The sequence below is a fragment of the Ylistrum balloti genome, unplaced genomic scaffold (assembly GCF_031769215.1).
Source record: "Ylistrum balloti isolate Yb309-2 unplaced genomic scaffold, AGI_CSIRO_Ybal_v1 Utg369646, whole genome shotgun sequence".
Lineage (NCBI taxonomy): Eukaryota > Metazoa > Mollusca > Bivalvia > Pectinida > Pectinidae > Ylistrum > Ylistrum balloti.
The window spans coordinates 1,258,771-1,376,979 of record NW_026781904.1 but is presented as its reverse complement, the minus strand read 5'-3'; the positions used below and the strand labels follow the sequence as shown (position 1 = coordinate 1,376,979).

Below are 118,209 nucleotides of genomic sequence, written 5' to 3'. Positions count from 1 at the left end.
CCCTGTCATAGACTAATATCCTTAAAAATATGGGGCTTACAAGTCTCCATTGTAAAGCAGCATTCATCCTAAAGTCAAGGTCATAGCAGGTGACATGTATCCTTAAGTTTCTAAGTCACAGAAAGGTGACATATACCCTTAAGTCTCTAGAACATAGAAAGGGGACATGTACCCTTAAGTCTCTAGGACATAGAAAGGGGACATGTACCCTTAAGTCTCTAGGACATAGAAAGGGGACATGTACCCTTATGTCTCTAGGACAAAGAAAGGGGACATGTCAGCTTTAGATGTCTAATATGTGTCCTCAGATCTCCATTCAATGGAAGTCAACATACAAGCATTATCTAACAGAGAATTTAGGAATTTTTTGAGATTGCATATATCTTCTGTTCTTATGAAAGAAAAGTGACCTTTAACCTCAAGTGTACATGCCACTTAAAAGAGTCATTTTTTTCTTTAAATTTTTTTAAGAACTTGGAGCTAGCTAACAGAGAATATTACTATCAGGACAAATTATTACACAAAGGCTGTGGTATGTTTTAAGTTTGGGTAGCAAATTAAGTCATATTTATTTATTGAAATATTCCAAATCAACTGATTTTGATTTTGTTTGTTATTTTTGTGTATTTTTGTGTACAGATTATGTTTACGTTTTATTTGTTACTCTTATAAACTTGTAGCTTGTATTGAAATCATGAATATATTACAAAAAAGTATTGTGGTACTCATATTTTGATAACGATGTTCTTCTCAGTTTAAATGTCATGGTAACGAGCTCAGATATCTAGCCGCGATTGTAAGATAGAAACATGTGCTTGTGTTGAATTCTGAAAACAGTGTATATATAAGTACTAATATTTGTCTGTGATATGGTAATAAATTTCATAACATATATCATTAGGAGTCATCCCATTAAGAGGACTATATACTATGCATGTAAGTAATTATTATGATAAAGTTTTATTGATATGGAGGTTTGAGATTTCAAAATGGTGCCCTCTCATGCATTTTGATTCAAGTTCTGTGACACGAGAAACTATCAAACATAGTTTTCTGTGCTGACAAGATCTTTTCCTTATTCAAGTTCTGAGGTCAAAATCTCATATTCTCATATTCCTTGCTTAGCCAGTAGCTGAATGCTATTGTGGCATTCATACATTTTTTGTTGAATCAACCAAATGAGTTAAAAAAAAAAAAGGATGGTGAGTTCACACCTGCCCCAATTTGTTTAGGATCAATTTTAGAAGATTTAGACGGCAAGCTTCCATTAATCTAAACTAACCAGTATGAGCCGACATCTTTGTTTAAATAATCATTCAGTGATCATTACTTAAAGCATTTTATTTGTCTTTACTTCAGTTAATATTTGGTAACAATGATACACAGAGAAATAGTCAGTCATATAGTCACTGCTTTGTCCTCCATCATAATTTTGTCTGGAGCATATCACAAAAACTATAAGAGGTATCAACATTAAACTTGACAAGTAGATAGATCTCGGTAATGAGAAATGCAGTGTACAAGAACCATAACTCTCTTTTCCATGATTTAGGAGTTATTGAAATTTGATTTCATGGCCTACAAATTCTTAATTACAGAATTATTGCCCTTTGATTAGATTTTGTGCCAATGAAGTTGTTTTTGGGGAGATTTGATTTCATGGCCTACAAATTCTTAATTACAGAATTATTGCCCTTTGATTAGATTTTGTGCCAATGAAGTTGTTTTTGGGGAGCATTCATCAGTTTCACTGATACTCTTGTTTATCAAGTTACCCAGCCTTACCAGATATCAGTGATAAATCTGTCTTCACCAATACTGCCAACATGGACGGTCGGTGAGATAACACCTAGCCCTCGAAAGAGCCACAAAGTCAAAAAACCTGTAAACAGCCAACCAGTCCTCATCAGTCTGTCCACTGGAAAATATTATTGAAATGCAGAGAATAATAAAAAAATTCTGTAATATTTTCTTATGAGGGGAAAAGAAAGAGAGAGAAAAAAATTTTAAGAAATGTTTAACTTGAATCAGATTGTAAATATATGTACAGAATTTCACACGACACGACTCGCTGTTGATCAGGTCAAACTTCTGCAGGATATTTTTTTACACATAAATGTATTATGAGGTTGTAGAGGTTATTTTGAAGTGCCTATATTTTTACAACTTGGTGAGTTGTATGATATTGATGAATATATTCAGCAATGTTTTCTGGAAGCAATATGGTGTCTTATTTAGTTTGGCTAGTGTCACTTTTTTATTTTGTGCTGTCTTCTACAAATATATTTTGGATACCAATCAAAGATATGTCCTTAAACAAAAAACTTTGTATGTCCTAACTTTACAATATTATAAGTTAGTGTTTCTGAGGGAAGCATATGCTGATACCTATTTATACAGCTTTGTAGATTAGAACCCATCAGGATACTATGACACAGCTATATATGGGTCAAACCTACAACCTTTCGGTCATTAGGATGACATAATTACCGAATGTCATGTTTAGTCCTTAACAGGGATTTTAGGTCAAATTTTCTATAAACAATCAAAATTTTCCTACAAGTATATAACTTAGAAATCAAATAACTTAACTACCGATTATATCTGCTGCAATTAAAACATTTATTTCTCCAGCAATTATATACATGTACAAATATGCACATATTTGATGTTTTATTTTATTTGATAACAATATGTGGGTATCTGGGAAACTAGACTTATGATTAAACACAATCAGTCATTAGCGATAGTGATCTTGTTCAAAATGATCAGTTTTTTATGTTGCATTATCAATTGTACTTGTTTAGTTTAAAACTTAAAAATTTAATGTAGTATATGACTTGTACAAATTTAATATTTCAATTACTAAGTATTCCAACTTCATGAAAAACTCTAGCTTTATTTGAAATACAATTCAGCCTTATTTGTAATACAGTTCAGTTTTACAATCAAAGGATTTAGGTATAAGAGGCCCTGTTTAAGGCCCCTTGAGTTCCAGATTTCTCAATTATATACGACAGTATTTTGTTATGGTATGTGAAATATTACAAGCGTATAAATTAAGTTCACTGGGGCTCCTCATCTTGAGGGTAAATTTTATTTTTATTGTATACAAAATCATTTGAACCAAAATGTGTCGTGATGAAAATTCTGTTATGTCAGAGTGTTTAGAACGATGAACGAGAGAAAATGTTCCATGTAAAAAGGTGAAAACAGAAATAAAATGTGACCAAAAAGTACAGTAACAAGGTTGTTTAGATGAAGAAACAGGTTTAGCAGTCAAAGAAACAGCCAAATAGTGAAACTTTAGTGATAAACACTATTTCTAGTATTTTTATATCAATTTCTTTTTCCAGCATACCTCCTTCCAAGTCCATACTCAGTATGCCTCACCTATCAACCCATCCACTTTGAACTGACATTGATTTATAAATTACTTGATACAAGAAACTTTTTCATATATGTTAGTTAATAGCTAGTGACTATGTTTAACAAATTCCGTGTTATGGAACAATTAGTAAATCTTGTGCTATTATTTTTGATATTGAGATTGCATTTGGTTTAACAATGAGACAGCTATGTTTACTAACTGAATGTAAATGTAATTTGTAAGATATTTTATGTATACATTAAACTATTTTTAACAAATAATAAGTTTTTTTAATATTATTATTATTAAAATCATACCATGTGTCTTGGTTTTAGGAGAAAACTGGCACCTGTTATGTAAATACTCTGGTCTCCATGTGATTTTAATATTTGACAAAATCTGACAAACGCCATTATCTCTCGATAGAAACACCTTTGTAGGTGGTAGACACTGCAGGTGGACTTTGGGTCCCCATTGTTTTAAGTCATTTGAATAGTAGCACAGTTTAGAATACGTACATGTATTAGAGGTTCTTTTGTAATTTCCAGATACATATGAAACTTATTGAATTATGTGGCAAGTGCACCTTTCCATCTGAATTTTAACATTTCCATCGCTTTCAATCAACTTTCAGCCAACAGAGCCCTCAAGCCTTTTAATAATTAGGCTCTTGAATAGCGTCACCAACGAGTTCTAGAAGGACGAAACAGCTGTATGATGTAGCATCACTGACGAGTCCTAGTAGGACGAAACAGTTGTATGATGTAGCATCACAGACGAGTCCTAGTAGGATGAAACAATTGTATGATGTAGCATCACTGACGAGTCCTAGAAGGACGAAACAGTTGTATGATGTAACATCACCGACGAGTCCTAGAAGGACGAAACAGCTGTATGATGTAGCATCACTGACGAGTCCTAGAACAGCTGTATGATGTAGCATCACTGACGAGTCCTAGAAGGACGAAACAGCTGTATGATGTAGCATCACTGACGAGTCCTAGTAGGACGAAACAGTTGTATCATGTAGCATCACTGACGAGTCCTAGAAGGACGAAACAGCTGTGTGATGTAGCATCACTGACGAGTCCTAGTAGGACGAAACAGTTGTATGATGTAGCATCACTGACGAGTCCTAGAAGGACGAAACAGCTGTATGATGTAGCATCACTGACGAGTCCTATCAGGACGAAACAGTTGTATGATGTAGCATCACTGACGAGTCCTAGAAGGACGAAACAGCTGTATGATGTAGCATCACTGACGAGTCCTAGTAGGACGAAACAGTTGTATGATGTAGCATCACTGACGAGTCCTAGAAGGACGAAACAGCTGTATGATGTAGTTAATTCACTATTTGGCTCTACTGTTTCTTATTCTAAATTGGTATTGAAAGGTGCTATTTACTCTGTGTCTTTTCTTCAATTTCTGCTGCCTGTACTTACATATGTTAGCATTTTTTCCCCGAGTTGTGTTAGAAATGTTTGGTTTGAAATCTGAAACAAACTGGTTTACCTGCTAAAGCAAAAAGTCCCAGTATGTAGATTGTATTCTTGTGGATTGTCTAAGATCATACATTATACTTCATACAATTTTACCTAGCTGTAATATTTTAGTTCTGACAACATCAAGGAAGGATCTATCTGTTGAGGGGAGGATTTGTTGATGGTACAATTTCTTTAATGAGGGGAGGATCTTCTGTTGAGGGTAAAATCTCTTCTTGAGGGTAGGGTCTGCTTAAGAGGATAAAAATCTCTGTTCAGGATAGAATCTCTTTACGATATCGAAAAATATACCGTTTTATGGAGATGCCCCTCAGAATTCAAATAATTTAATGATCTACAGGAAGTTTCTGCTGTAGAATGATCCTGAAGCCCGATTTCTATTTGATGGTTTTACTGGCTGGCTGTCCATCTGAGATTATCTTAAAGAAAGTAATCTTGAATTTAGAATCACTGGAATGTTGTGAACAAGGAATTCCCATAAGAGGTGAACAGTGTCTGGTTTCCATATAATATTCTGCATCAGACATGTTTGATTGTAATGTTATTTTTGATCATCTGCACAAGTCCATCGAAAAAGTCGTGTTTGCAAATAGTTCTTCAGACGAAAGCTATTTCCGAAAAATTTGACTTTTGTTTAATTTTTATTTCATTAGAAAACCATACAAAGAAGTAGGAGTTGTTTTAATCTTGCTCAGTGTATTGAAGTCCTGAAAACACTTCCTCTAAATCTGGCAGACTTCTGTTGACATAAGAAAATTATAAAGAACAAGTATATAAATTTGTATTGTTATAGAGCATCAATTGGTATATACTACATTAAAACACTAGTATTGTCATCACAGCATGAGGTCAGAATAACGTTTCTACTGTATGAATGTGCGACACGAGAAATCACTCATTAATTGAGAAAACGCTTGGAATTAACAAAGCCTGTGGTTATCTTTACATTCCTCCTCGAGGCAGTGACGTCATCACAAAGGGTCAGTAAATGCAACGTAAGAAGCATTTTCAAATGTGTTCTTTTCCAAGATGGCGATTAATTTCTCTGCGGAACTGTCACAACTCTGCACTCGGCCCTCTGTATATGCCACTGAAAAGAAAAAGTTATTATAATTAGCAACATGATATTTAATAGCATGTCCTTATTCGAAATCAATATCAAAAGCAAGGCCATTCTTCTTGTAAACAGTTTTGATATCTTTCGAAAGGGTTGGGAATAACTGACAAAAGAATGTCATACGTTGCGCAGATGTGTCATTGCGGAATGAAATGCATTTATTCATCGTGAATTAGATACTCATGGTACAAATAGAATTTAAGGAACTGCACTCAGTTTTTCCATGGTGTATTTGACAAAAACTAGTCCCATTAAAGTGAGGAGATATAAGTTGATGGTAGGTGAGGTGGTCTTCTCAATGGAGTTTTTTAGATCATTCATAAGGACGTGACAAGCCACATTTGGCATTTTAGACAGACTTGTTTTTGACACTTAAGACAGACTAGACACATAGGACAGACTAGACACATAGGTAGACACATAGGACAGACTAGACACATGGGTAGACACATAGGACAGGCTAAACACATAGGACAGGCTAGACACATAGGTAGACACATAGGACAGACTAGACACATAGGACAGACTTGACATATAGGACAGATTTGACACTTAAGACAGATTTGACACTTAGGACACAGACTTACACTTAGGACAGACCTGACAATTAGGACAGACTTACACTTAGGACAGACCTGACAATTAGGACAGACATACAATTAGGACAGACTTACACTTAAGACAGACCTGACAATTAGGACTGACTTGACATGTAGGACAGCCTTGACACTTTGAACAGACCCGACAATTATGACAGATTTACACTTAGGACAAACCTGACAATTAGGACAGACTTACACTTAGGACAGACCTGACAATTAGGACAGACTTACACTTAGGACAGACCTGACACTTAGGACAACATTAAGGAAATAATGATCAAACAATTTATTAGATAAATCTGGTCACGGACTTAGATACTTACAAGGAAGTTCAGGTACAGTAGCCGATTATACATTTTCCTCTCGTAAAAACAAATCCTGATTTATCTACATGTACAAATGTACCTTTAATCTTCTCGGAGAGCTCCTTGTCAACTGTGTTGTCACGTACGTATTTCAACATGTCGGTATCAACATGGCCAGGCGAGTAAGTGAGGACTCGGATAGTCGGGTCTTCTGACGCCAGCACACGGAAAAACATGTCACGTGCAGCTTTGGCTTAAAAACAACAACAAAAATATTGATTGTAATTGTAAGCTCGAAAAGTTCCTAACTGGAACAGATGCAATTCTGTAACTGTGTGTTACAGAGGGGAATATATGTCTCGAACTAGTGACCTCTTGTTTCGCAGACGGGTGGTCGATCTACCACAGTACATCGTGGAAACATCAATTGGTCGACATTCCGCTTTAGATACAATGTGTAATAGTTTAAGTTAAATTTTCTAACGTCCTGTCAACACTTAATGTCATTTAAGAAGACTGCGGTATAGACGCAATGTGTGTTGAATGTATGTTGTGTTTGTGGGAGACTACGATTATCTTGTTATAAGGCCGCTTGTAATTGAGCCGAACTTAGCTGACTTTATAGTGCTAGCACACTGTAATGAACTTCATAACAGGACAATGCATGTGGTCAAATGATACAGACGAAAATGTTCCCTTCGTTATCACATTTTACCTTGCGACCACCAGAGGCTCGGTTACTAGCTGATTATAACGAGTTATGCTAACCTGATGAAGCAAAAATAAAAAGACACAGATAGGTTTCCATATACGACTGACCATCATTGTCAATCCGTTGACATCCATTTTTATTTTCAATAAACATTTTTTTAAATATGAAAACGTTATTCTGTTACGATACTGTATGTAAACTATGTATTGAAAAAAATTGAAAGACCAATATATAATAGCTAGTAAGTATTATATACATGTTTACCTAGACGAGAATATGACTACTGTATTCTTGTGATATTTGAATAAGCGACCAACTCAACTGCACGGGGGTGAATTTCAACTATATTGTAAATAGAGCGACGTCGCCATATCAGCTTTGTTTTAAAAAATCTAGAAAGTATTTGTCACAAAAGTTAGCGAGATCAATTTGAAAATTGAGATTTCTACTGTACTGTTTGTTTTGAAAAAAATTATTTGGAGTTTTTTGGTACATAAAGACAGCAACGCTAATTAACTATAGTTGATACAGTATTTCAATCCAAACTGTTCCGTAATACAATAATCACACAGAAAATATCAATTTATACCTTATAATTACCACGTTTCTAGACAATCATAATAATCAGATATCAAAATAGATACAAACTTGCATTTTCTAGCATTTGAAACAACAAGGAAAAGTAAAAGAAAAAAATCCCTCTGTTATACGTTTCTGAATTTACGTGACAAATTTCAAGACTTGATTAAAAGAAGATTTAATTATGTTAGCGTGCTAGTATTTTATGTTTTTATTCATAAAATATTGTTGACCCGAATTGTAGCACTCTGATTTTTATAATAGTCATTGAAGGTGGTTATTTTTTGTTTATGATTTTGAACATGGATATTTATTCTATCACGGATTAAAATTCGAAATAAGTCCGACATGTTATGTACTGTATTATTACGGACTTGTAGACGTGTTACTATATAACCATGACTGCACGGATCTCCGAGTCCAAATCTGATAAAATCACTCATCCATGACTGACCCCATTCTACCTGTGCACTCACGTGCCTACGATTCAATAAACGATAAAGGGACATAACCCATAGTATCACATAGAAATAAGTATAATTGAAAATGAACACAGTAGCTTCAAAATCTCACCATATTTCAGTTTTTTTTTCGTGAAAAAAATTGCTACGTAATTCGTTATTTTTGTTGGTTTTATTAGTTTTATTAGTTGCATTAAATTTAAAGTGAAACTGTGTACCATATATGCAAATGAGTGTAGACTCCACAGACGTCTTTATGGAAACCATATAAGAAAAACACGAAAGGGTGGATGGTGGGAGTGTGTCTGCAATAGTAATTTGACAAAATCCTTCATCCATGACTGGCCCTATTCTACCTTTTGGCTCTCGTGACTACGACTCGATAAACGTTAAGGGGACGTTACCCATAGTATCCCGTAGAAATAGCTGTATATTTATGTGGAGGCTAAGACGATAACACTGACACTAATCATATATTACCTGTACAGTATGTACTCATGGTTTTGTAAGGTCGTATGGCATTTCCTGACGTCACATTGACGATAACGCGGCTGGCGACTTCCGAAAAAGTTTTTAGAAATGATGAATTAAGGAGTATCATACCAACGAGATTTACGTCAAATAGACGTACCAATGACGTCACTTCCGTCAAGTCCCAAGTACACTTTGAAACGTCCCCAACTATTGCACTATTATGCACCAGAATAGTTTGATCGAATTCGTTGGGTTCTAAACCATCCCTTCTTAAAATATCTATGAAAATGGCATCGAAAATAGTCTGGTTCATTTCACCCTGGTCAAAATCCTGGGTTCGAATCTGCACTCTTGGGTGTGATGTAGACAATTCCGACGCAAGGCTTTCCTGTCCTGTATTGCGCGGGGATAGAAACACAAAAAATGATGACGTCGGAAGTTTCTCCACCAACTTCGAAGCAATACTTCGGCCAAGACCTCGACCGGCTCCTGTGACTACTACAAAACTCTTCTTCTCAAGGATGGCGGGTACTGTTGCGCTCATTTTGAACAAAAACGCAGCGCAATAACGGGTAACATACAATATATGTATATATAACTCAATGTGAAACGTTACACATTCAGAAAGCATGTGTGCAGTGAGCATGACCATAATCCAACTCGTGCCTGGTTTTATTGATGTCATATGTGTTTTCTCAGGACGTAAGCATGTAACAAGACATCGGAAACGATACAAATTTCCCTCGCCCCAATGTATAATGAAGATGTGCTGTATCTAAGATAGTAACGGTGACCCTAATATGTGAAGTTTGATTAAAATTATTTGAGAAATGAAGTCGCTAGAGTGATGACAACAAATGAACATACGGACACGTATACGTACTAAAGGAACACTACACGATGCTGTTTACTGTAACTGTGGGTTAACTATTAGAACTTTGTTCATATTTGGTAGATATTCTGTAAATATGAAACTGAACACCCGATTAAACTCCCTCTTGCTGCCCCTAACGCCATACCTACACGTCCCCGCGCTGTTCTTGAATCATATAGAAATTCGCATCTGTATTTTCCTATTGAGTAAAATCACACGATCTTCCTGTTGTGACTCTATGTTGAGGATAGAATCCCCCTTCTTGAGGGTAACATATCGCTTTTGAGGGTACCATCTCTTTGTTGAGGGCAGGGTCTCCATATTGAGAGAATCATCTCCTTGTCGAGAGCAGGGTCTCCCTATTGAGGGAAATATCTTTTTGTTGAGAGCAGGGTCTCCCTATTGAGGGTAATATATCCTTGTTAAGGACAGGGTCTCCAGTGAGGGCTATACCTCCTTGTTGAGTACAGGGTTTCCCAATTGAGGTCTATACCTCCTTGTTGAGGACAGAGTCTCCATATTGAGGGTAATACCTCCTTGTTGAGGACAGGGTCTCCCTATTGAGGTCTATACCTCCTTGTTGAGGGCAGGGTCTCCCTATTGAGGGTAATCTCTCGTTGTTGAGGGCAGAGTCTCCCTATTTGAGGTAATATCTCGTTTTTGAGGGCAGGGTCTCCCTATTTGAGGTAATATCTCGTTTTTGAGGGCAGGGTCTCCCTATTGAAGGTTATGTCTCCTTGTTGAGGGCAGGGTCTCCCTATTGAGGGCAATATCTCCCTTTTGTTATATCAATATGCAGTGGACTACAGACTACTTCACCAACTATAGGTACATACTATAACACAATCACTTTTTATTTTGTTCAACATATTTATTCAACAACAAATGATGAAATGTTATTTTCAATATTTTTAATAAAGATATGTAACTGTAATCAAAAACTTGTAATAATATTATTAACTGAACCCGTCAGCCTTAATATTCGTTATGTTTTCATGTACACCCCTACATTCTATGTACATTCCCATTCCAATCCAATCCCACCCGTCCTAGAAAAGTACGAGTCCTGATTTACTTCACAGGTAGCGACAGTAACTGTTAGCAATCGGACTTTGAGACATCCTTTATTCTGACCCGTCCATGTATAAGATATAAACAGATCTTAGATTGTGGTCAAAGTTCATGATTTGTATGATATGACCGATATTAACCGACATCATGTTTCGGATCATTAAATTTTGTAAGTTTATTTTTCACAATATTGCATTCCATGCGAGATCATTTACATAGACAAAGATTTGTGATACAATTACACAGTGTGTATAAGTCTACACAGATGAAGTCTGCTCTTCCTTCAGGTATCATGTCATTTCCTTGATTCCCGTTAAAACGGATATAATATCATATACTTTGTTGGAAATTTGGCACAATATGACTTCCGGTTACCAGTGGGGACCGTGACCATGGTGATGGCGGTGATGATGGTGACGATGGTGGAAAGGTCCAAATCTTGGCCCGCGACCTAGATGGATGTCGATCCTTGGGGGTGGTGGGGGTCCCGGGACGAAGACTGGCGGTTGTGGCTGGACGTACCCCGCGGGATACACAACGGGTGGCTGAGCGGGATACGTTACCGGAGGCTGGGGATAGGCCTGTGGTGGCGGATACGGTTGTGGGTACGACTGTGGGTATGGCGGCTGTGCGTTTGGGACGGGGTACCCTGGTTGTGGTGGGGGAACTACTGTCACGTTCACGGCTGGCTGAGCAGGACGATACATCTCAAAAACTCAAAGAATATTTCCCTGATAGAACGAAAAAAATTCAATAAAACGTAATTAGATTTCACTCTGAAATTGTTTTGAAACTAAACCCCCTCCCAACACACAATACACTGACACTGGCCCTACACAACACAGCTATATACCCCATTTCAACTTACCATGACCATTTTAAACAGCGTAAACAGTGTTTGACTTCCTAGTTTGAATAGGAAACCACAACGACCTGTTTCATTTTTATTCAGATTTATTCACATCTACGTCCGTCGATTTAACGATAGAATTAAATATACATTAATTTCTTTCTGCCCAGACTGTGTTTGGGATTCATCGTATATTGATCATGTTTATTTCAATATATATCGAAATTTTCACAATTATACGACTCTTCAAAATTAACACGACTTCTATCTTGGTAAATGTATAGTACATCTTTTTGTACTCTAAAATTATGGTCACAACATTGTTTTTCAGTTCAATCCAATAAACTTACTTTTATAAATACCTGTTAGTTTCGTTGATCCTGTTGCAGTTCGTTTGACGCCCTTTGACGGGCTATATAAGGACTCTAGTAATCAGTTATTTTTAGAAACTGGTATGTCCGTCATGTGACGATGGAAAACATGTGACAGATGTAGATGTAAACAGTACACATCGTGTACACATGTGTATTCTCACATGTACATCAGAGTGTTTATTATGGAACAGTACAGTGTGCTCAGAACTGGCCAGCCAAAGAGACAGCAAAATTATAATTTGAATTAAACATATTTTATTGCAAAAATTCTTACAACAGGATTAGGTACAAGTTATTACAACTTATGAAACACCCTTTCTCCAATATATAAAAAAAATATAATTAGACAACGAAATAGCCATATGGCAACAAATACACTAACTACATATTTTAGAGAGAGAGAGAGAGAGAGAGAGAGAGAGAGAGAGAGAGAGAGAGAGAGAGAGAGAGAGAGAGAGAGAGAGAGAGAGAGAGAGAGAGAGAGAGAGAGAGAGAGAGAGAGAGAGAGAGAGAGAGAGAGAGAGAGAGAGAGAGAGAGAGAGAGAGAGAGAGAGAGAGAGAGAGAGAGAGAGAGAGAGAGAGAGAGGATTGAGGGGGTAGTTTAGGCGGATGACGTCAAGTGAATCTATTACTAGATTTAATAAAATTTTGGACATTAAAAAAAAATTTCGAGTTTGTTTCAAAAGAAAGATCATTATTAACATACAATATCAAATCTAAATCACAATGCATAGGTAAATTTAAATCATCTAAATGTTGAAAAAGAACGCAAACAAAGACGAGGTGCAAGATTCATAAAAAAAAACACTACAAACTTAGAGAGGAAGGAAACATAACTGAAAATCTAAATAAACCTACCTATAATTCAACCAAGAAGCCTTCACCAACGTCTAATGGTATTTTTTTTATAAAACAATTGAAGGGCAGATATTGACAATACCACCTGAACAACTAATTGCATTCCAAAAACAAAAACGTACAATCATAGCCAAAACATATGAGAACTTTAAAACATACAACATTGTGACACCATCTGGAAGACAGCACTGTCTCAAGCACCAATGTAGAATCTTTCAAACTTGCCCTGGTAATGCACCGTTACTATAGCGCCGTCTCTACGTCATATCATTACACAACAGGGAATCTGTGACGTATTAATACAGATACTATGCAGTGTGTAGGAACAATAGAACAGTATTATAACAGCAGCATCTCGTAACACAGCCGCATCGCAACTCATTACCAACTGCATAATATTGAGCATTCAGATAAAAAAAATAACAAACCTTTTCTCTGTTAGTTTAAAATACCAAACTTTGACACGGTTAACATCAAAGTGGAGTCTGAATTTTCTAATTGTCACGACTTTTGAGGAAGCGCTTCTTTCTAGGGTAAAAGAAAACTTGCAAGAAAATACAGGTAATAAAGAGAACCAAAGTCCGGTCCATGAAAGATGTCTGCTGTTTGTTACATCCGCCACAATTTGAACCATTGTTAAGAGAAAACAAAACCACACATATAAACTTTACAAAATCACTACGGTATACATATATGCACAACAGTAACAATTCGGCGATATCCCCAGACAATTATCATTCATGCAATATAGCGAACTATTAATGAGAGGCCAAAAGGACATGTATTCGTGCACCTATCTTTCATTTCATTTCCATCACTAGTAAGATCAATGATACGTATGGACGTGTAATTGTTTGTTTTCTTTCGTCATTTGGAAAAATCGCCTGAAGAATTTAATTTTTTTATTTCAGCAATCTTCTTTCGTGGTCGGTGGCATGACATGCTACCCTTCGTCCGTCTATCCGTCCGTCTCTGTTGAGATATCTCTCTATCAAAGCATGTCATACACTCATTAACAATGTTAAGATGACGACATTTGAATGAATCTCAAAGTTCAAACGTTAATGTTTTACAGTCGAATTGAAAATTAATGCGTTTTTTCACTTCTTTAGGGTGACGATTTGGTTAAAAATTTACGTAGAGTTTGCCAAACAAATCAATAGTGATGGGAGGGTAACTTTTCTGCGAAAGTCCTTAGTGAAACAGACATCGACGCACTGAAGTCAAATTTGAAGATTTAATTTTATGTGCATAGAAAAGTAGTTCTTATAACACAACCAGTAGAAAATTTTAGTGTGACCATATCAGAATATTTTTGACGTTCGTGCAGAGTTACCTCCCCGCACGGAGCTTTCCTACTTGATTTTATTTTTATGTAAGCATGGCGGGTATTACGCGCACCTCACGGAAAGAAATTGCTTACAGGGGAACTGTGGTGAGTTCTTATGCGTAAGTAATAGTTCTTTTTGTATTATATTAATATTATTTAATTGATGAAATGGTGCTTGAGCTGTAGTTTTTAGAGATCGCGTAGTATCGTTGTAGAATTTTATGGAAGCGCACTGCAACCGGTGCAAGGGAAATTTTAACCCATTTAAACATGCCAAGAGAATCATTTAGCAAAAGTAATTTTAAATGTTAATTATTAACAGTGATAATATCAATTTTATTTTTATTTATTTATATATATTTGTTTATTTTTTATTTATCGAAAAACACATGAGGAATAAATAGATTCACATATACACACTTACAGAGTATAGTCATGCATCATTTTCACCACTAAACACACAGCATTTTGAGTTGCACACTATATCTTAACTATCATAGACACTATGTAACACAATCACTCTAAACATATATTTATAACTTGCAGCCATACTAGCACTCCAGCATTGTTACATATACAAACAACATCAGCATCTGACATCAACGTCATCATATACAATCATCATCCTCATCACACATTATCTTAACTATCATAGACACTATGTAACACAATCACTCTAAACATATATTTATAACTTGCAGCCATACTAGCACTCCAGCATTGTTACATATACAAACAACATCAGCATCTGACATCAACGTCATCATATACAATCATCATCCTCATCACACATTAGCATCATCACACTTCAGCAGCATTACACATCCGCATTATCACATACCAAATCAGCATCGTCACACCTCAACATCATCATATATACCAACATCAGCAGCATCACACAGCAGCATCACACATCCTCATTATCAGCTTCTTCACACACTTTAACTTCCATGCATAAGGATGCTGCAGATTCTTAGACACAGTCAACATCATTATCTTCATCATCAAGCACACATAGACATGCTAATTTCAGTAATTTCTCCATAAACTAGTATGGACTCATAATAAGTGAGCAACTGACAGCTGTCACTATATCACTATAAGATAAATGTTCCTAGATATAATGAAATAGACAAATAAAAAACAAAACATGTGATGATTTTTTTTATAATTCTTTAAACAGCAGACAACTATTAGCTGTTAATAATAAATGTAAATCAATATCAGAAATACTGTCAGTTCTTACCATTGCTTGTTAAGTGATTGATTCTAAGGTGACCGATAAGGCCCATGGGCCTCTTGTTTCTAATCTTAAATTAATTTTTCAATGTATTTTTATGCACAATATGCGTACCTCAAGTGATTTTGCTTATTATTTTAGATTTATGATCTTTACATTTATTTACTTCTTTTTTTTGTTTGATATTTATGTATTTTATACATCCGTCAAATGACAGGACATATTATGGTATTCTCGTCTTCCATCTGTCCATCTTCCGTCCGTATGTCCCTCTGTTCGTAAACATTTCAATGTCCCAGCGATTTTGGAATTTATTAAGCCTTAACAGATTTCTTTTAACTTTCATTGCAAGCTTAAATACAATCAAAGCTAGATTGAGTTTGATTTCCATGATTTTTGATCCACAACTTTTAGAGTTACGGCCCATTAATGTCTGTAACCTTTTCAATGTCGGTGCAATAACTTTGCAAAGTATTACGCAATTACCATTGAAACAAATGCAATATATTATATACAGCATAAATAGTGTAGGTGATAGTCAGACAAAATCACAGGCGTATTTCGTGACCTGAAACAGGCTCTTGTTTTTTTTTTTTTTTTTTTCGTGTGACAAATTAAAATGATTGTTCAATATATGAATATTGTCAGCATTCCATTATACCTTCATAGATTCCTATTAGGATAAACTGACGGGACAGAGCTTGTTTGTTACACTATCAGAATAATGTAAATCACTCATACTGGTGGAGGAATTACAGTGATTCTAGCATAAATTGTATGGTTGCCAATTTATTTGCAGATAAGTCAATACCATTATTACTATTGCAGCCATGGTCTTTTGATGGCGTCGTTAACTTCACCTTGTCAGAATATCCTAATGGGGCAATATTTTGTACATCATGTGAGAAAAAAAAGCATATTTACAAAATTAATAACCAGAAGTAGCAAAATCACAGGGACTTTTCCAAATTATTTTTATTATCTTAATTATCTAGACAAGCCATTGTGGCTACATATAAATATGCAAGTGTTTCTGACTTCGTTTTAAATAAAAAAATAGTTGTGGAGTGATGGCTTTTGATAATGGATATATGTATATCTAGTTTTGATATATGCTTTATTTGACAAGGAATGTCAATTTATTGTTGTTAATAAAGTTACTGTTTCAATTTTGTTGTCATTGGTCCGTTTTTCCTTGGCCCGGAACTATTTCTGAAGGCGTCTATTTGCATCAACACTGCATCGTCATGCCGGTAATTACGGGCTTAAAATAGATTTTCTGTTGACCAATTTCATTTGACAGATGGGATTAAATCCCTAATGCGTCATATCGAGCGTAATAGCTTATTGGATAAATATTTATAGCAACCTATATTGAACTTGGGGAAACCCGTTCGTCCGCCATGGTGTTTCACGTCGTAATAGCAGCAAGCTGCAAGATGAACTCGAGTAATTTTACGGATGTTTCCTTTGATTACTTTTCATTATAACTACTGGAGCATGCATAAAACATCCTTGTGTCCTTGTCACGAAATGTAATAGATGTAGCAACAACCATTTGTACCTTAACTTTAATAAAAACATGCCAAATGTCGTATCTTTCTAATGGGAAGCCTGTTACGACGGAGATGTGAAGGGGACGTAACTCTTGGCGAACGACTACTATGTTCTGATATGTATACGGTCCCCTTCATCAGACAAATTCCCCGTATGGACGTACTAGCTCTAACGTACGTAGTGTACGAGGTGGTAAGGAATCGACTTTTTCGGCTGTACTATAATCCTATGTACACTAAGGCGTAGTCATTAAAACATCACATTCTAATCTTCTATTAGTTGTGTTATAAGAATTTCTATTTTTAGTGACATGACCAACCCGCAAAAAATGTTCCAAATTATTTTTATGTCACCTCCACGAAACGGCCAGATAATATAGAGTTGCCCTTGTCCCTCATTCCCTTATATCTAAGTCTCTACATTGAACTGGGATTTGGTATGTAGTTATATAATGATAGATACAAGCCTTATTCGTATTCAGTTACCGTTTACTTATGTTTGAAAAAGTTTTGTGACATTTAACTCTGAGAAAGTTACCTTTAATAAAAATCACCAGGGAAACCTTGTCCAATTGCCTTCAGTATGATGTCCATGAAATCTGACTGCTGGAATACTAGAACCTGTGTTTACAATGTATTGTTCTAGTCCAATGCCACTTGTATGTTCATCTTGATCTTGGATGGTAAATCAGTTGTGTAGTTTTATCATATTTCATGTAAAAACATCTTTACTACATGTATAATAGATTCTACAGGCAGATCTCAATTTTAGTTTCAAAATAGTTTTGACCACAATTTCTGCAGTCAGAACTCCAATTGTTTCACAGAATCTTTATCACAAATTCTGCATACAGAACTCTAATTGTTTCACAGAATCTTTATCACAAATTCTGCATACAGAACTCTAATTGTTTCACAGAATCTTTATCACAAATTCTGCATGCAGAACTCTAATTGAGTCACTGAAACTTTACCACTAATTTTACAGGCAGAACTCTAATCAGGCAGATATAATATGAATTTTTTAGATGTGTTGTCCTGCTCAGCCAGCCGTGAACGTGACGGTACGGTACATCCTCCACCACATAAAGAGTGCCCCACCCCAAAACTCACAGCCGCCATACCCACAGTCGTACCAACGATCGTATCCGCCACCACAGGCCTACCCCCTCCAAGTCACCCGTTGTGTAACCTGCGGTGTACGTTTAACCACAATCGCCATTCTTCGTCCCGGGACCCCCACCACCCCCAAGGATCGACATCCATCTAGGTTGCGGGCAAAAATCTCAACACATATAAGCATTTGTACTAATTGATAGCGGAAAAGAACTGTGGAAAAGCAACAGAGTTATCTCCCTTGTTCAGAGAATATTCACTTTAAACAGAATTCGACAGATATTATTTAAAGAACATTGAAATAGCAGAAAGAATGTTTATAAAAATATGTATTTACACCTACCAAGTTCTGAATAGATTTTTGGGTCTGTTGATAGAAAACAACAGAATATCAATCTATTTGATTCCTACATCAATATAAACCTATTGTGAAATTCTTGGTTTCAACATGGTAATCAAACAAAAAACAACAACACTTATAAATTTCTGAAAACATTTCATTCAAGAAATAGGATATTACATTATATACAGAGTTCATAACATATTGTAAATATACTTATATTGTTGCAATGAAAGTTTAGTGCTTAATCACATTTTGGCGATGCAGTGCAATGACAGATTCACACATCCACAAAAATAAGTGCAATCATACTTTAAAGCGATACTTGCACCACTCAAATAAAATAACCACTCAAATATGAACCCTTACAGTAAACTTACTACATACAATAATGTTGTTCTAACTTTCAATATTCCCCCAAACACTGGACACACCCTCAGTATATTCGGACATTTTACACAGTTTCTGGACGAAAACATTACATACTTTAACATTTTGGTTGAGAAGGTAAATGCTGTCAAAAACCTATTATGACTGATGTAAATTTTCTCGGATTTCTTAAACATGAATTATATTGCACTTTCTATATATTTAAGCAGGTAAGCAGGTCATGCACATCTATTTTTTGATTAAAATAATGTCGGATTTGATACGGTTATAGTAGCATCTCTCCAATAACTGTTAAATGAGTACAAACACACACCACTCATAATCTAATCATGTTTATCAATTATAATATCTATTTACATACTAATAACATATAGATGATGGAAAGGTGAAACCATAATGAATATAGGGGACACAGTGGGATAGCTGTACACCCAGGATAAATATAGGGGACACAGTGGGATAGCTGTACACCCAGGATAAATATAGGGGACACAGTGGGATAGCTGTACACCCAGGATAAATATAGGGGACACAGTGGGATAGCTGTACACCCAGGATAAATATAGGGGACACAGTGGGATAGCTGTACACCCAGGATAAATATAGTGGTCTCAGTAACTTTAAACCTAGGATAAATATAGGGGCCCCAGTACGATAATTACACCCAGGAAAAATATAGGGGCCCCAGTATGATAACTACACCAGGATAAATATAGGGGCCCCAGTACGATAATTACACCCAGGATAAATATAGGGGCCCCAGTAAGATAACTACACCCAGGATAAATATAGGGGACCCAGTATGATAATTACACCCAGGATAAATATAGGGGCCCTAGTAGGATGACTGTACACCAAGGATAAATATAGTGGTCTCAGTGGGGTAACTTTAAACCTAGGATAAATATAGTGGTGTCAGTGGGGTAACCTTAAACCTAGGATAAATATAGGGGCCCCAGTAGGATTACTGTACACACAGGATAAATATAGGGGCCCCAGTAGGATAACTGTACACACAGGATAAATATAGGGGCCCCAGTAGGATAACTGTACACACAGGATAAATATAGGGGCCCCAGTAGGATAACTGTACACACAGGATAAATATAGGGGCCCCAGTAGGATAACTGTACACACAGGATAAATATAGGGGTCCCAGTAGGATAACTGTACACACAGGATAAATATAGGGGCCCCAGTAGGATAACTGTACACACAGGATAAATATTGTGGTCTCAATTGGATAATTAACATAAACATCATCATTTATACTCATACATTCTAATTCATGTGTTTCCCTTAAAGTGCAATTCTCTAATTCTCTCACTCGTTCATCATTTATATCGTAGTTGCCAAGTTTTTGGAATCTCCAATGGAGAGATTCAGTTTTGACTCTAAGCATCAGAAAAACTCAAATACTTTAATGAGCTAGTCATGTAAGTTGTATTTATGAACCTATAAATATTAAAAATGTCTGGGTGAAAATTGGGGAGACATTCTCAAACCAAGGTCAATCAAGATGTCTGTGGTCGGGAAATGTAATCGTCATTAAAAATGTGAATTAAATAGCAATATTGAATATAAAAGATTATGAACAATTGGTAAAGTCAAAAAGTATGTAAAAAAAAATGTTTACATTTGCGTATAGTAACATTCTTATTATACACAAAATGGAAGCAAAATGCACAACAGTTATCTACTTCTATAAGATCTCGTCAGCAGTGATGGAACACAAATTAACATGTATATGAATACTCCGGATCAAAATATTTGTGGAATGTCACAGTATCTCTATATCAAAAATATCATTAACAGGTATCACACTAACACATTCTAACATAAAGTGGACTATTATAATTTGTAATACAAGTGTACTAATAAAAAAGTAAAAAAAAAATACATAGAAACATGAACTGATATTACAAAATACAAGAACAATAAAAAATATTTCTTTCTCTGAACAAGACCGAAAAATATGTCCAGAGGAAAAATTTATCAACCATTGTGACTAGATCCTCAGGAATGCAGTATGTCTGCCTGGGTACCTTTACTCAGTAACACAATCTTGTGTCCGCTAATAAGCCCATCTTTATTTATGTACAAACCCACTCTCTCACCTTTAGATAAACAACATGTTGCTCCTTGGGTTTGCTTTAGGATAAATATGGCATTTCACCTTTGAGCAAAATGTAAATCCAAGTATAAAACGAACCTTGAAATACAAAGTTATACATTTAAATTGAGCTAAGATGGTTTTGCCTTAAAACCTTCCAATGTAGGAATAAAAACTGAGAAACATATTCATAACTAACTAAAAAGATGACTCCTATCAGACAACTGAGGAATCTGTTTACATCTTTATCTATCTATATATATATCTATATATATATATATCTATATATATACCTAGATTATGCTGTGTAAATAAGAGTAAAAAAATGTATTTCTCATACAAATGGATATTAAATGCTTGAAATACAATTACAAATTTTAATTTTAATTCAATTAAAAACATGTTTCAATTCATTTGCTTGGTTTGTCATCCCATTCATTAACTGCCTTGGATCAATTTGAGTCAGGGTCTTTGGTGGCTACCACACTGAACAAAATACAGGAGGTCTGTCACATGCTGATCAGAGCAATTGGAGTCAGGGTCTCTAGTAGCTACCACAATGAACAAAATACAGGAGGTCTGTCATATGATGTTCAGAGCAATTTGAGTCAGGGTCTCTAGTAGCTACCAAACTGAACAAGATACAGGAGGTCTGTCACATGCTGTTCAGAGCAATTTGAGTCAGGGTCTTTAGTAGCTACCAAACTGAACAAGATACAGGAGGTCTCCCACATGCTGTTCAGATCAATTTAGTATAGTGCCTTGCCCAAGGACACAACAATTTCAGCACAGACTTGTCCATACCTCAGTTTCCTAAGATACACAATTCACCACGGGTAGGAAGCATCATACTTTTCACCTCAAATCTTCACCTGTAGGGCAATACTTTATGCCCACAGAGCAAGTTTCTAAGTAGTTAACAGATTTTACAGAAAAATTACAGCCAAACCAAAAATATTTACATTCATTGACATGGTTTGTCAATTTTTTACTGTTCCTCCTTCAATCGGAGTACGTGACTCAAAATAGACATATATAGCATGTCATATATTTCATAACAAGTCTCTGAATTTTATCAAACATAGAAAGTTTTGTACAAAAATCCCTGAGGGGACCACATCTTCTCTGTTCTATCTTCCCGTGACGATAGGTGATCGTCTCTCCAAATGTAAAGTTACATCACAAATCAACACCAAGAAAACTGTCAATTCTTTTTTATCACTGTTGTCAGTCCAGATGGATTCAATATATAGCATACAACTCTAGATACCAACATAATTTACCAATCTTGCCCTTCAATGATCCTACAGCTGTTCTTTGGCCTTCAACTACCTTGAAACTAACCTATGTCCATTGACTACCCAGTAAATTGACCTCTTGACTACACTGTAACTGATCAATGCCCTGGAGACACCAACAGCCTCGTAACTGATCCATGCCCTGGAGACACCAACATCCTCGTAACTGATCCATGCCCTGGAGACACCAACAGCCTCGTAACTGATCCATGCCCTGGAGCCTCGTAACTGATCCATGCCCTGGAGACACCAACAGCCTCGTAACTGATCCATGCCCTTGAGACACCGACAGCCTCGTAACTGATCAATGCCCTGGGGACACCGACAGCCTCGTAACTGATCAATGCCCTGGGGACACTGACAGTTTTTTAACTGATCCATGCCCTGGGGACACCAACAGCCTCATAACTGATCCATGCCCTGGGGACACCGACAGCCTCCTAACTGATCCATGCCCTGGGGACACTGACAACCTCGTAACTGATCCATGCCCTGGGGACACCAACAGCCTCGTAACTGATCCATGCCCTGAGGACACCGACAGCCTCGTAACTGATCCATGCCCTGGGGACACCAACAGCCTCGTAACTGATCCATGCCCTGGGGACACCGACAGCCTCGTAACTGATCCATGCCCTGGGGACACCAACAGCCTCGTAACTGATCCATGCCCTTGAGACACCGACAGCCTCGTAACTGATCCATGCCCTGGGGACACCAACAGCCTCGTAACTAATCCATGCCCTGAGGACACCGACAGCCTCGTAACTGATCCATGCCCTGGGTAACTGATCCATGCCCTGCACAGCCTGGAGACACCAACAGCCTAACTGATCCATGCCCTGAGGACACCAACAGTCTCATAACTGATCCATGACCTGGAGACACCAACAGCCTCGTGACTGATCCATGCCCTGGAGACACCGACAGCCTCGTAACTGATCCATGCCCTCAGGACACCGATCCATGCCCTGGGGACATCGACAGCCTCGTAACTGATCAATACCCTGGGGACACTGACAACCTCGTAACTGATCCATGCCCTGGGGACACCAACAGCCTCGTAACTAATCCATGACCTGGGGACACCAACAGCCTCGTGACTGATCCATGCCCTGGGGACATAGACAGCCTCGTAACTGATCCATGCCCTGAGGACACCGATCCATGCCCTGGGGACATCGACAGCCTCGTAACTGATCAATACCCTGGGGACACTGACAACCTCGTAACTGATCCATGCCCTGGGGACACCAACAGCCTCGTAACTAATCCATGACCTGGGGACACCAACAGCCTCGTAACTGATCCATGCCCTGGGGACATAGACAGCCTCGTAACTGATCCATGCCCTGGGGACATAGACAGCCTCGTAACTGATCAATGCCCTGGGGACACCGACAACCTCGTAACTGATCCATGCCCTGAGGACACCGACAGCCTCGTAACTGATCCATGACCTGGGGACACCGACAGCCTCGTAACTGATCCATGACCTGGGGACACCGACAGTCTCATAACTGGTCCATGCCCTGGGGACATAGACAGCCTCGTAACTGATCCATGCCCTGAGGACACCAACAGCCTCGTAACTGATCCATGCCCTGAGGACACCGATCCATGCCCTGGGGACACCAACAGCCTTGTAACTGATCCATGCCCTGGGGACACAGACAGCCTCGTAACTGATCCATGACCTGGGGACACCGACAGCCTCCTAACTGATCCATGCCCTGGGGACATAGACAGCCTCGTAACTGATCCATGCCCTGGGGACACAGACAGCCTCGTAACTGATCCATGCCCTGGGGACACTAACAGCATAGTAACTGATCTATGCCCTGGGGACACTGACAGCCTCGTAACTGATCCATGCCCTGTGGACACTGACAACCTTGTAACTGATCCCTGTAATCAATCCATTCCTGGAAGCCTTGACTCCCTGTATGATATTTAGCTTAATACTTGTATTATATTACCGCTTGTTATAAAAAGACTTACTAGGTAGTAGAGGGTCTGATGCTCTTTTTCTCTTTAAACACGAATAATAGACGATACCACAAATGATGAACGGTGTCACAGACAGTAAAAACAACTGTTTGTTTGTCCATGGTTGTTCTGGGAAATAATATTCCTCATTTTCTTCAATATGAGAGTGAGTGAATCGAGGCACAGAATACTGATCGGGATGGGTACTGAACTGGAACACACGATTTATAATGATGCTAAATGCTGATTGGTCATACCAATGACATCCTGTCCATTTCGGCCTTCTATAATGAAAACATTCACTGTTTCGAGCTGTAGGTGGAGTGATACAATCTTTATTAAAAGCACATTTTAACCATGGTTTCATCACCCCCATCCATGTCTTGTTTGTACGGTAAAATACCATAGTTGTTGTGTCCATCATCCCAAAATCGATGAATGTACATCGTTTCTCATTCAGGTATTTAAACATTTCTGGACTAGTGTAGCTGATGAGGCCAGTGAAAATACTGGTCTCCCACAGGAAAAAGTTGCGGGTACTGCGATACTTCAACATGGTCAGGTCTGACACAGACTGCAGGCGGACATCCGGATCCATCCAGATAGCTGAACCAAACTCTTCTAACATGAGCTGTGTGGAAATAGATACATACAAAGTTAGCATACAGCCAAGAATACAGCCGTATATAAAAACTGCATTCTGATGAGTCAATAAATCAATATGGGTTTTCCCTGGGTATTTCAGTTTCCTCCCACAATAAGACCCCTCGCGTGCTTACATCTGGGCCAGCAAGAGTGATTAGTATAAGATGACATAACTTGTTTTGCAATTGTTGTAAAATAAATAAAGTTTATATTTACATATAAATCAATATGTTTACATTGATGATAATTTTGGAATCCTGTCAAGCTCTCAGGTACTGTATGTTACATTATAATCGTTTAATTGTGTGGAGCGGATCACGTTTTGTGTTTGTTACAGTTTTGTTTACTTAAGTTTTACTGCCTTCAACAATAAACAGAACATTTCTACAGACATATATCAAATGCTTTCTAAAATTTTGATTCAATTAAAAAAAGTTGCCGGATATTAAATTTTGCAATATCTTTAATGACTGTGAATTCAACCAAGTGAAATCCCCCTGAACACAAAATAACCCTAAATCATCTGTAGCACTGCATGAAGATATAACAAGGGCATTGTTTGAAAGTATAGTGTCTTTGTGTACTAGAGAAAACAAACAAATACAATTAATTGAATGAACATTAAATCTATGTGAAAGTCCAACACTCAGTAGCAGTGACCTACTTTCTGTCTGCAACATATTGTCTGATTTTTATTGAAATGGGACAAGAAACAGTATTTTCACATAACAAAGATTAAAATTTAAATTATAGGTCACAGTGATCTGAAGTTTATGCAGCCTCCTATAGTAATTCAGATATCTAACAAAAATAAATAGTAGTTTTAGTGAAGCTGATGAATGCTCCCTGAAAATGACTTTCTCGGACACAAAATTTAATGATAAAGTATTAATTCTGTAATTAAGAAGTTGCAGGCCCTGAATTGGGTATACTGCACATTCTCTTAGTATGACCAATGTATAAACTGGGTTTCAATAACTCCTAAATCATGCAAAAGATAGTTATGGTTCTTGAACACTGCACTTTTCCTTACCGAGTTCTATCTACCAATGAAATTTCATGTTAATACCTCTTATAGTTTTTGTGATATGCTCCGAACAAAATAATTACAGACGGACAAACGGATGGACAAAGTGGTGCCTCTGTGCTCTCCCTCCAGAGAGCATGAAAATACAATGGACATAGCCTTTACAGCAAATTTTAACTAGGCAGAACCTATTTAATCCAGAACTATATAAAGCATTAAGCAGTGGGGAAAAAAGCATTCAAACTGATTAGCAATCTAAAGTTTATGTTGTGAACACTGAAGCCTGTTATGTTATGACTCCTTAATATAGAAACTTATTTAATTTTAAACTTTTAATGTTGTAAAAAATTTTTTTTATTCTTTAAATATTTCTCTGATGACTGAAGTAGTAACTGACCTGGATAATTATTGGACGGTATGCTTTGTTGGCAAAATCCGCTACGTGCTGTGGGTAGACACTCGTATCAAATGTCCGAACATCGCACTGGCAATGTTTCTTCAGCTGTATAGAGATAAAACAGAGGTAGCAAATGAGAAAAAGATGAGTTAAAAGCTGATGATTAAGAAAAACAAGAGGCCCATGGGCCTTAACGGTCATCTGACAAAAAGCAAGCCAAACCTAGAAAGTGGGTTGAGGTCATTCATTTGAACAAACTTGGTAGCCTCTCCTCCAAGCATCTTACAGGCCCAATATCAGCACTCATGGACTTTTGCTTGTTGAGAAGAATTCGTTTGTATATTTTAACATATTTGACCCCTGTGACCTTGAAAGTGGGTTGAGGTCATTCATTTGAATAAACTTGGTAGCCTTTCCTCCCAGCATGCTACAGACCCAATATCGGCACTCATAGACTTTTGCTTATTGAGATGAAGTCCTTTGTATATTTTAACATATTTGACCCCTGTGACCTTGAAAGTGGGCCAAGGTCATTCATTTGAACAAACTTTGTAGGGCTCCATGCCAGCATGCTATGGGCCACAAGTATTAGCCCCCTAGGCCTTCTAGTATTTGAGAAGAAGTTATTTAAAGATTTTGACATATTTGACCCCTGCGACCTTGAAAGTTGTTCAAGGTCATTCATTTAAATAAACTTGGTAGCCTTTCCTCCCAGCATCCTACAGACCCAATATCGGCACTCATAGACTTTTGCTTATTGAGATGAAGTCCTTTGTATATTTTAACATATTTGACCCCTGTGACCTTGAAAGTGGGCCAAGGTCATTCATTTGAACAAACTTTGTAGGGCTCCATGCCAGCATGCTATGGGCCAAGTATTAGCCCCCTAGGCCTTCTAGTATTTGAGAAGAAGTTATTTAAAGATTTTGACATATTTGACCCCTGTGACCTTGAAAGTTGTTCAAGGTCATTCATTTAAACAAACTTGATAGCCCTTCATCCCAGCATGCCACAGGCACAATATCAGCAATCTGAGCCTTTTGGTTATTGAGAAGAAGTTGTTTAAAGATTTTAACATATTTGACCCCTGTGACCTTTAAAGTGGGTCAAGGTCATTCATTTGAACAAACTTGGTAGTCCTTCATCCCAGCATGTCACAGGCCCAATATCTACACTCTGAGCCTTTTGGTTAATGAGAAGAAGTTGTTTAAAGATTTTAACATATTTGACCCCTGTGACCTTTAAAGTGGGTCAAGGTCATTCATTTGAACAAACTTGGTAGAGCTCCATGCCAGTATCCTCTGTGCCAAGTATTAGCCCCCTAGACCTTCTAGTATTTGAGAAGAAGTCGTTTGAATGAAAAGTTTACGGACGGCACACGGCGGACGACGACGGACGAAGCATGATGACTATAGGTCATCGGACCCTTCGGGTCAGATGACCTAAAAAACCTACATGTACTTATGTTGATGTGGAAGGGATTGATACCTGGCTGAATTTTGGTGAAATTTTAACCCAATTGTTTACCTTATATCATTAATTTATATAGATATAAGCATTATTATTAAATAAAAGCAGTCAGTTTAATTAATGTGCCATGGTGTTTTTAACTTTTTTTTTTTTAGTGAAATCTTTTAGTCCCATCAACGCACACATTTAAATAATGGATGGTATTTTCATAATAAAAAAATTATGATGTTATTAAATTTTATTTTTTTTTAACTTTGAAAAGAAAGGATTTAAATGACTTACAATTGCTGCATCTAAACATTGTCACAATAATGTACCGGTACTCACCAAATTTAATTCTGACTGGTATAGTCCTATGTCAAACACGACCAGTTTGATGGTAAGACCTGAGCCTTTCTCATTCCCTTCAATCAATTGCTTTATCAGGCCCTGTATTATCCAAAAGTCATCTGAGGAAATAGCCGTAACAATAGGCGGTATCTGTGATAACTCTTTTGGAGCCTCTTCCCCTTGAAAAGTTTCTGCATACTTCTCTGAGCCAATTCTTCTGATGTATGGCATAGCTTCTCCATTAGGGTACATATCTGCAAACTTTATATTTTCTTCGTGTGTTTTACTAAACACAGCATCACAGAAACCATTTAAGTCGTCATCGTTAATGTTTCTGTGAACAGCAGCATACTGGAAACCCTTAAAAGATGAAAATGCCATGCAAGACCAAAATAACACTGACATTATCACCATATAAGGTGAGAGTGGGAATGATCTGGCCTTGCCCATGGTTGACATTGCAGGTTTACTGACATTGTGGGTTGGCAGTGTTGCCTTGGATTTTCCCTTCCTTCCGCCCGACCTCATCTAAAATAAAAATGACAGTAATATTTCAAAATTTATCTGCTTCATCGAACCCCTAACCATATATCTAAGTTATTCAGCAAATCTAAAAATCTAGGTATAAACCTTATTTATTTTACAAAAGTTATTGAACAAGTTTTAAGCTTGTATTAATCACTCGAGTTGGCCCTGGTGGAAGCACACAAGGGGTCTTACTGAGGGAAGAAATAGGAGCACCTTGGGAAAACTCACATGATCAGGCAGGTGAGCTCTAACCCTTCTCACATCCATACCGTGAATCGAACCACACACGCCTAGATGAAAGGCGAGTGTGTTACCACTGCACAATCCATCAATCCAATTTTGATCTAGAGAGAGATGGAATGAACAAGGGGTCTCATGGACCTGCATCATTCACCTCACTTTCAATATTTTTCACCAATGATTTACCTTTGACATTAAAGATCTTCACGGTGAATAAAAATAATCAATTTAAACCAACTTAATTTTGTCTGAAATAAACACCCCTGATTAAATAGAATAATTTTCAGCAAATTTTTTATTTGGTAACATGACACAAGAAATGTGTGCAACAATGATGATTGGTTGTACCAATATTTATAGAACTGTATTTGATCTTACAACCCATTTCAAGAATGCAAGTAACAATGAAGTTATGTAGGTCTTAGTGTTTCCTTATAACCTTCACCTATGATGGTAATATGTTTCAACTCTTTGAGTCAGAACAACTTATGGAGAGTATATGTGATTGTTTATTATTTTTGCTCATATACCAAACTTAAGATATTTTGATGCACTGGTTAGTTATTTTTAATTGTTGTGACCTTTGATCATTTTCACATTGGTATAATACATTGATGCAAGACAGACAAAAATGAAAGTCGAAGCAATTCGGATTAATGTACATTCAACAGGTTTTTAATATCTGTATGTGGAGATGTCTGGTTTTTTACAATGACGTCTATTGGGTAAAAGATCTAAAGTCCGGTGTGAGTGTAACAAAAAGTGAAAAAAAAAAACACATTCCTGTCCAATGTTCCTGCCAGGAATCGAACCCTGGTCTCTGGTGTGACCAGTGTGAGACCTGTTTAACACTATTTACAAGTCAAACCGACTCGCTCCTATTACATAAGAACAGAAGGAAACTAACACGTCATTCCCTTTATGAGAATGAATATATGATAAACAAAATTATTCAAGTCGGTGACCTGTCTCTCTCAAGTACACACGTGCCCCTTTGTGTCTTCAAATTATATGTGAACTTCACAGGGTGTAATACAGCTACATGTGTATACATGCCACGGACATTATTTGGTAAACAATTGCCATATGAGGGTAGGGTGGTTGGTCCGGGTAGAGCGTCCAGATGGGACTTGATTTTTTACTCAAACACTCAAATCAATCTAGAATTTACTCAGATATCCTTGCTTTATGACTAAAGTGACCATTATATGCATAAAAATGTCATTCTAACTTTCAAAGCGTATAACAATATTGGAAATGTGTAAAATTCATGGATTTTTTTCAGCATCGTACAAATTTTGGGTGTTTTCATTTGATGCACTCACGTTTACAAAAAGTTATTCTTATACGGACAACGAGAACTATACATGTGATGTATACATATATTCGTCACAGGGTCAAAATTTCTAGAGTTCGTCGGTTTCTAAAATGATTATCAGTCTGTAATCTTATTTCATAGATCTAGGTGCTTGTCGGAAGTATATTACGTCGGGTAGGCACGCACCTGTCCATGGATATCTTACCTTGGAGGAAAGGTGATGTTGGTCAAGAGATGCTGGACACTTCCGAAACTGTATAGGTATTACAGTGTTAAGCAGTCAGGGAATGTGATAATGACAAGCGTGAACACGTGGATCACGAATTACTTAAGATTGCCGTAACAACAGACGCCAAACATAGCTTCCCGGTGCGCAGCGCCACCTAACGGCCAGGTAAAAAGTACAATGATAAGGGTCGATTACTTCGTGTCTCTGTAGTACAATATAAACGAATCAATAAATGGATTATATAAAATAAGAAAGAAATAAAACATAAAAAAAAACAAAACTTATTGACCAATTAAAGCCTTGCTGCCGTACACAGAAACTCCAGAAAACGCACAATGAAAGAGTAAGCGTCTTCCTCTTCACTATGGCAACCATAAAACTTCCCCATAATTTTCATCAGCCGACATCTTTTGAAAACCTGTGTGTTACGAGTTTGTCTATTTGACGACTTCTTGAACGAAAATCGTGATAATGGGAACAGGCTCTTGGATATCGAATCGATTGCGACATGTTAATCACCACAGGCTGGGGATGCAGGGTTCTTGCTATCCAGAAACGAAAAACTTACAATTCATCACGATTTAGAAACTATGGTTTAAATCTAAGTTGTGTAAGAGCAGGCATCGGGATTATGTTAGATACGACGGAGAGAGAAAGATACCATCAATCGGTGGACAGGTGGAGACAGTTTCTTCATCAACTGAATTTATATTTGTCTGATTTAGGCTCATGTCCACTTGAGTCCTGTATCATGGGCTCTGACCTTGGATGAGTCTTAAAAAATCTCTGATTACATTTTGACACTTTTGCCTCCCCACCATTAGTTGTTGCAATGCTTTCGGCTTCCAACCATTATTTAGCATATATGTCGATAATTTACCAAGAAGCAGAGTACTCGTCCGGAACACTTGGTTTCATTCTCCATATACTTTTGTGTGAATTTCTATGTAAATTTATCTTTTGTTCATTTTTTTCTCCTAGTTTTATTGAATTTTAAGTTTGATTTATGTCACGTGGTTTGTTTTTATTGTTGTTTTTAATCACTGATTGCATGTTGGTATTTGAACGTGGCATTGAAGTTCAAACAATTGCGTTTTTTTTTTCAATTATAAAATCAGAATGGAAATGAGCTGAGCAACGATTTTTTTTAAATAAATATAAAATGATATGCTTGTGTAAGCAGGCTATCTGAACTGTTCTACAACGTTTAGTATCACCTTTTATTATTTGTGGTCGTCAAGGGTTCGGCATCACACCATCAGTTTCCTCGGCATTGTCTTTCTTGTTATTAACTGTTAGATATGAATGTTAGATAAACTTTTGTATAACAGCAGACTGAATCTTGTGTCAGAAATAAGTTTCTTTATTAAACAAAATTACACGGTAGAGTATTAACACATTTTTATCTTTAAATAATTATTTGTAAACATATACAGTAGGATTTACATAAAGAAAAAAGTCACAGAACGTAATTTTCTCTTCATATAGGAATAGGTACATATTTATTACGTAAAATTACTTTCTCTTATCATTGTCTAAATAAACCTGTGTTTCAATTTAGGGCAAGGAAGGAGGAGAGAAAATACAGCTTTCACTGTCCAGTTATTTAAATCATTGTTCAATACATTCATATTTTGTTACATTGATTCTATAAATGAAATATTTAAAACACTCCCAAGGCCTATAATCGGAATTTATACACTATTTCTAATAATTTCTGAATTATTCAGATCAAGCTAACTTGTCTGCCATCTCTTTACGTATAACATCAAATATCAAAACATATTGATAATTTTGACATATTTCTTTCTGAGGTTGTTTATTGGTTACCCGTGGTTTGGTAGGAAATGTATTCTCATTAGTAGCGACCATTGAAAACAATGATATTTTTCTGATTTCAGTGGTCAGTCCTCTACTATTTCAATATTTTTATATTGGTTTAAAAGACATGCTAAAAACACTTTTAACTGCAATTGCACCTCTCTCTCTCTCTCTCTCTCTCTCTCTCTCTCTCTCTCTTCTCTCTCTCTCTCTCTCTCTCCAGAACCCAAATGCAACTTAAACATAAGGCTATGATACGACATCGATCTGCAGAGTCTCTCTGTTCTTTTATATATTTTCCGCTTCAGAAAAGGTGATGCTTACCAATATTCCAATATTCAATCGCCCTACATTATATCAGAGATTCGTTGTTTCGTTTCGGTTCAATCCTCTTATCTTTCCGCTTCTTTAAGAATTTTGTAACTTGCATGCTACCGGCCGGTGATACCTTTTTACAAGTCGACTCTCGAGTGATTTTACAGAGGCCTGAAAAATCTGGTAATTATTTTGTGAATGAATGTTATAACTATTCATGAAATTTTACTCAGAAAACCAGTCATGAAAAAAGAAAGTGTGTGATATTGATTTTTAGTAAATTGTAGATAGAGTCATGTCCCTTTGTTGATAAACAGATGAAGTCCCTGTCGGAATGTCGGAGACAGGCCACTTTACTCTCACCCTTCCTCACTAAAGTGAAGGATGAAAAAAGCTCAAGATAACTAGTTTCCCATCGATAGGAACAGCTTACTTCCATTTTGTAACCACATAAATGAAAATTCCTTAACATTTTGTAACTGACCACTGTTAATATAAACGCTATCTACTTGTGATTGACAAATTAAATTTGAAAATGGTTTCAGAACACAACTGACACTTCTGGTAGATGATTTTTGTAGAATGTTGAATGACCCACGTGTAGTCCATATAAAAAGCCCGTACTACATATGACAATGTTTATTATCGGTCATTTAAATATAGAATGCGAGTCACATACGTGTGACTGTTCCAAATCTCTATAAATAGATATTTGTCATCTCTTCTGATTTCACAACATCACCTTCCAGAACAAATTTTACTCTCTACTTGTCAAGACCTACACAGTACTGCACCGCTGAAATCACAAAAAATCCACAGCCCCCCACACACTGTATGTAATGTTGTCCAAGACAATTATCTTAAAATGCAAGTCTAAAAAAACAAATCAAAAATCACAAAAATTTCATTACAAATATTACCATGTAAAAATAATGATTGAGTAAAGAAAGCACACAATATGTTGAAGTATAGATCAAAGACGCAGATTAAGTTTAATAATATTTTGGCCACTTTGAAAAAAATATTTGAAGTGGTTTAAAAGAGTCATATTTCAATGATTAGTAGTTCTATTGTCATAATAACACAATTGCTTGAAATGTGTTCACATTAGTAATTTTTGTAAAGATCACTTACACATATTTTTTATCAATTCCCAAACTGGGCACAGAATTTGACCAGATCAAAGGACCATGTCTGAAGGAGAAATTCCTGGGGAGAAAGGAGTCGGATCAGATGGAGAAACTCCGAATGCTGTGGCAGCTCAAAAAGCTGAAATCACTACTGAGAAGTTGAAAGACATGGAAGGTGTAGAAGTAGTGAAGATGCCTGCCCCTGACGAAGATGTTCGGGAGATTGTCATAGTAGATGCCAGCGCTTTGGTAAGTAATATCAAAGTTATGTTATTACAATTCTTAATGTGTTCATATTGAAAATAGTTTTGTGTCATTAAATTGACATATTTCAAGTCTTGCAAATGATGAATTGTACAGTTGAAATATGTAATTCCAATTCAAAATCAATTTTGAAATGTTTAAAACAAATTTTCATTGAAGTTGTAATTATCTAGAACAGAAGTTTCACAAATTGTCTGAACCATTATGTGTTTTAGTGCAAAGAATTTGAAAAACTTATTAATTTGTGACTTCTTTTAAATTTCTGTTTTGCTTGCAGGATGTTGATTTAAATCAAGGAAAAATAGCAAAGATTGAAAATTTGGAAACACTGACACAGGTAGAGGTAAGGAGATCAGTTATTGAAGAATTCATGATGTGCTGAAAGATTTGGATAAAAAATATATGATTCATTCCATTTTAAAATTATGGAGTTATCTCCCTTATGCTGTTGAAGCATGTATATTGATTATAGACGTTGATGTATAGCAAGATTAATGTCATCTTATTATTAAAAGGTTAGGATCAGTTCCTACAGTGTAAACTATTTCAAAATCATTTCTTAACATTGAATTAAAGAAAGTATTTTCCATCTCATAAGCAGTTTAATTTTTAATGTAATTTTCAGACTTTATGCTTGAGACAAAATTTAATAAAAAAGATTGAGGGCCTTTCAACACTTCAACATCTCAAAGAACTTGATTTATATGATAACCAACTGGAAATGATTGAAAACTTGGAGGAGCTACGAAGTTTGGAGTAAGTATTGAATGATCTATCTCTTTGCCACAAAAACATTTTAAATAATTTACTTGATTGAAGATAAAATCTATTGTCAGATTGATAAGGTGATAGATAAATGTCATAAAATGTTTAAGTGTTAGGAAATGTAAGTTTGTTGATGCCTGAACAGAATTTACCCATTTAAACATGTATCTGACATAATTACAATTATGTAATTGTTTATTATTTTACTGGGGAATTCAAAATGTCAGGTGTTTTGAAAGTGGTATGATTCAGCTTTTAATTTCTGAAATATGTAAAAATTAATTTTAAATGTGAAATGAATAAATTGCAATCTTAAGTAACATGAGAATATCTTCAATACCCTGAAGTAATGGGTATACAGATCTGCTGAGGAAGATACATGTAGTTGTGTTGAATTGTGGCTGACATTACGTCAAGCCTTGATTTGGTGTAAGGCACAAACTGAGGTTTTTTAACAATGTATAAAGACATACCAGATATCTGACTTTGGTCCAATGTGTTCTTCATTCCAGATATCTTTTCTTTATAACTGAGTTTGGTTATTAAATCAATATATTTCAATGATAAATTTTGTGACAGACATTTTTTTGGGAGGTCGCTTCTGCGATATTTTGACACACATGCATGTTTCACTTTTTTTATAGTACATCTGCCAATTTGAGTACAGCTACCAATAAATACACACTGCATCACTGACAAAACAAAATAAAACTGTATAAACTATTCTATTTGTTGTTACCTGGTGTCTGTTATTTTAACTCAGTTTGGTGTGTTTATTGCAACAGGTATAAGTTATTTGAACTGAGATCATTGAAAGTGTATATCATAACATATTGTTTATCAAGCATCAAGCCCATGTTCGTTAGTAAACCCATGCCTGGTAATTAGCCCATGCTGAGTAATTAGCCCATGTTCCGCAAGAAGCCCATGTCTGGTAATAAGTCAATACCTGGTTATAAGCCCATGTTCAGTATTGCCATGTAGTAATTAAAGGATTAATTCGATAATATATCCATTTTTTTTTTCAGGCAGCTTGACTTGTCCTTTAACCGTCTGAAGACCATAGAAGGTTTAGAAAATCTGCTGGCCCTTCAAAAACTCTACTTTGTACACAACAAGATAGATAAAATCCAAAACATCGAACATTTGGTACAGCTTCGGATGTTGGAGCTTGGTGCCAACAGGATACGGGTACTGTGATAATCATACTGTTTCTGTTCATATAAGACATGTGTCTTCTGTTTTCAATCATTACTGAATTATTAATCTTATGTTTAGCTCATCATCATCAAGCAGTGGACTGTGCAAATCACCATAATGTCCATAGTCTGTCTGTCGACTTTCTGTCATTAGACAGATTTTGTAACGACAAATTTTTGAAAAGTACAGGATGGATCTCTCTAAAAGAAATGAAAAGAAGGGAGAAGACTGAACTGATTAAAAACAGATCAATGATTGGGGGTCAAGATCTGCTGTTCTGATGAATTGATATAAAACAGGATGATTTATCGTTATTTTCTCAAATAAAGTAGGTGCTTGATAAACTGATGATTTATTCAAATTTTATTTTGGAACAGGTGATTGAGAATCTAGCACCACTGACACGAATAACCAGTTTATATTTAGGAAAAAATAAACTAACAAAAATTGAGGGCTTGGACACACTGGTCAATCTCACTTGTCTCAGCCTCCAGGTAAGTCTGAACATATTTTGTTTATATCAGTTACATAAACAGACCAGAGGAAGTAACGGTAAATTAGTAAATCAACATATAGCATTTGTACTGTAGTACATGTATCTCTTAAAACACTTCTATGACTTTGTCATCTAATTCAGTCACTCAGAACTTTGAAATTCACCAATTTTATTTATATAATTCACTTGATTTTCATAAATTTCAACATTTTATGCACAGTTTAACAAACTTTAATGTTAATAGTGTTGAATTATATACATGTACATTTTGTAATGATATGTAGTCTTCATTTCAAATGGAGTTTTGGTTCTGGGTCAATATGGTCCACCTCACTATTGTCCTGTCCCCGAATAGGTCTTAATAGTAATGTTTTACTCTGTCACTTATTCATATGCAGAGAGGTGTGCACTAGAGAAATATGTTAAAGTTTCAAGAGAAAGTTCAAAAAATTAATTTCATCAGATATAAACATTGTCTATCCTTTCATGTCCAGATATCTATGTGAATATTTTTGTACTGATTTACCTGGTGTAAAAAAGTACCATCTCCACTTTGTGAAACTTTCTTCTATAAAATTTCTAAATGTCATGTAATTAATTGAAATACTGTAATTCACTTGGTATGTATACATTGTAATATGTAGACCTGACCGTGCAGTAAATTGCTGTTAAGTGACATAAAATCTCAGAATACACCTTAACAAAATGCCTTTAAATTCACATATTTGAACTTTTTAAGTCTATGGTCATCTTAATTAAACAGTATCTAAAAACTCAGAAATACACCCTAAACAAAATGCTTTCACATATTTAAACTTTTTTAGTCTATCAATGTCATCTTAATCTAATCACAGTCTGCTACATAGAAGAAAGAAAAAATGGTAAATACAATTATACCTGATACTGTTAAAAGTGCTCGGTACTTCATGTAGTACTGGGAAACAGAATTTTCCCAAATCTGTTGGTCATATCATCAAATGTTTTTAAAATTAATGTCTAATGTGAATTTCTTTTTTTACAGTCCAACAGATTTGTGAAGATGGAGGGACTTGATGCCTTAGTGAACTTAGAGGAACTTTATCTTAGCGACAATGGAATTGAAATGATTGAGGGCCTTGACCATAATGTGAGTAGATTTCATAAAAGGGTAGAGTACAGCAGTGATTTCTGCGTACCCAAAATAGCAGTGATACCTTTGCTACTGAAGACAGCAGTGATTACTGGGTTTTCAAATCTGTAGTGATTACTTGATACCCAAAACAGTAGTAATTTATGGGTATGCAAAACAACAGTTATTTCTGGGTACACAAAACAGTAGTGAATTCTGGGTACACAAAACAACAGTAATTTATGGGTACACAAAACAGAAGTGATTACCGGGTACACAAAACAGCAGTGATTTCCGGGTACACAAAACAGCAGTTATTTATGGATACACAAAATAGTAGTAATTTATGGGTACACAAAACAGCAGTGATTTCTGGGTATCTAAAACAGCATTTAAAACACAAAGATATGCTTTCACATATAATATTACTTATATTGCTTTTGTATATTAATTTGTATGATAATATTTCATTTTCAGTTGAGGTTAAATACATTGGACTTGGCCTCAAACAGAATTCAAAGGATAGAAAATGTTTCACACCTGACAGAGCTGCAGGAATTCTGGGTAAATTTATATCATAAACTTTTGATATATCCACATTTAATGAGATAGAATTAATTGTAAATTTTCTGAGATTATGAATGATTGATTAAGTAGGTAACATATGGTGTCAACATATTTGTATAGAAGTTGGGTATGGTGAAATTAACATGTGGTGTGTATGATATTACTCCATATGACATGTATCGTATATTAATTAATGTGACGATGAATGTAACACAAAGATGAATGTAACATTAATGCGATGACGACTGTAAAATTAATGTGGCGATGAATCTAACCTTAATGCAAGGTTGAATGACAAATTGTTTTCATAAATAATATATTTCATTGTTTACAGTTCAATGACAATAAGATGGATGACTGGAAAAGTCTAGAGGAACTGGCACCAATTAAAATCCTTGAGACAGTCTACCTCGAGCGTAATCCTTTGTGGATAGATCCAGATAATGCTGGACATCCTGACCCAAACTATCGGCGTAAAGTGAAGCTGGCGTTGCCTCAACTCCGACAGATAGATGCCACCTTGTGCAAATGATGCTGATGATGTGTGGTCTTAACAGACCAGAAACACCAGGAATATTCAGCTTAGATTAGAGACTCAGTACTCGGTTGTTACAATAGAGTACATTTCTGAGTATATAAACAAAGCAGATTGACAAATGTCTGAAAGGTCTGACTGCAAAGTAGTATTGGTAACAGATGATACTCGCATGTAGGATTAGGAATATTTAGCTCTATCTAGATGGAGGTAAGACATTCCGGTAGCTTTTTCTATGATAATGTGATAAGTCAGAAGACTTCCCAGCCATGAAATGGAAGGTATACTTATTGTGTGATCTGTGCTGTTTTTTCTGTCCGTCCACAATTTCTAGGCAGACATGAAGTAAGAAATATCTATGTAATTTTTACAGCAGCATGACCTTGCTACATTTAATCTTTCAAATGTTGTCATTTTCTGCACATAAATATGGGTCTTTGTTACATTTTCTTTGTTCAAGAATATCCAGGTCACCATTAGAGATTGCTGGTGAGATCAGTTGTTGTCCCAGTTTTACTTTCCTTTTTGCATGATAATTATAAATTTAAATACTTGGTACCCATCTGTATAAACACTTTGCCAGTGATAATACTTGGTATACATCTTTAGGGGAAAAGCTAGCATAATTACAGTGCTTAATTATTAGTTTGTTTTTCACAATAAGACCTCTTTTTTCCCTCCATCACATCTATATGTTTCAATTTACACGGGTCATTTCTTTATCTGCCAGCCAAACATAAATGAATACCATCAAATGCTTTTAAAATCCACAAAATTCTGTCATGTTTGACACAACAAAGTCATACATTATAGAATTGCCATGAGTTTTTATTTTATTTTTTTTGTTTAAGTTTTTTATATTTGGTTACAAGACGCTATAATATCACCATTATATCAATGAAAGTATGCATATCTAATATACTGCATTCCCTTACCTGAGTAATCGACACCAGCAATTACTACCTAGTTTATGTAATGTAATTTAAAGTCAACTGGTTTTGTTTTTAATTGATATTATGAATGTAGAGTTGACAGTTTCTGTAATATAAACTTAAGTGGTTACTATGAGTTAACTGGTAACCATGACATTGAGTTAACTGGTAACTATGATATCGAGTTAACTGATAACCATGACATTGAGTTACCTGGTAACTATGATATTGAGTTAAAACGTAACTGATGTTGAGTTAGATGGTAAATATGATATTGAGTGAACTGGTAACTATGATAATGAGTTATCAATTAAGTATGGTATCGAGGTAACTGGTAACTGTAACAATGAATTAACTGTTGAGCATGATGTTGAGTTGAATGCTTGCTGTAATGCATTTAACAGGTGGAAGCTAGCTTAAAAGCCATCACATAACGTTTGGCTTCATTTCAGGTATTTAACTTCTTTCTTTTATAATGTTTAAAATGTAAGATATTTTTTGTTATTTACCAGACTAATATTGCAATGTTCCAGGTATTCATTGATCTCATATAGCTAAGTAGTATTTAGTAATAAAAAAATTATGTATATAATATATAATAAATGAGTAAAGTTGTGTATAAGATAACTATGTGGTTGTAATGTGATTTATTGTAAAAAAAAACATGAAGGAAGAACCTGACTTTGAGTCCATTTAGGTAATGCATCAATTCACTTTAAAGCAAACACTAAGTTTATTCATTCTACCAATGTTCATGATTTTAATAGAATGTTTATAAAATAGGCCCAGCAATCTTGTAGGAAATTCATCAATATTCTGTTTATTATTAAAGTTGTGTCCTTTTGAGTTGCTGTAAGCCAGCATCCTTTTGATTCACTGTAACCCAGCCTCCTTTTGATTCACTGTAACCCAGCCTCCCTTTGATTCACTGTAACCCAGCCTCCCTTTGATTCACTGTAATGCAACCTCCATTTGATTCACTGTAACCCAGCCTCCATTTGATTCACAGTAACACAGCCTCCTTTTGATTCACTGTAACCCAGCCTCCCTTTGATTCACTGTAACCCAGCCTCATTTTGATTCACTGTAATGCAACCTCCATTTGATTCACTGTAACCCAGCCTCCATTTGATTAACTGTAACCCAGCCTCCATTTGATTCACGCTAACCCAGCCTCCATTTGATTCACTGTAACCCAGCCTCCATTTGATTCATGCTAACCTAGCCTCCATTTGATTCACGCTAACCCTCAGGAAAAACTCTCCTATAAATATAGTGCTATGTATTGATTCTATGAGATGTTTTTACCAGCTTGAGAGTTGGTATACATGTATATACTTGCTTCATTATAAATTGGCTACTTGTTCATGTTCAAATTTTAGTGTACATTTTTGTATTACATTACAATGTGTATTTTAATCTTCCCTGTACCTGTAAATTGGCTGTATTAAACCAATGTGAATATTGTGTATATAATCACATCATCCTTTTAAACAATAGCAAGACTACATTTCATTGTACCATATAATTGTGAATGAAGATTAATCTGTGTTTATTTGTATTTTTTTTTAAACCAATAAATACCTTCAACATTTCTCCACAGAAAAGAGCAGTCAGGGTCATTCCAATTTTGTGGTATATATATTTCTCATACATCTTGTATGGTTTTAGTGTTAAGAATTGGTAGTATTTTTGGTGTGACAGTAGATGTCTGCCTAGATGTGTTCCGGGATAACCTACGATAGTTAGGCTGATGAAGTTGAAGGATAGAAATAACAATCTTGTTTTTACTTTCTGACGAGTCTTGACAGTTATTAAGACGTAGATGTCCATCACAAGTTTGATGTCTAAATGTTACATTTAGAATGTTGATTTTGTTGACGTGATAGATTTAACATCATGTTTGTTTTATCAACATTTGAATTCTCATACCCTGTGATCTGTCATCTTTGTCAACACATAAAATCACCAAATATAGGTGAAATGTTATTAAATTATTTGAAATCTGTGTGATTAGATGAAATTTCTGTTTCTAGCCCATCTTTAGTAAATCTTGTAATGAAAACATACAAAAGAGACATATATCACACAAAGGTTTGACTGAATCTGGAGATGTATGGTTGGATCCCTACCCAGGGTGGTTTGTGTGTCTCGGGTGAAGATCTGGGGTGTGTGGTTGGATCCCTGCCCAGGGTGGTTTGTGTGTCTCGGGTGAAGATCTGGGGTGTGTGGTTGGATCCCTACCCAGGGTGGTTTGTGTGTCTCGGGTGAAGATCTGAGGTGTGTGTTGGCTCTTACTCAGGATGGGTGGAGTTTCTGCAAAAGCTGAGAACATAGAACTGCCTGCACTGTCGAGATGATTTTACCTCAAGCTTAAAAACTTTACCTAATTACTCTGGAAAGGTTACATCCAGTCTCCCACATTATGTTCAACCAAGTAGAAACTAGCTGCTACAAGAAGGTGCTGCCTAAAACTGATTCTGGCTGTTCACGCTGTCGTAAATACAATAGAAGAGATGTTGAAACTGCTTGTTGAGTTTATCCCTGACTAGATTTGGTATGTTTACATAGGGGACTAATTAATAGTAAGTCAGACATGCTAATAAGCTAAAAGGGAATGCCATATGATGTTTACTATAACTTGATCAATAGTAGACTCCTTATTATACATCCAGCATAACTGACAATAAACTGAAAATGATGGACGGTCATGTTATACCATTGTGTTCAAGGGATTGTCAGCCTTGTTTAAGATGATTAAATAGTCCCATCATCTTGCCCATTTAGTATTACAAAGCTATTCTTGTGCCCAAACCCAGATGCTTGTATATTACTTTCCTCCTCCTCATGTATTAACATTGTCATATTTTTAATATCATGAGACATTGATGTTCAGAATGAATAAATGATTCATTTTCATTATCTGTATTGTTATCGATACAACATTCTGCGCTACACACCCAAAAAATGAACGTGTATTGAAAAAAAAATAAGAGGCTGATAGAGCCTGCATCACTTACCTGGTATTGAAAACTAGCTTTATATATTAACACTTCATATCATTAACATTCATAGTCTGTCCATCTGCCTGCCCTTTTGTGTCCTGAGCATAACTTTGCCAACAGTTAGCATTGATCATACTAAGGTGATGTGCAGTGTACCAAATCAAAGACCCTCCACCCTTAAACTACAGAGTTATTGCCCTTTGTTAACATTTTGTGTCTAGAGCACAACTTTAAATTGTTTGCATTTAAACCAAGATAATGAAACTTTGATCATACTACACCAATGTGCAGTGTGCAAAAATTCAAGGACCTTTCAAGGACCTTTGACCCCTCAATTACAGAGTTATTGCCCTTTAGTGTAAATTTTGTGTCTGGAGTGTTACTTTGTCTGCATTTAAACTAGGAAATTGAAACGTGATGTACACATCTGTCTTACAAAAGCAAGACACAGTGGAGCAAAATCTGTGTCCATGACCCCACAGTACATAGTTATTGTCCTTTGTTAAACTTTGATGTCATGAGCATAGTTTTGCTTGCATTAAAACTAGGATCATGAGACTTGGTGTATACATTGGTCATATTAACAGAATGTGCAGTATACTCAATTCAAGGTCTGCAACTCCTTAATTACAGAATTATGGCCTTTTATAAAATTTGTGTCCAATTAAGACGTTTTCCAGGAGACATCAATTTCATTGATGCTCTTGTTTCTTTTAAAGGTCATTTATTTTTTGCAAACATTTATCAAAGTCATTCATCAGTACATAATAGGACTTCTTCAGATAGATGACAAAATGTTATACCAGACCGTTTGGTCTAAATTAAAGGAATTTCTCGAGCAGAACAATGTCAATGTCACCAACTCGTCAGCCTCCAGAGAAAGAACAGATCAACAACAGACATGCATTTCTTATTTTGAAGATTTTATTGTTTTGACCACAATGATACACAGCCTTACAGTGTATAACTGAGTGATCTAGAAATACTGTCCTCCCTGATCCCTGAAATTCTCCTCCTAAATTACACTGTGAAGTTGATATTACAATTAGAGTATACTTTCTTAACAAACCAGACAAGTAGGATTCCATGGGGACTAAACTTCTGGGAAAAATTATCTTTAACAAACATTCCATATATTCATGATTAGAATCTATTTTAAGTTAGTGTAGACCTCTATGTGTTGATAAAAGTTCTTTTACAGACTCGTAAAACTTTTTTATGTACTGATATCAGTGATAAACCTCAGTTCCTTATTTGGAGATGCTATTAAAGCCAGATTTATTGTGTCTATTTAATGTATGTACTTCGTATTGTGAAAAATTACAGCAGTTCTTTGACAACTTTGAAACACTTAAACATGATGGAAAATTATGTCTCATGTTGATAATGCTGATAAATTTTGTCTGCCCACATGACGAAATGCAACTCACTTCATACAATATTTACTGTAAATATAATTAATTACATGCAATGAAATTTCAGTGCATTATCACTTATTGGCAATGATAAATCAACGCATCCACAATAAATACTAAAATAAAGCAGTGCCTAAAATCTGCAATTACCACGATCATGTTGTAGTAAATATTTTCAGTGTAAAAAGCGTTACACAAGGACACCTAAAATCTGTATGTTTACATTATGCTTTAGTAGTCAGAACATCGATCTTGGTACATAAGTATGATATATCGATTGCTTTGCATCATTCCTAGCTATTAATTATAGATTTTGTGTTAACCGAGACACAGTACGATACGAACTGTTAGTCTGATCATCACAAGGTAGATCACATGAAAAGAAACCTATTGTAAGTTTTTCTTTGGGAAATAATTCTTGATTAATTTAGTATAAGGACTGTTAAATAAACAGGTTCTGAAGAACACGTTGCATTAAAGCACAGAAACAACTAAGTAAAGTCTGGCTTTACCTAATGCTATTTAATCTTTTTGAAGCATACAACACTTCACTGGAACACACTCCCTTTCAATACTGGTATATTGTGGTAGTTTTGCATATTTGTATGGACAAATAAACTAGATAAAGACTATATTGACACAGAGATTCATCAGCCACATAGTAAGCATAAGTTCTGCCTCGTAAATCAAACTCAATAAACATACATCTGGATTCTCTCATCTGAAACAATACAATATCAACTAGCAGCATTCAAATACAGTCTTTCTCTCAATATCAAAAGGTGTTTCTCTCCATACCATGTTTCCATCATAGTGTTTCCCACCTTACATTGTATCTTAGTTTACCCTTCATACCTTAGTTTCTCTCATATCCATAACATTTTCCCTCCATTTCATAAAGTGTTTCCCTCCATACTATATATAGCATTTCCCTCCATACCATGTTTTCCTCCACATCAGTTTCCCACCTTACTCTAGTTTCCATTCTTACCATAGTGTTTCCCTCTGTATCATAGCCCTGCCCTCCATACCAGTGTTTCCCTTCTTACTGTAGTGTTTCCCTCTGTATCATAGCCCTGCCCTCCATACCAGTGTTTCCCTCTGTATCATAGCCCTGCTCTCCATACCAGTGTTTCCCTCTGTATCATAGCCTTGCCCTCCATACCAGTGTTTCCCTCTGTATCATAGCCCTGCCCTCCATACCAGTGTTTCCCTCTGTATCATAGCTTTGCCCTCCATACCAGTGTTTCCCTCTGTATCATAGCCTTGCCCTCCATACCAGTGTTTCCCTCTGTATCATAGCCTTGCCCTCCATACCAGTGTTTCCCTTCTTATCATAGTGTTTCCCTCTGTATCATAGCCTTGCCCTCCATACCAGTGTTTCCCTCTGTATCATAGCCTTGCCCTCCATACCAGTGTTTCCCTCTGTATCATAGCCTTGCCCTCCATACCAGTGTTTCCCTCTGTATCATAGCCCTGCCCTCCATACCAGTGTTTCCCTCTGTATCATAGCCTTGCCCTCCATACCAGTGTTTCCCACTGTATCATAGCCTTGCCCTCCATACCAGTGTTTCCCTCTGTATCATAGCATTTCCCTCCACACCTTAGGGTTTTCCTCAATACCACAGCAATTTCCCCCATGTTGAAGTTTCCCACTGTACAAATGTGTTTCCCTCCATAACATACAGTGTTCCCCTCTGTGTCATGAAGTGTTCCCTCCATATCATACAGTGTTCCCCTCTGTGTCATACAGTGTTTCCCTCCATAACATACAGTTTTCCCTCTGTGTCATACAGTGTTCCCCTCCATATCATAGTGTTCCCCTCTGTGTCATACAGTGTTCCCCTCCGTATCATAAAAATTTTCCTTTGTATCATAGTTTTTCCCTCTGAACTATAAAGCATTTTAACAGTTCAAGTGAATAATACCTTACTTTTGCCTCCTGTTTCTACTTGGGTTGTAACATATAATTGCTGAATGTATTTAGAAGGAATAGACTGCAAGACAAGTGTATGGTGATGGGCCACTATACTTAATATATGATTTACAGAAAGGGCCACAATATTCAATATCTCACTTATCGAAAGGGCATGTTACTCTTTTACAGAAAGAGCAAGATTTCTTAACATCTCATTTACAGATGTAACCATAAGAAAAGAGGAAGTATAATGCATGCTTTTTATGCAAATGAAATTGTTGTAATATTATAAATCTTCAAGGTTTTTTACATCAAAATTGGCGACATGACCCACAAAGTGTATTCCACGCAGATCTATAAACACAGATGACTAGAGTTAGAACCTCCAACTTATCTTGACCTTGTTGTTAGTGTACCATGATATGGTGTATAATATACAAACTGCATGTAGACCAGGTTTCTTGGTTAACAAGGCATCGGAAACAATACAAATCCCTTGCTCTCATTCATAATCAAGTTATGTTGCATCTAAGAATTTCTATATATAGTAACGGAGACCTTAAAGTTGACCCTAGCATGATGAAACATGAACTCCTTCATGGTATTATCATACTTGACCAATATGTAATGTTTAATTAAAACATTCCGAGCTAGAAAAATGAGACTTTAAATATAAATTTCGAATCAATGATAAATTAGAGTATAATGATACAAATTGTGATATTTTCCAAAAGCTGGAAAAACCTCATGTCAAGGTCATTTGAATATAACTGAGATGTCCCCATGAAACTATCAAAGCCCTGTAATATCAGCAAATTTAAAATTACGTAGTTATTTCATGGTAGTAAGTTAACTGGATATTGAACCGAGGATGTATTATACAGATTTACATTTCAAATGATTCTTTCAAAGTACATACAAATCGCACAAATATTTACACTTTATACAAAATCAGCATTTTCCATTTACATCAGTAGCATTGCACTTCATTACCTTTGCATACTTTACATACAATGACAGACAGTGATGACCTGCTAGAGAAGTCAACTTCTGATAAACCTGCACCAAGTTGTATCCATTGATTAACTGTTTCCATCACCTGCTGAGACAAGCAACACCACAGGTTTCTGTCACTTTTCTGAGACATATGACACCATAAATTTCTGTCACATTTCTCAGACAAGCAACACCACAGGTTTCTGTCACTTTTCTGAGACATACGACACCATAAATTTCTGTCACATTTCTCAGACAAGCATCATCAAAAGTTTCTGTCACTTTTCTGAGACATACGACACCATAAATTTCTGTCACATTTCTCAGACAAGCATCATCACAAGTTTCTGTCACTTTTCTGAGACATACGACACCATAAATTTCTGTCACATTTCTCAGACAAGCAACACCACAGGTTTCTGTCACTTTTCTGAGACATACGACACCATAAATTTCTGTCACATTTCTCAGACAAGCATCATCAAAAGTTTCTGTCACTTTTCTGAGACATACGACACCATAAATTTCTGTCACATTTCTCAGACAAGCATCATCACAAGTTTCTGTCACTTTTCTCAGACAAGCAACATCACAAGTTTCTGTCACATTTCTCAGACAAGCAACACCACAAGTTTCTGTCACTTTTCTCAGACAAGCATCATCAAAAGTTTCTGTCACATTTCTCAGACAAGCAACATCACAAGTTTCTGTCACATTTCTCAGACAAGCAACATCACAAGTTTCTGTCACATTTCTCAGACAAGCAACACCACAAGTTTCTGTCACATATCTCAGACAAGCAACACCACAAGTTTCTGTCACATATCTCAGACAAGCAACATCACAAGTTTCTGTCACATTTCTCAGACAAGCATCATCACAAGTTTCTGTCACTTTTCTCAGACAAGCAACATCACAGGTTTCTGTCACTTTTCTTAGACAAGCAACATCAAAGGTATTTAGATAAAAACATGAGCTATTGGCATTGCTGAGTGTCAGAGGGAAAAAATCTTTCTCTCTAAAGCAGTCAATGAAATGTAAATAAAATAAGACATTTTTTTATCACTGACTAGAAGATGGTCCTTGGAGCCTGCCTGTGTGAAATGATTAAACTGAAGACACAATTAATGTGATAACAATGTCACACACATGGATTCAGAAAATTCGTCAACATGTGTTAGCTGTGATATTTGATAATAAAATGACATTGAAATGCTATGAATCATACTACATTCCTTACTGAAATCACTGACTTTTTGAGACAGTATCTGTCGTAAGGACTTAGCATTTTAGTAGTTTTTGTCACACGGTGATGACCTTTATTGACAGGTAAATGTAACATAAGGATGACCTTTAAAGACAGGTAATTGTAATACTGAGATGACTTTTAGAGAGGTATTGGTGTTATTGACCTGACTTTTGAATACAGGTGAATCATAAACACATCCTGGTGTATCTATCATCAATACAAGTAATCAATAATCAATATAGTGACCAATAGGGGGGAGGGCAGTCCGAATGGTCAGATTGTTCAGTTAGACCAGCAGTGTTGTAAACATTTGGACTAATTAGAACATTCACAAAAACTATGGCCACCTATTTTCTTTTGCTTTTGCACCATAAAGTTACAATCTTTTCTCCAGCACTCAAACTGAACGGATCACAAATGCCTTTAATGACATGACAATAGCATAACACCCATTCAACAATCAGAAACAAACATGACATCTTCGCAAAAAAATCTTTAACAGACCTGACATTCTTGATAGACATTGCATTCTTAGGGAAATATCTTCACAGACATGGCATTCTTACAAAAGTGTCTTCACATACATAACATTTTGACATAAATATCTTTACAGAATATCTCTACTCATATAACATTCTTACGAAAATATCTTTACAGACCTGACATTTTTTACAGAAATATTTTCACAGACAGGACATTCTTACAGAAATATTTTCACAGACCAGAAATTCTTTGTAATATGTTACCAGACAAGACATTCTTACAGAAATTTCTTACCAGATATGACATTCTTTTGGAAATTCTATACAGTATAACCTCAATAAACTAACATCTTGTCTGCCTATCCAGACATGCAGCTTTTACTGTAAAATTTATAAGTTACTTGTCCATTACACCTATGGAAACTTTTAGATACAATAAAAATTGTATTAAATGAAAAAAAAAACTAAGCATCAATACAAAACATCATGACAGGCAGTAAATCAATAAAACACATTTAAATGTACACTTTGGAGTTGTATACACAGTATAAACAACTGATCCATGAATTCAGTCAGCCATGAAGTCAATAACCATATGCAAGTAAATTCAGTGACACTGTAGCGGTGATATCCGGGGCACACAAAAGGATATTTACATAACTGTTCCAAAAACCATCATGGCTAACTTGGTATAAACATTTTGCATTAAATTTGATGTATTTAATAGTAGGAAAATCTATTTGAATAAAACAGGTAGCAGTTAGTGAATTTGGCAGTAAAGTGGATGCATTTAATTGTTGTGAAAAATCATGGTCATACTGTATATTTAACCTGAACACAAACAGTCTGTTTAAAAATCACATATTCATCAGGGGACCTATAACAAGCATTCAGGACCAAAGAAACCACAACACATCTATAATTTCTGATGCACATTAACACGATCAATTTAACATATATCTAAACATTCACATGACCTTATGTTAAAATTATCTACCATGTCAGCAAAATTATTTTAAAAATTCCAATCAATATTTGTCCACTCCTTTCCACACTCACTGTTACCTAAACAAACCAACACAAAGACACACAGTAAGCAGTAATTACAGGTAACAAACTTATATAAATTAACAAATCACAGTTCATGCAACTGACCAATAGCAAGTCAGAAACCATTTATCCAATCAGTGATGAGGTGAAATCTCTCTTCCAATCATTGACTCCGAGTTAAACAACCAATCACAATTTGTGTTCAGACATATGTGTCCTCATACTGATTAAGAGCCGATATTATTGCTAAAACAACCAGCCTCATTCCCATTCTGTTGTGCCTGGAGGTTTCGATGTCATATCATACATAACACGCGAGATTCCGGGGACTGTTAACACGCTCTCCACAATTTTATCTACCACCTGAAAAAGAGAAAACAGAACCATAACAAAGGGCATTTCTGAACAGTTGCTTGTATTGTATTCAAGGAGCAAAGATTTTAAGTCTCAACTACAAGTACTTTTCTCTGAGAAGTCAAATTTCTCCCAGAACTAAAACCTGAGTGTGGCACACAGAGACAAAGTGATGCTTAAAGCCCTGTCCAGACAGAAAATCATTTGTCATGGCTATCTCGACATTAATGTGCCTCTCCATACCCTTTATGTAGCCTATTGTGGTGATATCAGACCAGCAAATTGGAAACCCTTTATGTAGCCCTATTGTGGTGTTATAAGACCAGCTAATTGGAAACCCTTGATGTAGCCCTATTGTGGTGTTATAAGACCAGCTAATTGGAAACCCTTTAAGTAGCCCTATTGTGGTGTTATAAGACCAGCTAATTGGAAACCCTTGATGTAGCCCTATTGTGGTGTTATAAGACCAGCTAATTGGAAACCCTTGATGTAGCCCTATTGTGATGTTATAAGACCAGCTAACTGGATCAGGCCACTAATACATTCCATAGCTATACTGTCCCTGTTCCATTTCAACTGATAATAATTGTTTTCAATAGTATATATAAAAAAAAAAAATCAATGCACCATATTTTCTGGGTTATAAATCACACCAGTATATAGACTGCAGAGCCATTTTTTTTATCGATTTTAAGAAATTTGATTCACATATTAGCTGCACTGGAATATAAGCTGCATCTTTTCATACTCCATTGAAACCGTTATGTTGACCAAAGTTTGTTGATATAACAGACTAGAGAAGTATTTATTAAGATGGTCAGTGAAACTTATCATGAAGTTTGCAAATGAAATATACACAAATATTTGACTTTCTTGATGTATTTATACTGATCATGCAAAATACACAAAATAGCAAATATTGAACTCGTTCGGCTCGGGGACTTCAAGGGTTCGTACATATCATAAGCCTTGACGTTATGTACAGTTTACTAAACAATCTCTCCACCAGTGTTTGTAGTGTTAAATTTTAACAGAGGCCCATACATGCTGACTAAATTCTTCAAATCTCATAGTATTACCTTTTGTAACTTACACACAGCTGTTCGAATTGAAAACAAGCATGGCAGTCTTACTAGAATTTTACCTAGCTATCACCCAATGGTCTATTGATCCCAGGATGCAATAGACACTTGTAAACTACTGCCATGCCTTCTTGTAATTGCTGTTAAGTATTGGTATGCTACAATTTTTCTTTATTCAATTGTGCATATTATGTTTTCTTCCACATATAAGCGGCACTGATATATATAAACTGCACGCCTGACCCACAAGAAAACAATTTGTGGCTTATAATCTGGAAAATGCAGCATATGTATTTCTTCGATTCCAACTAATTTCCTCTGTTAGACTTAATTAGTAAATGAAGGGATAATAGGTCCCTAGGGCAAGTTAAACTGGGGCTAGTAGGGAACACAGAGAAATTACAATTTGTATTTAGGGGTTTAATGAGATGTTGTTTGAGCAATTGAACATAATGTTTCAATTGCACGTGCCTATACAAAAAGGTGACAGTTTCCAAGAAAATTGGTAGATTTACCACTTCTAAGATTGCCAACCTTCGAACCTATGGCCTTGAAATTTGGTCCTAAATATCTATTACAACTTCTAAGTTTAGAGTCTATCTATTACAAATAACTTATGACTTTAGAGTCTATCTATTACAAGTAACTTATGACTTTAGAATCTATCTATTACAAGTAACTTATGACTTTAGAGTCTATCTATCACAAATAACTTATGACTTTAGAGTCTATCTATCACAAATAACTTATGACTTTAGAGTCTATCTATCACAAATAACTTATGACTTTAGAGTCTATCTATCACAAATAACTTCTGACTTGAAAGTCTAACTATTAAAACTTTTACATGTGATGATTTTGACTAGATAACAAATAACTTATGACTTATAGAGTCTATCTATCACAAATAACTTATGACTTTAGGGTCTATCTATCACAAATTACTTATGACTTTAGAGTATATTAACTTATGACTTTAGAGTCCTATCACAAATAACTTATGACTTTAGACTATCACAAATAACTTATGACTTGCTACTCCGGTCATGAAGTCGTTGGTAATAAAAGTCCTTATGACAACAGATCTTTGACACGATGGCTGATGTAGTACTGGGTCACGATCAAAATGTAGTGGAGTTATAACCACGGGCATCTGGCTAAGTTTGCTGAAGGAATCTGTTTCCTGTAGGACCTTGGATGCCATATGGTCAGCCTGGCGTAGCGTACTGAGTACACCAGCCGTCAAGAATGTAGGCGTCACATCTTCTATAGCAAACTTCACAGCACCACCAAATACATATACTACCCTTAAATGTAAAACAAACTAATTACATACCCTAAACATAGAACACACCAAATACATACCCTTCTCAACATATAACTAAATACATACCCTACCCTAAAATAAATCAAGAGGTCTACGGGTATTAATGGTCATCTGACTACAAAAACTTTCAGCAAAGAGAAGGGTTGTTTTTTCTATTCTGAATGAAATCTTACTAAGAAACTATTTTCCATGATGCAGATGGTCGTTTTGGTAAGTAGTAAGTAACTGTAACAAGTGTTACCTATTTCTTCACAATAAAGTTGGAGCTCAATCCAACTGGTGAAACTTTGTTTGAAATAGGTGTTGCACAGGAAAACCATGATTTCACAATCATGTTACAAAATGGCCTCCTGGCTGCCATGCCAAAGTTTTGACAAGGTAGAAAAATAACAAAACTTTGTTAGCCACCTTTCCTTAACATCCCCCCTCCACACCATTTTTAGCTCAATGGCACTAGTAGAACTGAAGAAGAAGTTTAAAATATTTTTTTTTTCAAGATGGAAGCCATCTTGGATTTCAGACATACCTGAAAAATCACAACACTTGGTCAGGACCATATTAAGATCATTCATGCATGTTTGAGCTCCATCCAACTGATGGAACTTGAGAAGAAGTTTAAAATGTTTATGCACTGCAGTAGGTGGACGAAAATGGACAAAACACAATGGCTATAGGTCATCATGACCTACATATACTACCCTCAGCATAGAACAAACTAAATACATACACTACCCTTAACATAGAAACAACCCTTAAAGAAATCTGGAGGTATAATAAATATGTTATCACAAAAATATGTTTGATATATATAAATAGTACCTGACAATTTGTCGGTGTTACATTCCTTTTCCAAACATTTAAATAAGAGAACATTTACCTGTTAATATTATGACAAATCCTGGGGATGATCTTTGCTAGCATCGTCAGGTTACTCCAGTTAGGTTTACTGTTTCCGGACAGAGCTGCCACATAACTGTAACTTCTACAGTCTCCCTGTAATAAATCACAATGTTAGACTCAGTAAACGTTACACCGTAACAATTTTGATAAAAAGCAGTGTGGCATTACAACCCTTACCTGGACTTCCACAGATTTCATAGGAAACAATGTGGCATTACAATCCTTACCTGGACTTCCACAGTTTTTACAGGAAATAGTGTGGCATTATGACCCTTACCTGCACATCCACATAGTTTTTATATATGGCAATGCGACCCTAACCTGGACTCCTACAGTTTTGATAGGCAGTAGTGTGGCATGACCCTTACCTAGACTCCTACAGTTTTGATAGGCAGTAGTGTGGCAATATGACCCTTACCTGGACTCCTACAGTTTTGATAGGCAGTAGTGTGGCAATATGACCCTTACCTGGACTCCTATAGTTTTGATAGGCAGTAGTGTGGCATGACCCTTACCTGGACTCCTACAGTTTTGATAGGCAATAGTGTGGCACACAGGTTATCAGATTTAGAAATAGCCAGCAGATTCTCCTGATCTTCTTCAGACATTCCACTTTGTAACTCCATCAATAATTTGTGGGGCTGCAACAAGATAAACAACACAAACATCTGTATTGATATCAGGTGTGACTAGGCAATCTTAAACATAGCATCTATATTGATAACAGGTGAGAATAGGCAATCTTAAACATAGCATCTATATTGATATCAGGTGTGACTGAAGGCAATCTTAAACATAGCATCTATATTGATATCAGGTGAGACTAGGCAATCTTTAACAAAGCATCTATATTGATATCAGGTGAGACTGAAGGCAATCTTAAACAAAACATTTATATTGATATCAGGTGTGACTGTAGGAAATCTTGGCAATAAATATTAACAGCTATAATTTTTTTTTTCCCGAGAAGGATGGGGCGGGGCATAACAACATCCACTACAGGATATTTGTGGCAGAGCCCAGCATACTTTTTGATCTCGAAACATTTTCTGTATCTTTACTTTTTTGTTTTAGCAATGATGCAATTGTCATCAACAGACAGCAGTGTTGCAGGTACATAAATGTAAAATAAACATGAGTACATTTTGATAAATTCATAAAAATAACGCAACATGAAAATATCTGCAATCAGATAAAATTTACTGTCAGATCAAAATTGTAGTAAGGTATTTTCTGAAAAAGCTCTCTTACTGTTTTCATGGCATCAACATAATTGGCAATAAATCTCAATTTGACATTCGTCTCAGCAAAGTCTTTACACATATAGGGTTCCTCAGCACATATCACACGTATAGCGAGACCAGGGCCTGCAATAGGAAATAATTCAGGAATCTAAAGCTGTTTTTAAATATTGGATCCAAACTCAAATAACAATGTTGATGTAGTAAGATAATGTATGAATCAACTGTCTGATCCAACTTCCTAAAAGATGAGAATATTGTCAGCAAGACATATATGTAGGTAATTTTTTTTATATATGTTCATACAAAAATGTCACAAATAAAATCTAGATATTGTATATGAATAAAATGTATTTCCAAAATTTAAACGATAATTGTACAGATGAATAATAATAAACTGTGAATCCTGTCTTATTCAAAACACTGGGAACATATTAATGTACCAAGAACTCACGAGGGAAATGTTTAAAGATTGTCGGTTGACATATTAATCAGAATCAAATCTAACATTCCATTACCAGACTTAAAGGATCACACTACTCACCAGGGAATGGGTGCCTGTTGACTAGTTCTGAAGGTAAACCAAGGTCACGACCTATCTGTCGCACCTCATCCTTGTGAAAGTCTTTAAGGGGTTCTACAACACGTCCCTGTCGACGCAGCTCACGCACCAGCTCTGTGTCATTGTGATGCGTTTTTATAGCATCTGCTTTCCCACTGGCTAACTCAGATGCACTCTCTATAAGGTCTGGCCTTAGCGTTCCTACAGGACAAATAACACATTTGCATTAAATATTGATAAAATGTTATTTAAAAACATTCCGTCAGTGTAAACTATTTGTGAGTGCTTTTTTTTATTTGCATTCTGATTTCGGGAAACACATGCTCTATACCTTTATCATAAGACATCCAGTGTATAGCAACATGAAAATCAGTGGCGATACATGTTCAAGACTTTATAATGTTAACTGATACTGACCTTGACCTAAATATACATCCTCCGGTTTGAGATTTAGTTCTTCTATCACATCATTGGCTACCTGTAAAATGTAGATGTTTGTGAAAAGTATTCCACTGACAAACGACAGGATACATTCATAATAACGTTGCAAGACACTGAAATCTTTTAAAATGAATGTTTCCACTTTAAGCTTTATCACAGGAACCTAAAATGAAATATTATGACTCTACTACATGTACATTAAATACTGTTTCAGAAGACGTGACAACCTTGACCTATGACCCCCTTACTATGATATGGTGTACAGCCTGATGCTATGAGGTGAACATGAACGAAATCTCTTAATGACAAGTTCTCAAGACATCAATTGTGAATGGGATGAATTGCTGTATAACATACTAGTAACACTGGTACACCTCCCAATAAAAGAGCTGGGTGTAAAAAAAATTAATTATATACGATGGACGAACCAGGTGAGATCACTATCAAAACAATGAATAAACAAGACATGATTGTGAATAAAGAAACTATAGATTAAATTCTCTGATGTAACCTTGTGGCAATACCTGGAAGTTCTCAGAAAGCTCTGTGTTAGTAAAGAGTAGGGTGTACCTGTATAGCATATATAAATATACCAGAAATTTCTGTGACGACATACGGCAGAAACACTGTTGAAATTAATTTCATGATTTAGAAATGTTTTGTGAAGTAGAACAAATTTTTTCGACTTTGTTCAACGGAGACAAACTGATCAAGAGGACTGTATCAGATGGACGCCTGTTTTAAGGTTTGTTAGGTGATTTGTGAGGGTGGAGGTAGTAGTAGGTGGTGTCAGGTTGCAGAAACATTGAACTTTTGTCAAACATGTAGTTAAAGGAGTTGCTAGCACAGGTCAGAGGTCTACGCAAACGTTCCCATCTGAACTTCTCCCAACAACAGCCAAACAAATTTGTCTAAAATGTGTCTGGATTATAGTGCAGTCACTTTACACAAAAGGTGTAAATGTCATACAAGTCCCTATAATGGTCAAATGAAATTATTTTTTTCTCCATAAATCTAGTTAACTGAGTGAATTTTACAGAGATCCTTGATTTAAATCTGCTGGAGAGATGGTATAATTTGAAGAAGAAAATGTCCAAAACTCACCCGCATAAAGGTGTCCCCGATGATTTTACGTTTATCCTCTGGGTGGATTGTAGTATTAAGGGTGTCCGTTTTCCTCTTTCTAGAGTTTGGGTCAGTCTTATCGATGTGAACCGATGTGGATCCATTGTAAAAAGTGTGCGCTGCTCGGATCACTGTCGCCAAACAAAAACAAGAGGTCAATACTGATTGACAAAGGATTCTGGATACTAGTACACTTCCATAAGCTTATTTAGGTAAATCTTCTTTACCACAGAACCAATGATAGCCTTATAACCTAAATACCACTGATTATCCTATTACTGGTCCGTGATTGTTGTACATAATCAGATTTTACTTTCTCCTTGTAATTGCTCAGTAAACCAGTTGCTTCACACTTTAGCTATTTTCCAAGGAAAGCAAAATAGCAAAAAATAAATTTTGATAAATTAACTATTTCTCTTTTTGGATAAGGGCCTGCGATTTTGTGAATAAGATGCTAGAGGTGAATGCTAAAAATGATATCTGGTAACATTCTCCACTCATATGTATCATATTAGTGATGGTGTTAATTCTCTATTTGGAACAGACAGAAATATAAAAACTTTAAAATCTAGAATTATCTTGAGATAAAAGTTACACCATAGTTGCCACTCAACTTTGTGCTATAAATAGAATATGATTGTCTTACCTTTGACACTGAGTCCCATGCGAGTAAGTGACTGTTCTACTGAAGAACTCTCATTCTTCCTCATGAAGCCATTGTCTATATGTACAGCTATAACCTGTTCTTCCTTCAGTGCTTTGTGTAGTAGTGCTGCACACACCGTGGAATCCACTCCACCACTTAGTAACATCTACACACAAAACAGACATGTCATGTATGTAGTCACAGGATAATGTATTTATCCCACATGACTCTTAATAAGCCCACCTTATATCTATGGCTGTATAACAGTTTAGACCCATTCGACTTGTGGCAGAATAAATACATATACATGTCAACCAAATATTAACTCCCTTACAACAGCACAAAAGTTGAATAGTATGTTTACAGCAAACAGCAATAAAAATGGTGAACTAAATGTTTATAGCAAAGAGTGAAACAAAGACAAAACAAAAACAAGCAGTCATTTATATAGAAAGAGTTTCTATTGTGTCAAACTAGTTTCTCTTTTTCAACTACGAAATTCTGCCATGTATTTTATAGTTCTATTATAACCTAAGATTTCAAACATAAAATGTTGTCACCACTGGAAAAGTAACACCTTGGTTACCAGCATTACAAAATCAAAACAAGGAAAACAAAAGTGATGATGCAGAGTTTGACAATCCTGCATGCTTACCAGGACTTTATGGTCTTTGACGGTATCCCTGATGTAGGCGATACAAGCATTCTCACGACTGGCCATAGTGTAGCTTGCCTCACATTTAACTATTGTGAAGAGGAAGTTTTCAAACATGGTCACTCCATGCTCTGTTAGATCTACTTCTGGATGGAACTGTACTCCATATAACTTCTGTTTATCATTAGCTATACCTGTCAAAAGACAGCAAAAACAAATCTATAATATAGTACCATGGTGAAAGTTGTGTTTTTATCAATTATTAACTACAACTCAACATTCTGATTCTGTTAAAATATAAATATTTATTCATTTTACAAGAATTGCGAAACAAGTTATCAGCTTATATCAATCATGCTTGTTGCCCTGGATGGAGTGCACGAGGGGTCTTATTGTGGTAGAAAACTGCAGTACCTGAGGAAAACCCACCAAGTCAAGCAGGTGACACGTTCCTGGAATCGAACCCCGGATGACTAAACAAAAACCTGATATTCTGATACTGTGTGTCAATAGTTCTAACTAAACTTATTTTAATTATAGAAGAATATTTTGTTAAGTGTAGACTAAATTTCATCAACTGATTCATACGAGAATGATTATTATATAAGCAATTAATACTAATTATGCTAAATAAATAGTGCACTATATAAGTAATGTATATCATTAATATTACATACACATGAGTAAGGGCTGTGATGTTTGTTATATTTAAATGTTTACATTATACCTGGTAAACAAACAAATTAAATGTGTACATGAAATGCATGATTAATTTCCTTTTTATTGAAAGACTATATCAAGTATTTTCTCTTCAAAATCAATATGAATGAGTATCAGATAGTGGTGGTCGGTTAGTACAGTAGTACCCACTCACCTTTCACCTAGCCGTTCTGAGCTTGATTCCCAGAACAGACATGAAAAGGGATGGGGTCACCTGCCCGACCACGTGGGTTACTCTAGTTTTTTCCCACAGTAAAACCCTTTAGTGCACTTCTATCCACACCAAAAGGAGTGATAATATAAGCTGATAGCTTGTTTTGCAATTGTTGAAAAATAAATAAGCTTGTTTTGCAATTGTTGAAAAATAAATAAAGTTCATATTATACAAGTCAAACTTGTCCCCTCCCTTCTGGCTAATCCAAATCATGCCTTTTTGAGGAATTCTAATTTGCATATTACTCATTTGATATTATCTCAAGCATTTATGTGATAAATGGATTTATACATCATATTTATAATTTATTTACCTGACAATAAATATCAGGGCAACTCAACCATCCAGACAACACTAGATATTATATACTCTACCTGCCACCAGACTGCCAGACTTTGCCACGACCTTGAACCCATCAGCGACCTTATCTACACTATCTCCATGTGTCAGCAGTACCGTCTGTTCTTTACTTAGTCCTCTGTATCAAAGTCAAAATCACAAGTTACAAATACAATCTACTAACGAAATATATATCACAGTAAAACTTTACTTGGTCTTCTATATCCAAGTCAAAATCACATTTAATGACATGTTAAAATAAAATACACATCACCATAAAAATATCATTTACAATTTTTCCCAAATAACATATCAAACCAGAAAATGTTTTTAAGACTGGCATCAGAATTCCTTACTTAGCAGCGAATCGTTAATAATTTTTATTATAACTAGTTAACTGAGTTGACCTTTGAACTCAAGATACATAAACTAATCTTAGATATTCTCTCACTTAACTTTTAATCAGTTTTTAACTTCAGAAATGAATCATTATAGAGATGCTATTGAAGAAACAGGACAGCATGGGTGTTAGATTGAAAATCTGTAAAATATATCTAACATTACCACAGAGTATAAATTAGTGCGAGAACAGGTAACCAAATATCCAGTTTACAGTTTGGTTGGTATCCTGGAGGTGCTTGTTTTACACACTGGTTACTCTATTTTGGCAAAGAGTATGAATGAGCAAGATTCATAATAGAAATTGTAAATGCCTAGGTAGGGTGTGCATCAGAACTATGTGAAGGATATAAACTTTGCCTGTACATTTGTTACACTTGTTGACATATTTCTGTTAGTGTTGTAGTTTTCTGAAAGTATCCCTAAATGAAACTGATAACCAGCCATATCTGTAACAGTGTGTTGTATATTGTTCGTATGATCAAACAGAATGAGAACAAAAGCAAAGGCAGTTTATCCAGTCATGTTTCCTTTAGTCTGAGTCAGGTATACGGTTGGAATTTTTGCCAACACTTGCAGCATTAGTCAACAGAATCTACAAATTGAGGAAAAATTTGCTCACTTGAATAGGGGCGACTTCGTTTCCACAGTGATGTTAAACTGACCATCCTCACGAGCTTCTTTTTGAACGACACTGCCATTGAACTCCTTGTTCAACATCTGTGATAAATTGAATGAATTAATTCTAGGGGTTGTAGAGATACTACAACAGTTTAAATATAAATATAAACATGGTCTAAAATACAAGGGACATTTTCTAAAAAATAATCCCACAAGTTTAGTATACATCTCAGGAATGGTATCAAAATTACACTCCAAAGTACAGTTAATTGTATCACAGCACACATGTGAATGAATTACATCATCTACTCAGTAAACCTGTCTGACCCTAGGACATCTTGGTTACTCTATTAGTCAAAGAATATAAATGAGCAAGTTCAGGTTCAGGAGTGGAGATAGTGAGAGCAAATAATGACCAACAATGACATAAAATATGGTCGGGTGGCACAGTGGTAATGCACTAGCCTTTCACCAAGCCGTCCGGGGTTTGATTCCCGGAATGGATGTGAAAAGGTATGGGGTCACCTGCCCGACCACGTGGGTTTTCCCTGGGTACTCCGGTTTCCTCCCACACTAAGACCCCTCGCGCTCTTCCATCCGAGCCAACAAGAGTGATTTATATAAGTTGGAAAAACTTGCTTCGCAATTGTTGTAAAATAAATAAAGTTTATTATCATATAAAATACATCTGTAAAAAAAACTAGTAACAGTATATATATACATATGGACCTATTACCAGGATAGCTGGTTTATTGGGTTGTCCTGAATGAAAATGTTGATAAGACCTACCTGCATGCCATAGCATATTCCCAGCACTGGTAATCCACAACGAAATATATCTGGATCATAGCGCGGTGCGTCCTCAGCATATACAGAGTTGGGGCCTCCAGATATGATGATACCTCTGAAGCCAATAACATATCGGATGAAGATCTTAGCAACACTCCACTATCTTTCTGTCAAGGTTAATTTCTCAAACTGAACTTTCTTCGAGCAAATTTCAGTTTTTTATGAAAATTCTAATAAAATTTAATCATCTGTTGTCTTAAAAAAAACAATCATCATGAAATTTTAAAGTTAATTCACTGATCTTCACTGTACATCTTCATACTTCAAATAACAAGACTAGTTGGTGAGTTAGTCCTCTGACATAAGGCCTCACAGAAGTGAACCCATACTCCAGGTATGATGTTTCATTGACGAGTAATGTAGAAGATAGAGCTCACACAAGAAAGTGGAAGGACAGAAGAACAGACAGAGACAACATAAACTATCCAACTATGCACCCCTTCACTGTTCCTGGTGGGGCCTATTAAGACATAACTCTATAAGTATGTATATTCATTAGGGCTGTTCTGATAAGCAATTTGATGACTGAAGGTAAACAATGTGTAATTGATTAATGACTTTCAGAGAGATAGCTGTGAAGTAACGTAATGTTAACAATATCTGAACAATGCATCACATAACTTTGAGAAGAACCAGAATTGTTGTGTTTTGACAAACATGATTGAGACTGAAATTAAAGTATTTATACAAATCATGTGTGTGTCATATGACAGAATATATTATCTGTGTTTAAATGAAGCAAATGCTCTTCTCAGTATTTCATTCCGATTTTGTATCTAGCAGCTGTCAGCAGTTGATAAAAGTCAAAGATTGAAACTATTTAACACAGTTTACAAAATAAACTAACAAAGACAACGAAAAGGAAACATATCACTAGTAATCATAGACATGTCAGCATCATGTTTATAGAAAATACAACCGTAATGAAATGTGATTTTTTTTCCCAAATAACAATTACACCATTATAGGAAAACAAATATTGATCACTAGTACTATTGGTTTAGTAAAGATTTAATCTGTGAAAGAGTGAAACAAATGAAAAAGATTTACACCGCTGACTAACATTAGATCTGTATCCATACTTGAATATGATGTGTTGTTCAGGTTTGTATTCATATCAGTTGATTTCTGCTGACTTAAGATTGATGATATATGGACTTCAGACAATTACATAACACACATCACAAAAATGACATACATATAACCAATTTGTTTTGCTGACAAATCATGTATACATATAGAGCCAAAAGAAACACAACTGTCGGTACAACATGCACAGACGCTAAACTGCTGACGGTTTACTAAAATCGGAAACAGTTAAATATAAACCAAATATGGTTTTACACTCACTATAGTGACAACATTGGTCTCTTTTTAATACATGAATTATGACACAGGTTGTCACTCATTATAGTGACAACATTGATCCCCTTGTTACAGTGTAACGTGTACTCACCTGTATTTGCGTTCCTTGATGGTAAATGCTGGAGTGTCAAGTGGCAGGATATCTGTCTCTACATTTAGTTCTCGGACACGTCTATCAATGACCTGTATACGTAAGATTATCACAATAAAACAAGAATTTTCAATTATAACATTATAACACACACACACCAAAATCTCCTGATATTCAACGACCATGGTATCAGCTATTACAGATCCATCAAAATAATATTCATATCATAGTGCACTAACTTATTCTCAAAATTTGAATAGAAAAAACAAAAAAAACAAAAAAAAACAAAAAAAACAAAAAAAACAAAAAAAACAATAACCAACCAAAATAAGAATCAAAACTGTAAAATTTTAACACTTTAGTTTATACTGTCTTTGATTTAATTTCTATAATTCATACTGAATAATTCAATCAGCCCTCATCTGAAGCCTTCAGTACAGTATGATAAAATATTACAGGAAGCACCTGCAGCCCAATGATTCTACATCATAGACCCTCTTATATCATTTACCTGTCACTAGCATATTGTACAATCCAATTGAAATGGCAGTGTGATTTATATAAATGTAACAGCTGTACACTCAATATACTGATACATTTTTATAAATACAAGGTTCTAAAGTAATGTCGTTTTAAAATCGTGGAAATAAAATGAAAAAGTCTTCAATGAAATTTTGCTTGAAGTAACTATCGCTATAGAGTATGGTTTCTTACAATATTGCCCTCGTCATGAGGGCTTAATTCATTTTCTAAAAAAAATGTTTGAGCTGCACATTTAAGTTTTAATCAGCATAAATATATAAACATATTTATTTACACATAACAAACATATATCTATAACAAATCAAGTATGGCATTCAGGACAACTCAGCAATCAATACACAAATCTATTCTGTACAAATTAACACAAATATTCTACCAGTCTGGATTATGTGACAGCAACCTTAAGACGGAAAGTGATCTGTTAAGTAATGTATCACATCAGTTGTGATTATACATCTTTTGTTTTGACAATAAACCCAGATCAAAAACACCTAGTGTATTTTTTCCAGTATAGTTATTAATGCAATGCTATGAGTAATCTAAAACCTTTAAATCTATATTTAATTAAAATCACTGAAGCATGCTGAAAGGTAAATGCACACTTCAAAGTCAGCATCTACAGTATGTACAATGTATTCTAGCAAACGCTAGCTGGCTCCATGTAATTCACAAAATCTTAATTTCTTTGAGGCAATGAGTGTTACCAAGGTAACAACAACAAATAAACTTTTAACCTGATGCTAACTAAGTCTATCTTTAGAATAAGCTAGGAAAGCTTCTGCATTCAAATCCCTATAGCTAGTTGCATCATTTTTATTTTTTTATCCAGTTCTACGTCCATTATTATGGCCTTTTAAGTAGACAAGCGTGCTGTATAATTAGTGAATACAAGTCTTTCATACTTATCTACAGGGTTAGAACTCAAGAAAAAATTTCTTATTCTGATATTCAATCATAATAAGAAGTGTGAAATTGGAGTGGTTTACCATTAACAGAAAACTTTCCCCATACTACCACTAATCTCTATAGAATCACCTCAAGAACAGCAATTACCTTTCCATACTGGGCACCTGCATCAAGGATGACTATTCTATCACCATCTTTGGTCCCATTAGCCTGCCCCACCGCTGACGACCCATTCATTGCAGAATCTGAAACACACATGACACTGGATATACATAGAAACAGAAGTTCTTCCTATCACAACCAGTAGAAGATTAAAGTATGGCATTTCAATGACTACACGGTTGGTGGAGGAAACCATCTGGATTTCTTACTATCTCGTACACTATGTACATCAGTGCTAGTAAACTCCACACTGGTCATTTGTCTGATGAAGGTGACAGTGTAGTCAACAAAAAGTCACAGAAAATTTTCTACTGGTGTTGTTATAAGAATTTCTATTCTATGTAGAGATAGAAAAAATACAATTTCATATCATAGAAAAGTTAATTTATGTTAGGAAAGACATATTTGTCCTTCTTTTCTGCATCAGTGACTAACTTTGTATTTAACAATACAAACCATGAACTTGATTTATCAGCAACATCAGCATTAAAACAGAGGCAATTATTTGCTTGTATTCCACAGTAACCTTCTGTAATCTGAAGCATGCTCTTGCTACATGTTGCATTAGTATATATATAACCAGCGATATTAGATATATTGATATCTTCCTTACATAACAAGGCACAGTTCTACATATTTTACTTTCAGTAGTTAATCAATGTTGATCAAAGCATTATCTTACTATTAGCCCGGTGACAAGGTTGCTCCATTGGTAGAGTTTTGAGGGTTACAGGCTGGAGCCCCAGTCTGGCCTTGCATTTTCCCCATATTACATTTGTTGGCGGGACAATATGATGCTTACAGTAGGGCCACCCATGACATACAAGTAAAAAGGTAGGGACCAGACAAAGTGTGATTCCCTGGTCTCCCAGGTTGGGCTGAACGCTAACAACTCTCTCCTAAAATCACTTATTACAGAAACCAGGAAACCAGGTACTATTTGGTGCCAGAGACCAACAAACCCTTGTTTCAAACAGGTGAATACTTGATAAGGAGATACCAATCATGACTTGTAAATTGTGTCGTTGAAGGCAACGACTGACATAATGCCATGGAACTGGACTGGGTTGGTTGTTAGTGACTAGGAAGCTCAACTAGAAGAGCATCTACCTCAGAGTTCCGAAGGTCCAGGGTTTGAACCCCTCTGGCAGTGTATTTTTCAAATTTCTGTTGTAGCGCTATGTAGTCTCCTATCCCTTCTATCATCTCTGCATAGAAATACAGTAAAACCATTTGAAACCCTTTCAAAAGAGATTGGTATATAAAAATTTCAGCTGTGTTCTCCAAAGATTATCTTTTAAGCTATGCAATTGAGAATTGTGTTTATGTACTGAAGTTCAGCTTTGTCAAGTGTGGTCAGCACTTGGGTGGGTGACAGTTATGTTTTATCCCAGTTGTATGTTACATTTGGTAGCAGCAAGTAAGCATGGTATCTTGTAGGGTATAACCTTTGAAAACATGGGAAGAACAATGTTCTTGGAGAATTTTTGAGGACTTCAGGTCTAAACCTGAGGTGGCCATATATCCAAATACCTACATAGGTAGCTAAGCTAAGTTTGATGAGGTGACTCTGGCACAAAGACCAGTTGTCTGCTGTGATGCCTCACACTCTGTAAGCTAAGCATAGCTGCACATGAAGTATTTAGAAAACAAAGCCTTGTTGCCTTGATATATTAGCAAAATAATTTACCATGATTTGTTAAAAAGGAAATACCTTTTGGATAAATGTTTGGTAGCTTTTAATCTTAGACATCTGTAGTTGTTCTCATTCTTTTTACAATAGAGCTGTTGTTATTTGTTTACATTTGTCATGGATATGTCCTTATGTATACTTTCTATTTGTTGCATGTTAATAAAATTACCTTTTTGGGTATTTCAGAGTGTTAATCATATTTTCTGGTTGACATGGAACCTCAGATCTTAGAACTTACACATAAATTCTGGACTGTTTAAGTCTGTACAAGACAAAATATAATTTGAAGCTGTTCATTTTCTATATCTACTGTTTTTTCTGTATAATGAACATGTAACTCATAGTATGTAATACAAGCGCAGTTCTTCAAGTGCTGAAGTTGCCCTAGCAAATTAAAAGCCCTATACCATTATTCTGTCAAAACATTACGTCTAAACAACAGGAGTTGATGCAGCAGAGAAGAATTCTTCCAGAAGAGGAACAACATGGAGTATTGGTTTTCCGCACTATTCATGGGCAATGTTAATGAAAAATACTTTTGTAACATTTCTTAAACAGCTTTCTTGAATACATTTGACTTCCTTTTAGTTTTTATTCAATGTAAATATGATTTTGCACAAATGAAATTTGGCACGAATTGAATTTTTTATCCCTCCAACAAATATCAGGACATCACAAAATATCCTCCAGCAAATAAAACGTCAATGTCACAATAATTGTGTGATCGATCGCTCGCTATTGCGCGCCAAATTTGCTTCATTTATTGGAGTTTCTTCGAGTACTAACCAACATTTCTGTTATTTTTCTATATACTTTTATTGACAGAATGTCATTGTGACATATAAGATTCCATTTTCCAGGTACTGCCTGACCCATATTTAAAAATTACACCAGTTAAAATAAGAAGCATTATACACAAAAACATTGTTTCAATCCCGAATACTCCGATCGATGCTGCATTTGTCCGAAAGTGTTATTCTATCACATTCTCACGAAACTTGAAAGTGGTTGTTTACATATTCTGCCGACACGAGGGTCACTAAAGTTGACTTGATCGCGAGCAGCATCAAGCGTAACATTGCATATACAGTTTAAGGTACGCGTTATAATGTGTTTAAACAGATCCAGCGGGCATACATATACTCACATCAGATTTCCACGTAAATTCAGATGTTGTTATTTTTTCTAGTGTCCTTAACACAGTGCAAAATGATTTTCGCGGAAGATTCACATGGATGCCTTTACGCATGTGCGACATTTACTTCACAGACTGTTCAAATCAAGAAGTTGATTGGTCAAATGAATTTATGAAAACTGTATTTGTTCAACTATTAATTTTTTATGGCAAATACCGACAATATATTTTAAGTCAGATTGCCAATTAAATGTAATTCATGCGAATATTTCTATAAATTTACTTTTTTCACTTGTCGTTGTCAGGCAGACGAAAATGGTTGTAGCAACAACACTTGTAGCTTCCGGTATAATATAGCCATCTAAAGCACTTGCATCTGTGATTTAAACTTACAGGGAAAACTTAGCCAGGTAAGAAATATACATGTATATACTTCTATTGTGTATGAAAATATCATCACGTCCCAGTACAAATGTCACGATATAAAAATAAAACACCTTTAGCTAACCTAACGGGCACCTGTTGACTCTAATTGATTCTGCATAATTCTCGATAGTAAATACTAATACAACTAATTGGTTGAGTAAGGATCCAGATAATTAAAAGTGCTTTAAGTATCTGTCTGTGATTCTACTTCAGTGAGTAACAGTAAGATAAACTAAAAAGTCATAGACAAATTGAAAAATACAAGAAAAGTATTGAAAATTAAATTAATCCATCATGTTATGTGTGTAGGTCCTCTTTAATAGGGAGAATGATTGAAATGATTAATTACAGATCTGCTTAACAAGGCATCAGTCATGATTATGAGTCTGAGATTTGTTCCATTTGACAGGATGGCGACCCAGGACCTCGGTATGGATATGATAACAAAGCGACCTCGGACCCCTAGGGATCCATACACAACGCTAACTGACATCCAGATAAAAAATCTAAAAAAGGTATGTATTCCTCCTCTTCCATGATGCTCTCCTCCTCTTGTGTCACCCTCCACATCCTTTTCCTGTGTCGCCCTCCTCATCTTCTTCCTGTGTCACCCTCCTCCTGTGTCACCCTCCTCCTGTGTCACCCTCCTTATCTTCTTCCTGTGTCACCCTCCTCCTGTGTCACCCTCCTTATCTTCTTCCTGTGTTGCCCTCCTCATCTTTCTCCCTTGTCACCCTCCTTATCTTCCTCCTGTTTCACGCTTTTTTTTATGTGCTGTGCCCTCTTGCTCGTCCTCCTCCTACATTACCTTCCTATCCTCCTTATATCCTCTCCTTGCTGTGTCCCCTTTACCTCTACCAGTTGTGTCTTCTTGTTTTGGGGTCACGGTGGCCAAGTAGCTAAGGCGTAATGTCATTAATCACTATATCCCTCCACCTCTGGGTTGCGTGTTCGAGACTCATGTGGGGCAGTTGCCAGGTACTGACCGCAGGTCGGTGGTTTTCCCCAGGTACTCCGGCTTCCTCCACCATCTAAACCTGGCACGTCCTTAAATGACCTTAGTTGTCAATAGGACGTAAAACAACAATAAACCAAATAAACCAAATCTTCTTGTTTGTCCTCCTCCTGTGTCCCTCTCATCATCTTTATGTATCTCCCTTCCTTATTCTTGACACCTTTGTCCCTTTTGCTTGTTGATCCATATTATTTACCAATTCATATCTTTCCTTCCTTTTCAACCTCCTCCTATGTCCCCTCATCAACCTGCTCCTTTGTTTCCCTCCAGTGCCTCCCTCCTCCTTCACCTCCTCCTCCTTGTCCTGTGTTCCTTCCTCCTTCTACTTATCCTGCGTCCCCCTTCTTCCTCTTTCCCTCCTCCTGTATCCTCCTTTCTCTTCTCATTGTCTTCTTCCTATGTACCCTTCTCTTTCTCCTTGTCCTCCTCCTGTGTTCCTCTTCTTCTTGTCCTCTTCCTGTGTTCCCCGTCTCCTTCTCCTTGTTCTCATACTATGTCTCCCTTCTTGTCCTCTTCCTTTGTCCCCTCTGCCTTCTCCTTTTCCTCATCGTTTGTCCCACTTTTCCTTTACCTTGTCTCTTCCTGCATCCTGTCCCTTCTTCTTGTCCTCCTCTTACATTTCATCATTCTCCTTCTCCTCCTGTGTCTCGCTTTTCCCTTGCCTTTTCTCCTTCTCTGCCTCTTTTAACATGCTGTAATGTCATGTTGCAGGACCCACAGGCATACTTTATGAACAGCCAGGGTAAAAACAAACCATATCCTATGACAGGATGGTACCGTGACCGATACGCCAAGGACATGAACCAGCACCTTGTACGAGGAATATCTAAATCTCAACCATATTGCTATATAGACTACCAATGGAACAGAAGTCCACCAGACCTTCATAACACAGTCAGGCACGGAGCTGCTGAGCGCTGGGGACCTGATAAAGTTGGTCAGTAAATAATTTGGGGTAGATCAGCTCTGTATGTTCCAGAAATGATGATTACCAGGCAAAAATGAAAATATCTCTCGTTTCTTTTTTCAATTATTGGAAATTTACTGTAGAAAGTACCATATATTTATAGAAAAGATGTCAATTTTAATGGCTATTATTTTTTTTTCAGGCATGAGAACTGTACAGCACTTTAATGGTCCTGAAGATAACAATCGGTTTGTCAGTACAGAATTATACAGGAGACAGCCCACAAATGAACCTGGCTTTGTGAGCACAACATATGGACGTCCGGGGAATGGGTACTACTTATTAAGAAACCCTAGTAAGTAATTGTTGAAGCTGCCGGGAACTTGTTGGCCTACATTTTGAGTGTTCATTAGATATGTTTACATGGTATGGCTTGTTAGCACACTTACCTAAAGGGGAAATAATGGGGTTTTGCCATGGCCCGAATTTTTTTCTTTTGACAGCTTTTTCTCAGTAAAGAAGAGGCATAGGGCCATGATATTGGACAAGCAGCATGCATGCTATGGTTAATGGCTAAAAAGTGTGTTCAAGGGAATAACCTTGATCTATTCTGAAGATCTCAAAAGCAAAATGCATAAAGATATGAAAACAATTTCATTTCTGTAACAAGAAGACCAAAGATCATGATATTGGGCTACCAAATTTATTCAAATGAATGACCCTGACCCACTTTAACGGTCACAGAGGTCAGATGTGGTAAAAGAAATCTTCATATAGCACATTTTTGATAACACAAATACAAAGTTTTAAAGCTAAAATTGAGAGTGTTTGTGTATTGAGAAACCGAAATTTACACCACTGCTCTCAATTTAGATTTATAACTCTGTATTTGTTTTATGTTCTATGTATGTGATGTAGTTTATGTAATATTTGTGTCTTGATAAAGGAGCAGGTTACCTGGAAAATTTGACAATTCGCCTGTTCATACTGTTGCTATTACTTCATTGATCATATATATGTATATATATATGAATAAGATGAGAAGAGCAGTTGAACGATACAGGCCCAATGAGTCACTTGAAGTTATTGTTAGATTGGAATTAAATCTGATTCCTTTTTGACGAGACTGGGCTCATTTAGTTAGGATTTTTACCTAACAATAAGTCTACATTTGATAATAAGCCTACTCATTACGAATGCCTTTCATTTTTAGGAATTGAGTCTACTCAACAGTCTTTGAGTGAATATCTTGCTCTCTGGGCTTATCATAGGATCGACATGGTACATGTATTGTGATCAATGAATGTCAACAGCACATTTGCTAGATCTGTAGTATTAGAATTTCATGTTTCTGGCAAAATCTATCAGGTTAAAAGGTGATTCATAATCAAATTGGAAAGAAAAGTGAAATGAGTATGAGACAAAGAATATTTCACTGCCTCTGCTAGGATTCCAACCTGGGACCTCTGGTTTACTTGTCAGCTGTTCAACTGATTGAGCAAGAGAAGTTCTCTCTAGCTTAACGGTATATTGGGGGTAGTATTCAACAGGATTTTGTACTCCCCCTCCAGGAAATGTTTCGTCCTGTAGTTTCCAGAGGTTACATGCTAGGGATGTCTGTGGGACAATGCTAAGTATTATCCCGGAGTGCTTACATAGGCGCCAGTGTAATAGAGGTCATTATTTATTTCGTTGGCTCTGCTAGGATTCCAACCCAGGACCTCTGGTTTAGTAGTCTGACGTTCAACCGATCGAGCTAAAGAAAAGTTCTTTCTAGCCAAGTGGAACAATATGGCTAGTATTTACCAGGGTTACAAGTATATGGCACTGACGAAAATCTTGATATTTTTAAAATTTCAGATACGAAAACATGGTTTGGATCTACTGTGCCTCTGAATCGTACTGGAATTTTAGAATCAATACAACCAAAAACAGTCGCGGAATACGAAGCAATTCGAAAGTGTGAGCAGGAATCTATCGCCCAGAGGAAGGGAAGATACCCCGTGTATTCTGAGTACACAGATAGATTTGGTTTAAAGACAAAGATTGAGCCTATGATGAACACGTGAGTTTAGTCACTGGATATTTTCACTGTGCTGCTCTTCAGGTTTGGCTGTTTCGGCAGATAAACTAGAATAAGTTATCAAATAACAATTTAATGGAACTCATTTCTGTTAACATACTTATTCTGGCACAATTAAATTTTAGTGCAATTTTTGAACATATAGTGCATTGGTGAGTTCACACATTCACATTAGTTGTTTTATCAATGACACACAGTAACTGAAATTAAATTATCACAATCGTATTTTAGCATAATATCTCTGGTGTGAAAAGCAAGCAAAAAATGAGATGAACACAAAAATATAAATGCTTACAGTACTACATATTTATATGCAGTGAAAACCTCCACATACATGTAATTGTAAACCTAATTTACATAAAGTATAGGAAATCTTAAACTAATTATTCATCCTTTAAAATATTTTATTGTCTCATGTCATTCCCTTTAAACATTCTACGGTACAATTCACTTGTCATGGCCAACTTAGTGAAAAGGAAATAGCACTCCGTACAGGGTTTACATGAAAACTGTACACTTTGAATTTTACATTGATGACTCCGAATTCATAAAAGCGAATCACCGTGAACTCGTTATATTACTGGAAAAAGAAAAATTCACAGCCACAAAAAGAAATATTATTCACAGTCATTAAAAACTTGCTAAAAATCATATATGACCATCATTTCATTAATTGTATTTCTAACTAATAAAGAGACAATAAGATTCCTTTTTCTATCATCTTTGTAAAAGATATAATTACCATTATCTTAGATGTAAAAGTGAATACCGTTATTTTAGATGTGAAAGATAATTACCATTATTTAAGATGTAGAAGATGATGTTCATTATCTTAAATGTAAAGGTGAATTCCATTATTTTACATATAAAAGATAATTACTATTATTTTACATGTAAGATAATTACCATTATTTTAAATGTTAAAGATAATTTCCATTATTCTACATGTTAATGACTCTCCATGTTTGTCTTGATTTTTGTCTACATGAACTTATTTACTAATCTGTTTCAATATTATCTCTGGAAGAGTCAAGGATATATATTAAAGGATAGAACAAAGCTAATTTATTGATGATTATTAATTTATATAAACATGTATTTAGTACAAAGAAACCAAATCATACCAAAATTTAATTTGAAGAATTATAAGTATATGTTTTTGCCTCTTCCAACAATTAAAAACCTAATTCTGTACTAATTTTACATTCCTCCTTCATGCCTGACGCAGGATGCCTACCCATTGTTATTAGTAGGTACAGCACTTTGTTGTGTGTTTCAGTTTTGCATCAATATATTTATCAATGCGTAGTGTGACTAGGTACATGAGTGTTTAGTGTGACTAGGTATGTGACTGTGTAGTGTGACCAGGTACATAACTGTGTAGTGTGACTAGGTACATGGCTGTGTAGTGTGACTAGGTACATGAGTGTGTAGTGTGACTAGGTATGTGACTGTGTAGTGTGGCCAGGTATGTGACTGTGAAGTGTGACCAAGTATGTGACTGTGTATTGTGACTAGGTACATGACTGTGTAGTGTGACCAGGTACAGAACTGTGTAGTGTGATCAGGTACATTATTGTGTAGTGTGACAGGTACAAGGCTGTAGTGTGACTAGGTACATAACTGTGTAGTGCAACTAGGTACATGGCTGTGTAGTGTGACTAGGTACATGAGTGTGTAGTGTGACTAGGTATGTGACTTTGTAGTGTGACTTTGTAGTGTGACTAGGTGTGTGACTGTGTAGTGTGACTAGGTGTGTGACTGTGTAGTGTGACCAGGTATGTGATAGTGTATTGTGACCAGGTATGTGACTGTGTAGTGTGACCAGGTATGCAACTGTGTATTGTGACTAGGTACATGACTGTGTAGTGCGGCTAGGTATGTGACTGTGTAGTGTGACCAGGTACATAATTGTGTAGTGTGACAGGTACAAGGCTGTGTATTGTGACTAGGTACATGACTGTGTAGTGTGACAGGTATGTGAGTGTGTAGTGTGACCAGGTATGTGAGTGTGTAGTGTGACCAGGTATGTGACTGTGTAGTGTGACCAAGTATGCGACTGTGTATTGTGACTAGGTACATGACTGTGTAGTGTGACCAGGTACAGAACTGTGTAGTGTGATCAGGTACATTATTGTGTAGTGTGACAGGTACAAGGCTGTAGTGTGACTAGGTACATAACTGTGTAGTGCAACTAGGTACATGGCTGTGTAGTGTGACTAGGTACATGAGTGTGTAGTGTGACTAGGTGTGTGACTGTGTAGTGTGACCAGGTATGTGACTGTGTAGTGTGACCAGGTATGTGACTGTGTAGTGTGACCAGGTATGCGACTGTGTATTGTGACTAGGTACATGACTGTGTAGTGTGGCTAGGTATGTGACTGTGTAGTGTGACCAGGTATATAATTGTGTAGTGTGACAGGTACAAGGCTGTGTACTGTGACTAGTTACATGACTGTGTAGTGTGACAAGGTATGTGACTGTGAAGTGTGACCAGGTATATAACTGTGTAGTGCAACTAGGTACATGGCTGTGTAGTATGACTAGGTACATGAGTGTGTAGTGTGACTAGGTATGTGACTTTGTAGTGTGACTAGGTGTGTGACTGTGTAGTGTGACCAGGTATGTGATAGTGTAGTGTGACCAGGTATGTGACTGTGTAGTGTGACCAGGTACATAATGTGTAGTGTGACAGGTACAAGGCTGTGTATTGTGATTAGGTACATGACTGGGTAGTGTGACAGGTATGTGAGTGTGTAGTGTGACCAGGTATGTGAGTGTATAGTGTGACCAGGTATGTGACTGTGTAATGTGACAGGTACATGGCTGTGTAGTGCGGCTAGGTATGTGACTGTGTAGTGTGACCAGGTACATAATTGTGTAGTGTGACAGGTACAAGGCTGTGTATTGTGACTAGGTACATGACTGTGTAGTGTGACAGGTATGTGAGTGTGTAGTGTGACCAGGTATGTGACTGTGTAGTGTGACCAGGTATGTGACTGTGTAATGTGACAGGTACATGGCTGTAGTGTGACCAGGTACATGACCATGTGGTGTGACCAGGTATGTGAGTGTGTAGTGTGACCAGGTATGTGACTGTGTAGTGTGACAGGTACATGGCTGTAGTGTGACCAGGTATGTGACTGTGTAGTGTGACCAGGTATGTGACTGTGTAGTGTGACAGGTACAGAACTGTGTAGTGTGATTAGGTACATTATTGTGTAGTGTGACAGGTACAAGGCTGTAGTGTGACTAGGTACATAACTGTGTAGTGCAACTAGGTACATGGCTGTGTAGTGTGACTAGGTACATGAGTGTGTAGTGTGACTAGGTGTGTGACTGTGTAGTGTGACCAGGTATGTGACTGTGTAGTGTGACCAGGTATGTGACTGTGTAGTGTGACCAGGTATGCGACTGTGTATTGTGACTAGGTACATGACTGTGTAGTGTGGCTAGGTATGATACTGTGTAGTGTGACCAGGTATATAATTGTGTAGTGTGACAGGTACAAGGCTGTGTACTGTGACTAGTTACATGACTGTGTAGTGTGACAAGGTATGTGACTGTGAAGTGTGACCAGGTATATAACTGTGTAGTGCAACTAGGTACATGGCTGTGTAGTATGACTAGGTACATGAGTGTGTAGTGTGACTAGGTATGTGACTTTGTAGTGTGACTAGGTGTGTGACTGTGTAGTGTGACCAGGTATGTGATAGTGTAGTGTGACCAGGTATGTGACTGTGTAGTGTGACCAGGTACATAATGTGTAGTGTGACAGGTACAAGGCTGTGTATTGTGACTAGGTACATGACTGTGTAGTGTGACAGGTATGTGAGTGTGTAGTGTGACCAGGTATGTGAGTGTGTAGTGTGACCAGGTATGTGACTGTGTAATGTGACAGGTACATGGCTGTGTAGTGCGGCTAGGTATGTGACTGTGTAGTGTGACCAGGTACATAATTGTGTAGTGTGACAGGTACAAGGCTGTGTATTGTGACTAGGTACATGACTGTGTAGTGTGACAGGTATGTGAGTGTGTAGTGTGACCAGGTATGTGACTGTGTAGTGTGACCAGGTATGTGACTGTGTAATGTGACAGGTACATGGCTGTAGTGTGACCAGGTACATGACCATGTGGTGTGACCAGGTATGTGAGTGTGTAGTGTGACCAGGTATGTGACTGTGTAGTGTGACAGGTACATGGCTGTAGTGTGACCAGGTATGTGACTGTGTAGTGTGACCAGGTATGTGACTGTGTAGTGTGACAGGTACATGGCTGTAGTGTTACCAGGTACATGACCATGTGGTGTGACAGCTCATATGTTTTATTATTATCATAGGTTATGATTATGTTTTTACCTCAATGAACCTTGGCCACATTTTCCTTGTGAAACAGTGCTTTTGGTTTGATAAACCACTGCATGCAGCCATTGCTATATTTTGAATTCATCATCATCATCATCATCATCATCATCATCATCATCATCATCATCAGGAAATCAAATTTCATGTAAAAATGATTTCAAATTTCTGAAAAAATAGTAGTAACGGGTTGGTAGGCAAGGACTGTAAGGAGAAACAGCCTGCAATTCTGGACTTGTAATCAGGGAATTAATTTACCTTACTCTGCTTTTTCAAGTCTCAAGTGACCTATTGTCCTTTGTTATGCATTGACCATCTGTAAACAGTGCACATTTTCATTTTCCTCCCCAAAATATCAAGAAACAATGTTAGTAAATATAAACAAAAGTGAACAAAATCATGAGCTGTTTGGTTTCCAGCCTCCAGGGGCCGGAAGTATGGGGTTAATGAGAATCAAATCGACGTAATGTTTTCGAAACTCTTGTAGACTCAGATACATTAGTATAATATACTTTTCATGGATGGAAGGGTCTTAAATTGCTTTCCTGAAATTAGTCTCCCCAGGGGCTCACATTTCTCCTTAGGGAGGGGTTAAAGTTTACAATAGTTTATGTTAAAACATTACATGTTTGGGCATAATTTGTTTAACATCCACTATACACAGTTAACATTTTCATTGCATGTACAATTTAATTCAAGTTGTCTTTATGTTCCAAGAACAGCAATAGTATTTATAGAACTCGGGTGACTACTGAGGCCCCTTAGGCCTCTTGTTCTTCAATAGTTACTCACAGCAGCATAATTATGCTAAGTAAGTTCAGTAACAGACCTTACAAAAGGTTTATGGATGAATACAGAGGTCATGACTACAAATTCACATTTTTGAAATTACTTTGGAGGGATGAACCAAATGCTTCCAATGCATCGCTTTAATTTTGGTTTCAAAGTTTGAATGAAGATTTTTCTTCTGTCACTAAACTTTCTTCTTTGGATCTACATTAATTATTGTGCAAACACTTGTATGACTATAGTATCACCATTTTAGTGGTACAAAAATAAGTTATCATTTCTCCAAGAAGACACTGCAGACCCGATCATGGGTCCTCATATAGTGTGCTGTACTCCTTTCTAAATTCAGAGTCTCTTTTCACCGTTATTGATCCTTAACTCATCATCAACTATTTTGTTTTAAATTTATTATTGGTTGATCCACAGTATTAGAATAAAATATTCTAAGCCCGTGGTTGATCAGCGTAGAATGTAGCTGAGGATCACATACATATGTGTTGGCAAGTAAATAGGATATATTTGCATTGTGCCTATTGATGTCTGATGTTGTGTGGCTGCATAAAGATACTTTGTGTGACTCTTGGCTGAATACTTGTTTTATGAATTTTTTTTATATCATAAGTGCTTTTATGAAACAAATGATAATTTTTGCAAATCTAAGATACTTTTTAAATACTATTCAGAAAAAAATACATTTTGACAGGTTTTAGAATAAAAATATGGAGCCCAAAATCAAGCAGAGCCATTTTAATGTGGCATTTTCAGTTGATGACGTAACGTTATTGTCAAATGAAAAACGCTCCCGAGTATATTACACTAATGGCATATACGTGAAAATATTACATGATTTGGAATACAGGCTGGTATTTTGATAAATATTGAACTTGATATCATCAAAGCAAGCTTATTATTGTTGTTTGTTTGTTGTTAATTTTTTATGACAAATTTGTCTTAGTTGGAAATATGTTTGTTTTGCAGGCGACAAAGGGTGAAGACCTATATAGAGGAATCTGCATAAACCATACAGAGACGTTTTAATTGGCATGCTACACTGTGATATTACCCAATGTGCAATGATTAGGAGATCCTACCCAATCAGCGTACAGGGATTATTCACTGCTTTGGATGTTAACCAACCATCATACAGGGATTATTCACTGCATTGGATGCTATCCAATCAGACTCAATGCAGTATTCTGACTTTTATTTGAAATGCAGTGTTTGATCAATGGCATTTATGAATGGGATATTTCTATGAAATGCATGATATAAAAACAAACATGAATGTAAAGAAAATGCATCCACAATTTCATTTATTTACAAAATGTGGTGTCTTACAATGAAGACATGACATATTTCTCGGGGCCAATATTGTAGACACTATAAGGAGCCATTTCACTCCATGAATGTAATACACCTACCTAATTCAAAACCTCAGTTATTTATCACATATGTTGTTTTGTGGTCGTTGAAGCCTTTTCCTCGAATTTCGGAATAATACAAATTTTCCCCACAAGGAAGACTCAAAAATTGAAGATTTTACGTTTTCAGGAAGCTACTTTTCATCCATACAAATTTGAATAGGACATGGACTAAAAATTGACAGAAGGCGGATAAGCGGTGATGCTGGATAACATATTTACTTCTACATAAATACATACAAGAAGACAAGCATGTGTTGTATTTAAGTGTGAATATTAATGTGTGTGTATATATGCATATATATAATTATGTTCTCCTGACCCCGAATTATTGCCCTGAGTGATAAATTGTTGATATATGTATTTACATTATTGTGCTGGACAGAACAAAGAACATGTGAAGTGCCAAATCTGTCATGTGTTGCTACAAAATAGTGTATGAATATTACTTCCATTATTATATACGAGAGACCTCAATAATGTGTATCCTTGTCGATCTATCTTCGTATTTTTTAATCTCTGGTAGATTTCTTTACTATATATATTATATTTCGTATGATCAATTTCATGATACAAGTCTTGATTAAGAAACAGTTTACCTATTATGAGCATTTGGTGCAAACGATGCCTGCATTGGTGATCTTAAATAGATGAAGAAACTGACCAAATGAAATATGGTAAATTTTGAAATATTGTCATTATTTTATCATTAGTTTTACATACTTTTAACTAATGAATTTTCATTAGATTTTTTTATCGTTTATCAGTGATCTAAAATGGATGTTCAGTATTACTGCAAAGCAAGTGCCCACAAAACAGTGTATTTTCATCCCCCGAAATACATGACTCACGAAAATATTTTTTTTCACAGTACAAATAAACAAGCATGATACATATAGTATCACAGTTTATTTCACTGTAGTAATATGCAAATGTAATATGACAAAGCTGTACCAGACAATGTAAACGACTAGAATGACCATGTTGGAATAAAAGTGAAAAAGAAATGATCAAACACCATTATATATAGAAATCGATTTAATTGTCAAATATTGAACCAGATAAATGTTTCAATGTGTTACTTTTTATATCGAGTGAAAAATTTCAGATTATTACGCGGATGTGTTAACAATTCACTCCTTTCTGTTACCAGTAATCCACTACATTCTAACTGCTACAGATATGGGTACCGTATCAAAACACGTGACCTTACCAGTACCCAGCTTAAATTAATTAAATGCGTCGGTACATATATATGTATACTTAAAACCATACACTCACTTTCAATTTTGTACAGTCTCTCCATTATGTTCTTTCTGAAATAACTATGTGATGTTTTCTTTAGAGTAGTACACGTCTGGCTTAACATGTGGGCTGATCTACCGGTATAGGGCAACACATAGGTGAGGATGGATCACGCGCGACATAGCGATAGATTTTATGAGGGTGTGATAGTAGAAAATGAATCAGAGCGATTTGCTTGTTGTTTTTCACGTTACAACATGACAATTTAATGGTAGTAACATAAATCTTGTACCCATACTTGACAACCAGGGAGCGATAACAATCATTTTTGCTCTCTGCACCCTATCCTCGATACTCCAGTGGTTACGATCACTTTCACTCTCGGATGATAGTCCCATGTGCAATACTTTGTGAGCAAGACGAAAAAACAGTTTCGTCCTTTGACGTACATCAAGCGAATCTTGGGATGGGATAACGCTTATATTGTTATTTGTAAGCATATCAACCTGTTATTTGTAAGTTTTTGTTTCCTGGAAGCAATCAAATTACTTCACGTGTGCCTTCGTCGTTGCTATGACATGCTCCAGGCGTACAGAGAGCGAAAGTGATCGTTAAAGCCATAGAGTATTGAGGATGGTAAAAAAAATGCATGAGGGCAATTGCCTCTTTGTTTTTCTTGTCAGAATATGACATGTGATCTTTCAGGGATTATTGAAATAAATCTGATACTATACTGGGTTTTCTTTCAGTAATGTGAAGCTTCACAAAACTTCCAGTGAACTCGTTGACCTTATTATTCCATTGACATTACACTTTTGTTTTGTAAAATAAGACGTTTATCATACAATATTGTGATTGGTTTAATACAATTCATACCGTTTTTTAAAGCAGTTATTATTTTTTGTAATAAGAGTTTATTAATACTTAGTAGCATTTAGTAGTACGGTCTTGCCTTCCTGACAGCTTTAATCAACTTGAGCAAAGATTTTTCGTAGAATCTATGAATTAGACACTTTTTGTAGTTTTAATATTTTTGGTAGATATTTTACAACCTGTGTTGGTATAAATCAATATTTTATTTAGCATCAGCTGTTGGAAGAGATATTGTTATGCTATACCCAATGATAGTAAAGGAAAGGTTGGGCACCTTGTGTATCTAGAGATACTTAATAATTGTATTTCATGTTAAATGTAAGTAATACTGTGTTTTATCTTAAGAGATTTCAACATTCGTATCAAATAAAAGCAGAACTTATATTACCCTATGACTTACAGTTAATAGCTATTGAGAAGAAATATTGATATCAAATTAAAAAAAAAATTGAATAATACATATCACGTACACGCGTGTTTTGAGATTCAATGCTGATGTTGTTTAAATACATATGCATCCATACAATTTATTATAATAAATTAATTGTTACACATTTTTATATGTCTTTTGTCGTATTTAAACCTTCTACGTCTCTGACATCCTCGATACTCCAGGGTTTTACAATCACTTTCGCTCTCTGCACCCATAGAACATGTCAGGGCAAAACTGAAAATAAAAACTAGTTTGACCCTTTGATGTACATCAAACAAATCTCGAGGTCGTTTTACGGTATATTGAAATGGCTTTGAAGTTAGATGTTTCTACTTTTCGATATCCAAAAGGCCTGTCATTGGTCAGTATTTTTTTCCTAAAACCCGCCAAATTAAATCGCTAGTTCATTCAATTTTGCCATGACATGTTCCAGGGATAGAAAGAGCGTAAGTGATCGTAACCCCTGGAGTATCAAGGATGGTATCCACTATCATTCGTTATAAACAAGTTCACGGTGGAGGCCTTATTATGAACATAAGAACAATTATGATTTGTTAGAGTAAATACTGGAGATTTCGGTTTTTGTTTTCTACTGCTTTATTACCAGTCGATCCTGTGTAACATGATGTGCGTGAAGATTGTCACAAATCAAACATCACCAAAGACTATTATCAGTTATACAATTTTGTAACATACCCAAGATAATAGAAAGAGATAAAACATTTAAAAATAAATTCGTTGAATAAAAAAAAAACCAAGCAAACAAAAAACAAAAGAAAATACCAACATGTCTACATAATTATAATCTAAACTCAGATTCCATAAAAGTAGGACAAAATATGAACAAAAGAAAGATTTACACGGAGACTCATGAAAACTCACAAGAAGAATAAGACCAGGTGTTGTGGAAGAGTAACCGTCTTCTGCTCTATCGACGACATCCTCCGTGTAAACTTGGTCAAGTAAGTAGTGTAACGTTCCTTACTTGGATTATTATCAAGTGATATAAATCGTTCACATTCCTACTGTTATACTGCTGTTGTTAATAGGTGTTATCATGGTAGATGATATATCAACATTCACCGACTTACAGGGTCTGTAAAAGTCCCTGATTATCTGTATCTTACGTTCGTACATCATTGTATTGCGAATTAATATCTTTAATATAAGTAATATATTGTTTTATGGTGTAGATTATCACGATTAAAGTACCTGAAGTCTATTAGTTATTTGCAGCAAAGTTAAAGAAATTTCCGTCCTGATGAAGACTCAAACGGTCAAATTTTGGAATATAAGAAAACAAGTACTTGTATTAGGCATCAAATGGAATAATCACTTTAAGTATAAATTACATATATTGCCTTCACATGTCAGTAATTACTAGTAACTTTTATAATATATTGACAGACTTAACAATATTATTCAGTAATTCGTTTGAATAACTAAGATGTTTTATGACAAATATAAGTTGTGTTTGGCATTTTTTGGAATATTACACGATGTCCATTGATAATTCAAGAAACCTAAAATTTAAGATAATATATAAACATATTATAATTTTAGGAATATAAACGATATCCATCGTATTTTGATTATATTACTTTTTAGAGTATAGGTAGCGTGGCCGAGCGGTCTAAGGCGCTGGTTTTAGGCACCAGTCTCATTGAGGCGTGGGTTCGAATCCCACCGCTGCCAATAATCTAATGTTTTATTTTATTCCATTGTGTATTTCTGGGAATTTCAAAAATATGTACAGCATTACATGCGTGTAACAGAGCTTTAAAAATGATGTATTTGAACTCCACAAATCTTACATTTACAATACCTGTCAAAGGATCGAAACGTTACAGACCGGGAAATCGCCCCACAAAACGTGCCCTTACCAATGTTGGGTCAAATGGAAACAAATTGATTCAATGTTCACAAAACTCTCCCCAGGGGCACACATTTCCCTCGTGGAGGTGTTAAGTTTACAATAGTTTATGTTGGAACATTAAAAGTTTAAGCATAATTTGTTTAATATCGTTTGAAAATATTTCAAACTTTATTAGAATCCTTTATTTTTTTAATACATCACTCAAAAACATTCATTTTGACAGGTTTTAAAGTCAGCTATTTTTTGTAATAAGTATTTGTTAATGCTTATAAATACTTAGTAACATTTATTAGTGCGGTCTTACCTTCATAATAGCTTTTTTTCAACTCGAGCAAAGATTTTTCGTAGTTGTAGTTGAAATATTTCAGATGTTGAAAGACATATTGTTATGCTATACCCAATGGTTGTTTTGCATTAACAAATATTAAAGAAAAGGGTTGCACATCTTGTGTATCTTAAGATAATAAATAATTGTTTATTTTATGTTGAAATTAAGCAATAATGTGTTTTGTCTTAAGAGATTTAAACATTCGTATAAAATAAAAACAGAACTTTTATTACCCTATGACTTATAGTATATAGTTATTGAGAAGAAATATTGATAGCAAGTTTAAGGAAACATTCAGATTAATAAATATCACGTACGTGTTTTGAGATTTAATGCTGATATTGTTTGAATACATATGCACACATACCATTCATTATAATAAATTAATTGTTACACGCTTTTATATGTCTTTGTCGTATTTAAACTTTATAGGTCTCTGAAATCCCTTATACTCCACCGCTTTAACGATCACTTTTAAATAAATTTTAAGATCGCTCTCTGCACCCCTGGAACATGTCGGGGCAAAATTGGAAAAAAAAACCTAGTTTGATCCTTTGATGTACATCAAATGAATCTCGAGGTCGTTTTATAAAAGCTTGTAATGGCTTTGAAGTTGGATGTTTCTACTTTTTAATCTTCAAACGGAGTGTGTATGCCTGTGATTGGTCTTTTTTTCTCTCCTAGAAACCGTCAAATTAAATCGCTTGTGCTTTAACTTTTGCCATGACATGTTCCAGTGGTAGAAAGCGAAAGTCGTAACTCTTAGAGTGTCGAATATGGTATCCACTATCATTCGTTATAAACAATATCACAATGGAGGCCTTATTATGAACATTAATAACAAGTACGATTGGTTACAGTAAACACTGGAGATTTCAGTGTATTATTTTCTTCTGCTTTCTTACCAGTCGATCCAGTGTAACCTGATGTGTATGAAAATTGTCACAAATCAAACATCACCAAAGTTGTCAGTTATATAATTTTTTAACATACGTACCCAAGAAAATAGAATTACACCAAAATGTACATTTAAAAATAACTTCTTTTAAAAAACCAAGCAAACAAAAAACAAAAGAACCAAACACCAACATGTCAACGTACTCATAACCTAAACTCAGATTCAATGAAACTAAAGCAAAATATGAACAAAACAAAGATTTACACGGACAGTCATGAAAACGTACACGGAAAATAAGACCAGGTGTCACGGAAGGTTAACCGTCTTGTGCTCTATCGACGACATCCACCGAGTAAACTTGGCCAATCGAAGTAAGTATAGTGTAACGAGTCACCATAATCATAATCTAAACTAAGATTTCATAAAAGTACAAGGCGACTAAGACCAGATGTAATACTCCTGCTGTAGATAGGTATTATCGTGGTAGATCAGATATCAACATTCCCCAACTTACAAGGTCTGTAAAAGTCCCTGATTGTCACATCTTGTATTGCCAATTAATATATAATATAAGTAATATGGTATATCGACAGACTTTTGTAATTCAGTATTTCATTGAAATATCCATTGATAATTCAAGACACCTAAAATTTAATATAATATATATATATGTTATAATTATAATAATATATATTATAATTGTTTGGGCAATAAACAATATCCATCGTATTTTGTCAAATCAGGTTTTAGATATAGGTAGCGTGGCCGAGCGGTCTAAGGCGCTGGTTTTAGGCACCAGTCTCATTGAGGCGTGGGTTCGAATCCCACCGCTGCCATAAATGATACTTTTTAATTGTTAATTTATTCCGTTGAATATTTTTGTGGATAAAAATGGAGTATGATGGATATGAACTCCACAACTTTAAAGGGATCAAAACGTCAAACAAAATCCCATAACTTGTATGGAAAAGGTACGTTTTGTAGAGCAATATCACCCTAGTCTGTGACGTTTTGATACATTGACAGTAATGGTAAAGGTACAACTTGTGGTATTCAAATTCATCAGGTCCTTTTTGTAAAGCCCCATAACACACGTGTAATGCTGTACGTATTTTAGAAAACGGAATAAAATAAGTATGGCAGCGGTGGGATTCGAACCCACGCCTCAATGAGACTGGTGCCTAAAACCAGCGCCTTAGACCGCTCGGCCACGCTACCTACATATCGAACATCATACGATAAAATACGATGGATATTGTTTTACAAAAGTCTGTCGATACAGTAATTATTGACATGTGAAAGTAATGTATGTGATTTATACTTAAAGCGAGTATTCCATTTAATTTCTTATATTCCAAAATTTGACCGTTTGAGTCTTCATCAGGACGGAAATTTCTTTAACTATGCTGCAAATAACTAATAGACTTCAGGTACTTTAATCGTGATAATCTACACCATAAAACAATATATTACTTATGTCAAATATATTAATTCGCAATACAAAGATGCACGAACGTAAGATACAGATAATCTGGGACTTTTACAGACCCTGTAAGTCGGTGAATGTTGATATCTCATCTACCATGATAACACCTATTAACAACAGCAGTATAACAGTAGGAATGTGAACGATTTATATCACTTGATAATAATCCAAGTAAGGAACGTTACACTACTTACTTGACCAAGTTTACACGGAGGATGTCGTCGATAGAGTAGAAGACACTTACTATTCCGTGACACCTGGTCTTTTATGTAATATTAGTTTAGATTATAATTATGTTGATATGTTGGTATTTTCTTTTGTTTTTTGTTTGATTGTTTTTTGTTTTTTTTTTTTCATTTAAAGAAGTTATTTTTAAATGTAAATGTTTGATTTATTTCCATTATCTTAAGTAAGTATGTTACAAAATTACATAACTGACAATAGTCATTGGTAATTTTGATTTGGGACAATTCTCACACACATCATGTTACACAGGATCGACTGGTAATAAAGCAGGAGACAATCAGAACTGAAATCTCCAGTGTTTAATGTAACCAATAATAATCGTTATTAATGTTCATAATAAGGCCTCCGCCGTGAACATGTTCATACCGGATGATAGTGGATACAATCTTCGATACTCTAGGGGTTACGATCACTCTGGAACATGTCATAGCAAAATTGGAGGTACAAGCGAAGTAATTTGATGGGTTCCATAAGAAAAATAACTGACTGATCAAAGGCTGACACGCTTCTTTTGAAGATTTAAATGGAGAGACATCCAACTTTGAAGGCATTACAATATACTGTAATGCGACCTCCGGATTCGTTTAGTGTACATCAAAGGATCAAGCTAGTTTTGCAGTTTTGCCCTGACATATTCCATGGGTGCAGAGAGCGAAAGTGATTGTAAACCCCTGGAGTATCGAGAATGTCAGAGATCTTGAATGTTTAAATACAACAAAGATATATAAAGATGTGTAACAATTAATCTATTATAATAATGTTATGGATGCATATATATTTAAACAACCTCAGTATTAAATCGCAAAACATGTGTACGTGATATCAATCAGTTTCTACAAATCTGATATCAATATTTCTTCTCAATAACTATATACTATAAGTCATAGGGTAATCTAAGTTCTGTTTTTATTTGATACCAATATTAAAATCGCTTACATTTCTTACATAATTACTTACATTCAATATGATATAAATAATTAATGATCTCTAGATACACAAGATGTGCAATCTTTTATTTACTATCTTGTTAATGCAAAACACCATTTGGGTATAGCCTAATAATATGCCAAATAAAATATTGATTTATACCAATACAGGTTGTAAAATATCTTCTATAAAACTTCGAAAAGTGTTTGATTAATAAATTCTAAGAAAAAAGTTTGGCTCAAATTAATGAAAGCTATCATGAAGACCGTACTACTTAATGTTACTACGCTTTGATTTTTATGAATACATATTACAAAAAAAAACCCCAATAAAACAAAAACAAAAAAAGAAAATTGTTTTAAAACTCGTATTTATTGTGTTAAGTAAATCACAGTGTTGTATTATCCACGTCTTATCTAAAGGTATAAAATTTATTTTCAGGTAATACAACAAAATCAATGGAATAATAAAGCTATCGAGTTCACTGGAAATTTTGTGAAGATTTACATTATTGGCAGAAAAAGCAGTAAGGTATCAGATTTATTTCACTACCTCGTGAAAGATCAGAGGTCATGTTCTGACGAGAAAAACAAAGAGGCATATCGCCCGATGCATTTTCTATCATCCTGGATACTCTAGAGCTTATCAATCACTTTCGCTCTCTGTACCCCTGGAACACGATATGACAAAAAGGAAGGCACGAGTAATTTGAATGTTTCCAGGAGACAAAAACTGACCAATAACAGGTTGATATGCTTACAAATAGCAATATACCGTTATGCGATCCCAAGATTCGTTTGAGGTACATCAAAAATCGAAAGTGTTGTAATCCCTGGAGAATCAAGGATGGACAGAAGATTTATTTCACTACCACTAAAAGGCCAAATGTTCTAACGTGAAAAGCAAAGAGAAAAATTGCAAATCGAGCTACCTACCTCGCGAAATTAAATATTTATGCAGTAGTTTTTGTGAATTCATTGATTTTCGAGAAGCTTTGGTATTTTGGATTTGGATGAAAAGAAGAAATGACTGTTAGTAGCTATAGGCAGTGTACGGCAAGTCTTCTATGGCTAAAAGCCTTCAATAGTATTCCGAATAACCCGATATTAAAGTTCGAGTATCCTCGCTGTTTTACATATAGATTTCAACCAGGTGATAAAGAATCATGGGTAATTATTAAACTTTCAATAACTAACTACAGGTAAGTCGCTAAACTTTCGTGAACGTCATATTTTGTACATGAATTGTTAAGTATGTCATTTGATCGATAAACATAGTTTTATAAGATACAGTACAACCTTTTTACAATATATGCCTGAAAGGAATTATAGTTATTTTGTAGCTAATCTTCCGAAAAACAATTTTTGTAGCTAGTATTGTTTTGATGTCGCTTAATGACAGATAAAAAAATCGTCAATTGCCTTAAATATACCCTAGTCGATAATACATAATGGTCATTAGAAAAAAGGAGATTCGCTGTGGATTTTACAAGTTTATGGAATATTAATCTTGACCTCGACATGGTTCTTAACATGTCATGAAAATACAGTACTCGTTTACGACAAGGTCTCTATTTATAGGCTCACGGGAATACCCTAACACCAAAACATATTTGCTTAACATGAGTTCCAGATAGTCACCCCTAGTAAGCACTTGCGTCATTTTCTGATGTGTAATAGTAATTGTAGATGTAAATTTTTATTTGCATTGAATATTTTGTTTTGTTTTTTTTCATTTTAGCTGGAGGTCATTAATATCAAAAGACAGTGGTTTTTATGCTAGTAAATCTGTGTACGTAAATCTAGGCAGAAGTCAGATATAAGTGGATTAAAAAACTGTATTGATTTAGAAATTGAAATAATTTTCGAAGTACGTATGTTAAACGTCTACCTTTCGTTCGTTTAGCATTTTCTTCTGTGGATTGCTTCATATAACGCTGTACCACAAGTAAAGTGTGTGTTTATAAACAATGATGTGAGGAAATTAGAAAAAAATAAACCTGGTCGTTCCAATACATCCGGAATAATACGCGAGCAACTGGGTTAATTCAGAAAACGAGATGAAAACATCGTTCAAACTTTCGGTAATTCTAATCATTATTTTGTGCATATCCCTCTGGGTTGTGGCCAACAGCTTAAATGGCGATGAGAAGTTATTCAGACTGACCGATTTCAAGCAATTGGTAAACAGTGAAAATAGTATAATGAAGAAATGGCATCTAATGAGTTTGATTAATCCTTGGCGTCTGCCAGACTCGCCTAAAACAACGACGCTGGATGAGCACAAGCACAACGAAAAGAAAGCACCACACAGAGACTCACGAAGTGTTCCGAAGGAGACATTTGACGATGAGAAACATGTTAAGCGGATGCTTGGAAATGAACTGATTATCTGTGGACGGGTTACCTGCTATCACGGTAAGCATATAGGCAGTGTTCGGGTTAGATATACGATCACTGAAGTAATGACGACAAGACGACAATCTGTCCTTTATCGAGACACAAATATTACATAAATTGCATCACATACACAGACCATAAAACAAATACAAAGTTATGAACTAAATTCGAGAATTAATGTCTCGATTATATCTGCGGGCGATTGACGCCGAAGGCACTTTATAAATAGCAAAAACCATCTTAGGTTGTAGTATGAAAGATAGTATTTCAAATACTGCTTACCACCAGGTCTTTGCTGTTTTTGGTCTGTGTAGGTGGTTCTGTGAAAATGTACTTCAGTGTCAAGAGAAGATATGTAAGGCATTTTAGCGCCCTCCTTATACATGTACTCAACGTTATGTGCTCGATATTCAAAATCAAAATAATGATGAATGGTTATCAATATATCCGTGAACGGACTTGTTTTCAGCATTCAAGTATTCTGCCGGATTGATTGTGACATATTTTGTGAGTGTATGCAAGAGAAATATAATGGTTTCATCCCTTGTTTAAACATATTTTATTGACAAAGAAAAGTCAAAGGGATTGGTCAGTAAGTTTTGCCAACTTATAGACGACTTCTCCCAACAATATATATACAATATAGTACAAAAACAAGTCACATGGTGGCATATATAAATGAATGCGTATCATACACAAGAGATGAAAAAACTAATTGAATAGCCACTTAAGTTATAATATTGATAATGAGAGAGAGGGAGAGAGAGAGGCGAGAGGTAGAGGGAGAGAGGTGGGGGAGAGACGGGAAAAGAGGGGGAGGAAGAGAGAGAGAAACTCCTTATTTTGTATATAGAAGTATAATTATATATCAGTCGAACCTACCCGACCTGTTGAGGAAATGCTGTGCAGCCTTTGCAATTTTTGCATTGTTAACATCAGATATATTCGGGTCACCTTTGCATAGAAGATCTATTGTAATATTACCTTCAAACCATGCTAGTTCTGTTAATAGAGATCGACGCAGATTGACATAAACAGGACAGATTAGAAAGAAGTGATAGGAATCTTCACAGGGATGCCCACAACGGCACTCAGCACTAGCTAGTAAATTGGCTCTAAAAAGGTCATAATTTAGGGGACTTGCTCGATTTCTGAGTCTACAATGAAGAATACTTAGTTTCCTAGGACCATGATTTACAAAAGTTTTACAGATATTAGTATCTATTAGTATGGATTTTTTAACATTATTCTTGAATGAGTTAAGGGATGGAGAATTTCTGATAGTAACATTTAAATCGTTCCAAAGTTTTGATGTAGAAGGAAAAAAAGAAAGTTGTGATAGTTGTAAACGAAGAGGCTGTTCTCTGAGTAGATGGTTGTTACGTAGATTATAAGGAGTAGCATTTCCTACAGTATTTGGCAATAAGTCTATTAGAAAATTCGGTGCTGTGTTATTAATAATAGTGAAAAATAGAGCAAGTTTTCGAGCTTCTCGTCTTTTGGAAAGAGGAACCCATCCAGTTTCTTGATATAAAAAATCTATTTTTGTGTATATGGGCAGCCCTGTGACTATTCTTGCAGCTTCTAGTTGGATATTTTCCAGAATTAAAGAATTTACTACACCGCAGTTGTCCCATAGCTCACATGAATATTCAAGTAAGGGACGGATATAGGTAAGATACAACTTTTCCAAATTATTTCTATTTAAAATAAGTTTAAGCTTTCGGAGGGTTGCTACATATTTGGTTACTTTGCTTAGAATATACTGAATATGGGCATTCCATTTACCATCGTTAGAAAGAATAACTCCGAGGTGTTTGTGTTGATTTGTAATTTGAATTGGGGTGTTATCAAAGGTAAGGGATGGGATAAAAGGAAGTTGCCGATTAGAGATAATCATTGCTTCAGTTTTTTTAGGGTTGAAGGACATAAGCCAATCTTTGGACCAAATTTCAAGTTTCCTCAAATCAGATTTGGCTACATTTTCAATATAGATTAAGTCTTGTGATGAATATGAGAGGGAAGTGTCATCAGCAAAAAGTCTAGATAAAGAAGAAAGATTATGTGAAATATCGTTTATATATATTAAGAAGAAGAGAGAGCCTAGTACAGAACCTTGAGGGACGCCAGCATTAATAGTCTTGAACGAGGATAATGAATCCTTAATAAAGACGGCCTGCTTTCTGTTAGACAAATAGCTGGTTATCCATCGGAGAAGTGATCCAGAAATACCGTAGTTGTTTAGTTTAAATATAAGGCCTTTGTGCCAGACTCTGTCAAACGCCTTGGAAAAGTCACAAAAAATTAAAATAGAATGTTCAAATTTTTCTAAGGAGGTAATTATAGAATGATATAACTCAATTAGTTGATGAGTTGTGGAATGATTAGGTAGGAATCCTGACTGATACTTGTAAATAAGATCATTTTCAATCAAAAAATTGTAGATGTGCTTATATATCACACGTTCAAACAGTTTACCTATACAACTTATGAGTGAAATTGGTCTATAATTAGAAGTGACACTTGGATCGTTAGCTTTAAATACGGGCATTACGTGGGCAATTTTCCACAAATCAGGAAATACAGAGGAAGATAGTGATCGATTAAATATAATAGACAGTGGTACAGAAACTTCATTGGCTACAAGTTTGAGCATTTTATGACTTATACCATCAGGACCTGTTGCTTTATTTAAATTAAGAATATTTATAATATCTTCAACTTCACCAGGAGCTATATGAATTTCAGATAAAACGGAGTTGGTGCGCCGTTCAAAAAAAGGTAAATCTTTGTCTATGTCATTTTCTGATAGATTACATACAGAACTAAAATAGTTATTCAGCAATTCACATTTACTGTCATTGTCATATAAAATTTCGTTTGTAAAAGAGTCTAGTAGGGGGGAAATTTCAATATTTGTTTTGCCCTTAAGAATACTTCGTAGAAGTTTCCAATACGTTTTGGGATTGCTATTACTTTTGTCAATCACCGTATTTACATTTTCATAAAATAATTCCTTGGCTCTTTTAATCATATTGTTTACTCTGTTTCTCATGTACTTATAATTATTTTTATTACGCTCAGTACTATTATTAAACATTATTCTTTTAAGTCTATCCCTTTTTCTGATATTACGTCTTAGCAGACCATTCATCCAGGGCTTGTCACCATCACGCACTAATACTTCTCTCGAGGGTATACACGTATTTACAGCATTTAAGAATTTCTCGGTGAAATAATTACACATTTCGTTAACGTTTAACATATGGGTGAAATTTTCTAGCCACGGAATACTATTGATCATATTTTTAAGTTCGTCCACATTGGATTGATTGTACAGCCATACTTTTCTTCTGAAGTTGTGTTTAATTGTTACAGGAATATTAATGACGACGAAAGCAGCATCATGGTCACTAATTGCTCGCTCAATTTCGATCACATCAGAGAAAACTACATCTACAGTATCACTAACAATAATGGGGTCAAGGAGTGTAGAAGAAGTATCAGTACGTCTGGTTGGTTCGGTAATAACATTTGTTAGATTATATTGGGAAAGAATATTACTTAGATCAACTCTATCATTTTTCAAAAAATCGATATTTAAATCACCTGTAATTATTACGTTTGGTGTTTCTTCGAGTGCTATATCAACTGAATGTCGAAGATGCTGCCATAAGACATTGGCGTTGGATGAGGGAGGTCTGTAAATATTACATATTAAATAAAGAAAATTTTGGAGTTTGACTTGTGACCATATCATTTCAGAGTTTCCAAATTCAAGATCAGTTCTACGCTTGGCGATAAGGGATTCAGAAAAATACATGGCAACTCCACCACCAAACATATTCCTATCTTTCCGGAATGGTTCAGAGAAACCATCAATTATGATGTCGGAGTTTGGTACAGAGTTGTCGAGATGTGTTTCAGTAATGGCTAAAATATCAACATCGTCTACTAGTGAGGACATATAATTTAATTTGTTACGTAAGCTACGAATGTTTAGGTGTAATATACTAAGAGCACTGATAGATGAACTACTATTAGAACTAGGTCCGGGGTTTGGATGAATATCGCCCGCTATCAATAAAACAATTAAAGCTGAATTATAAGGATTGTGGATGCAATGGGACAACTGCAAAAGCAAAAGATAGATCCGATGGAGGCAATTTAGATTGGAGAGCAATGCTAGAAATAAAAATAAACAATTTTTAACTTTAAGAACAAAGGTGATTGAAATACACGATAATTTACTATAAAAACAACCTATGGCAGCCCTCCATGCACACACGTCGTTACCTGTCATGGAGGTTGGAAGTTGACAAAAAATAGAAATAGGTGGAGGACTACCAACGAAAAAAGGGGTGCACAGACATATCCTAAGGTTGGGGAGGAATCGAGAAAAGAGAATAACTGTGGAGAGGGAGGATGACAATGCGCCATTGGAAAGATGAAGCTATAGTATAGTAGACAGCAAAGGGAAGGTATAACAATGAAACAGATAAGTATCATGTCGAATACCGAGGAATGAGGGGTAGGTATTGGGTATATTAACGTATGTAAAGACATATAACAAAATTGTATGTTTATATACTGGATATCCGTAAGGAATAGTTGGTAATACTAAAGGCAAAACTATATACATGGGTTACATTAGAAAAACGCATATGCGCAAAGTATATATCCATCCGATGAATATCACACATGTATAAATATAAGTTCGTATTAATAATACCACACTATAAACAATTGATTTTTTTAACATGTGTACGCAAAATGAACACAGATGGTAAGTATATATACAGTATAATGTATGGATTCGTAAGCGCACATGAACGAAAAAATAACTCCATAGCCATGATTCAAAAGGGGGAAAAAAAAAAAAAAAAAAATAACCATTTTTTTTTTAATCATGTGAGGAATGTACGCTGAATGAACACAGATGGTATGTATATATTCAGTATGAATATAGTATAATGTATGCATTCGTAAGCGCACATGTACAAAAATGTAATAACTCCATATTCATGATTCAAAAAAAGCATTTGGATTTTTCTTATCGTGTGATAAATGTATGCAGAATGAAGACAGATGGTATTTATATATTCAGTATATGTATAGTATATTGTATGCGCTCGTAAGCGCTCATGTACAAAAATATCACTCCGTATTCATGATTAAAAAAAAAAAAAAAACTTTTTTGATTATTTTTAACATGTGAGTAAAGTACGCCGAATGAACACAGATGGTAAGTATATATTTAGTATATATTTGTATTACGTATGCATTCGTAAGCGCACTTGTACAAAAGTGTAATAACTCAAAAAAAAAAAAAGCATGAGAGTAATGTACGCATATAAAGTTAAACTTGTCACCAGAAGACCAAGTTTGGTACTTGTAAATACAAATAGATATATACGCATAATGGCATAATGGGCATTAATTGCATGAATATATTCAGTATAGGTATGTGTACTCGTTTTTCCTTTCAATTTTTTCAAAGTGATGTATAATCAAGGTTAGCCTTATTTCCAGAAGACATTGTTACTTATTAACACAATAGAATGTCCACATGATGATAGACACGTGATGTCAGGTACAATGTACTTGTATATGAATTGGCTCAACTAGAGGAAGTCAAGTGAGATATATCCTCGTACTGCTTCACTAGGATTTTCGCGGAATTGTATGAAGCCCTGTAGAATACTCGACCGTCGTTCGTCCAAAATGAGTGGATTTTCTTCTCTCTTTTGGCTTTTGACAAACCCGCGATGATCTTTTGTCGGAATGATGTCAGGTCTTCAGTTATAAAAACACGAAACTGGTCGGATTGGAGATTCTTTAATTTGAGACGCGACTGGTATATACTGTTCTTGATTTTCCAGTTGCGCAATCTACATATGATTTGAGACTTTCCATTACGTATGTCACCAATCACGTGAGATCTGTTGATGTCATCGGTAGAGATATTTACATCAATACGTTTACAAATCTCAACGACCTTCGCATCGGTGGTTTGTTTTTCATTTTCCCGTAAGGGTACGCCATGAAACCGGAGGCTGGTACGGCGCCCATACTGCTCAAGATCCTCTAAAGAGGACTCCAGATGCTTAACTGTGGTTTCCAACTGCTGAACTTTGTTTGTAAGTTGGCGATTACATTGGGTCACCGTATTCAGTTGATCAGTTAGAGTTTTGATTTGTTCAGTATAAGGGGCCATGGCAGAAGAAATTTGTTGGCTGATAGCTGGTCCAAGAGCAGTAGCCAGGCTCGGGACGAGCGCGCTTATAAATGTAGGTGACGTGACCGAGGCATGTATAAGTTCAGTTAGGTTGATAGGATCACTCTCATTAGTAATTGTAGAGGTCATGCTGGGCAAATCGGGTAGGGACGATCTCCTACGACTCGACACTGGGGCACCTGCTACTAATGAGTCGGGGCTTACACTTTCCTCAATTTTGCGTTTGGAAATTGTAGATGGCGTTGAAAATTTGCCGGCCATACGATACTAAATGGTATACACTAGGCATGCAGTATAGGCGTGTATAGGAATGTACGTGTTCCACAGGTAACACAGTTCACGTGTACAACCAGGGAGGTTGAACAGTGTAAATCACTATTACGCAGAAATACACGTATTATAGTTGAAAAAGTTCATCAAGCACAACAATGACAATGCTTATGGACAACTGTTGGTAGATTTCATGTCAATACTCTGCTTAAATATTACAATAATACCCCACCTCACCTGGGAGCTCTTTCAAGTATGTGTGTCCATTACACCATCACGTGATTCGTATCATTCGTTTCATCCCTGCCCATACTCCAGGGGTTACGACCTGTTTTGTTCTCTGCACCCTTGGAACAAGTCATGGAAAAATTGAAGGCACAAGCGAAGTAACTGGTTGGTTCCAGGAGAAAACAATCTGACCACTCACAGGCTGATACGTTCATTTTTAAGATTTCAAAGGAGCGAGATCCAACTTCATTACAATATACCAATATGAGACCTCGATATTCGTTTGATGTACATCAAAGGACCAAACTGGTCTTGACATCAAGGTGTCTTAAATTTTAAATCTTAAATTTTGCAACGACATGTTTAAGAGGTGTAAAGAGCGAAAGTAATTGTAAACCCTGGAGTATCGAGGATGGTGTCGCTCATGAACATTTCATGTACAATGAATATTAGATTTATGACAAAATAGCGGTTAATGACATATGTATGGCGTTTGTTTCGCGTTTAGATTATCAGGTGAAGTCATGTACGGTAAACTTTACAGCAGATACGTGTGTACCATGCCCAACTGGCACTTTCATATATGACATCACAAAGTCCGAGGAGAGAGTGCTTAAATGTCTACCGAAACACCATTGTCATGACTGGCCAGGTACGTCCGCCTTACAATCCTAATCAATTTAGATCTTTATATTATTATTTTTTCAAAATCACTTTGACACGCACAATTTTCATGGAGCATATAGTCGCTACCTTGTCTGTCCGTTAGTCCGCCCTTTCGTGTCCGGGGCATAACTTTGCTCACAGTCAAATAAGGATTATGAAACTTTTTGTATACAGTGGTCATACTAAGAGCATGTGCAGTCATACCAAATTCAGAGCACGCGCCTTCTTAATTACAGAGTTATTGCCCTTTGATTAAACCATTTTGACATACGCTGTTGTTAAATATCAAAATATCAATTGTTTTTATGTTTTGTATGCAAAATATTTGACAATATGTGTTAAATACTTGAAATTGCTTATCGTTAACGATTCGTTTTGTCCTGTTGTAAGGTTTATGTGGTAAATCTGATATCAAATCTCACACTCTGAACTGTTTGTTACAAGGAACATTATCGATCTTCGTATCTAGTGTAGGTGAATAATTATTTAATATGACATCTACATATTTGCCACTTTTCCTAGTTGCTGAATTATTGCTCTATACCTACCATTTTTTAGAAAGCATGTATGTGCGTTTGAAAATTTGAAACAATATTGTGAATCATAACACACTTTTTAGGCACCGTTTCTTCTGACGAGATGCATGCATGCGCTGGGGATTTTCGAATGCCCTGTAGATGCAACACGGAATCGAACGTTTGCGGATTAGATCCATGTGAATGCCGGAAACGGAAGTGCCGCCATGATGAAATCCTTCTTCAAAACTGTACTTGTGCTTCAGTGTGAGTAAAAGCCAACGATAAAGCTATAAAATATGGGGCGCCGTTTGGTAATTATTTACAAAATGTGATATCGCTAAATGTCCAGGCTTATTGATGTCATTAATTCAAGCAAAGTTATCAATAGTTTGATGTAGTGATATAGATGATATTCATGAAAATTTAATATCACTTATTCGAATTAGTGATATCAATTTTTGAAGATAAGCACTATAGACATCGGAATAAAAGATATCAGTATTTTATAGCAGCTAGTGTCACACGTATCTGATCTTTTTCTAAGAGATATCACTAACAAGGGAGATAACTGATATTACACTTCTTAAACGTATTAAGCACGCACACAATCCGTGTGCCATTTAGTCAACACTTATTTATGTTATGTTTATGTCATTGATGTTTTTATTTACCGGCTTCGCAGAATTAAAACCACTACGAGGACAAGTACTCGACCTGTTCCTACTGTACGCCGTATTTCAGTCACTTATCCTTTTTCAACAAGAGAGGTAACTACACATACAACGAGGGATTGGACAACTCCTTCAACACTTCCAGATCCTATTTTCAAAGGGAATGGAGCCGACAAAGTCAGCTGGTAAGCTCGCAATGATATCAAAATAGATTTCTAGTTTCAGAGATTAGCCGTAACCTGCATGCCAGGCTCTAAGTAATTCGAATAGTGGCATGGTTTGGAATATTCACATTTACGTAACATTCTCCAAAAATTTCAAAACATATGAAATTTAATGAATAGTTTGGTTAGTACATTCCCACATTCAAATTTTCACATTTCTTTCGATCACTGGATTTCCCTAAGTCGCCTGATAGATTTCACTGACGAATCAAAAAGGACGAAACGACTGTATAAAACAGTCAGATTAATTGTTTCGCTCTTCTGTATCTTATATAAGTTTGTATTAGAAGGTTTTTTTTTTTTTTTTTTTTACTTTTGTTTTATACAGAAAGACCATTGTATGTTGCATTATTTTTACAGGATTAGCGTTGGAGTATCCATTGGTATCCTGATCCCGATCATGGCTATATTGTATTTACTATATAGATGTTGTCGAGGGACACACTTGGAAGAAGTACTTCACGAACGAATCGACACTTTTATACTCGGGTAAGGATCAATATCAGCCTTTCATTTTCTCCTTCTTAAAACAATCCCAATTCTCGGATAGTACCTGTCCTTATAAATAGAAAATAAAAATACGGAATAGAAGTGATTCACTAGCCAGCGACGGAGCAAGAGAAATTAAGCACCAGATTGAGATATAAATATTGAAGTGTGTAACTGAGCTTTAATGTGATATTTATACTGATTTTGCAAACCGGATAAATTGGTTAATGTAAATATCGTTTTATATAAATTTAGACTTATTTTCATTAAGGTTAAGCATCACAGTGAACGGCGTTAACTCTGGAAGATCATAATGCGATGGGATCATAGCAAAATTGAAGGCACAGGCAAAACGCGAAGTAATTCCAGGAAAAAAAATCTGACCGATCACTGCCAGCTGATACGTTTCTATTGAAGACAACCAGCTCCAAAGTCATTACAATATACCGTTATGCGACCTCGAGATACGTTTGGTGTACATCAAAACACTATAGTCCTTGATAAAAATTCAAATTGTTATCCTATCTTGAATACATGTTTTTATACATCTCCCTTTAAGATGATAAATTATCACAGATTGATGAAATCAATCAATTTAGTTAGTATCTTTATCGTTTCCTGTGTTAGGAATTTCCATTTCTTTATCATACTGATGTTTTTCATATTGATATGCATGGATGTTGAATCGAATCCTGGCCCTGGTTCTGACGAGCTTTCAATATTTCATCTAAATGTAAGAAGTACCAGAAATAAGCTAGATTTTATTGAAGATTTTGCTGGTGAATTTGATGTTTTATGTTTTACTGAAAGTCACCTAGACGATAATGTTTCCTACTTATACCGGGATTTCATTCTTCTTTTAGACGCGATAGATATTTTGCTGGTGGGGGCGTTATTGTTTACGTAAATAATTTACTAAAAGTAACTAGATTAACAGACCTTGAATATAACAGCGATGAAACCATCTGGCTACAAATCACTTTTCGTAACTTCACTTATATAGTTGGCTCCATTTATAGACCTGAAAATTCTGTTTTTAGATCAGCTATTCATAATGCGTTTTACATGTCACCAAATGTTATTATTACAGGGGATTTCAATGTAGATTTATTAACTGCTGCACCAACGCGTATTTTTGTAGATATAATGAATTCCCTCAGTTTGTCAAATGTTATATTAGAACCCACTCGTGTAGGTTATACGAGATCAAGTTTACTCGATCCAATTCTTTTAAGTGAATCTCTTTCCTGTATAGACTCATATGTGATAGATATTGATAGGTCAACCAGTGATCATGATGGCTGTAAGGTTAGTGTTAAACTTCCATTTTCTTTTAAATTAGTTTACAAATATAAAGTTTGGTTATATAAACGAGCAGATTTTGGTAAATTCAATGATCTTATAAATCAATTTGACTGGAGTGAAGCATTTACAAATTCTCAATCAGTCGATATTGCATGTGAAACCATTACTAAAGTTTTTTTATGAAATTTGCAGAATTATCAATACTTTCGAAAGTTGTAACAATCAGACCAAATGATAAGCCATGGATGACAAGAGAATTGAGAAAAAATATACGAATAAGAGATAATTTACATAAACAGCTAGAAAGACAAAAACACAAAATGATATCAATCAGTTTAAAACTCAGAGAAATAAGGTCAACAATATGAAGAAGTACTACAGACAAATATTTTATGAAAATGTCCATGGGCTAATAGATAACTATTCTTCGTCCGACCAAAAAGCATACTGGAGATTAATTAAACTCTTATAGATCCAAGGACGGATGAAATAATTATGAGTGATCAGGATAAAGCTGATATACTTAATGATTATTTTTTGTAGTATAAGTCGTATTGATGAGGATAATGTCCCAGATCCCATCATAGCCCCAAAAATTAATAACAAATTTAATTCTATCAGAGTGAACTATACCGAAATTAAAGATGTCTTAGAAATATTGAAACTTGGCAAAGCCTCGGGCCATGATGAAATCAGTCATCATATGTTACTAGTAAAGAATGTCTGTAATTCAGTTTGTAAACCTCTTGAGTTATTATTTAATATGTCATTGTCTGCTTGTATTTATCCTAAATTATGGAAATTAGCAAAAGTTATGCCACTATTCAAAAAGGGTGATAGACATTCTCCATCAAATAATCGTCCAATATCTCTCCTTTCTACCGTTGGCAAGTTTTTGAACGTGTTGTATTCAAACATATCCACAATTATTTTATTGAAAATTCCTTGTTCTATAAATATCAATCAGGTTTTTTACCTGGCCATTCTACAGTGTTTCAGTTTATTGAAATGTATCCTAATATTTGTTTATCTCTTGAAGAAAAAAAGGATACATATATAGTCTTTTTTGACATGTCAAAAGCTTTTGATCGTGTTTGGCATATGGGTTTGTGTATTAAGTTAAGATCCTATGGTTTAGAAGGAGAGTTGTTGGCCTGGTTGAAAAATTATTTACATCAAAGGCAACAACAGGCATGCGTTAATGAATCTCTCTCTAAATTGGGTTGTATTGATGCTGGGGTTCCCCAAGGTACTATCCTAGGTCCGTTATTATTTCTTATTTATATTAATGATATTGCAGATGTATTTGATTCAGCCTCTCGTCTTTTCGCGGATGACAAATCTCTTCAATACTCTTCATCTTCCTGTCACGAAATTAAAACTGTTCTTAACCATGATCTGAAATCTTTAAATGCATGGGCTAAATCATGGCTAGTATCTTTTAATTCAGATAAAACTGATGTTCTCTTTATTTCTAATAGAAACGAAATTGATGAATTATTAGAATTAGAATTTGATGGTAGGATTTTAGATTTTACAAATAATCATAGGCACCTTGGCGTAACATTAAGCTCAAGTGCCAAATGGGGTGATCATATACAAATGATCTATTCTTCTGTTGTGAAAAAAATTGATGTTCTGAGAAAATTGAAATTTGTGTTAAAGAGAGATGCTCTTTTAAGAATTTATCGAACGTTTATTTTACCTGTATTAGAAGACGCATGTGAATTATGGGACGGGTGCTCAATTTCTGAATCTGAAATGCTAGAGAAGGCCCAACGTGAGGCAGCAAGAATTATCACAGGTCTGCCATCCTATGCTTATATTCATTCTTTAACTTTTGAAACTGGTTTAGAATCACTGCTAGAAGAAAGAGAAGGAAACTTCATCTTTTATATAAAATGCATACTAACAAAACTCCTGAATATCTATCTTCCTTACTATCTTCTACTGTTCAAGATGAAGTTCGTTATCCCTCAAGAAACAGTAATAATTATAGAATCCCATTCTGTCGTCTTTCAACTACCATGTCTTCTTTCTTGCCGTCTACTCTTCGGAGTTGGAATATACTTGATAGCTCTATCAGGTCATCAGCCTCGCTTAATTATTCAAAAAGTCATTAATACCTGACGATCTTCCTTTGTCTCCTTCTTACTTTGGTATTGGTAACCGTAAACTAAACATTATTCATGCTAAGCTTAGACATAATTGCAGTTCCCTTAATTACGACTTATTTCGGATGAACCATGTGGATACCCATAGTTGTGTATGTGGAAATATGTGTGAAAATGCCTATCACGTTTTCTTCGAATGCCGTCGTTATAATGTTCACAGAAATGTCCTTTTCCAACGCTTAAATGATATGAATTTACAAGTTCACTGTGACTTGGATCTGCTCCTTAATGGAAATGATCAACTGTCCCCTGAAACTCTGAATTTTTTTACGAGTCCAACATTTTATAAAAAGTAGCAACAGGTTTTATAATATTTTTTTTATTCAGGTTTTTATCAATAGTCACATACATCAATCACATCACATGCATAACTACACGTCATACATTGTACTTGTATCTAAAATTAATGCATATAAAATATTACAGTGCATATGAAAACAAAAAAGTACATACTTGTTGACACTGTGTTAACAATACGTTGGAATACGATAATTCACTAATTTATTAACTGATTAATAAAGATCCATTTGTTTTGAATAATTTCTTGTTTTCTAAGGCTGTATCTATATAACCCAATGTCCTCTATTTTTTCATATTGAGAAATATAATTCTTGCATTCAGAAATAGTTACAGTTTTATATTTTAAATTACACAAAAATATAAAGTATTTTATAAGAAGCATTAAAAAATTGATTTCATATCTGTGTTCTATTTCTACTACACCAAGAACAAAGACTTCTGAATTCCTAGGTAAAGACAATTGGTGTTTGTTTTCTAATAATTCTATTAACCAAAACCAAAGTGTTTTAACAACATTACATTCCCAAAATAGGTGTATAATCGTTTCTCTTTCATTTGTACAGAATGTGCATCTTTCGGTTTCTGCAAGTTTACATTTCATTAACTTTGTATTTGTATACAATATCCAATGTAATATTTTATACTGAAAAGTTAGAAGTTTTGTATCATCAGTTATCTACCTTGATATTAAATAAATTAACTCCCAAGTGTCTTCACCAATGTCAGTATTAAAATTTTCTTGCCATTTTCTTTGACTATTTGTAGGTTTCTCAGAAACAGATTTAATAAAAATTTGATAGAAGTACTTTGTGACTTTGTCATGTGTATTTTGGTAATCAATTAACCTATATTGAACATTTACCATAAGTACTTGAACATTTACATTCTGCAGAATTACTTCCCAGTTCCTTGGAATGGCATTAATCACACCATAGTAATCTATCAGGTTAACATTAATGTTATATTTGTTTTTAAATATATCATATGGCATAAAACGATAATTTTCTAATAAGTCTGAAACAAAAAATATATCATTTTTACACCACTGTTTATAAAAGAACCATTTGTTACCTCTTTTGATAAAATAATTGAAAAAGATAAGCTGTGATACATCTTCCTGTACTGAGGCCCAAGCTGTAAATACTTCACTCCAAAAAGTATTAAACATTTTTGATATCTCAGTTAATCCTAACCTTGTCATTTTAAAAATATTTACACCTCCAACCAATTCTAGTTTATCTATAAGTAATGTTTTCCAAGCTGAGTGGTTTGAGGTATCAAAAATTATTTTGATCCAAGACATCTTAAGTGAGTGACAAAAAGTCAAAATATGTGGAAAACGCAACCCCCCATTTTTATAATCACTGTACATAATATTTCTCTTTATTTTATCTGGATTTCCCTCCCATAGAAAGGTTAAGAAACATTTTTGTAATTCCTTAATTATATGTAAAGGAGGGTCAGCAAGGACAGTTAATGTCTGAATAAAAATAGGTAAGGCTAATGTTTTTATAATAATAATTTTTCCTATGTAGGATAAATTTCTAAATGACCAATCTTTTAGTAATTTTTGCACTGCTCTCAATCTTTCATAGTAATTATCTTCAAAAATGTTCTCTTTTTGGAAATTGTAAGTAATTCCCAAAAGTTTAAAAAATACTTTGATGGTTCCATAACAAATTTCTTTCAGGTAGAAGTTCCAACCCACAACCCCGTCTAGCCCCAATCCATATTGCCTGGGTTTTGTCAAAATTTATTTTAAGTCCTGATACTTTTCCAAAATCTTCCAAAATATTAAGTGTGGTTTCTAAGGACAATGAGTTATCACTTAAAGTAAAGGATGTATCATCTGCAAACTGATTGATTAAATATTCTGAGTTATTTATAGTACATGTAATTCCATTTATATTTGGATTAATTTTTAAGGCTGAACTTAATATTTCTACACATAGTATAAATATATATGGACTCAAAGGGTCACCCTGTCTCACACCGCGCTGAACTTCAAAGAATTCTGAACAATGACCATTGTTCATAATACAACAATTTGTATTTTTGTGAAAAGTTCTGATCCATTGAATAAATGACGGCCCGAAACCATAAAAATGTAGAGAATCAAAAATAAAATCAAAACTTAGAAGGAGAGTTGTTGGCCTGGTTGAAAAATTATTTACATCAAAGGCAACAACAGGTATGCGTCCAACATTTTATAAAAAGTAGCAACAGGTTTTATAATTTTACTTCCAATGACGTCATCCCTTCTAACCCCTACCCCACCCCACTACCACCCACCTCTCTCTCTCTCTCTCTCTCTCTCTCTCTTTAAAAATATATTTAGCCAATATTTATGTAAATTATTGATGACTTGATATTGTGATGTTTTTGTTTTGTAATGTATTGATAAAAGGGCAACTATAAGTTGAAATAACTTGTGCCCGATCCTTTTGTAAATAATTTACAATAAAATATGTTTAATTCATACGGAACTGCAATGTGAACTTTTGTTCAATGTAGGTGCTAACAGTGTTCACATGCTGATCTTTATTCTCGCGTAAGTAACGCGTTGTACTTTTTTTACAGAACTGTTTGAATGTGTTAACTAACGTCAAAACGACGAATATCAATTTAACAAAATCTCTCTTGTTTTTTATATTGTTTTTTTTTTTATGTATTAAAGATTTGTTCGAAATCATTCCTATGTCTTTGTTTATCTGTCTCGCCCACTTGGAAATGGGCACCACCTCCCTAATGAGGTGTGGACCAATCAGAGAGAACCATGCGATATTTTAGATATCACATATGTGATATCTGAAATATCGCATGGTATGGATTTATCGCCAGTAAAAGATCAAAGAAAAACCAAGGTGTCATTGGATAATCGTCAGTTAGACATAGTCGTATTTTCACTCTTTTCTTACATTATGAAAACTTTGATCGATCCCGTCATGCAACGCTTCAATCCCTGGACTGGTATAACGACATTACTGTAGAACACCTTCTCTTTAGCGATCGAAATCTTGGCACCAATCTAAACATTTTAATTTGTAGATCTATGGTGTTGTAGTCGGTGGTTGCTACTTCACTAAACAGAATGCAGGAGATCCGTTATATGACGTTCAGAGCAATCGTGGAAAGTGTTTTATTCAAGGATACCATAACGTCAGCAGACCGGTCCGTTTTTCAGCTTTACAAATTACAATGGGATATTTATAATCAGTTCATCACCCCTAATTTGATGATAAACTCTTACTGTATTACGTATTTTACATACTTTTTGTAAGCAAAAACGAGTGTGCAAAATAGATGATGGAGCTTCTGCAACTAGTTATGTATCACAACAAACTTAAATTTTACAATTTGACAGACAGGTGTGTCATTGTCATGTGAATCAGTAGGGACATTTTCATCTGCAATTGTCAAAGTTTCTGAAGGAAATCCCTTGTAAATAACACTTAAATACATTGAAAGTAAAATTTAAAATACTAGGTTCTATCATATAATTTATAGATCATTCGGTCATCAGTATTACTAAATGTCATAGCAGGACATGATGTGCCGCACTTTAGTGCTACCCCTAACAATAATCCATTCGGATCATCTCGGACGATTTCATCAGTGAACAAGACGGTTTCGTCAGGAATACCAGCCTACATGAGGTTAACATGTCATTTAAACCCCAAAAGGTATCACACAAATTACACACCATTTTGCATTAACTTATTAAGGGAAGTTTAGAAATCATTATGTAGTCTGCTACTCTGCCATACTCTTTGATTTTTTTGTCCGAAATTTAGTTCGGGAACAACTCGTCGGAAGTTCCAGGACCTGGCTCATCTTAACCTAATTTTTTCGCTTTTGGGATTCCTCCTTGGGGCTCATTCATATCAAACGTCAGATACAATTGAGTCCCAATGAGGAATCCAAAAAGGGATTAATCGTAACCCAGTATTATATTTTGGCTTATAAGTCAACCAGTATATATGTTCTTAAAAAAGGCTACTAACGTCTGGTGTAAGAGAAAAAAAAGAAACTTCGGCAATGGGTCTGTCTTCGTTCGGAGGATAGCTGTGTCAGATGCTTAACAAGATCGGACAGAAACTGACAGAACATGACTAAAATTGACAGTCTATAATATCTCACTGGCTTGGCCACGAGTCAGATTTTGTGACAGAATATCAGCTGTTGACGGAGATAAACTGCTCTTGAACACATATAGATAAGAGATTCTATATAAGTCTACTGAAATCTTTGTTACTGGATATGAAGAAAACCTGACCAGGTATCATTTGTATGGGGGCGTCGTCTCACTTCCAGGTTGTTTAGGTACTTCCAAAATAAGTTGTTTCGTTACTTTTAAGAATGTTTTTATTTATGTACTTAATTAAGTTTTTAAACCGAAACAGCTTGGTACATAAATGACTAGAATTAATTTGTATTCTCCAGCCTAAAAGTATTAGAATACTTATGGTGATGGTGGATGATATCTGTACTCTGCTCTACCAAATCATGTGTTATTAGAAATAGATAAACCCCATTCCCAATTATGTAAGCTTTACAATATCTACTTTTTATCAATCTGGAAGCAGTACTTGACCAATGGAGTCATGGAACATGATAAAATAAATTTGAATTTGGTATATTGAAGTATATCTTACCTTGAATTTTTCAATGATACCAAGTGTCACAGGATAAATTGGAGTAAGTGTCTGTTAACGTCCTGTTTAATTTGTATTCGTTACTGTCCGTGCATTTACGTGTATGTCCTTATTTGGTGTGTTACCTGTTGGGTATTGTCTTTGTCTGTCCTTATATGGTGTTGTCTTTAGACGTGTACATGTCCAGGTGTGACAGGTGAGGAAGTCTAAAATGGTTAGCCCATGTACCATCATTAGATGGTTGGCTATTCAAATTGCCTTGCATCTGTGATCTGTTTGTCCGTCTATAAACAATTCTTGTTATCAATGTTTCTTGTCAAGTCCTGGATGGATTTTTTTTTTATTGTGTAGGTGCTCTTTCATCACTAGTTTTTACCTGGTAATTTTGGGATTGATATGAAGAATGAAACGGCTGTGTTGACAGCATCCTTTTTGAATTTCGACATCATTTTGTTAATGCTATTTCTTCAGAAGTACTGAATAAATCTTTCACAAATTTCTACTGTAGGTTTCCCTTGGACTTTGTGCCTGTCTAATTTTAGGACTGATCAGAAAAATTAATTGGCAGATTGGCGACCATCTTAGATTTGACTTTAAATTATTGCTATTTGTAAAGAGGAATTTCAAATTTTATGTGTTTAGAAGCATTAACAGAGAAAAAAGAGAAAAGAAGGGACAAGATCAAACTTATAAAGAACAAATAAAGATCAAACAACAATTGATGCAAAGATCCTTCCGGGGTCTCTTGTTAAAACAGGTCTTTTCAAGACAGTGAGAGAAACAATTTTGTGGTTCTGCTAGAGTTATCTCCCTTAAGTCTTCAATCTCTCAATGTAGCAGTTATATATACGAAGTACAAGTAAGAATTATATACATGCGTATTTAGAAAAAGAGAGTACATAGAACACTTTACTGGCTGGTGAGAATTTCCCTGTAGTGAAGCCGTAGAGAGTCTAGAGACTGTAAAGTTCCCAATATTGGTGTGGTCTTAGTCTCAGTCTTTTTTCATGGTATATTTCAGGTGTGTGACTTGGTTAGAAGAATTAGCTGTTCAGAACCTGATGATGGTATCAGCCTGTCTTCAGAGATAGCAATATTTATGCATGGACTCTTGTTGTAGAAGGAATTAAATACAGAATGTATTGAGAATGTTATCTATGAAGGATACATGAAAGAGGACTCCGAGGAAGTAAACTTGGTGAAGAAAGAAAGGAATTGATAGTTTGTTTGAGACCATTCTTGACGGAGAATAATGTACAGATTTTCCATATCAGCTAGGTGGAGTCCTTTATCGTCATTCAAAATGGAGATAATTTGTTACTAAGTGACACAGTTATAGCATGACATCAGGGGTCCTACATCTAAAACGTTCTTGTATGTTAGATTATGAGAGGACAGATAATGGAAAGAAGGCATACAAATGTGATATATGTGGAAAATTATTCTCTCGTACCAATGATTTACACAATCATACTAGAACACATACGGGAGAGAAGCCATTCAAATGTCACATATGTGGCATGGCATTTAAGCAGGCCAGCTACATGACGCCACATCTCCGAACCCATACTGGAGAGAAACCATTCAAATGTGATGTGTGTGGTAAGACTTATGCTAGATCTACTGACCTACACAGACACTCGAGGTCACATACTGGAGAAAAGCCATACGGGTGTGATATATGTGGAAAAACTTATTCTGTGTCACGGAATCTAATCATCCATAAAAGGACTCACACAGGAGAAAAACTGTACAAATGTGAAATTTGTAACCGAGGCTTCATTTCAGCAATGAACTTAGAGGCCCATAAAAGTTTACATACAGGAGTGAAGCCATTTAAGTGCAACATCTGCGGAAAGGGATACGGCATGGCCCAAAGTCTAAAGAGACACTGTAAGACACATTGGGAGAAGAAAGTGTGTGGAATTTGTAATGAAAGTTTTACAGGTGCTGATAAACTTAAGGAACACTTAAAAATACACAATGGCGAAAGACAGTTCAAGTGTGATGTCTGTGGAGATGGATTTAGTCAACCAAGATACCTCCAGGCACATTTAAGACAACATAATGGAGAAATTTCAAAGATTTCCAAACCTGAGTCATCAGCAATATCTAAGTGTGAAATTTGTGGAAAGAGATTTAGAAAACCTGAAAATCTTCAGTTTCATCTAAACATTCATAGCACAAGGGATAATTTAATATCCTTCAAAACAGATGTGACAGTAGAGCGTGTTTCACCACAACTTGACACCACCCATAGAGACGACAGCCAACCATCACAATCTGAGACGTGTGCAAGAAGCTACAGCCGAACAAGTATGGCACCACACCTCATGACACATCCTACTATAGAGAGCCCGGCACTTGAGGATCCACACCCTGACACAGATCCTACAATCGAAAGCCTAGTACTTGTAGAATCACTCCTCAAGACACATCCTTCAATTGTGAGTCCCGCTCTTGTGAAACCACACCTCGACACACATCCTACAACAGAGAGCCCAGTACTTGTAGAACCAAACCTAGAGACACATCCTACAACAGAGAGCCCAGTACTTGTAGAACCAAACCTAGAGACACATCCTACAACAGAGAGCCCAGTACTTGTAGAACCAAACCAAGAGACACATCCTACAACAGAGAGCCTAGCACTTGTAGAACCAAACCAAGAGACACATCCTACAACAGAGTGCCTAGCACTTGTAGAACCAAACCTAGAGACACATCCTACAGTAGAGAGCATGTCACTTTTGGTGCCACACCTTAAGACACAAGGTTTGTCAATGGTTACAACACATGTTGAGAAATATGAGACAGGGACAAACCAGTCAACATTAGCACCAATTCTGGATATATATGTTAGAGGGGAAAGCCATCAGTTACTGGTTCCTCTTATTGAGACTAATGAATCAAGTGACATTGAGACACATATAGAGGACAACACTTCTCCATCCCTAACAACTCATTTTACAGTTGATAGTCTCCTGGAGTACTTTGAGACATATCATAGACAAGAAAAGGCTTGTAGGCCGAAAGAAAGAATGCAAGTGACAGGAGACATTAATTTTGATACAGAGGACACCCATCCACTGGAGGCATCATACCTTGAGACAGGTGTCACAGAGGACAATCAGCCAATAAACCAGAAGACACGTGTCACAGATCACATACAGACTCTCAATCAGGAAACACATGTCACAGATCACATACAGACTCTCAGTCAGGAGACACATGTCACAGATCACATACAGACTCTCAGTCAGGAGATACATGTCACAGATCACATACAGACTCTCAATCAGGAGACGCATGTCACAGAATATAATCAGCCGTCAAATCAAGAGATGGACATTTTAGAAGAAAACCACATGTTAGATGACAACCACCAGTTTGAAGCAGCACACCTTGAGACATATTTTCTCAGAGAAAATCACATTAAGTAACATATTTAAATGAAAAAACCGGAAACCATTGGCTTCTTTCCTACCACCACACCTAGAAACACACAATACACGAGAGATCTTAGTCTACCACCACCACACCTAGAAACACACAATACATAGAGATCTTAGTCTACAACCACACCTAGAAACACACACACTCTTAGACAACACACCTAGAAACACACAATACATGAGAGATCTTAGTCTACCACCACACCTAGAAACACACAACACACAAGAAATCTTAGTCTACAACCAGACCTAGAAACACACAATACACAAGAGATCTTAGTCTACAACCACACCTAGAAACACACAATACACAAGAGATCTTAGTCTACCACCACCACACCTAGAAACACACAATACATAGAGATCTTAGTCTACAACCACACCTAGAAACACACAATACACGAGAGATCTTAGTCTACCACCACACCTAGAAACACACAATACACGAGAGATCTTAGTCCACCACCACACCTAGAAACACACAATACATGAGAGATCTTAGTCTACAACCACACCTAGAAACACACAACACACAAGAAATCTTAGTCTACAACCACACCTAGAAACACACAATACACAAAAGATCTTAGTCTACCACCACCACACCTAGAAACACACAATACACGAGAGATCTTAGCCTACAACCACACCTAGAAACACACAATACACGAGAGATCTTAGTCTACAACCACACCTAGAAACACACAATACACGAGAGATCTTAGTCTACCACCACACCTAGAAACACACAATACACAAGAGATCTTAGTCCACCACCACACCTAGAAACACATGATACACGAGAGATCTTAGTCTACAACCACACTTAGAAACACAAAATACACGAGAGATCTTAGTCTAAAACCACACCTAGAAACACACAATACACAAGAGATCTTAGTCCACCACCACACCTAGAAACACACAACACACAAGAAATCTTAGTCTACAACCAGATCTAGAAACACATAATACACAAGAGATCTTTGTCCACCACTACACCTAGAAACACACAATACACGAGAGATCTTAGTCTACAACCACACCTAGAAACACACAACACACAAGAGATCTTAGTCTACAACCACACCTAGAAACACACAATACATGAGAGATCTTAGTCTACAACCACACCTAGAAACACACAACACACAAGAAATCTTAGTCTACAACCACACCTAGAAACACACAATACACAAAAGATCTTAGTCTACCACCACCACACCTAGAAACACACAATACACGAGAGATCTTAGTCTACCACCACACCTAGAAACACACAATACACAAGAGATCTTAGTCCACCACCACACCTAGAAACACACAACACACAAGAAATCTTAGTCTACAACCACACCTAGAAACACACAATACACGAGAGATCTTAGTCTACAACCACACCTAGAAACACACAATACACGAGAGATCTTAGTCTACAACCACACCTAGAAACACACAATACACGAGAGATCTTAGTCTATAATCACACCTAGAAACACACAATACACAAGAGATCTTAGTCTACAACCAGACCTAGAAACACACAATACACGAGAGATCTTAGTCTACCACCACACCTAGAAACACACAATACACAAGAGATCTTAGTCTACAACCACACCTAGAAACACACAATACACGAGAGATCTTAGTCTACCACCACACCTAGAAACACAAAATACACAAGAGATCTTGGTCCACCACCACACCTAGAAACACACAAAACACAAGAGATCTTAGTCCACCACCACACCTAGAAACACACAATACACGAGAGATCTTAGTCTACAACCACACCTAGAAACACACAATACACGAGAGATCTTAGTCTATAATCACACCTAGAAACACACAATACACAAGAGATCTTAGTCTACAACCACACCTAGAAACACACAATACACAAGAGATCTTAGTCTACAACCACACCTAGAAACACACAATACACAAGAGATCTTAGTCTACCACCACCACACGTAGAAACACACATTACAAGAGAGATCTTAGGCCACCACCACACCTAGAAACACACAAAACACAAGAAATCTTAGTCTACAACCACACCTAGAAACACAAAATACATAAGAGATCTTTGTCCACCACCACACCTAGAAACACACAATACATGAGAGATCTTAGTCTACAACCAAACCTAGAAACACACAATACATGAGAGATCTTAGTCCACCACCTCACCTAGAAACACACAATACTCGAGAGATCTTAGTCTACAACCACACCTAGAAACACAAAATACACGAGAGATCTTTGTCTAAAACCACACCTAGAAACACACAATACACAAGAGATCTTAGTCTACCACCACACCTATAAACACATGATACACAAGAGATCTTAGTCCACCACCACACCTAGAAACACATGATACACAAGAGATCTTAGTCTACAACCACACTTAGAAACACATGATACATGAGAGATCTTAGTCTACAACCACACCTAGAAACAATCAGTACATGAGAGTGATATCAGTTTTCATTCACACCTTGAGACACATTAAGTTAAAAAGCTAGCATTTCAAAACTGGTAATGCAGTGACAGACAAAGATCATTTCTTTTCCTACAGGTTTAGACGGATTGATATGTACTGTACTTTAAGTACTCCAGCATACATGTTAACATACAGCATACCAAGATGATATTTTGAGTAGTGAAGCTGAATATGTACTAAATAAATTATTTAACTTGTAATGGTTTTACAGAAGTTGTCTGTGTCAGCAGATTTAGTGATTTGTTGCTTCCCTTGTGACAGTATCAACTCCCCTGAGAGTGTAACAGAGTTGACTTCCCAAAAACAGTAAAAGGGTTGACTTCCCAAAGAGTGTTACAGGGTCAGCTCGCCTAAGATTGTGAAAGAGTAAACCCCCCTAAGAGTGTGTTATGGTCCCCCAACACACACACTCAAGAGTGACAAGGTCAACACCCCTTAAAGCGTCACAAGGTTGACTCCCCCCTAAGAGTGTGAAAGAGTAAACTCCACTAAGAGTGTGGAGTGTACCCCCCCCCACCTAACACATACATCCAAGAGTGACAAGGTCAACTCCCCTTAGAGTGTAACAGGGTTCAACTTTCCTATGAGTGTGAAAGAGTAAACCCCCCTAAGAGTGTGTTAGGGGCACCCCCCCCTCTCCACACACACCCAAGAGTGACAAGGTCAACCCCCTCCACACACACCCAAGAGTGACAAGGTCAACCCCCTCCACACACACCCAAGAGTGACAAGGTCAACCCCCTCCACACACACCAAGAGTGACAAGGTCACCTTCCCTTAGAGTGTTACAAGGTCTACTCCCCTAAGAGTGTGAAAGAGTAAACTCCCCTAAGAGTGTGTTAGAGTCAACCCCCTCCCTCCACACACACACGCCCAAGGGTGACAAGTTCAACTTCCCTTAGAGTGTCACAAGGTCAACACCCCTAAGAGTGTAAAAGAGTAAACTCCCCTAAGAGTGTGTTATGGTCAATTATACTCTGGTACGTCCGTCTGTCTTCTATCAGAAACATGTAAATACTTACCTTTAATCAGCAATTTGATACCATTGCGATCTTTGTCGTTATTAGATTTCCTTATATTGACTTCAAGCCACTATGATGGATGTACTGGCACTGATTTGATTTATTTGGGAAAGTGAAGTCCATTATTATACTTAAAAGTAAATAAAAATTAAGTATTGGTGCATATCATTATCATCAACACGAAGCTTCATGGCTGGACTTATTCTTTCAACCAGAGTGGCAAGAACAACGTGACGTCTTATTCGAAAACAACTTTTATAAGTTCTTATAAGGCAAAATAATGTAAACCTGGTAAATTCTAGTCCAGTGGCTAGTAAGCCAGAGGTCCCAGGTTCGAGTCCTTGCAGATGCATTTTAAAATCAATGAAAGATTTTTTTAAAAATTTTTTTTTGTATCCTTTTTATTTCTGATATAATATTACCATAATGACACAGTCCTTTGTATCTTTTTTTTTTTCAATTTATATTTTATTCATTTTCACATTTTCAAAACAAAACACATTTACATAAGACATGGAACAAATGGAGAAAAACATATTGTACAACATAAGAATAGCACACTAATTACACCAACAGGCACAATAGACAAGATGAGTCTAGGTTCTGATAATGTAAAGAAGATATAATGCATGGAGAATACATGTGTTAAAAGACAAAGGCATACTTTTGTGCCAAGGTAGAGTAATAGAATAAATATTAGACAAAAGTAAATCACTCGAATACTAACTATTAACTTCAAAAATATAACCACTGTTGGATTTGTGCACTTATTTGAGTTTTATCTTTAAATTTACATTTAGATAAAAGAATTTGGTGTGCTTTTAACTCAACTTTAATGTGACTTTTAACACTATCAAAATTAAGTTGTTGTTCAAGACATCTGGACTTATATATGTAATGTTTTATAATAAGTAGTATCAGGTTATCAATGTCAAATTTATTGTGTTTATATACAGTTTTACCTAAAATGAATTCTTTTTTATCAAATCTTAGACCAAGATTTTTAGCTATAATGTTAATTCTTAAATTTTCAATTATATTTGACAGAAGATGACAGTCCCATAATAAATGGGTAATAGTTTCTGGATGAAGTTTGCAAAAAGAACATAGATTATTATCAGTTTTTCCAATTTTGAATAAGAATGTATTTGTAACAAGGTTTCTATGATTAATACTATACTGCAGCCATTGAAGTTTGGAGTTGGATGTTGTGATAAAAGGAGCTGAATAAATGTTGTTCCATGTATCTTCTCTCAAATTTAATGAAGTGTTCCATTTTATTTCAGATTTTGGTCTAGTAGAATTTTTACTAATTGTTTTGTAAATTTCTCGAGCTCCCTTTTTGTCTTTCAAAATAATTTTTAAGTTAATGGGAATACTAGGTAAAACAGTTCTTTTTTCTACGTCGAATACATTTTGGTTCTTCAAGATAAAATGATAGACAGCTATTTTAATACTTTGCTAAGTTAAGAAATTAGTATGAATATTATATTTTTCTCTTAATTCTTCAAGACTATAAAATGTTTTATCATCTTTAATTAAGTCATTATTAGTATGAATCCCATTATTATACCAAACCCTATTGAAGACATGTTTTCTATCAGTTTTTATTTCACTTTTAAACCAAACTGGATTTTCTATTATATGTGTTTTATGAATTTTGCTTGCTAAAATAGTGCTATACCACGTTTTTAGGACATCTTTCCAGAATTTGTTTTCATATTGTTTTGACAACTCTTTCACCTTTTCTTTTCCATATTAGCTAATCTTTGCTTATCAAAAAAAGAATCTATAAAAAATCCCCAATTTCCAGAATGGTTATATATCCTTCTGATCCAGGTTACTTTCAAAGCAGTAATGTATGATTAAATATGTATCATTTTAAGCCCACTCCCCCCCTTCCAAATAGTTTTTAATTATAACATCTCTTTTGATTTTATCAGGCTTACCATTCCATAGATAATCATAAAATAAAGTATTGATTTTTTTCATATACAAGTCATCAGGATTGGGAAGAGATAGAAACAGATGATTGAACTGAGATATCAATAAAGTTTTTATAACAGTAATTCTGCTAATTGGTGTAAGTATTCGTTTGCGCCACACTGATGTTAACGATTTAAGCTTTGCAAGTTTTTTGTCAAAATTAAGTTTAGTAATTTTATGTAAATCTACATCATATTCTTTGCCAAAAAGATTAAAGTTAGTACACCCCCATTTTAAGTTTAAATTGGTATTATAAGTATCTTCACTGTATTTTTTGCTGCCAATCCATACTACCTGAGCAAGGTTCTCAATGAAAGATGTTTGTTATATAACTCAGCTAAGGGGAAACGAAAATCGAATGGACGCAACTAGATAGCGTTAAAATGCATTTCACAAATATTATCAAGACATGATTCTTCAAAAATGGAAAATTGGGTAACATTAATTTTAGAAATAAATGTAAATATACTGTTTAACAATCACCGGTTTATCGATATGAAAACCATGATGGTTCTATTTGGCTTACACACTATACACATTTATCTATCGTAAAATAATTGTCTTTACAGTTGGACTGTTGACGAAACCTTCTATCTTAAAACATGTTGACTTAAGCTTCTATTTCAAGCATGACTGTTTATATGAGTTTGTTCTTTAAATATCCTGAGTAGAGTTCAATATTTAGTAATGTTGTGTAATATCACCAGTCAGGAATGCTGGTTTCGTCTTACGATCACACATTTTGTTAACGACGACAGTCCTGTAAGTGTTCCCGAGTTACATTTAATTGACCATCAGTCATTCACAACCACAGATATTATGCAAGTCAAGTTTGTTCGTTTGTTGGTTACAAGTTCATGGTTCCTTGACCTGCTCTTTATCTGAAACTGTTTCACAGACTTAGGTCAGCGTCCTAGGGATACAAGGAAAAGCTGACTGTGCTATGCAAGTTTTGCGTCCTCTGCTACAGAAAGGCTTTGTTCCTTTGAATAACATTAGCATGCTTTGAATATCACTTATATATACTGCGTAATTTAAAATGTATTCAATGTTCTGGATATGTTGAACAGTCATATCGAAACGAAAGTAAAAATCTTGCTATGCAAGGTTTGCGTCCTCTGCTACAGAAAGGCTTTGTTCCTTTGAATAACATTAGCATGCTTTGAATATCACTTATATATACTGCGTAATTTAAAATGTATTCAATGTTCTGGATATGTTGAACAGTCATATCGAAACGAAAGTAAAAATCTTATTAAGAAATCTGTAAACAAATAAAATAACGATTATAATGGAGGTTTTGTGAAAGGTAAGTAATCGTTAAAGTTACCAACATGAATTAATCTTTTGTTTCGTTTTAAAAAAATTCAGGGATTTCCAACGCGCAAAACCCCATTTTGACTCATTGCATTGCTGTATCACTAGTAAGTACTAAACCTGGTTTTAATTGGTAAATGTTGTCAATACAATTTAAGACAATATTTTCTTATTACAGGACAGTAATATAATTTTATTTCACACAGTTCATGAAAGACGTATCTATGGAAGTGGTTACACACTTGGTGTCTGGAAAACATGTCGACTGTATTTCTGTAATATGCGCATCTGGATTCCGTAAGTTTGCTTTATAAAGCGTATATATGTATCTCATCGTTCCGATTTTGAGGTCATATCTTGTAATAGAATTAATGCTTGAATATGACTTTTGTCATCGTCTACTGCCAAATGAGTTTTAATTTCTACAATCTTTAGCTTTGCATGTTTTTTAATGATAAATAATTTGTTTTCATTGTTTTATTTTCTACCTGTAAACGAGCTTTAAGTCCCTACAATTGTAACTTGGGACGAGCCTCTGCCCAGCATATCCGGAAATCAACTCAGAGATATAACACGATGAACATATAATACAGTTTATTTACATAGAAAACACACATAAAACTATCAACATACTCGCACTCACAATCATACCCCATTCATACACCTTAGCAACATGTACAGATAGCTACAGTCTCTTCATTGACAGGAATGTCTCACAAATACACAGCCACAGTGTGTAAATTTGCGGATGTAAGTAACTCAAACAAACCGACTCCTTAGTCCGATCATAGCGGAACGACTCTCAGTTCCTAAGAAGTAAGTGGCATAACTCTCAGTTCCTAGCTCACGGACGGCTTGCTAGTGATGCACACGTATCGCGCATCTCTCCTCTCTGCGGAGGTGGTGGCTGGGATATCAGCAAGTCAAGAGGCAGTCTCCCGAGGAGCTACTTGCCAGCCTGTTCTGGAGACAACCTCTCCTGCAGCTGACCTTAACGTAAGTCGTTCCCGTTAGTGATTGCGGAAGACCTGGCGCTTCAATAATACTGACCTGTATCCTTTACAGCGTTGTACCCGCCATGTGAAGCCCAGTCAGATGTCTGGGCCCCTTTTAATGTCAAAAATGACGCCATTTTCCCAT

The 118,209-nt window shown here is 35.7% G+C and overlaps 6 protein-coding genes and 3 non-coding genes across 11 annotated transcripts; 5 read left to right on the top strand and 4 right to left on the bottom strand.

Annotated features, from left to right (window-relative positions):
* Positions 1-5,846: 5,846 nt before the first annotated feature.
* Positions 5,847-9,669, bottom strand: LOC132555254 (sepiapterin reductase-like). Its single transcript, XM_060219607.1, has 3 exons — positions 9,132-9,669; positions 7,000-7,152; positions 5,847-5,965 (listed from the first exon to the last, which is right to left on the bottom strand). The coding sequence occupies exons 1-3, from the start codon at positions 9,667-9,669 to the stop codon at positions 5,847-5,849; spliced, it is 810 nt and encodes a 269-aa protein (XP_060075590.1).
* A 14,841-nt stretch (positions 9,670-24,510) lies between these two features.
* Positions 24,511-28,921, bottom strand: LOC132555772 (uncharacterized). The gene is made up of 3 exons (XM_060220139.1): positions 28,391-28,921; positions 26,594-26,698; positions 24,511-25,155 (listed from the first exon to the last, which is right to left on the bottom strand). Exons 1-3 carry the CDS (start codon positions 28,919-28,921, stop codon positions 24,511-24,513), a joined length of 1,281 nt encoding a protein of 426 aa, XP_060076122.1.
* Positions 28,922-32,970: 4,049 nt separating this feature from the next.
* Positions 32,971-41,938, top strand: LOC132555393 (protein phosphatase 1 regulatory subunit 7-like). Of its 3 annotated transcripts, none has more exons than XM_060219752.1 (9): positions 32,971-33,027; positions 34,013-34,223; positions 34,516-34,581; positions 34,864-34,994; positions 36,032-36,194; positions 36,581-36,697; positions 37,721-37,825; positions 38,285-38,371; positions 38,709-41,938. In XM_060219752.1, the coding sequence occupies exons 2-9, from the start codon at positions 34,035-34,037 to the stop codon at positions 38,904-38,906; spliced, it is 1,056 nt and encodes a 351-aa protein (XP_060075735.1). In that variant the 5' UTR covers positions 32,971-33,027; positions 34,013-34,034; the 3' UTR covers positions 38,907-41,938. The 3 variants fall into 3 exon arrangements, with proteins under 3 accessions (XP_060075735.1, XP_060075742.1, XP_060075727.1); XM_060219759.1 differs by lacking the exon at positions 32,971-33,027 and adding an exon at positions 33,213-33,286; XM_060219744.1 differs by lacking the exon at positions 32,971-33,027 and adding an exon at positions 33,598-33,676.
* A 1,814-nt stretch (positions 41,939-43,752) lies between these two features.
* Positions 43,753-67,385, bottom strand: LOC132555508 (GMP synthase [glutamine-hydrolyzing]-like). The gene is made up of 16 exons (XM_060219860.1): positions 67,339-67,385; positions 64,484-64,581; positions 62,888-62,979; positions 61,372-61,486; positions 60,584-60,681; positions 59,598-59,701; positions 58,290-58,483; positions 57,635-57,800; positions 56,968-57,119; positions 55,840-55,900; positions 55,405-55,623; positions 54,871-54,986; positions 54,135-54,260; positions 53,597-53,712; positions 52,425-52,699; positions 43,753-50,357 (listed from the first exon to the last, which is right to left on the bottom strand). Exons 2-16 carry the CDS (start codon positions 64,571-64,573, stop codon positions 50,218-50,220), a joined length of 2,064 nt encoding a protein of 687 aa, XP_060075843.1. The 5' UTR covers positions 64,574-64,581; positions 67,339-67,385; the 3' UTR covers positions 43,753-50,217.
* A 342-nt stretch (positions 67,386-67,727) lies between these two features.
* On the top strand, positions 67,728-77,972 carry LOC132555782 (uncharacterized). The gene is made up of 6 exons (XM_060220150.1): positions 67,728-67,736; positions 68,162-68,267; positions 69,479-69,704; positions 69,877-70,029; positions 71,535-71,739; positions 77,886-77,972. Exons 2-6 carry the CDS (start codon positions 68,163-68,165, stop codon positions 77,923-77,925), a joined length of 729 nt encoding a protein of 242 aa, XP_060076133.1. The 5' UTR covers positions 67,728-67,736; position 68,162; the 3' UTR covers positions 77,926-77,972.
* A 4,521-nt stretch (positions 77,973-82,493) lies between these two features.
* On the top strand, positions 82,494-82,574 carry Trnal-uag (transfer RNA leucine (anticodon UAG)). Its single transcript has one exon. It is a non-coding gene; the product is annotated as a tRNA-Leu (tRNA).
* A 2,162-nt stretch (positions 82,575-84,736) lies between these two features.
* Positions 84,737-84,817, top strand: Trnal-uag (transfer RNA leucine (anticodon UAG)). The gene has a single exon. It is a non-coding gene; the product is annotated as a tRNA-Leu (tRNA).
* A 301-nt stretch (positions 84,818-85,118) lies between these two features.
* Trnal-uag (transfer RNA leucine (anticodon UAG)) lies at positions 85,119-85,199 on the bottom strand. The gene has a single exon. It is a non-coding gene; the product is annotated as a tRNA-Leu (tRNA).
* A 20,560-nt stretch (positions 85,200-105,759) lies between these two features.
* Positions 105,760-110,311, top strand: LOC132555561 (zinc finger protein 572-like). Its single transcript, XM_060219914.1, has 2 exons — positions 105,760-105,805; positions 107,799-110,311. The coding sequence occupies exon 2, from the start codon at positions 108,118-108,120 to the stop codon at positions 110,218-110,220; it is 2,103 nt and encodes a 700-aa protein (XP_060075897.1). The 5' UTR covers positions 105,760-105,805; positions 107,799-108,117; the 3' UTR covers positions 110,221-110,311.
* Positions 110,312-118,209: the final 7,898 nt, after the last annotated feature.

Excerpts from the sequence above, each read along its gene's own strand:
- LOC132555393 (XM_060219752.1), top strand. The coding sequence starts at position 34,035 with ATGTCTGAAGGAGAAATTCCTGGGGAGAAAGGAGTCGGATCAGATGGA. Across the intron at positions 34,582-34,863 it reads AAACACTGACACAGGTAGAG|ACTTTATGCTTGAGACAAAA; the intron begins GTAAGGAGATCA and ends TGTAATTTTCAG. Across the intron at positions 36,195-36,580 it reads TTGGTGCCAACAGGATACGG|GTGATTGAGAATCTAGCACC; the intron begins GTACTGTGATAA and ends ATTTTGGAACAG.
- LOC132555561 (XM_060219914.1), top strand. The coding sequence starts at position 108,118 with ATGACATCAGGGGTCCTACATCTAAAACGTTCTTGTATGTTAGATTAT.
- LOC132555254 (XM_060219607.1), bottom strand. The coding sequence starts at position 9,669 with ATGAGCGCAACAGTACCCGCCATCCTTGAGAAGAAGAGTTTTGTAGTA. Across the intron at positions 7,153-9,131 it reads CATGAGTACATACTGTACAG|CCAAAGCTGCACGTGACATG; the intron begins GTAATATATGAT and ends GTTGTTTTTAAG. Across the intron at positions 5,966-6,999 it reads GCTCTCCGAGAAGATTAAAG|TGGCATATACAGAGGGCCGA; the intron begins GTACATTTGTAC and ends TTTTCTTTTCAG.
- LOC132555782 (XM_060220150.1), top strand. The coding sequence starts at position 68,163 with ATGGCGACCCAGGACCTCGGTATGGATATGATAACAAAGCGACCTCGG. Across the intron at positions 70,030-71,534 it reads CTACTTATTAAGAAACCCTA|ATACGAAAACATGGTTTGGA; the intron begins GTAAGTAATTGT and ends TTAAAATTTCAG. Across the intron at positions 71,740-77,885 it reads ATTGAGCCTATGATGAACAC|GCGACAAAGGGTGAAGACCT; the intron begins GTGAGTTTAGTC and ends TTTGTTTTGCAG.
- LOC132555508 (XM_060219860.1), bottom strand. The coding sequence starts at position 64,573 with ATGAATGGGTCGTCAGCGGTGGGGCAGGCTAATGGGACCAAAGATGGT. Across the intron at positions 57,120-57,634 it reads CATGGGACTCAGTGTCAAAG|TGATCCGAGCAGCGCACACT; the intron begins GTAAGACAATCA and ends GTTTGGCGACAG. Across the intron at positions 52,700-53,596 it reads ATTTGTCATAATATTAACAG|GGTAGTATATGTATTTGGTG; the intron begins GTAAATGTTCTC and ends TTTACATTTAAG.
- LOC132555772 (XM_060220139.1), bottom strand. The coding sequence starts at position 28,921 with ATGAGGTCGGGCGGAAGGAAGGGAAAATCCAAGGCAACACTGCCAACC. Across the intron at positions 26,699-28,390 it reads ACCAGTCAGAATTAAATTTG|CTGAAGAAACATTGCCAGTG; the intron begins GTGAGTACCGGT and ends ATCTCTATACAG. Across the intron at positions 25,156-26,593 it reads ACCGTCCAATAATTATCCAG|CTCATGTTAGAAGAGTTTGG; the intron begins GTCAGTTACTAC and ends ATTTCCACACAG.